Source organism: Coregonus lavaretus, assembly GCF_964263955.1.
Source record: "Coregonus lavaretus genome assembly, chromosome: 34".
Lineage (NCBI taxonomy): Eukaryota > Metazoa > Chordata > Actinopteri > Salmoniformes > Salmonidae > Coregonus > Coregonus lavaretus.
Genome location: NC_140021.1, coordinates 31,275,084 through 31,419,262, shown reverse-complemented (window position 1 = coordinate 31,419,262; position 144,179 = coordinate 31,275,084). Strand labels below are relative to the sequence as shown.

Here is a 144,179-nt window from a genome sequence, read left to right as displayed (position 1 = left end):
TCCAGAGTCACAGGCTCTTCTCATGTTAAAATCATGCCATTATTAGATAGAACAACTACTGAACCAGTGCACCTGTTGCCCTCCACTCATGTCAGTTAACATCCTATGCCTATTGCAGTTTAGAACAGCCATAAAGTATTTTCAAAACAAAGAAGTCTGGAAATCCATTGATTTCCATTAACAGTAAATAGGCCTAGGCTACATCAATCAAGTTATTTGGAAAAACTCAAAAAAATATTTAAATTCTACATCTACCGAATCAATTTGGCTAATTTTACTATCAGAAAAAGTTGTGCATTTTATTCCTCATCCATTGATGTTGATAGTAGGCTACACTTGAGTTGTGTACAGAGCATGAAGATATTGATCTGGCACAATCAATATAATTTCCCCCTAATCCAACAGAGACAATGAAGGTCATGACCTTTCCTCTGTGATTATATCAAGTAACATAATACAATAACAACAATTATCATCAAGACAAATTGTAAATGAAACCAAAACATTAAACAACTAATAGCTTACAAAAGTACATTTTGCAGCAATGCTTTAACTGTATTGATCAAAACCATTCTCAAACACTAGCTAAGCAGACAGGCAGGCTACAAGAGACTCTGTGGGAATTCAGGGCTCGTGCCAGGAACACCGTGCAGGATGTCTGGGTCCATACCTTTCTACCAGAAACAGCACCGCCACTATGATCGTGACTACCGCAGCAAGGAGGTGGAGTCGGCTGTTAGCCAGTACCAGTCGAGTAGCAGCAGCTATGCCACCCGCAGCAGAGCCAGTGCCAGTCTCAGTGCCAGCAGGGGGTAAGGAGGAGAAGGATGCCCTGCAGTACAGTAGCTCTGGCTCATATCCATGCATCCCATCCATACTGGTGTCAGAAGATGGCCCTGCTGCCCCTGTAACCCCATCACCAACCTTACCTCCTATCTCATACATCTGTCAACTTTTCCCATGCCATCCATGGCCTCCACATCAGTCGGTCCTGCTTAGTAACCATCATTTCTCTGCTTTAAATGATTCTTCTTCCACTTCCTGCTTCTACACCTGCAGTATTAAGGTGTTTGACCACTCCCAGTAACATTCTCTAACCTTATCTCTTTTCTCTAAAACCATTCCATAAATATAATATGTCTGTGAATCCTGCATGAAGTTCCAAGTAGTCCTTTATATGGATACTGTGCATGTCGGTGTCTGTTGCACACTGCCCTGTCTGCTTTTGAACTAATGCACTTTTTCTTTTAAGACAACCTTCTCCTAGTTCCCACTATAGTTCAGTTAACCAGAAATAGAGCATCTCACATTCACATTGACTCTGTCGTCATAAATGTTTGATGCAGGCTGGGTGTAAGCAAGCTTTAAAGGAATGCACTGTGTTGCATAATGCAGTGTTATGCTATAGGCCTATGCCATGGCCTATAGACTGAAATAGCATCCTGACCCGTGCATACCATGTCTCTGGGAATGTGAGCTGTAGTGTAGATTCTCTGCCCTAGTTCTCTAAACCCCAGTTTTAATGGTTTCCTTTCTTGAGGTCTTGTTTCCCTGTTAAGATGTTTTATTTTGTTCAGCCAGTACATCCATTGGGGGCTTCCTCTCGCACTAAACAACGATGCTATTTTGCGTGAGTACATAAGGCATAAGGCTTTTTAGCATGCTTCTCTTAGAGCCTTGTAATGCATTGTGATCTGGAGACATGGCTGAAGTTGGCTATGAGTTAAGGTCTTGTTTGGGGTCAGCAGCAGGTAGCCTAGCGGTTAGAGTGTTGGTCCAGTAACTGAATGGTCAATGGTTTGAATACCCGAGCCAACAAGATGAAAGATCTGTGGATGTGCCCTTTCGCAAGGCACTTAACCCACATTTTCTCCAGGGGCGTTGTACTACTATGTCTGACCCTGTAAAACAACACATTTCACTGCACCTATCTGGTGTATGTGACAATAAAACATATTTTTTGGGGGAGATTGCATCCACCTGTGGATTTCCCAGAATTGTTGAATGCAGTGGTCATTAATGTCTTTCAGTGGGTCGTTATTTGCTGTTTGAATTGTTTTATTTAAGGAATTATCGATGAGATATAGGAGTATTTACAAGACTATTCTGGCAATCTATGGACGGCCTAACAACAGTGGTTGTGATTGTATTGAATCACGTGTTGAAATGTTGGCGGTCTCACTCTTAGGAACAACTGGCATCTCTAAATACACTGGCCTTGACAGTGTGCATAGGAGGTCAAAGGGTTTCTGTGGAGCTAATGGTCCCTCATTTGGGCCTTTATGGTTGAACCTCATGCTGTCAGGAATTTACCCAGCTTTCCCTGCCTTTGGGTTAGTGACACCATTGGTCGAACCATAGTACTCTACCTTGTCGCATAGCAATGTCCCTATGGCATAGGCATAGGGAATATAAATGGTGCATTGACAAGACGGATTCAGAGGCCTCAGTAAGAGACATTTTCTCCCCTGTTGATTTTGAAATTGAATAGCCTTTTGCTGTTTATTATAGTCTGATGGTGACATAACAAAAGTTATGAACTGGAGATTGTCCTGGTATTGTGCAGACATACCAATTGTTCCATTAGGAATACTCATTGAATGGGAATTACCTTTCATGCATTCCCATTCTGCAATAAGAGCGATCCTTATCGTAATCCATCTACATATTGATCCTTATTTTACCTGGTAAGGTGACTTATTCTCTTTTACCGCAATGACCTGGAGAAGAGTTACGGGGGGAGGAGAGGGAATAAATGAGCCAATTGGAAGCTGGGGATGATTAGGTGGCCATGATGGTATGAGGGCCAGATTGGGAATTTAGCCAGGACACTTGGGTTAACATTTACATTTTACATTTTAGCAGACGCTCTTATCCAGAGCGACTTACAGTTAGTGAATACATATATATATTTTTATACTGGCCCCCCGTGGGAATCGAACCCACAACCCTGGCGTTGCAAACGCCATGCTCTATCAACTGAGCTACATCCCTGCCGGCCATTCCCTCCCCTACCCTGGACCAATTGTGCGCCGCCCATGAGTCTCCCGGTCGCGGCCGGCTGCGACAGAGCCTGGATTCGAACCAGGATCTCTAGTGGCACAGTTAGCACTGCGATGCAGCACCTTAGACCACTGCACCACTCAGGAGGCTAACACCCCTACTCTTACGGCAAGTGCCAGGAGATATTTAGTGATCACAGGGAGTCAGGACACCAGTTCTCACGTCCCAATCCGAATGACGGCTGAGTGTTTTTCCAACCCTGATTCTATGACTGATACTATGAAGTGGTATTCTCAGGGGTCTTGGAGGGGCAGGGTGGGGAAACAGTTTTCCTGTTCCATAGTTGTCGGTGTTCTGTTGCCTTTCCTCTTTGTTTTTACTCTGAGCCAGACGCTGTGTGGGGATGGAACCCCTTCACCCCTCCGTTTTTACACCCACTAGACTTGTCACCGCCTCCCTTCCCAGGTCACCAGATTTTACAGGGGAGTAATATAGATTCTACATATGAGTGACATACACTGAGTATACCAAACATTAGGAACACCTTCTTAATATTTGCCCTCAGAACAGCCTCAATTCGTTGGGTCATGGACTCTACAAGGTGTTGAAAGCAATCCGCTGGCCCATGTTGACTCCAATGCTTCCCACAGTTGTGTCAAGTTGTCTGGATGTCCTTTAGGTGGTGGACCATTCGTGATACACACAGGAAACTGTTGAGCATGAGAAACCCAGCAGCGTTGCAGTTATTGACACAAACCGGTGCGCCTGGTACCTACTACCATACCCTGTTCATAGGCACTTAAATATTTTGTCTTGCCCATTCACCCTCTGAATAGCACACATACACAATCCATGTCTCAATTGTCTCAAGGCTTAAAAATCCTTCTTTAACCCGTCTCCTCCCCTTCATCTACACTGATTGAAGTGGATTTAACAAGTGACATCAAAAAGGGATCATAGCATTCACCTGGATTCACCTGGTCAGTCTGTCATGAAAATAGTAAGTTTTGTACACTCAGTGTACATTATATACACACACAGGAGATACATATGGCTCCATTTCATATTGTCTGGCAATTGTTTTGTTGCCTATAATGCAGTGTACCATTAATTACGTGTTGATGTACACTACTGGTCAAAAGTTTTAGAACACCTACTCATTCATTGTAGAATCAAAACTATGAAACAACACATATGGAATCATGTAGTAACCAAAAAAGTGTTAAACGAATCCAAATATATTTTATATTTGAGATTCTTCAAATATCCACCCTTTGCCTTGATGACAGCTTTGCACACTCTTGGCATTCTCTCAACCAGCTTCACCTGGAATGATTTTCCAACAGTCTTGAAGGAGTTCCCACATATATTGAGCACTTGTTGGCTGCTTTTCCTTCACTCTGCGTTCCGACTCATCCCAAACCATCTCAATTTGGATGACGTCGGAGGATTTTGGAGGCCAGGTCATCTACTGCAGCATTCCATCACTCTCCTTCTTGGTAAAATAGCCCTTACACAGCCTGGAGGTGTGTTGGGTCATTGTCCTGTTGAAAAACAAATGATAGTCCCACTAAGCCAAAACCAGATGGGATGGCGTATCGCTGCAGAATGCTGTGGTAGCCATGCTGGTTAAGTGTGCCTTGAATTCTAAATAAACCACAGACAGTGTCACCAGGAAAGCACCCCTACACCAGAACACCACCTCCTCCATGCTTTACGGTGGGAAATACACATGTGGAGATCATCCGTTCACCCACACCGGGTCTCACAAAGACACGGCGGTTGGAACCAAACATTTCCACCGGTCTAATGTCCATTGCTTGTGTTTCTTGGCCCAAGCAAGTCTCTTCTTATTATTGGTGTCCTTTAGTAGTGGTTTCTTTGCAGCAATTCGACCGTGAAGGCCTGATTCACGCAGTCTCCTCTGAACAGTTGATGTTGAGATGTCTGTTACTTGAACTCTGTGATGCATTTATTTGGGCTGCAATTTCTGAGACTGGTAACTCTAATGAACTTATCCTCTGCAGCAGAGGTAACTCTGGGTCTTCCATTCCTGAGGCGGTCCTCATGAGAGCCAGTTTCATCATGGCGCTTGATGGTTTTGCGACTGCACTTGAAGAAACGTTCAAAGTTCTTGAAATGTTCCGTAATGACTGACCTTCATGTCTTAAAGTAATGAAGGACTGTCGTTTCTCTTTGCTTATTTGAGCTATTCTTGCCATAATATGGACTTGGTCTTTTACCAAATAGGGCTATCTTCTGTATACCCCCCTACCTTGTCACAACACAACTGATTGGCTCAAATGCATTAAGAAGGAAAGGAATTCCACAAATTAACTTTTAAGAAGGCACAGCCGTTAATTGAAATGCATTCCAGGTGACTACCTCATGAAGCTGGTTGAGATAATGCCAAGAGTGTGCAAAGCTGTCATCAAGGCAAAGGGTGGCTATTTGAAGAATCTCAAATATAAAATATATTTTAATTTGTTTAACACCTTTTTGGTTACTACATGATTCCATATGTGTTATTTCATAGTTTTGATGTCTTCACTATTATTCTAAAATGTAGAAAATAGTAAAAATAAAGAAAAATCCTTGAATGAGTAGGTGTTCTAAAACTTTTGGGCAACAGTCTCTAAGGTGGAGGCTAGAGTACCGGGTGGTAGCCGGCTAGTAACAGTGATTAATTTCCTCGTTTGATATCTGGTACTGACTTCGAACCAAGTAGGCCGGTGGGTGGGGTTACAAATAGCCATACTCAATGATTGGTCTCACGTAATGATCACAGTATCGCGTATGTTGTTAATACTCATGCACGAGTCACTGGTGCCATTTCTATAAGAGAAGGTAAGTCTGACTACAAACGGTACAGCCACAGATAGAACTTGGTACAGCTACACTAACAAATAAATTGCTCAGTTGGAGCGTTTTTTAGCAAATATTGAATACGTTAGCCGAGATGGGAATCAATCGGTCAGTAAAACAGTGCAGGGAAAATTAAGAAACTCAAACAAGAATATAAAAAGATCATAGACCAAACAACAAAAGTGGATCAGAGTCAGACAGTGATATTTGAAGCCATGATGACGCCCGGTAATACATTGAATCTGAAATATAAAATATATTTGGATTTGTTTAGCACCTTTCTGGTTACTACATGATTCCATATGTGTTATTTCATAGTTTTGATGTCTTCACTATTATTCTACAATGTAGAAAATAGTAAAAATAAAGAAAAACCCTTGAATGAGTAGGTGTTCTAAAACTTTTCACCGGTAGTGTACTTGTGATAATCAATTTGGTGCAACCTAAATAATGGTTGTGTTGGGTGTTTGGTTTGTAGTGTCAGGTGTGTGGGTTTTGAGCTGAGAACCCTTTGTATTTTTGGGAGGATGAGGATGTCTGTGTATCTTCCCTTCACCTACTCTCCTATGACCACCATGTTTCATTTTCATTGGTCCTTTTTATGTTTAAAGAGTTTGATATATTAAAACAAGTTCCAAAACCGCACGCTGGTGACGACAGACGATCAACTTTGTCTTAATTCTATCTTATATTTTGTCATTGCAGACATGTCATTGCAGCTTAACCCACCTAAGCCACCCTCCTTGTTGATGATTAATATACCCCATAATACAACCTTTCTCCTCCTCATCCAGCCCTTCAGATTACATTGACATTAACTTTGATGTTATTACACTGTGTTAGGTTGACATTGCTGTATTGACACTATCCTGTGTCTTAGACTTAGTGCATCATACTCTGGGCTGGAGGAGAGCAGACTGAGCCCAATCCCCAAGAGAGCCAAGCCCACCTACCTGGCTATGGACAAAGAGAACCAGATCATCGGCTATGTAGTGCCCATCTTCAGGGGCAGGTAAACTAGTCAACGATCTTTGAACCTTGTGGAGAAGCCAGGGACATTTTGATATCAGTGAGTGGTTCTGACCAATGACCATGAAAATGACCCCACTGCCCACTCTCCTCCCTGGCTTTGCTCCCCCACCTTAGTCAGGAGTATGCCAGTGGGCTTTCAGATACGGAGGAGGCCCGGCTGAAGGAGAGTACTGAATATATGGCCCGGAGGAATCTGTTCACGAGTGGGTTGGAGATGGAGAGGACGGAGCAGACGTCTAGGAAGGTGTCCATGCGCGAATCAGCCGAGCGCATCTCCCTGAGCAAGAGGGTTAGTGCAGGAGTCTTTGTGAAGTCATAGAGGGCAGTATTCCTTTGACACATCACATTGAGGAATACAGAATAATACGCACCTTCGTGACATCATAATGGGGAATATTGAGTCTTTGTCATGTCATAGATGTCAGTAGGGCTGCACAATGAATCGAATTCACATCAAAATCTCAATATTGACATGTACAATATCCATATTGCAGAAGCATGCAATATTTTGAAACGCCACTCAGCCGCATGTAACGTACTCTCCTCAAGTATGGGTAGCTGCAGCCCAATATGGCGACCGGAGTATAGGCGAGTGGGTGTGTCGAAAGGAGTGGGTGTATGGAAAGCAAATCAGCGAACGTCTTACGTGTCTGATTAGGCTGCACAGTGAGCCGAACTGAGTTGCTTCTTACTGGGTATCGGTCGTGTTGCCGGCGGTAGCTAACATGGCAATTTTTTCCCTCCCATTATTTTATTTCAAGTAGGACAGCAGCCTACACAAGAAAAAACGAATATTGATAACCATCTAGATGTCACCTTGATACATACATACATACAGTCTACTAATCAATGGGGAGCAGGGGAGGGCATGAACGGAAACAACACCGGGACACAGTGTCCTTCGCTCCAGCTTGACAAGCACTACTGTTCGGCAACGGCGTGGGAAGTTGCTACCTAGTAGCCAATATCAGGGGGACAGTCAAAGTAAGCACACGCATACAATGCATGAAGCAACAGTACACCCATCATCAGTACTTTTAATAAAAAATAAACAATCGTCAGTTTTATAACTGAAAATGTACAATTATTTGTGTAAAACTAACAGTGAAGTACAACTCCGACTCATCCTCTGGCTTCAAAACAGAAGTCCAAACCCCCGCGGCACGTTAGGTAAGAAACGTAAGAAAAAAAACACAGCTCAATCAAACCATTTAACCTATAGCAGAGTGCTTTTGACACATTCACTCCTTTCCACACGCCCACTACTTTCCTTTCGACACACCCACTCCTTTCCATACCCCACTACTTTCCTTTCAACACACCCACTCCTTTCCATACCCCACTACTTTCCTTTCGACACACCCACTCCTTTCCATACCCCACTATTTTCCTTTCGACACACCCACTCCTTTCCATACCCCACTACTTTCCTTTCAACACACCCACTCCTTTCCATACCCCACTACTTTCCTTTCAACACACCCACTCCTTTCCATACCCCACTACTTTCCTTTCGACACACCCACTCCTTTCCATACCCCACTACTTTCCTTTCAACACACCCACTCCTTTCCATACCCCACTACTTTTCTTTCGACACACCCACTCCTTTCCATACCCCACTACTTTCCTTTCAACACACCCACTCCTTTCCATACCCCACTACTTTCCTTTCAACACACCCACTCCTTTCCATACCCCACTACTTTCCTTTCAACACACCCACTCCTTTCCATACCCCACTACTTTTCTTTCGATACACCCACTCGCCCATACTCCGGTCGCCATATTGGGCTACAGCTACCCCCTCCTCCCTCTTGTGGCTGCTTCACACAAAACCCCGCCCCCTGTCACTCAAGCAGCGCAGTTCCGCCTATCTGTTAGATTCAGGTTGCATGCTGTTCTGTTAGGTCAAATGCAGTCAATACATTGGGCGGATTAGATTATGCTGAGATTAGATTATGCTGATACTCGGGCGAAAGCGGGGAGGGAGGAGCGCCATTCCCAAATCGAACAGAAATCTGTGCCGCTCTGTCATTTTGTCAACAAGGCAGCACTGTGCATTGTCTAGAAACATACATCTCTTTTCCATAAAATAAATATTTGAATTTTGTAACTCGTTTTCATTGAGAAGGCAGATAAAGCTTGAAAGCAATCACTTTTGCATGTGAAAACACAAAATCCTACTCAATACTCCACGTGCTCCTACGTCACTTTGTTTTGAGCCGACTTCACCGTGGGCTTTGAACGGGGCACACAGGGCACCTGGCTTTGGAACCTGTGTGGGGTGAAAGTTGATTGCGTTCATTTTGGAACCAGGCTAAAATGAATGCAATCAACTTTCACCCGGTGCAAATCATGCCTACACAGGAGCCAGGCGAGATTAATCGAACCCCCCCCATTGTTCCAAACAAGAATGATGCTGCTTTACACTTTGCTTCTTAATATAAATCATTTTATTTCTATAATTCCAACAGTTCACCGAAGTGTTTGGATTTATATCGCAAGTCCAATCGCAATATTTGGATACAAAAGAAATGTGGCCCATATTGTGCAGCCCTACAGTAGATGCCGGAATCACATTGGGGAATACTGGATAATACTCATCATAATGGGGTATTCTTAGTTTGATGACTTCTGACTGAACAATACCTTCTCTTGTTACATCACAGAGTGGCATTATTTCCCTCATTGACATCAAAGAGAAGAGTACAGATGTAGGATCTTAATTTGATCACTCTTTTGTTAATTAGAATTTTCCTGCACAGCAGGAAATGCACACTTGTAGTCTATTCACGGTTTTAAAAGGCTTCTAAAGTTAGTAATTTCCATTTCCAAATTTCAGACTTGATTTGCCGTAATGTAAAATGTATCAACCCCTACAAAAAATTGTCCATTAATTTGATCTACATAATAATTCACATTTCCCTTTGCTGCATGATAATTTTCCTGCTGTAGCAAACTGGCTCAAATTAAGATCCTACATACCAAGTCACAATAATGTGCAGTGCGTTCGATTTGCCTACTGTTGGGGGTGCAGGGCAACCCCCAGCTCCTCTAAAACCATTGTCAACAGCTTGCTTTTCAAGGGATTGTTAAATAAATGTTAACTATTTGGTTGTAATCTCATCACCTCTTGAAGAGCATAGTCAGAACTACAAATGTCAGATTATTCCATGCAAAACATTTAGCTCTATCATCAGAGTTATACAGCAAGTAACTGCATGCTTTTCATGATCAGTAATTTAAGATAAGTGAGCGTAGCCTCACAATATCTCTCAATATTGGCCACCATTAATTGGATATTTGAGTGATAAAAAATAAAAGTGAACTATACTTGACAAGTATGCGTGGTTTATGTTCATTTCCCATCCTTTGTGGGCTCTGCCTTTCAAGCAGCAGAAGGGCGCATTTGCCATGGTACTGTTAGCTGATAATGTTTACTTTGCAAGCTACTGGTAGAAATGTTGTACAATTGGCTAAACATAGTGGTAAGTAGACCTAACCCACTGGGTACAGACATCAATTCAACGTCTATTCCACATTGGTTTAATTGAATTGATGTGGAAACAACATTGATTCAACCAGTGTGTGCCCAGTGGGTAATGTACTTTTTTCTCCAACCAACGTAGGCCTACCTAGCAAACATTATCCCCTTTTTGAACATTACTTTTAAGAGGGTTTAATCACGATTGCTGCTGACAGACATGATAGGCTACATTGATTAATGGACCACGTCAAATTGGCTAGCTAGCTAATAGGCCTAACAGATCACATCAATATGGCTAGTTAACAAGCTAACATTCAGGGGATAAACTAGATGGCTATATCCAAATATTGTTTGATTTGCTTGCCATCTATAGTGGTGATGACAGTAGTCTGACTGACAACTTTACCAGGACGAGGACTTGCCGATGTCAAGCTCTTTCCAAAAGCCTAATGTCTAATGAAGCAAGCTAAATTACACATGTTGTTTGCTTAGCTAGCTAGCTACATCCCAAATGGATAGGCTACCCTCACGTATCTGAAAATACATGATAAATTGATGTTTACTGATCAGGAAAAGCATGCAGTTACTTGCTGTATAACTCTGATGATAGAGCTAAATGTGGAATATTCGGAAATGTGTAGTTCTGACTATACTCTTCTTCAAGGTGATGATATTAAAACCAAATAGTTATAACATTTATTTAACAATCCCTTGAAAACGGTACGTTTACGTTTGTGAGATCACAGAGGAGAATAATCACTAAATTGCTATAATGGATGGGAATACCGTAAGAAATCCATTAGCAAAGTATCACAGGAAATGTATTGCCACAAGCAATGTTTCATTCCATGGATTCATTCTGCTCTGGTTATTTGAGTCCCTCAATCAAATATTTATGTCAAGGAATATCCTGCCCCATTCACTCAGGAGGATCATAAAAGCTACAGTGTCCCTTGAGTGGGGCACACACTGTATTTAGACTTCTGCCAGCACGTCATGCCACTAAGTGATACAGTTGAAGTCAGAAGTTTACATACACTTAGCTTGGAGTCATTACAACTTGTTTTTCAACCACTACAAATGTATTGTTAACAAACTATAGTTTTGGCAAGTCGATTAGGACATCTACTTTGTGCATGACACAAGTAATATTTCCAACAATTGTTTACAGACAGATTATTTCACTTATAATTCACTGTATCACAATTCCAGTGGGTCAGAAGTGTACATACACTAAGTTGACGGTGCCTTTAAACAGCTTGGAAAATTCCAAAAAATGATGTCATGGCTTTAGAAGCTTTTGATAGGCTAATTGACATAATTTGAGTCAATTGGAGGTGTACCTGTGGATGTATTTCAAGGCCTACCTTCAAACTCAGTGCCTCTTTGCTTGACATCATGGGAAAATCAAAATAAATCAGCCAAGACCTCAGAAAAAAATGGCAGACCTCCACAAGTCAGGTTAATCCTTGGGAGCAATTTCCAAATGCCTAAAGGTACCACATTCATCTGTACAAACAATAGTAAGCTAGTATAAACACCATGGGACCACGCAGCCGTCATACCGCTCAGGAAGGAGATGCGTTCTGTCTCCTAGAGATGAACATACTTTTGTGTGAAAAATGCAAATCAATCCCAGAACAACAGCAAAGGGCCTTGTGAAGATGCTGGAGGAAATAGGTACACAAGTATCTATATCCACAGTAAAACGAGGCCTATATTGACATAACCTGAAAGGCCGCTCAGCAAGCCACTGCTCCAAAACTGCCATAAAAAAGCCAGACTATGCTTTGCAACTGCACATGGGGACAAAGATTGTACTTTTTGGAGAAATGTCCTCTGGTCTGATGAAACAAAAATAGAACTGTTTGGCCATAATGACCATTGTTATGTTTGGAGGAAAAAGGGGAAGGCTTGCAGGCTGAAGAACACCATCCCAACCGTGAAGCACGGGGGTGGCAGCATCATGCTGTGGGGGTGCTTTGCTGCAGGAGGGACTGGTGCACTTCACAAAATAGATGGCATCATGAGGAAGGAAAATTATGTGGATATATTGAAGCAACATCTCAAGACATCAGTCAGGAAGTTAAAGCTTGGTCGCAAATGGGTCTTCCAAATGGACAATGACCCCAAGCATACTTCCAAAGTTGTGGCAAAATGGCTTAAGGACAACAAAGTCAAGGTATTGGAGTGGCCATCACAAAGCCCTGACCTCAATCCTATACAACATTTGTGGGCAGAACTGAAAAAGCGCATGCGAGCAAGGAGGCCTACAAACCTGACTCAGTTACACCAGCTCTGTCAGGAGGAATAGGCCAAAATTCACCCAATTTATTGTGGGAAGCTTGTGGAAGGCTACCCGAAACGTTTGACCCAAGTTAAACAATTTAAAGGCAATGCTACCAAATAATAATTGAGTGTATGTAAACTTCTGACCCACTGGAAATGTGATGAAAGAAATAAAAGCTGAAATAAATCATTCTCTCTACTATTATTCTGACATTTCACATTCTTAAAATAAAGTGGTGATCCTAACTGACCTAAGACAGGGAATCTTTACTAGGATTAAATGTCAGGAATTGTGAAAAAAGTTTAAATGTATTTGGCTAAGGTGTATGTAAACTTCCGACTTCAACTGTACATTCAGTGTTCAGAGAGCATTATCGGATTATGTGTTAGGGGTTATTGGATCCACAAGTAGGTGCTTATGTCCATAGTTGTTCAGAGATCATAAATCAATTACTCATTAGGACTGTGACACGTGCATGGAGTCTGCATATGTAAAGAAGACAGAGACTCGAATCCATAACTCGATATCAGCCCATGTAACTTCAATTTGTTTGCCCTTTGATGTCTTTGAAACTTTTGTTATTTGCACGGATATCAAGTTTGGATTCAGCTCTAAGAGATTCATTGCCAAGCAAATGCCTTGTGAATGCTTTGTATTTGCTTCAAGGATGCATCGTCAATGTTTTATGAATTGATGGGGAATGCCTCAAATGTTTTCTACAGGGTTCTGGAGGTATAGTGTTTTACAGTTGCACCTGAGAATGTGTTATTATAAAGGGTCCATGAATGCCGTACGAAGGCTCTATGAAGGTTAAATGAACACGCTAATCCCCAGATCAATGAGAACGAGGAATACCACAAGTGTATGAACAAGGATAGCCTGATGCATGCCCCGGAGTTTGTGATTAAACCTCGCTCCCACACGGTGTGGGAGAAGCAGTGTGTGAGGCTGCACTGCACCGTCTCTGGATGGCCTGACCCACGGGTTGTCTGGTGAGTACTGCACACACACAACACACGCACACACACACACCACCCTGGATACACCTTGACATGACCAACTGATCACTAACACAACACACACCAAATCAATCCCTTATGGCTAGAGCACCAGCAATTATTGCCCTCTTAATCCTATCGTCATGTCATTGCACTAAAACACCATAGAACCCACTATACATACTTCTCTATCTTCTCTTTCTGGTCTCCATCCTGATTCTGATCTGTACTTTTAAACTCTATTTTCCTTCTTTTCATCTTCTCTCCTCCTGTCCTTGTTCCACATCAAGGTACAAAAACAATGTGACAATCGATCCAATGGCCCACCCGGGCAAGTATAAGCTACAGAGCAGCTACAACGTGCATTCGCTGGAGATCGACAGGTAGGCACAACCCCAAAGCCACAGGGTCTTTCAGTATGTATCAATCGATTACATGGACAGGTGGGCCCTGATCCTAGATCAGCATTCATACTCTAAGGGTGCTTTCACACTTGGTTCCTTTCAGCCAATTGTTGTGTACTGAGTGCGGTTTGCTTAAATGTATGTGCAGTGTGGATGCTCCAAAGGAACTCAGACGCCCCAAAGTGAACCGAACTGAGACCATCTCGAGAGGAAGTCTGTGGTTCGGTTCACTTGAAGTCTGTGGTTCGATTCCCTTTTTTCAGGGGAATGTGAACACAAAGCTCACCAGGTCCACTTATAATTATTCCCACACCAAGCACTAGGTTACTGCAATACCGTTTCCCCTGCTATAGCCCCTCACGTTAATGCCAAAAACAAATGTGCAGGTTGGCGGTACAATTTGGAGTACACAATTCTCAATTAAAGCATTATTTAATTTGCAATTATTCTTCTGCCATTTATCCTGTTACCAGTCAATTTTACATGTAAATATAGAATTTTGATTATAATTTGTATGTCTTCTTTTTTAACTAAATGCAAACTATTAGCTTCCACAAAATGTATGTAGGTAGATCCTTGGCTGTCCGATAACAGGTTCTGATGGTATAGCTTGTCCTGCACTGTTTATTTACCCAGAGTACATTGAGTGAATGTTGGAAAAATATCTTGTTTCCTTTCTAAACATAGCAATGTGAATGCAAACAGGTCTCGGACCACAAAATATGTGAAATTAACTAGCAAAAGAGTCCTCATTAAAAGGCAAGGGCAGTGTGAATACAAAGAGAACTGAGTTATTTTGCATTTTTTCTTTTACCCAAGAGTTCACTTTAAAGAGGACTGAGATCGGTTCTTTTAAAGAAGAATATATGTGAAAACACCTTGACACTTCATACATACGGACCAGGTCTTCTCTCTGTGGTGGTTCATTGCTGTGAATTAACATATACTATCAAACAACACAGTCATCGCTGGCCATGGTATAATGTCATTATGATGTCACCACCACGTCCCTTTAACACCCCTTCATGGTGTAATACAATCGCCGCTCTCAGGAAAGGTCGTGTTAGGCCAGCGTGTGTGGGCAGACTGACAACCCTGGGAATGTTTGGATGAGCTCACACTGTGAACTTGAGGGACAGTGGATTATAGTTACAGAAATGTGATTTCAAATGTGTGAAATCAATACCCCTCTCTGACTCACGCTGTATCTATCGGTCTGTCGGTCCGTCCGTCTGCCTGTCTGTCCATCTGTCAGTGCCCTGAGCTCTGTTAGGTATAGAAAGCTGTTGGTGAAGGCTATACATGATCCGGGCCATTTCGCAGCTTGCCTTTCGATAACAAAGATAACTAAAGATAAATTATCTGGAGATAGAGGGCCGATGTTGTATTTTAAGCCATTTCACAAAGGACTAAACACTTAAGTGTCTCGAGCTGTTTCAGACAGAACAGCTTTTTAAGTTCTCTCATAGACTCAAACTCAACCACGCATGTTGTATGTACTAAGCAGTATAGCTAATCAGCCATGGAAAGTTAGATAGCATGTTTCCATGAGAGAATCTAACCACACATAACTTTCATACAGAAATCCATACCACCTGACACATTATGACATCATCACAGTGTCTATTTATTCCCAGAGTATTCCCGGCCTGGAGTTCTGGAGCATTTTACAGTCCCAGCTCACATAGCTGTGTGTTGATTTACATGGCTGAGCGGGGGAGGGGTGAGGGTATTTATGTACACGTGAACCATTAGGAGAGAGAAACGTGTGTATACGAGACATTGATTCAGCTGGTCTTCTCTCTCTCTTCTCATTTCAGATGTGATTTTGATGATACTGCACAGTATCGTGTTTCTGCCATGAACAGCAAGGGAGAGCTCTCTACCTTTGCCTCCATCGTTGTTAAGAGTATGTTTATAAAATATAGTTCTCAAAGTCTGGTGCCTCCACAATGAACTAGACAATAATCCCCAATATCACCCCATTACTTGGGTGGATGCACAACGATTAACCTATTTTACAGTCTTTCTTAGTGCTGCTTTCACTTGGTCCAGTTTCAAGTCTCCTCTGTGTAAAATGATCACATATGTTTCTGTTGACTACAACACAGTAATAACATGTTAATAATAAGTACTTATGTGTTCATTCTACTCTAGGATTCAAAGGAGAGGTAGAGGAGGCTCTCCCAATGCCCAGACGTAAGTCAGAGGAATATAATTTCATTGGAAAAATATACTCATTACTCAATACTCATAACATCAAATACTTTATTCATAACCATCCATATGTATTTATGGATGTGGGCATACCACCTTACTAAACAGTATTAACATAACCTATTCACATTATGCTAAGCTGGAACACTGTGGTGAGTTGAGGAGGGAGGTGGTGGGGGGGACCTGGGGATGCTATGGGTGCTATTGCACTAACAGCTTTTTTGTTCCCTTGACGCTGGGCGCAGCAAAGTCAACAGACAGCGAAGGTTACGGGGTCACTAAAGCTCTGCTCTGGTTTGATTACGTTTTGGTCAACTTGGTGCATTCACTGAGTGTCACTCAATGTGTATGCATGATCACTATTATGTGTATCTGTTTGGAAAGATCCTGTGATAATACCTTCGTAATAATCTTTCAGTTGCCTGGGAAAGACCCACAGATGGTTCAGCATGACAAACGTGGCTCTTTTTTTGTCGTAAACAACAGAATACTTGAACATTTTGGCAAGTATGGGTTTTTTGAAATTGTATGCAAGTCATAAAGCCTTGGAAGTTAAATACTGTAAACTAGAGTGACATAGAGAAGATATTAAGTCATATAGAGAAATATACACTGTAGTTTACAACCTGGATCGTTGATTTGAGACTATAGATTACTGTACTTAATTGTTGTTGATTAGTCACATCCATTACCTTTTCTTAATTCATAAACAGGTCTTATTAGATTGTAAAATCGGACAGAAGTGGGATTGAAGTCTTCAACTCCTACTGGGTTTAATATGTGAAATGTGCATCACTGTCTACTGCATGATGTGCCCCCCAGTTTCCCCAGTGCTGTTTGTAGTGACTCTTTGGTGTCTGAACACTGTACTTAATGATGTTAATGGTGTTTTTGTGTTGTCCTTCCGGTACATTGTCTCCCTGTACACGCCTCTGTCTGTTTGAAGAGCTTTGCCGAAGTCTGTGTGGGGTTCTTTTTATGTCACTTGCTCTTGGGAGGGGAGGGGTAAAATGTAATGCTACTGGATAATGTTTAGTTACATCATCAATCATTCCAAAGTGTCTAAAATGTATTTTGTAGCTCAATAAAGTTACTATAAAATGGACATGAAATGTGAACGCGAGAAAATGCTACTGGCCAGTGTTTCCCAACTCTAGTCAGTACCCCAACAGTACATAATTTTGTTATAGTCCCGGACAAGCACACCTGATTCAATTTGTCAACTAATTATCAAGCCCTCAATGAGTTGAATTAGGTGTGTTTGTCCGGGGTTACAACACAAATGTGTCCTGTTGGTGGTACTCGTGGATTGGAGTTGGGAAACACTGCTATAGGGGATACTGACTTTGGTTTTTGGACAGAAATGCAAATAAGTTAGCATTTGGAGACAGTGGCCAGGTAAACAAAACCAAAGCATGGCTTTGCTGTCTTGCCTTTTCCATAGACAGTTTACAGGGAAGGAAACCAACGTGTTAATTTGTAATTTGGGTGAACTATCCCTTTAAGACCAGTTACTTGCTCTTTGTTCGTCCATCTCTTTGATTTGAATAATAATGCACACAGGTGTCTGAAGTTGAGGTGTGTCACACAACGCACACTGTTGCATGATGGGAACACAATAGCAACCTGACCTCTAACCCCATGTTACTTGATGCGCCTTCCTGTCAGATGGTCTGGTCTCTGAGTATGGTATCACCTTCGAGACCCACATCGTGGACGGGTTTGGCGTGTCGTTCGGGCGGGAGGGCGAGACCATGAGCCTGGGCGCCATGGTCATCATCTCCCCCAACCTGGCACGCTACCAGCCCGAGGTGCAGTGGTACAGAGACGGTAGGTGAAGCCCCAGAGCTCTGGGAACTCTTGGCTGAGGTTTAGTAGGTTACGTGGACAGGGAAGATCTGATCCTAGATCAGCATACCTATTCTGAGCTGCTTGATACATACATACTCCCCTGGGCTATGGGATTTATTTAAGATACTTCTTGATGAGGAAGGGCTCTGACGACATTAGGGCAGATCTGATGATGATGTCCAGCCATTATAACCTTATCTCTCTCCTTCAGATGTTCTTCTGCAGCCCTCCAAGTGGTGTCACATGCACTGGAGTGGAGACAAGGCCACGTTGACCCTGACACACCTGAACAAGGAGGACGAGGGGCTCTACACCCTGCGCATCACCACCAAGACTAAATATGAGACATATTCTGCTTACGTCTTTGTCAGAGGTGGGGACCTTACCATGAGCAATACTGAACACCACTGCTCTCTGTCACATTATCACTCCTCCTCAGTCCATTACATGCCTTGTTTACTGATTCACAAGTTTAACTGATGTTATTTTTCACATTCACAGTGTGTGTGTGCGTACGTGCGTGTGTGTGTGTATGTGCGCGCGTGTGTGTGTTTGAGTGCAGACAGTATGGCCACTTGTTTACCCCCTCTCTGTTTCCATTGACCTGTCTCATGTTCTATATGGAGTGTGATTAACAGTTTATCAAGGTCAAAGTCACACAGAGACCTCAACTGACACCAGATAACAATGTTATCATGGCCCATCTGTTTGTTTGTGTGTGTGTGTTCTTAAATATAAATGGCAGTTGAACCATAGCAGTCTCTGGTTACCTCCACACACAATGGAACCCATGCATTATGACCATAGTAGAGTCAATCAACTCCTGTCACAATCTCTGGCCTGGTTCTGTATAACATGGAAATAATGATGCACACAGACACAGCCAACTTATTCATTAAGGTACACTCTTAGAAAAGAAGGCTCTATTTAGAACCTTAAATGGTTCTTTGGCTGTCCCCATAGGATAACCATTTCAAGAACCCTTTTTGGTTCCAGGTAGAACCATTTTGGGTTCCATGTAGAACAGTGGAGGCTTCTGAGGGGAGGATGGCTCATAATAATGGCTGGAACGGAGCGAATGGAATTGCAAACATGGAACAGGGAAACCATGTGTTTGACATATCTGATACCATTCCACCCATTCCGCTCCAGCCATTACCACAAGCCCGTCCTCCCCAATTGAGGTGCGACCAACCTCCTGTGATGTAGAACCCTTTCTACAGAGGGTTCTACATGGAACATTTGACTGGCAATGTGTGTGTTCCTGTATCAGATGCCGATGCGGAGGTGGAGGGAGCTCCTGGCGCCCCTCTGGATGTGAAGTGTCAGGACGCTAATAAGGATTACGTCATCGTGACCTGGAAGCAGCCGGCTGTGGACGGTGGCAACTCCATCCTGGGCTACTTTGTGGACAGGTCAGTACCATCACCCATCACTACATGCCAGTTCTGGTAGGGCCCCAAACCTTAAAGTTAGGTTCCACAGTGCCACCTGGATGAGAGACCAGTGGAGTCGAAGGGAAAATCCTTGGCTTCTCATGACACAGCTAGGCAAAGGTTTCTCTCCCTTATAGCACCTCCTGTACTGGGGCGCCAGGTAGCTTAGTGGTTAAGAGCGTTGTCCCAGTAACCGAAAGGTCGCTGGTTCTAATCCCCGAGCCGACTAGGTGAAAAATCTGTCGATGTGCCCTTGAGCAAGGCACTTAATCCTAATTGCTCCTGTAAGTCCCTCTGGATAAGAGCGTCTGCTAAATGACTAAAATGTAAATTTATACCATTCACTGCAGATAACCTATAAGAAGAGGGCCATAAGTTTTTCCTGATCATGTGACCTGACCTCTAAAAACCATGTGACCTTGTGAAATGACCTTGTAAGGGGCTATAACAGAGTTTCTCCCAATCTTACCAATAGGCCTAACTCTGGGCCTTATCAAGAAGCCCTTACCAAGTTTGTTATTGAATGGCTGATGGCATGAATTCTGTCTCTTTATGCCCTGTGTTCAGGTGTGAGGTTGGCACCACCCACTGGAGCCAGTGTAATGACACCCCCATCAAGTTTGCCCGTTTCCCCGTGACGGGGTTGGTGGAGGGGCGCTCCTACACCTTCCGTGTGCGTGCCGTCAACAAGTCTGGCATGAGCCGGCCATCCCGCGCCTCTGAGGTGGTGGCAGCTATGGATCCTGCCGACCGCGCACGTATGAGAGGTATGGTGGGCACCCCGATCTGGCATCTGCCCCTCCCTGTCTGTGTTCTCTCATATTGTCTTATGGTACGACTAAATTATTATATTGTGAGTATGTACCTTTGTGATGTCTGATGGTTTTAGTATTATGCAATTATCCTCTTCCCATGGCCTTCAGGTACCTCTGCACCCTGGACCGGCCAGATCATTGTCACTGAGGAGGAGCCTGCAGGTGGGAAGGAAATGCTTTTGCACTATTCAATGATGATCAATACTCTGATGCGGCTATGGTTCTAAAAATACCTACAGTGTTCTTTGATTGGAAGGATAATGAAAGCTTGAGTCTAGATCGATAGCCTGGTTGCCAGTCCGTTGCTCTTGCCAACTCCTTATGGAATTGTCATGTTTGGCTTAACATTGACAATGGAGCAGGCAAGAGCACAAACAGATCTGGGACCAGGCTACGAGATCAAACCCCTGATACATTTTCTTTCATATTACTTCCTATCAGAGGGTGTAGTCCCTGGCAGACCCAAAGAACTGGAGGTCACTGAGGCCACCAAGAACTATGTGGTTCTGAGCTGGAAACCCCCTGGAGAGAGAGGCCACGAGGGCATCATGTACTATGTGGAGAAGGTGAGAAATAAATACCTCATTAACATCAAATACCTGATCTGTAGCGTGATTCATCTGATCAATATAACATTTTATCACTGTTTCTCTTCCATAACAACCACCATATCAAAGTCATTCAATAAGTAATCATAATTCTGTTCTTTTTCATTTCAATCTCTATCTGAAAATAGAGTATTATATACTGTAGTACTGCAGGTTTGGAGGGTTGGTTTTTGTAGGGTTGGAGACATACTCTAACTGCTTTGCGTTGCATTGTGTACTAGTGTGTGTCCGGCACAGACAGCTGGCAGAGGGTGAACACAGAGATCCCAGTGAAGTCTCCTCGCTTCGCCCTGTTTGACCTGGCTGAAGGGAAGGCCTACAGCTTCCGTGTGCGTTGCTGCAACTCCGCTGGTGTGGGCGAGCCTTCAGAAGCCACCGAGGCCACCACTGTCGGGGACAAGCTGGGTGAGGGGTCACAGGTCACACTTCACACGCCACCTCCACAACCTCCAGCCCTGCAACACGAATACCTATGGACCGAATCCTAATATTCTATACAGTATGGGAAAAATTACAAAAATGTATCCACTCACTACTGTAAGTTGTTCTGGATAAGAGCATCTGCTAAATGACTAAAATGTAAAATATAAAATATACACATGTAACTCAAACCATCCTGTACATCCTACATTTAGATCAATGCATCTATACCTCAAGTTAGGATTCTGCCTAATGTGCAATCCCCTCCTTTATCAGTCTACTTGCGTTCTAGCAAACTATCTGCAGTGAAATCTAATTTAACATGCACTCATTCAAAATAGAATCCTAGTGCTTTCATTTGATCTTAGTTCAATAAACCTCTCCTGTCCCCAGATATCCCATCTGCCCCAGGCCGTGTGGTTCCCACCAGGAACACTGACACGTCCGTGGTGGTATCCTGGGAGGCTTCCAGGAATGCTAAGGAGCTGGTGGGATACTACATCGAGGCTAGCATCGTGGGCAGCAAAAAGTTTGAGCCCTGCAACAACAAGCCTGTCAAAGGCACCAGGTACAACGGTCCTCTCTGATGTTTCAATAGTTGTTTTACAGAAATGCTGACCATAAGTCAAATTTGGTGTTAAACCGTAAATGCTGTTGAGCTCAAGACGATTTCATCCACTCAAATTAAAATGTCCAAAAATGTATAAAAATAAAAAGCATGTCTTTCTCAAAGTGTTTCTGTGTCCTGGTACTCACAGGTTTATCTGCCACGGTCTGGTGACAGGAGAGAGCTACGTGTTCAGAGTGAAGGCACTGAACGCCGCTGGGCTCAGCGAGTGTTCTCAGGAGTCTGAGGCTATTGAGGTGAAGGCTGCTATTGGTGAGTGAGACAGAGGGTGTCATGGCACACCCACACAACAGGATAGGATGGGAAGTGTTTTTAGGAAGAATGTGAAGAGCCACAGGCCTATACAAGGAACCTAATTTTTTTAATGTTTAGATGAAATACTATAAAGTAACCTACAGTAAGGTATCATGTTATGGTAGGACCAGGGAAGCCTCTTAGTTCTATGGAGATTTGATTATTGAGTCTTATGCATATTCTTTACTGTCGGTATATGTCGATGATGAAAAAAAGGCCATGTGTCCACACTGTGTTGTACCGTTGTATAATTTTTTTCTGTCCATCAAGACATCACGTTAGACTCTGTGTACCATCAGCGTTAGACTCCTCCCACATGTTATTTTCCATGGTTCCACCAACCCACCCCCCTGTTGAGTCGCAACCTATCCCCACCCTCCCTGCACAACCTGAGGCCAGGCCAGGGTCAGGAGTTGTAGACGTCCTCTAATTTGGGTCAGTGCGATCCAACTCAGCGGTTGTTACAAACCAGCCCACCTTGGTTCCTCTGTCACGCGCTATCCATCCCCCCCAACCAACCACCCCCGCCCCTCACCTATCCTGGGCACGAGATGTGTCAGCCACCACCACCCCACCTGGTGTTAAAGGTACCCCCCCCCCTCCACCAATACCCCTGATCTGCACTGTGTATCTGCCCGTTCTACTCACTCTCATCTGGGAATACTAGCACTTGTCCAGGGCATTAGTGCGTCTTGCGCCTTGCTAACACTGAGCCGCACTAATGCCCTGGAAGAGAGCTAGAGAACAGGAATACTAACCTGACAGGCCTGCTCCTTTACAGTTGTCCCATAATGTCAGTTTGCACTGTGACTAACCAGTCACTGGCAAGCTTTGTCCCGAGCAGCATGCTCTGTTCTCCCTTATGAAACACACTTAGTAACAAGGTCAATGGATTTCTGTTCACAGTCCATTACAACCAATAGCAGTTGGTAGACCTAGGGCCTAGACCCATTAGTGGTAGTGTCTTACACAATGAAATATTGTCAAGGGGTGCTGAAGGTGGGTGTGGTGCAGGAATCAAGCGCAGGACGCAGAAGCTTAGTCCAAAAGACTTTAGTGAGTTATTCACGTAGTACACGAGAACCATAAGCCCGGAGGCGAAATAAAGGCGCACACAGGCGTCAAACAAAAGGCGCACTAACATGTGCGAAAACCTCTCCAAACAACGGAGGGAAGATACGTAGCTCAGAACACCAAACAGAGGAGCAATCACACACAACACCAAACACACACAACGAGAACTAAATAGGACACTAACGAGGACTAACTAGACACAGGTGTACAACATCAAGACAAAACCAAACGAACATGAAACATCGATCGGTGGCAGCTAGTACTCCGGGGACGACGACCGCCGAAACCTGCCCGAACAAGGAGGAGGAGCAGCCTCGGCCGAAACCGTGACAAATATAAACAACAACTGCCGACGATGCGGATGTCGATTAAGGCAGCCCCCCTCACTTCTCTGGTTGGGTTAAATGTGGAAGACACATTTCGGTTGAATGTATTCAGTTGTGCAACTGACTAGGTATCCCCTTTCCCTCCTCTATTAGTGAACATTTAGAATAGATTAGGAAATAATAGCTGTACTTATGGCCATAGATCTCAACAATTTCCAATAGTTGTCTCCCATTGAGTGAACATATCAGTACATACACTTGATCAATTTAGCCCATGTAGAGCATATAATGAAATCCACTGGCACCTTTACTAAAGTATAGTGTGGCTTTTTCATGAAGGGTTGGCGCAAAGCCCACACACGCTCACTTTCTCCCCTCACATGCTCGTACTTTGTCTTTAACTCTGCAAATTGCTTCCTCACGCAGATGTCACTTGTTGGCCATCTTGTCTTCATTTTTCATAGTCTGTCCGATGAAGATATTGTACTGTATTTGATATGGTATTGGTAACATTTCTTGCTCTCTCTGCCTTACTCTGAGTGTTCTGACTTGTTCTGATTTGAGCTGTTTGTGAATGGTTGTTCTTCTCTTTGCCTGTGTAAAATGGCATTTGTTTTTCTCTGCTAACTCTTGTAGGGGGCGGTATTCCTTATGGTGTGTTGCCGGAGTGGGAGTTACCAATGGGTGGTAACGTGGGTGGACTAACCGAGCACACGCCACGCTGGACGGGCACACATGAGGCCGTTCAGTACCCCCCTTACACTACGCTAAAGCGCAATGCTCAGACTGAAAGTGTGCCTGTGGCAGGGGCTAGGGCAGGGGCAGGGGGCCACTAGCTCAAGCCCCTCAGGCTCCTGGCAGTAAAGACAAGGGAGGCAGTGTGACCTGGGCCCCTGACCTGGTCACAGACTTGGTCATAGAGCCGGCCAAGACCACGGATGAGGTTAAAGAGCAGGCAAAGGTGTCTGTGGCCGGGCAAACACGTAAGTCCTCTGTAGATGCTTCAGCCAAACGGGGGACAGAGAAAGAATCAGCCCACAATGTGGGCTGGCCCAGGACAGACTCAGACCCAGGTGAGAACAGTGACATTTTAGTCATTTAGCAGACGCTTTTATCCAGAGCAACTTACAGTAGTGAGTGCGTACATTTTCATACTGGTCCCCCATGGGAATCGAACCCACAACCCTGGTGTTACAAGCACCATGCTCTACCAACTGAGCGACACGGGACTATACTTAGTCAGGCCACTCCAACCCATATATCCTCAAATCCTCCAAAACAAAACAACTCTTTATTCCCCCCCCAAGGATTTTTGTTCCTTTTTTAAACTGTTTTTTTTTCTACACTTTTTTTTCTGGAATTGTGAAACATTTTTATCACTTTGGTAAGAAGGTAGAAAACTATTTTGAAAAAGGAATCTGCCACTGTAATATTAGTATAGTGATCAAATCAAATCAAATGTATTGGTCACATACACATGGTTAGCAGATGTTATTGCAAGTGTAGCGAAATGCTTGTGCTTCTAGTTCTGACAGTGCAGCAATATCTAGCAAGTAATATCTAACAGTTCTACAACAAAAACCTAATACACACAAATCTAAGTAAAGGAATGGAATAAGAATAACACTTTGAACGTATGTGGTTCTACTGTAATATTCACAGGTAAGTCATTAAACCACAATACAAGTTCAGTTTTTATCCGAAGGTACATTTCTATAACAGCTTTCTCAGGTTTAACTAAACAGTCACGCAGCCTTTCAGGCAATCTACTGGCCACCTCTAGCACAGGGCTGCTTCACACACACAGGGGGGCTTTTGGTCCCCCCTCCACACGTGTTCCGGCACTGTGCTGACCACCTCTCAACTTACTGTAGCCTGGCTGGCTCACACACAGTCACCTTGAGAGATCAGTGCACATTAACACACACAGACACCGTGACACAGCTGGAGCTAGCCTATCACGGCTTGTCTCTGAAGTGGGTCAGCCAATCACAAGCCAGAAATGGACACCTATGACCTGAGACCTTTTTGGTGGTGTACTTCCAAGTCAGATTCTTCGACATACCCCCTCCCCCAAATTATGGAGAACGCCATGTCCATGTGACTATTTGTGTGACAGGTCAATTTATTGTATGTAATGTTATCCAGTCAGCTGTGTGCGCCCCCTCTATCGAAGACGACACCGAAGACCAGCCACTGAGATCATAGGTGTCCTCACAGCTCCTGTGGCTAAAATAGTTTGTCCCATGTCTGTTCAGTCCAGGTCTCTGAAATGTGTCCCCATAATTCTGTCAATGTATTATGACTTAGTGTCTGGTTGAACCATAGCTTAAGGTGAAAGGTTAAGGGTTAAAGGTGCAGACAGTAGTGTCTTATAGAAAGTATTGGTGACACAAACTGTATGGCATTAGCTGTTGTACCTTAATAATATTAACTAACATTTAAAAGAACTTTGAACCAACCCACTGGTTGAATCAACGTTGTTTCATTTAAATTAAATTACGTGGAATAGACGTTGAATTGAAGTCTGTGCCCAGTCGAATGTTCAGAAATGTACAAGGGAATGATTGCCCAATACTTGCTCTAAGAAAACCGAATGTTAGCAGGTCTAAGTGATGGAAGACACAGCATGATGCTAACTGGAGTCCTCTGCTGTTCCAGCGTCCCCTACTCCACCCTATGGCATCAGCATTCTGGAGTGCGTGCGGGACTCTATGGTGTTGGCCTGGAAGCAACCCACCTTCATCGGAGGTGCTGACATCACCGGCTACTTCGTGGACTACCGTGAGGTCATCAATGGGGTGCCAGGGAAGTGGCACGAGGCCAACGTCAAGGCTGTCAGCGATCGAGCCTACCGAGTGAGTCAGCCGTTTTGTTTCTTTGGGATTTAGCTATCCTCTTTAACCTGAATTTTCAGCCACCTTTTGTCGTATCGGGAGAAAAGGGAGAATGATTTTTCACTGTCTGTCCAGGTGTCCGACTTGAAGGAGAACAGGAAGTACCAGTTCCAGGTGCGCGCTGCCAACATGGCAGGTGTGGGCATCCCGTCTCTGCCCAGTGAGACGTTTGTCTGTGAGGAGTGGACCATTGCTGTGCCAGGTGGGTAGTGCCACTAACATTCACTTGCAAACCTGAGCAAGTATGAGAATTACACTTTAACATATAACAATCAATTACACATCACAGTACAAGTTATACTGTGTGTGTCAAAAAAAGAAATAATATACTTTTATTATTGTGGTAATGGTCTGTTGAAGCATGCATGCACAGCAAAATTATTTATGTACATTGCATTGTCTATGAGTGTGTCCCAAATGGCAGCCCTATGGCCCCTGGTCAAAAGTAGTGCACTACAAAGGGAATAGGGTGCTATTTGGGACACTAGCCTATGTTATGTCTGTGTTCTTCAACTCTGAACCTAATTACCCCTAATTTTCCACAGGACCTCCCCATGATCTGCAGGTGACAGAGGTGCGCGCCAACACTCTGGTGTTGCTCTATAAGCCACCAGTCTACCAGGGCCGTGACCCAGTCAACGGATTCTACATTGACATTAAGGAGGCTGATGCTGAGGAGGAGGCCTGGAGAGGAGTCAATGAGAAGGCTGTCTCCACTAACTACATGAAGGTCAGGACCCTATCCACTCCTATCGCTCCAGGGTAAAGTTTCCCCTGTAACAGATCGAAGATCCGCTTCCCCCTCCCCCAATACTAACCTTAACCATTAGTGTTGAAAATGCTAAACTGACCCAGGATCAGTGTCTAGGGGCAATTACACCATTTCTATCCACTTAGTCAATCATACCATTGAGCAGACATTCTAATTCAGAATTTGAATCCAGATTGTGTGATGCAATATGGTGACATATTCTACTTGTAAATGGGATGTGATTGGTGGAGGTGTTTGTCAGTTAGAGGGTGTGTCATGCGTGTAAAGGGATTTTCAACACTACTCAAATCACATTTTATTTGTCACATACACGTGTTTAGCAGATGTTATTGCGGGTGTAGCGAAATGCTTGTGCTTCTAGCTCCGACAGTGCAGTAATATCTAATCTGCTTTCCTATGTGAGAAAGTTTGTCTCCGTAGTAACATATTTGATGTATGTGACTAACATGTCTATAATGTGACTCTTTCTTCCATGAACAGATTAAGATTCTAAAGGAGGGGGAGACCTATGTGTTCCGTGTGCGTGCTCAGAATAAGGCAGGTGTAGGAAAGGCCTCTGAGCCCACAGAACCAGTCCTGGCCGAAATCAAACCAGGTAGGACCATGTTAAAGACCCCTCAACAGAGAAAGACATTGTTATACAAGTAAAGCCATACCTTTAATATTTGTGTATATTTGTGTATATTTGTGTGTTCTATGAGTCTCCAGCCATATTTGACTCTTGTTGTATTCTCTCTCAGGCACTACGGAGATTGTTGTGGACGTTGATGATGATGGAGTGATCTCCATGAACTTTGCCTGCTCAAACCTGACTCCAGACTCCAAATTTGTGTGGTCCAAGAACTACGAAGAGATCACTGATGAAACCCGCATTACTGTGGCAACCAGTGGGGAGAAGTGAGTGCGTGTGTGTGTCTGAGCGTGCGCATGCGTGAAAGAATATAAGGTTAATGTTTCTACAGTAGCCTGTGTTAATTGTCTGCCCTCAGGTCCAAGGCCATCTTTAACATGCCTGCTGAGGATGACATCGGCATTTACTCTTGTGCTGTCACCCACACCAATGGCGATTCCTCCAGCTACACCCTCTCAGCAGAGGGTGAGTCCCATTGTGTGTCCGTGGTACTGTAGCACTGTCCACGTTACTGTGCTGACCACGCTATCACTTTGGAAGCTAACTTAGCAGGCTAAGAGGTTAGCAGAGCTCCATTGCTCCTGGTGTCATTTCTACTTTCTAATCTCTGATTAATCTTTGTGTCCTTTTTTGACAGAGTTGAAAAAACTGCTGGAGATGAGCCATGACCACAAATTCCCCAGTAAGTAACATATTATTACCGACGTTCCCCATTTTTTTCATTGTTTATTATTACATGCTCCTCCGTCCCTGCTCTCACGTACTGTTGCTCTCTCCTTCTTTTTCCCTCTCCAGTTATTCCCTTGAAGACCGAGCTGGCTGTGGAGCTGCAGGAGAAGGGCAGAGTTCGCTTCTGGCTGCAGGCTGAGAAGATCTCTGCTAATGGCAAAATACAATATGTGTTTAACGACAACACTCTCTCCCAGGGAGAGGTAAGTAGGCACACTTTGGGACTGAAATAAAAATACTCTCCGACATGCTTCTAAAAGAGGTCCTCTGACCTTAGACTTCTTGGATAAATAAATAAATAAATAAAATGAAACTACTGTAATTCATGTTCAGGTAAAGTATATTAGACAACACTGAAAAGGCTCTGTCTATGGCCTTTGCTTTTCAGAAATACAAGATGAACTTTAACAAGGACACAGGTGTGATTGAGATGACCATGGAGTCTCTGCTCCCAGAGGATGAGGGAACCTTCACCTTCCAGCTGCAGGATGGCAAAGCCACCAACCAGTCCAGCCTGGTGCTGATTGGAGAAGGTAGGATTAACTCCGCCCCTCCTTTTCTCCTCCTCCTATCACCTTCCATCATTCTCACTCTCTCCTCTCGCCTGAGTGCCAGTTAGTTAGTGCTATCATGCCAACTCCTTGTCACTCATTGTTATGCCTTGACAAGGACAGCAATGGAGTAGGCAATAGCACAGACAGATCTGGGACCAGTCTAACGCCCATCTGTTATAAAGAAAAAACAAGCCCCACTATGGCTCAGAAGTTAGATCTTAACATATTCCACTAGGGGGCAGTAAAAGATTACCAGGAACCATGAATGAATGAACCACATACAAATGTATGAAACATTTATTTGATTAGATAATATCCACGTCAATGTACAAAACACATCATAGATGAATGTGATTGTAGATAAAGTTTTGTTTCCTAATCAGGAATCGTGTGTTTTTCCAGTGTTCAAAGAGCTCCAAAAGGAGTCTGAGTTCATGTGCAAAGAATGGCACAGAAAGCAAGGTATGGGATTTTTATTTAATTAAGAAAATAGAATAGTGCTATGTTATGATACAATATTGGAGACTACTGAATAATTCCTGCTTTGTTTTTCTTTTGCAGGTCCTCATTTTGTTGAGTACTTGAGTTATGAAGTGACCCCAGAATGCTGTGTTTTCCTGAAATGCAAGGTAGGAAAAGAATACACAAAGTGATGCATGTGTATGGGTTTTATGAAAATACTTTTTAGACCACTGTGCAGCTGAACAACATCTGGACAACAACCTGAACATTGTATCTCTCTTTCGCCTCCCGCAGGTTGGGAACATAAAGAAGGAGACTGTTGCACTGTGGTACAAGGATGGGCGTGAGGTCAAGGGAGATGAGAATCTCACCTTCACCGAGGGAGTGCTCAAACTGGAGATTGCTCAGGTGAGAGGAATTATAAAGTTGTTTCATGCACATCATACATTAGAAATTACAGCACTATAAGACCGTATTGCAGAACACCTGTCTTTAGAGTTTAGAGAGTATTGTTTTGCAGATTACTGTAGACTATATGAATTGCTTTTGTATACAGTATAGGCTAGATAAAGGTAGGAAAATATGATATATTACAATGATTATACGGCACATGTATTAACATACTATATGTATTGACTGTTTTGTGATATGTTACACAAACATTATTATGTGCTGTTCATTTGCATACTGTATGTAACTATGAAACTGTATCATCATCGCACATCTCTGTTTATGTTCATATATGATAAATATATGTTCCTCACACATCATGGATACTATCTTCTGGCTACAAGATTAGTTGGTGGTAAATTGAGCATAAGGTGGTCTAAAGAGGTTGTGACCTTGTGAAAAGTTATCTTACAGTAATCTTAAAGAATGTCTTTATACAATAGCCTAATATCTCACTCTTAACTGAATTCATCAACATTTCTCTCATTTCCAGTCACAGCATCTAACCCAACCCTATGAGGGGCTAGCTATGTGTTTTATGGAGAATAATGCATGACGTGGAAGGTGAAGCATTATTTTCCAGAGAACGTATAGAGCCCTGAGTTGATTATCCTGCTTATACCACGCTATAATGTAACACATTTGCTGCTAGAAATGTGTTCAACATCCACTGTAGCTAGCAATTTTACTAGATAGCTACAGTAGTTGCCTTGGTAACCAAACAAACAGACTTGCTAGTTTAGCTAACCAAACCATCAGTCCTTGCTATAGAGGGGTTGGCTAACAAAATCACTAAAATGATGCGTGCCTGCGCATCAATGAGGCAGAAAGCCATGTGGTGTTATGATTCTGAACTGTCAGATAGCTAGCAAAAATGACAATAAGTTGCTATGTGGGGAATCGTTGGTGGTTCGTTTCAGCTAGTTGTATCTTGTTATTGATACCATGTCGTGTTTTGACTCATGTCATGTCTATGCTAATAATATGGAAAAGATTCACTAGCTAGTTAACCAACAACCGTAACAATGTGCAAATGTATTTATGTTTTCAATAAACGTTTGGAGAAGAAATATAGTTTACATGTTGTCAACAATCTAAGCTAACCCCGTCAGAATTCAACAATATTACAATTATTGATCTTAACATCTTCAGATATCAGCGATTCTGACAGATTTTTGGGCAAATTCTTACCATACTTCAGTAAATAATTTAACATCTTTATATCTGGCACACCTGGCTCATTTGGTTGTGTATTCTACATCATAATGAACATTTTAAGATATTATTGGGCATACTACAATTATATTTCATACAGATATGGTCCAATAAGACCCCATTGAGATGTTTGGTGGCCATATTGGAAAAAGGCTTCTGTGGGGTTAATGCATGAATCCTGCAATGGCCATGTACCTACAAATCTGTGTGTGTGCAATTAGCTGCTTCTATCACCAAAGTTACAATCCATAAACATAGACTATATACTGAACAAAAATATAAATGCAACATGTAAAGTGTTGGTCCCATGTTTCATGAGCTGAAATAAAAGATCCCTGACATTTATTTATATTTTTTTTATTTCACCTTTATTTAACCAGGTAAGCCAGTTGAGAACAAGTTCTCATTTACAACTGCGACCTGACATTTTCCATACGCACAATTTTTTTTACATCCCTGTTAGTGAGCATTTCTCCTTTGCCAAGATAATCCATCCACCTGACAGGTGTGGCATATCAAAAAGCTGATTAAACAGCATGGTCATTACACATGTGCACCTTGTGCAGGGGACAATACAATGCACTCTAAAATGTGCAGTTTTGTCACACAACACAATGCCACAGATGTCTCAAGTTTCGAGGGAGCGTGCAATTGGCATGCTGACTGGAGGAATGTCCACCAGAGCTGTTGCCAGATAATTTAATGTTAATTTCTCTACCATAAGCCACCTTCAACGTCAATTTAGAGAATTTGGCTGTGCGGCTTCACAACCGTAGACCACGTGTAACCACGTCAGCCCAGGACCTCCACATCCGGCTTCTTCACCTGTGGGATCATCTGAGACCAGCCACCCTGACAGCTGATGAAACTGAGGTGTATTTCTGTCTGTAATAAAGCCCTTTTGTGGAGAAACACTAATTCTGATTGGCTGGGCCTATGCTCTCCCAGGCCCACCCATGGATGCGCCCCCTCCTAATTCATAGATTAGGGCCTAATGAATTTATTTCAAATGACTGGTTTCCTTATATGAACTGTAACTCAGTAAAATCGTTGAAATTGTTGCGTTTATATTTTGTTCAATGTACAGTACCAATCAAAAGTTTGGACACACCTACTCATTCAAGGGTTTTTCTTTCTTTTTACTATTTTCTACATTGTAGAATAATAGTGAAGACATCAAAACTATGAAATAACACATATGGAATCATGTAGTAACCAAAAAAGTTTTAAACAAATCAAAATATATTTCAGATTCTTCAAATAGCCACCCTTTGCCTTGATGACAGCTTTGCACACTCTTGGCATTCTCTCAACCAGCTTCACCTGGAATGCTTTTCCAACAACTTTTCCGTCACGCTGCCGTCCGACTCATCCCAAACATCTCAATTGGGTTGAAGTCTGGGGATTGTGGAGGCCAGGTCAACTGATGCAGGACTCCATCACTCTCCTTCTTGGTAAAATAGCCCTTACACAGCCAAGAGGTGTGTTTTGGGTCATTGTCCTGTTGAAAAACCCACTAAGCCCAAACCAGATGGGATGGCATATCGCTGCAGAATGCTGTGGTAGCCGTGCTGGTTAAGTGTGCCTTGAATTCTAAATAAATCACACTGTCACCAGCAAAGCACCTCCACACCATAACACCTCCTCCTCCATTTTTTACGGAGGGAACTACACATGCGGAGATCATCCGTTCACCCACACTGCGTCTCACAAAGACACAGCGGTTTAAACCAAAAATCTCCAATTTGGACTCCAGACCAAAATACAAATTTCCACCGGTCTAATGTCCATTGCTCGTGTTTCTTGGCCCAAGCAGGTCTCTTCTTATTATTGGTGTCCTTTTAGTAGTGGTTTCTTTGCAGCAATTCGAACATGAAGGCCTGATTCACACAGTCCCCTCTGAACAGTTGATGTTGAGATGTGTCTGTGACTTGAACTCTGTGAAGCATTTATTTGGGCTGCAATTTCTGAGGCTGGTAACTCTAATGAACTTTTCCTCTGCAGCAGATATAACTCTGGGTCTTCCATTCCTGTGGCGGTCCTCATGAGAGCCAGTTTCATCATAGCGCTTGATGGTTTTTGTGACTGCACTTGAAGAAACTTTCAAAGTTCTTGAAATGTTCCGTGTTGACTGACCTTCATGTCTTAAAGTAATGATGGACTATCGTTTCTCTTTGCTTATTTGAGCTGTTCTTGCCATAATATGGACTGGGTCTTTTACCAAATAGAGCTATCTATCTTGTCACAACACAACTGATCGTCTCAAACGCATTAAGAAGGAAAGGTTAACTTTTAAGAAGGCACACCTGTTAATTGAAATGCATTCCAGGTGACTACCTCATGAAGCTGGTTGAGAGAATGCCAAGAGTGTGCAAAGCTGTCATCAAGGCAAAGGGTAGCTATTTGAAGAATCTCAAATATAAAATATATTTTGATTTGTTTAACACTTTTTTGGTTACTACATGATTCCATATGTGTTATTTCATAGTTTTGATGTCTTCACTATTATTCTACAATGTAAAAAATAGTACAAATTAAGAAAAACCCTTGAATGAGTAGGTGTGTTCAAACTTTTGATTGGTAGTGTGTATATATATATATACACCTTACCTAAATACTTAAAATGTATTATACTACATTTCAACATTACAACACTATTCTCACAAAAAAAATCTCTCTAGCATACCATATTTCACAGATTTTTCTAATCTGTATTATAAAATCTGTTTTGTGTCTTTTATATCACATGTTCCTCTGTAGGCTAATTCACCAGTTTTTCACCCTACATCTGTCTCCATAGTCTTCATCTACATCCCTGTGTGTAGTCCAATGTGCGTGTCATCAAAAGTGGCACAGCGTGTGCATGTGTGACAAGTGTCGTGCCTTAGCCTTAGCATTGTTGAATGTAAACATGTCACGTCCTATTATAGCGTGATGCTCCCTCCTCCTGCAGCCTCATGCTCCTGCAGCCGTAGCGACATACCTAGTCTGCAGCCGTAGCGACATACCTAGACAATTCCCTCGAGGACCTTATCTGGAGAATACTCAAAGTTGGGATCAGTGTTATCTGTCAACATAAGTGATAATTCCGCCATCTTCTTGGTTTTTCTGTTTTGAGAATGTTTTTTTGCTTTTGCGTCCTATAAATGTGTGTCCTGCAGCACCCATAGCATAGCTTGTCTTTTCGCTTGAGATTTTAATTTTCTTCCTTTACAAAATGGCGGCTGTGCGTTTTTATATGTGTCTCTCAAACCTGGCCTTCTCTTATAGATCTCAAAGAAGGATGCCGGTGTCTATGAGATTGTTATGAAGGATGACAGAGGGAAGGACACATCTACGTTGAACCTGACAGAACAAGGTGACTAACCCCTCAAAGCCATACCTCATTGTGTGTACAGTAACGCCACAACAAGTCTACATCATTTTTACGAAGTTATGTCATTTCTGTTCTCCAGGTTTCAGAGACTTGATGAATGAAGTGTTCAGTCATATCGGTAAGTACATATGTCTCACTGCAGTAGTAGAAGCATCATCTTAAGTTCTACTTGTGTTCAAAACATCCCTAAAGTATCCCGCTGTAATGTTGCACTGTGTAACTTCTTCTCTGTAATGTTGCACTGTGTAACGTCTCTGTAACCTCCGCTAGCCAACTCCTCCACTGCACTGAAGATCCAGAGCACAGAGGAGGGCATCAGACTGTACTCCTTTGTCAGCTACTACAACGAAGCACTCCAGGTCACCTGGCACCACAAGTGTGTACTGCCCTTACTTCCGTGTGTTTATGTTTGTGTGTGTCAGTGGAGGCTGGTGGGAGGAGCTATAGGAGGACGGGCTCATTGTAATGGCTGGAATGGAATAATTGAGACCGAGTCAAACGCGGTTCCCAAATGTTTGATGTGTTTGATACCGTTCCATTTATTCCATTCCAGCCATTACAATGAGCCCTGACCATCTATAGCTCCTCCCACCAGCCTCTGGTGTGTGTGCGCATGTAGCACATGAAGACTTACTCCTCAGCCTGAAGTGTCCCCACTTGCACTGCAGAATAGCTAGCTTTTTGGTGGCGCCGACCTGGTAAGACGCTTTGGGAGGTCGGTCACGTGTGCTAGCAAGGCAGAGGTCTTGGGTTTCGAGGCTCGGTGTGAGGTGAATCAGGAGGAAACGGTACTCGCTAAGCAAGCAGCATGATGTCAGTTACAGATAATGCCATGACCCGGATCTGCAGTTGTCCTCAGCTCAACACTGGGGCCGCTGTGTTGTAAGTTTGGGGGGGCTGAATGTAGCGCATGGAGATGTTTGAAACTTACTCCTCAGCCTGAAGTGTCCCCACTTGCACTGCAGAATAGCTAGCTTTTCGGTGTCGCCCACTGGTAAGACGCTTCTGGAGGGCGGTCACGTGTGCAAGCAAGGCAGAGGTCCGGGGTTTGAGCCTTGGTGTGAGCCGAAGCAGTACTCGCTAAGCAAGCAGCGTTATGCGCGTGTCTGCATGTGTGAGTATGTTTGCAAGTAAATTTAACTGTCAGGTGTGTGTCGTCTGTTTGATGCAGCCTATATGTGTGTAAGTCAGTGATCTGTTTTCCTCTCTCGTAGGGATTCAGCGATAGCCTTCACAGATCGCATTAAGAGTGGTGTGGTGGGAGAGCAGCTGTGGCTACAGATCACAGAGCCCACAGAGAAAGACAAGGGCAAATACGCCATTGAGTTCCATGATGGGAAAGGCGGTCTGAAGAGGACTGTGGAGTTGGCCGGCCAGGGTGAGACTACATCTGCTTCCCAAATCGCACCCTATATTCCCTATATAGTGCTCTAATTTTGACAAGGGCCCGTAAGGCTCTGGTCAAAAGAAGTGCACTATGTTGGGAATAGGGTGTCATTTTGGATATGGCCTACATCTACATGTTTGAATTAGGCAGCTTCTCCCCTTCACTAATGCTTTGATAGGCTTACTAACCTCCTCTTTCTCTTGCAGCATTTGACGACGCATATGCTGAATTCCAGAGGCTCAAGTAAGTGACCTACAATTTGTGAATTTTTGTACATGGCAGATGTGTCAGTAAGTACTCTTTACACCTGTCCTTCTTTTCATCTAATTGCTATTTTTGGTGTTTCAGCCACTCTCTTTGTGCATGTATGTATGTATGTATGTATGTATGTATATATATGTATGTGTGTGTATATATATATATATATATATATATATATATAAATACATACAACTCAGCAAAAAAAAGAAACGTCCCTTTTTCAGGACCCTGTCTTTCAAAGATAATTCGTAAAAATCCAAATAACTTCACAGATCTTCATTGTAAAGGGTTTAAACACTGTTTCCCATGTTTGTTCAATGAACCATAAACAATTAATGAATATTAAGACACTACCAGCTTACAGACGGTAGGCAATTAAGGTCACAGTTATGAAAACACTAAAGAGGCCTTTCTATTGACTCTGAAAAACACCTAAAGAAAGATGCCCAGGGTCCCTGCTCATCTGCGTGAACGTGCCTTAGGCATGCTGCAAGGAGGCAGGAGGACTGCAGATGTGGCCAGGGCAATAAATTGCAATGTCCGTACTGTGAGACGCCTAAGACAGCGCTATAGGGAGACAGGACGGACAGCTGATCATCCTCGCAGTGGCAGACCACGTGTAACAACACCTGCACATGATCGGTACATCCGAACATCACACTTGCGGGACAGGTACAGGATGGCAACAACAACTGCCCAAGTTACACCAGGAACGCACAATCCCTCCATCAGTGCTCAGACTGCAATAGGCTGACAGAGGCTGGACTGAGGGCTTGTGGGCCTGTTGTAAGGCAGGTCCTCACCAGACCTCACCGGCAACAACGTCGCCTATGGGCACAAACCCACTGTTGCTGGACCAGACAGGACTGGCAAAAAGTGCTCTTCACTGACAAGTCGCGGTTTTGTCTCACCAGGGGTGATGGTCGGATTCGTGTTTATCGTCAAAGGAATGAGCGTTACACCGAGGCCTGTACTCTGGAGCGGGATTGATTTGGAGGTGGAGGGTCCGTCATGGTCTGGGGCGGTGTGTCACAGCATCATCGGACTGAGCTTGTTGTCATTGCAGACAATCGCAACGCTGTGCGTTACAGGGAAGACATCCTCCTCCCTCGTGGTACCCTTCCTGCAGGCTCATCCTGACATGACCCTCCAGCATGACAATGCCACCAACCATAATGCTCGTTCTGTGCGTGATTTCCTGCAAGACAGGAATGTCAGTGTTCTGCCATGGCCAGTGAAGAGCCCGGATCTCAATCCCATTGAGCACGTCTGGGACCTGTTGGATCGGAGGGTGAAGGCTAGGGCCATTCCCCCCAGAAATGTCCGGGAACTTGCTTGGTGGAAGAGTGGGGTAACATCTCACAGCAAGAACTGGCAAATCTGGTGCAGTCCATGAGGAGGAGATGCACTGCAGTACTTAATGCAGCTGGTGGCCACACCAGATACTGACTGTTACTTTTGATTTTGACCCCCCCTTTGTTCAGGGACACATTATTCCATTTCTGTTAGTCAGCTTGTTCAGTTTATGTTTCAGTTGTTGAATCTTGTTATGTTCATACAAATATTTACACGTTAAGTTTGCTGAAAATAAACGCAGTTGACAGTGAGAGGACGTTTCATTTTTTGCTGAGTATGTGTGTATATATATATATATATATATATATATATATATATATATATATATATATATATATATATATATATACACACACAGCTCTGAAAAAAATTAAGAGACCACTGCAAATTTTTCTTAAATCAGCATCTCTACATGTATGACAGCCATTCCATTCCAGTGTCTGTTGAATTCCAACACAGGCACACCTCATTCTACTGAATTAGGTACTGATTAGGTGATCACCTGAAAAGTATAAAAACCACTGCTGTGGTCATCACTATCCTCTTGCAATAGGACCAGCTGGATGGCAAAAACAGTACTAATAGTATCTCAAAAGTAATATTAATCAAAAAATAACTATTGACCATGTCAAAAGAGTTGAAAAGGAAAGTTTTGAGTGAGGAAAAGAAGGGTTCAATTCTGGCTTTACTGGCAGAGGGATACAGTGAGCGTCAGGTTGCTTCCATCCTTAAAATTTCAAAGACGGCGGTTCATAAGAACAAGGTCAAGCAGCAGACATTGGGGACAACAAAGCTACAGACCGGCAGAGGGCGAAAACAACTCTCTACTGACCGGGATGACCGCCAACTCATTTGAATGTCACTCAACAACCGTAGGATGACATCAAGTGACCTACAAAAAGAACGGCAAACGGCAGCTGGGGTAAAGTGCACGGCGAGGACGGTTCGAAAGAGGCTCCTAGGGGCAGGGCTGAAGTCGTGCAAAGCTAGAAAAAAGCCCTTCATCAATGAAAAGCAAAGGAAAGCCAGGCTGAGGTTTGCAAAAGACCATAAGGATTGGACCATAGAGGACTGGAGTAAGGTCCAATTTTCAGCTTTGCCCAACACCTGGTCGTCTAATGGTTAGACGGAGACCTGGAGAGGCCTACAAGCCACAGTGTCTCGCACCCACTGTGAAATTTGGTGGAGGATCGGTGATGATCTGGGGGTGCTTCAGCAAGGCTGAAATCGGGCAGATTTGTCTTTGTGAAGGACGCATGAATCAAGCCACGTACAAGGTTGTCCTCGAAGAAAACTTGCTTCCTTTTGCTCTGACATTGTTCCCCAACTCTGAGGATTAGTTTTTCCAGCAGGACAATGTGCCATGCCACACAGCCAGGTCAATCAAGGTGTGGATGGAGGACCACCAGATCAAGACCCTGTCATGGCCAGCCCAATCTCCAGACCTGAACCCCATTGAAAACTTCTGGAATGTGATCAAGAGGAAGATGGATGGTCACAAGCCATCAAACAAAGCCGAGCTGCTTGAACTTTTGCACCAGGAGTGGCATAAAGTCACCCAACATCAATGTGAAAGACTGGTGGAGAGCATGCCAAGACGCATGAAAGCTGTGATTGAAAATCAGGGTTATTCCACCAAATATTGATTTCTGAACTCTTCCTAAGTTAAAACATTAGTATTGTGTTGTTTAAAAATGAACATGAACTTATTTTCTTTGCATTATTCGAGGTCTGACAACACTCCATATTTTTGGTTATTTTGACCAGTTGTCATTTTCTGCAAATAAATGCTCTAAATGACAATATTTTTATTTGGAATTTGGGAGAAATGTTGTCAGTAGTTTATAGAATAAAACAAAAATGTTAATTTCACCCAAACACATACCTATAAATAGTAAAACCAGATAAACTTATATTTTTGCAGTGATCTCTTAATTTCTTCCAGAGCTGTATATATAGCAGGCAGTCTTTGACAGGATTTGATGAAGGGAAGTGGGTAGACAGATGAATTCTATACTTAGACATGCTTCCTGGCTCCAAACACATTCTCTGCATTTGTTTCTCTTATCTTTGTTCTTCAATCTGTTCTGTTTCTTCCATTGTCAGAGCGGCCGCAATTGCAGAGAGAAGTAAGTTCTCACTCACTCACACCTCAACTTTTAAAAACGTTATTATAAGATGGGGTTGAGAGGGCTGCTCTCCGTATTTTAGTGGGTACTGATATTTTCAAACTGATCTGACGTCAGTGGCCTAATTTGGTGCTCTTTGTTTCAGATCGTGCTCGTGTGGCGGGAGGCCTGCCTGATGTTGTCACCATACAGGAGCTCAAGGTAACCATGTCTGGATGGATCTGTATCTGTCTATGTATGTCCACAGTCCCAAACTGGCCATGCAGGCTTGATAGTGAATGACACTACTACGGCTGCATCTGAAATAGTACCTGTAATAGGGATTTTCAAAGTGAATAAAAGAGCAGAGCAATCGCAGATAGACAATCAAAATCAATCTGGTTTAATACATGTTGCAACAGGGAGACACCTCCAGAACAGAAGCAAAGAAAATGTCTAACTGCCAGTATCACACAGCACCGAATGTTCTGTAAACACCAGCCTAAGAGGCTTGTAGGAAATCATAACATCAGCTGATACAGAATCACAGTGTCACATATACATTATCAGTGTGTCCTCGAATCTAGTCTGGTGTCAAACTTTAACCATAACTTTCAACACTGGCAGACATTTGATACTGGCAGTTAAACAGGTCAAAGGTACTTAGTTACAACAGATAATGATAGACTAACAGGTGCAAACAGAGGTGTAAAGTAACGAATTACAACTACTGTCGTTACTGTAATTGAATAATCTCTAATATTAAGGAAGTCTCGAGGTTCTGCTCGCCTGAGTTAGAATACCTCATGGTAAGCTGTAGATTATACTATTTACAAAGAGTTTTCATCCATATTTTTCGTAGCTGTCTATTTACCACCACAAACCGATGCTGGCATTAAGACCGCACTCAACGAGCTGTACAGTGGGGAGAACAAGTATTTGATACACTGCCGATTTTTCAGGTTTTCCTACTTACAAAGCATGTAGAGGTCTGTAATTTTTATCATAGGTACACTTCATCTGTGAGAGACGGAATCTAAAACAAAAATCCAGAAAATCACATTATGATTTTTAAGTAATTAATTTGCATTTTATTGCATGACATAAGTATTTGATACATCAGAAAAGCAGAACTTAATATTTGGTACAGAAACCTTTGTTTGCAATTACAGAGATCACACGTTTCCTGTAGGTCTTGACCAGGTTTGCATACACTGCAGCAGGGATTTTGGCCCACTCCTCCATACAGACCTTCTCCAGATCCTTCAGGTTTCGGGGCTGTCGCTGGGCAATATGGACTTTCAGCTCCCTCCAAATATGTTCTATTGGGTTCAGGTCTGGAGACTGGCTAGGCCACTCCAGGACCTTGAGATGCTTCTTACGGAGCCACTCCTTAGTTGCCCTGGAAGACCCAGCCTCGACACATCTTCAATGCTCTTACTGAGGGAAGGAGGTTGTTGGCCAAGATCTCGCGATACATGGCCCCATCCATCCTCCCCTCAATACGGTGCAGTTGTCCTGTCCCCTTTGCAGAAAAGCATCCGCAAAGAATGATGTTTCCACCTCCATGCTTCGCGGTTGGGATGGTGTTCTTGGGGTTGTACTCATCCTTCTTCTTCCTCCAAACACGGCGAGTGGAGTTTAGACCAAAAAGCTCAATTTTTGTCTCATCAGACCACATGACCTTCTCCCATTCCTCCTCTGGATCATCCAGATGGTCATTGGCAAACTTCAGACGGGCCTGGACATGCGCTGGCTTGAGCAGGGGGACCTTGCGTGCGCTGCAGTATTTTAATCCATGACGGCGTAGTGTGTTACTAATGGTTTTCTTTGAGACTGTGGTCCCAGCTCTCTTCAGGTCATTGCCGTATAGTTCTGGGCTGATCCCTCACCTTCCTCATGATCATTGATGCCCCAAGAGGTGAGATCTTGCATGGAGCCCAAGACCGAGGGTGATTGACCGTCATTTTGAACTTCTTCCATTTTCTAATAATTGCGCCAACAGTTGTTGCCTTCTCACCAAGCTGCTTGCCTATTGTCCTGTAGCCCATCCCAGCCTTGTGCAGGTCTACAATTTTATCCCTGATGTCCTTACACAGCTCTCTGGTCTTGGCCATTGTGGAGAGGTTGGAGTCTGTTTGATTGAGTGTGTGGACAGGTGTATTTTATACAGGTAACGAGTTCAAACAGGTGCAGTTAATACAGGTAATGAGTGGAGAACAGGAGGGCTTCTTAAAGAAAAACTAACAGGTCTGTGAGAGCCGGAATTCTTACTAGTTGGTAGGTGATCAAATACTTATGTCATGCAATAAAATGCAAATTAATTACTTAAAAATCATACAATGTGATTTTCTGGATTTTTGTTTTAGATTCCGTCTCTCACAGTTGAAGTGTACCTATGATAAAAAATTACAGACCTCTACATGCTTTGTAAGTAGGAAAACCTGCAAAATCGGCAGTGTATCAAATACTTGTTCTCCCCACTGTATATAAGCAAACAAGAAAATGCTCATCCAGAGGCAGCACTCCTAGTGACCGATGATTTTACTGCAGGAAAACTGCTTTTCTACCGGCATGTCACCTGTGCAACTAGAGGCGGAATAAACTCCTTTACTCCAGACACATACAAAGCTCTCCCTCGCCCTCCATTTTGCAAATCTGACCATAACTCTATCCTCATGATTCCTGCTTACATTCAAAAACTCAAACAGGAAGTACCAGTGATGCGCTCAATATTGATGTGGTCCGATGAAGCGGATGCTAAGCTACAGGACTGTTTTGCTAGCACAGACTGGAATATGTTCCGGGACTCATCCGATGGCATTGAGGAGTTTACCACATCAGTCACCGGCTTCATTAATAAGTGCATCGACGATATCGTCCCCACAGTGTACATATACCAACCAGAAGCCATGGATTACAGGCAACATCCACACTGAGCTAAAGGCTAGAGCTGCCGCTTTGAAGGAGCACCCTCCGACGAACCATCAAACAGGCAAAGCATCAGTACAGGACTAAGATAGAATCCTACTACACCGGCTCTGACGCTCGTCGGATGTGGCAGGGCTTGCAAACTATGATGGATTACAAAGGGAAACCCAGCCGCGAACTGCCCAGTGACACAAGCCTACCAGATGAGGAAAATGTATTCTATGCTCGCTTCGAGGCAAGCAACACTCAACCATGCATGAGAGCACCAGCTGTTCTGGACAACTGTGTGATTACACTCGCCGTAGCCGATGAAAGTAAGACGGATTACCAGGACGCATTCTCGGAGCATGCACTGACCAGCTGGCAAGTGTCTTCACTGACATTTTCAACCTCTCCTTGACCCAGTCTGTAATACCTACATGTTTCAAGCAGACCACCATAGTCCCTGTGCCCAAGAACACTAAGGTAACCTGTCTAAATGACTATCACCTCGTAGCACACACATCTGTAGCAATGAAATGCTTTGAAAGGCTCCTCATGGCTCACATCAACACCATCATCCCAGACACCTTGAACCCACTCCAATTTGCATACCACCCCAACAGATCTACAGATGACACAATCTCCATTGCACTCCACACTGCCCTTTCCCACTTGGACAAAAGGAACACCTATGTGAGAATGATGTTCACTGACGACAGCTCAGCGTTCAACACCATAGTACCCTCTTAGCTCATCACTAAGCTAAGAACCCTGGGACTGAACACCTTTTTCTGCAACTGGATTCTGGACTTCCTGATGTGACGCCCCCAGATGGTGAGGGTAGGCAACAACACATCTGCCACGCTGACCCTCAACACGGGGGTCCCTCAGGGGTGCGTGCTTAGTCCCCTCCTGTACTCCCTGTTCACCCACGACTGTGTGGCCACGCACGACTCCAACACCATCATTTGCCAATGACACAACGGTGGTAGGCCTAATCACCGACGACGATGAGACAGCCTATAGGGTGGAGGTCAGAGACCTGGCTGTGTGGTGTTAGGACAGCAACATCTCCCTTAACATCAGCAAGACAAAGGAGCTGATCGTGGACTACAGGAAACGGAGGGCCAAGCACACCCCCATTCACATCGACGGGACTGTAGTGGAGCGAGTCGAGAGCCTGAAGTTCCTCGGTATCCACATCACTAAGGATCTATCATGGTCCAAACACACCACCACAGTCATGAAGAGGGCATGCCAACACTTCTTCCCCCCGAGGAGGCTGAAAAGATTTGGCATGCCCTCAGATCTTCAAAGTTCTACAACTGCACCATTGAGAGCATCTTGATTGGCTGCATCACTGCTTGGTATGGCAACTGCTTGGTTCTGCTTGGAACTCCCTGCCATCCAGGACCTCCATAACCAGGTGGTGTCAGAGGAAGGCCCTATAAATTGTCAAAAACTCCAGCCACCAAAGTCATAGGATGTTCTCTCTGCTACCGCACGGCAAGCGGTACCTATGCACCAAGTCTGGAACCAACAGGACCCTGAACAGCTTATACCCCCAAGCCATAAGACTGCTAAATAGTTTGTTAAATAGTTAGTCCGGGTAGCTATTTGGTTATCTGCATTGACCCTTTTTTCAGTAACTTTTTTGACTCTTCACAAATGCTGCTGCTGCTAATATTTACTATCCATCACTTTATTCCTAGTTATATATACATATCTACCTCAATTATCTCTTACCCCTGCATGTCGACTCGGTACTTGTATCCCTTGTATATAGCCAAGTTATCGTTACTCATTGCGAATCTATTTATTTTATTATTACATGTTTTACTTTTCAATTATTTCTCTATTTTCTTTCTCTCTGCATTTTTCTTTACAAAGCATTTTATTTAATTTTAGTACTTGTACTTTAAGTACATTTTCAAGTCAGTAATTTTACTTCTACTAAAATGTAATGTAAGTAACAGTACTTCTACTTGAGTAGGATATTTCAGTACTCTTTTTTTTTTACATGTCTTTTTAAAGTAATTTTTTTATGATTGACTTCTTATTGAGTAAAATTTCATTAAAGTAACAGGACTTCTAGTTGAGTAGGATATTTCAGTACTCTTTCCACCCCTTGGTGCAAAACTACTTTATTAAATATGTTACTTAAAGATACATGGTTAACTCCTGTTTCCATTCACCAAGGGAATGCATTGGTGTGCATCACCCCGCACATACAATCATGTTTATTACATATCAATCCATATCAAATACAGGAAAAGGATAACTCAAATAATTTTCCATTACAGTACCCTAGTATTCCCTACATAGTGCACTACTTTTGATCAGAGCTCTTGTCAAAAGTAATGCACTATAGAGGGAATAGGGTACCATTTCGGACGCACACTACTGTATATCTATGTGATCCATAGACCATAATGTGTGACACCGTCTCTCTCGCTCCCTCTCTCCCACCAGGCCCTGAACCTGACCTGTAACATTTCAGGCGACCCCGTGCCTGAGGTCGTCTGGCTGAAGAACGAGAGGGAGATTGTGTCGGATGACCACTACCTCATGAAGTTCGAGTCGGGCAAGTATGCCAGCTTCACCATCACCACGGTGAACACGACAGACTCGGGCAAGTACAGCATCCTGGTGAAGAACAAGTACGGCACAGAGAGCGCAGACTTCACCATAAGTGTCTTCAGCCCCGACAGCAAGAAATAAAGAAGAAAGAAAGAAGGCTGGCAAGAAATAAGGAAGACCTCAATCTTTGCGTAAATATCATGTATAAAAAACAGACCGAGTCCTGAGCATTGGTTTGAGATGGTTTTTATGGTAGTATAAACAGTATTTAAATCCAGTTTGAAAAGGTGTATCGTTTTAGTCAGCATGAAATGTCTAAAGGTTCAGAGAGAAATAATAGAAGAGCTGTTTCAGCATTTTATCTTTCTAAAGGTCGTTTCCTTTATCTTGACACAACGATGAGTTTAGTTATACATTCATAGCATTTCCACCATGTATTACAAATAAGGCTGTCAGAGTTAATCAGCTAACCTGAGTTAACATTTATTCATTTGAGTGCACACATTTATTTTTCACAACTAATCGCATTGTCTGAAAGCGTTCAAACTACACTGAAAACATCCAAAATACATCATCATCTATACAGCTAAAAACAACAGTGTGATGTGTAAACAAGTTGACATTTAGGTTCAAGGAAGTGTGCTTAATTAATCTAATTGATTTTGCTTACTGTTACTTTGGACAAAATCAAGACATCAATATTATTGTAATCCTTTTTGTAGAAAGAATCTTAAAATACAGCTCAATTTGAGCAAATTCTGAATTTGCGACTTAATCACAGCAAATCCTGGAATTAACTCGATTACATTTTTTAAAATCGTTTGATAGCCCTAATTACAATATCCCACTGGGCACACACTGGCTGAATCAATGTTGTGTCCACGCCATTTCAATGAAATTAAGTTGAACCAACGTGTAATAGACATTGAATTGACGTCTGTGCCCAGTGGGATGTTGCTATAGCTAAAAAAGAAGAGGAATTGATGTACTAAAAAGGCACATACACATTTGTGTTAATTCAAATGAATTCAATGTAGTTATTTGTTCCATTTCATTCACTGTGTACTGATTGATGTCACCACCTATGTTACTCAGTAGTGTTATTACATCACTCCTTCTCTCACTGTAGTGATTATGACACCACTCCCTCTGATTATGACATCACCTCCCCTGACACTTAGTAGTGATTATGACAACACTTCCATTGTCACTATGTAGTGATTATGACATCACTACTTCTATCCCCTGTCTCACTAGAAGGACTAATAAAATGGAGCATGTATTTCCTCACCTCCTCTTCCTCTGTGTTTTGTTCCCACTCTATGGCACCCCACTCTTCACTCTCTGCTTCAGTCTCCTTTTCACTTGTCTGATATTGTCTGTTGGTCATCTAGTCTCCGAAGGCCAAGAAGGCCTCTATCAGGAAAATACAGTGCATTCGGAAAGTATTCAGACCCCTTGACTTTTTCCACATTTTGTTACGTTTCAGCCTTATTCTAAAATGGATTAAATCAAACATGTTCCTCATCAATCTACACACAATACCCCATAATGACTAAGCAAAAAAAGGTGTTTAGAAAATTGTTAATGTATAAGAATTAAATGGAAATATCACATTTACATAAGTATTCAGACCCTTTGCTATGAGACTCGAAATTGAGCTCAGGTGCATCATGTTTCCATTGATCATCCTTGAGATGTTTCTACAACTTGATTGGAGCCCAACTGTGGTAAATTCAATTGATTGGACATTATTTGGAAAGGCACACACCTGTCTACATACATGTCAGAGCAAAAACCAAGCCATGAGGTCGAAGGAATTGTTCGTAGAGCTCCGAGACAGGATTGTATCGAGGCACAGATCTGGGGAAGGATACCAAAAAATGTCTGCAGCGTTGAAGGTCCCCAAGAACACAGTGGCCTCCATCATTCTTAAATGGTAGAAGTTTGGAGCCACCAAGACTCTTCCTAGAGCTGGCCGCCCGGCCTAACTGAGCAATCGGGGGAGAAGGGCCTTGGTCAGGGAGATGATGAAGAACCCGATGGTCGCTCTGACAGAGTTCCAGAGTTCCTCTGTGGAGATGGGAAAACCTTCTAGAAGGACACCCATCTCTGCAGCACTCCACCAATCAGGCCTTTATGGTAGAGTGGCCAGACGGAAGCCACTCCTCAGTAAAAGGCACATGACAGCCTGCTTGGAGTTTGCCAAAAGGCACCTAAAGGACTCTCAGATCATGAGAAACAAGATTCTCTGGTCTGATGAAACCAAGATTGAACTCTTTGGCCTGAATGCCAAGCGTCACGTCTGGAGGAAACCTGGCACCATCCCTACGGTGAAGCATGGTGGTGGCAGCATCATGCTGTGCGGATGTTTTTCAGCGGCAGTGACTGGGAGACTAGTCAGGATCGAGGGAAAGCTGAACGGAGCAAAGTACAGAAAGATCCTTCATGAAAACCTGCTCCAGAGCGCTCAGGACCTCAGACTGGGGCGAAGGTTCACCTTCCAACAGGACAACTACCCTAAGCACACAGCCAAGACAACGCAGGAGTGGCTTCGGGACAAGCCTCTGAATGTCCTTGAGTGGCCCATTCAGAGCCCGGACTTTAACCCGATCGAACATCTCTGGAGAGACCTGAAAATAGCTGTGCAGCGATGCTCCCCATCCAACCTGACAGAGCTTGAGAGGATCTTCAGAGAAGAATGGGAGAAACTCCCCAAATACAGGTGTGCCAAGCTTGTAGCGTCATACCCAAGAAGACTTGAGGCTGTAATCACTGCCAAAGGTGCTTCAACAAAGTACTGAGTAAAGGGTCCGAATACTTATGTAAATGTGATATTTCCGTATTTTATTTTTAATACATTTGCAAAAAAATCTAAAAACCTATTTTTGCTTTGTCATTATGGGGTATTGTGTGTAGATTGAAAAGAAAAAAAACAATTTAATCCATTTTAGAATAAGGCTGTAACGTAACAATGTGGAAAAAGTCAAGGGGTCTGAATACCTTCCGAATGCACTGTATACTGCTATATAGGGTCTATGATATGATGTACAGTGCTCCAAGCCACCATGATAAAGGAAACAAACAACGTATCCGCAACTTACACACGACCACATTATGAGTGCTGAATGGAAAAAGTCTTAGTCATATGTTTAGTCTGTCTGTGCCACCATTTTAGAGTCATTGACCGGAAAATATGGATGGTAGAACCAGGGAATGTGATTGTAATGACATTAAAACAAATAAAGTGTTAAGTCACCAGAATATAATGAGAGCAGCCTGTCACATACCTCTAACATGTGGATGGACCAGGATGTGGGTTAGTCAGTATGAACCATATGTCTGAAACAAGCATACCAGGGCCCATATCCATAAAGGATCAGGTCCCACATGTTCATACAATCATAATCATTATAGTCTGAAAGGCTAAACAAACTGAGATGCTTTAAGAATACAGTCCCAGGTTCCAGTCACTTATCTTCTCTCTGTTGTATTCTTAAACTTTTTTCGCTGTATGCTTTTCTATGTGGTAGAAAAGGCTTCTCTCTGCTTTCAGACATGAGCTAAAGTGTGTGTGTGTGTCCGTGCGTTAACCCTTTTCTATTTACCGGTTGGTTGTAACAGAAGGCAAAGGGGACTTGGGAGTGACCTCCTATTTGACTGATGCTGATGGTAACGTGATCATTGGTTCTAAAAGTAGAACTACCACTCCATCAGAGAGGAGGAAGTCAGTCACTGGGAAGAACATGCATAAGAGAGAGGGTGAGGAAACAACGGGTGCAAGAAAATACTTACCCTTATACCGCTAACACAAAATTATTTTAATGTGAATAAATGCTGATTTATTTAAACATTTAGTCCATAATGTTGCTTAATCAGTGGTTAGGCTTAGTTGGCCAAAAGTAGGCTACATTAAAAGTGCAATACAGTTAATATATCCATGTGTTAGTGTGGGTTTTCAGTGAATTTATGTAAATCATGAAGCCCATCTGCATTTCCTGCTGTGCAGGAAAATTCTCAGCAACAAAAGTGATCAAATTAAGATCCTACATCTGTAAGTTGTCTAAAAAGGCCTTATATAATCTCAGAACCCAGAACTGGTATAACAATCTGTCACAAGAGACTAGGGCTTATCTCACTACAATGTGTCAGTTTAGTTCAACACCTTCAGAAGAAGTGGGGCGAGCCTCATCGTCATGTTTATCCTTTTAGAGGGTTGTGAAATCCAGGGATATTGGCAAAATGATTGACCTGTATATGTGTGTTCTTCCTAAAATTCTGTAATCCTGAAGCCTCCAGAGTAGGAGGGGCAGAAAGAGGAAAACAAGACTGAGAAGGAGGAAGAAAAGATGGTGGAGGACAAAACTGATGCTGTACCCACAACCACAGACAAGAAAGAGGCTGCCCTGGCTCTCTGCAAGCAGGAGACCCTGCAGCAACCCACTGCTACAGCAGATGAGGCAAAACCAGATGATGTCCCCACACAGACTAACAAGGGCAAAAAGGATCAAGAGGGGTAACAATCAGAAAGCTGGTTACATTAGTGAAATAGTTATTTTGGAGTTTGTGGTTTATACATCTTGCATGAATGTGTCTTTGAGCATCACTGATACACCACTGGAATAACTTTTTCCCCCAACATCGTAATTCACTCATCCCTTTCCTTACAAGCAGGGATGAATTAAAGTACACTGAGGGGATGTCATTTCGTATTACAATGTAGGCCTATAACTCAAACATGTAGTTATAAACCTGTAGCCCAAAGGAAGGGCCACAAAAAAGGCATGTCTTCTGTGATTCACAGTAATACATTTCATAATCTTCAAATATTTTAACATATAGTTGTGTTAGTGCATGCATTGTTTTTGGATTTAATATCATTTTGATTTAATAAAATGCAGTAATAGGCCACTTCTCATTCCTTCTCATACAAGGTTCTCATGCACAGGCCTTAAATATAACCAAATTGAATCGTTTTTTCCCTGTATAAACACATATAATAATAGAATATGCCATTTAGCAGACGCTTTTATCCAAAGCGACTTACAGTCATGTGTGCATACATTTTTACGTATGGGTGGTCCCGGGGATCGAACCCACTACCCTGGCATTACAAGCGCCATGCTCTACCAATTGAGCTACAGAGAAACTGAACATATCATTCTTGTATCGTATCTACATACGTATCGGATCGTCCTGATATACTGTATAGCGTTTTAGAATGAAAATTCTTCAAATGTATTTTATGTTTTAACATCAGCTATGCAAAAAACCAACTGTTACATGACATACAGTAACTTGTGTAACAGCCCACCAACACAATGCTGATCTGTGAAAAAAAGCAAAAATAAGCCTTGGCAACATATTGTAAAAACAGTCCTGTTGATATTATCCTACCATGACAGTTATCAGTTATTCCACTGGTATGACAATATCACTAGCTAGCTATTACAGTTGTCACTCAGCAATAAAGTGAAATGCAGCACAGCCTAACAAAACTCTGGTAAGGAGAATACACCACTCTATTTATTTATTTATTCTGCATTTGTAAGTGAGAGTGCACACAGACACAGATGCACACACAGAGAGGGGGTGGAAGTTTAAACAACATTTGGACCTGATCATGATTTTTCGCGCTTAAAACATGTTTGACTAACTAACTAATACAAATGGTGCAGTAATCAAATGTATCACGGCAGAAAAGTGTGTGCTGGCGCATCAACAGTAGATACATTTAGCCAACCCCATTCCCCTCTCTTAGCGCCATATTAAGCCCCTCTTACGAGCTAGTTAGCTAACTATGATAGTTGGATAACTACAGCAAGCTAGTTAGCTAGTTGGTAAAAGAGCTAGCTATGCTTTCCCACCTTGTTTACTAGCTAGGCAACTTAGCATTTGACTGCAGGTAACGTTAGCTGCTAGAGAAAAAATATTTGCTAACGTTAGCTAACTAGCTACATAACTAACGTTCGTTAGCTACAGGCGCACACACCAATGACTAGCTAAACACCAGTAGTAATTAACTAGCTACATTTGGCCAACTCATTGTCCTCATCTCCCCTTCTTAGTGGCTTATTAATGCCCCTTTCTCACGAACTATGATAGTTATATAGCTAGTTAACCCATGCAGCAAGTTAGATAGTTAGCAAATCACTTAGCTATACTTTCCCGCCTTGTAGCTAGCCAAAGATATTTAGCTACCCACTTCTGTCAGTGTTGTAACGTTAGCTAGCTACTTAGCTAGCTAGAAGCTGCACTCTAGAGAAAATAAAAAATAATAGTTTGCGACCTGAACAGATTACAAAATGTTTAGAAAATTATTCTGACAAATGTGAATGTACTGTCCCCACTCTCGCTTGTCCTCAACTTTTTGAAAGTCATTGCTGTGCTGTGCGGTCGCGAGAGGAGCAAATGGTGGGAATCGCTTGCTCAAAGTCTTTTGTCACCCCCTAACACTTGCGCAGTAATAATCAACACTTCTTAATATTAAATAAATGGTTTGTGGTCAGTAAACCCATAGAATATGGTGTTAAGTAAATGTGTAGCTACTGTTAATAATTTTTATAAAAATCAAGTAGTGCATAACTATATCGTCCTTTTCATTGAAGATGTTTTTTGGGGAAAAGTATGTATTATTTTGTTGCAATATTTCCATAAACCATGTCCAATATTTGATCGGTAATAAAAAAAAAAGCTTAATGTTGATGTTGGTCACATTACTGGTAACTAATGTCCGTTTGTCGTGCGTCACTGTACAGTTCCAACATAATCCAAAGGGTGGCAGCCTAGACCACAAATTAATGTTTTGCATTAAATAATGTTGTGGTTACGTACAATATAGCAGGATTGGGATTTTAGGGTACCATCTTTTGGATTATGTTGGGCCTGTACAGGTCAATTAGCTGCTGGACAACATTTCTACCTATTTAATTACACAAAAACAAATACATCCCCCCCAGTGACAACAGTTCACAATTTTACACACATGTACATACTGTACCAGCATACAATCCTTTCTCCAACTAAATATCCACAATGTTTGTGAGTTATATTACACAGTAAAAGGATGTTAGTCCATCCATGCAGATTAGAAATGAAATGAAACAAAATGATACTGTAGGTAAAACATCCGAACTCTTTGTGCGTGTGTTGCGTTACTAAAGTAAAACAAAGCTACTTACCGCCTATTTGACAGCTGTGCTGTCTATGACATCACTCTTTCCCAAGCGTGTTAGAATGCATGATCATGACAAAGATATACTATCTTGGGTCATTGTGCTCCTAAGCCAGGAATGTAGACTCTTAATGCTGCAGCTTCTAACTGGGATTGTCAGTGCGGCTTGAATGATTGCCTTCTGTGATGGGATCAGGGTCTAACAGTGTATACACTACCAGTCAAAGGTTTGGACACTGATCAGGGTCTAACAGTGTAAAGACAAAGGACATTTCAGAAGTGGCATCTTTCTTTTTTTGATAGGTCATGTTTAGCAACAACCACTTCCTTTGGCTTGAGAGGAATATGATACATGTTTGTCTTGTGTGGGCCTCCCCTCTATCTCTGTGTTCTCTCTCTGTCATGTCTGCTCCTTTCTCTCGCTCCCCTCTCTTCCTTGCTGTCTGAAGTTCTGCTTTCCTGGATCTCCAATATTATTACACAGACGGAATAGTATTAGTGCCATAGCAATATAGAGTATTCTGAACACACACATACTCTCACACACACAAGCAATATGAACAACAGGCAAATAATATGTTTAGTTGAATTGAACTGAATGATATTAGCAGTTCACTCAATCTCAAACCTGCTTAACATTTAGTCAACCTATCACTAACCAAAATACCTGTGTTCTCTCTCTTTCTCTATGTTCTCCTGTACGCTCCTTTGTCTCTATAGACAGGTTGGTTGTTTAGCAACAAAAACGACACGCGCAACCATAGAGCAAAACAGAGGTTGGCTTAGATTGTTGACAACATGTAAGCTATATTTCGTCTACAATGTTTATTGAAAACATAAATACATTTGCACACAAATGCGTCGTTACAGTTGTTGATTTGCTAGCTAGGGAATTTCTGCCATATTAGCATTGATATGAAATCAGTCAAAACACGTCAACAAGAAATTAGCCACTTACGATTCCCCACATGGCAGTTTCTTGTCTAGCTAGCTAGCTTAACATTATTTGTCAGTGCAGCTTTTGAGTCAACATGTAAATTACTCAAATCTGACTTACTGTGAGGTCAATAACTCTAAATAGCCTCATCATGGGCTAACAAAATTAGCTATATTAGTAGCAAGCCAAAAAAGTTTACCTCCGGGTCTCCTCATCTTTGCGCTCTCTCTGTCAGAGAATGAACACGTGCCGAAATATAATTAAAAATCACTTTGACACTGCCTCCTAAAGTGCCATCGTACACAGAAATGCTGGTTTTAGGCATCACTAAAAAGGCAGCGCAGGCCGGGGCTCATGATTGGAGTATTCATTGCATTGTGTAATGCAGTGTAGTCTGATTTGTTTTATACCATCCCAGCAGAGCAAAAGACTCGGGCTGAGACAAAATCATTCGGGGCTAAAGCCCCGAAAACCCGGGTCTGGTATCGTCAATGCCAAAAGCTGATGATGAAGGAAGATAAATGGCACATACGTTTGTTTGCTTAGCTAGCTAACGCTAGCTACATGCCAAATGGATAGGCTACCCTCACGTATCTGAAAATACATGATAAATTGATGTTTACTGATCATGAAAAGCATGCAGTTACTTGCTGTATAACACTGATGATAGAGCTAAACGTGGACTCATCGAAAATGTGTAGTTCCGAGCCAGTGAAGGCTGCTGAGGGGAGAACGGCTCATAATAATGGCTGGAAAGGCCAAATAGAAAGGTATTTGATACCCAATTCTCCCCCCCCCCCAATTAAGGTGCCACCAACCTCCTGTGGTTCCGCCTGTGCTCTTTAAGAGGTGATTATATTAAAACCAAATAGTTATAACATTTATTTAACAGTCCCTTGAAAACAGCATGTAATTGTCAATGGTTTAAGTGGAGCTGGGGATCTGCTTGCCCCCCAGCAGCCAAATCGCTATGTTTGCACCGTTTTATTGATAAATACATGGTCAGAGTAAGGGTGTGTTCGTAAATTCACCCTGCCAATCTACTCCGATTTCAGAGCACTCTGGTTTGAGAGTTCCAGAGCACAGAATCATTGAGGAATTTATGAATGCCCAAACTCGGTTTGTTACGACAGGTGTAGGTACACATCAGCTAAATGTTTTTATTAAATTGTTACCAGTAACACAGTTACAGTCACTAACCCTCTAACATGAACACACTAACAATCTCTGCTAGGGCGAGTAAAATGTTCATTAGGGCGATATGGGCGACGCACTGCCAAACGGGAAAAGGAAGGGATTTTTTTTCTAATCAATTATATCACGGCAACAGTAGTTATCAGTGTTCTAATCTAGACGTCTGATCTGCCACTAAATGTCCAATCAGGCTAAAGTCGTGCTTCAAATGGCCTCGCCCCTTTTGGGGCGATTTCAGTCATGTTGAAAATCGCCCCAGAAGTATCTCATAGACTCTCATGTAAAATCTTTTTTTTTCAAATATCAGAGCTTTCAATACAATCTCTATGGGTTTCTGAGGGCTTGCACTTACGCGCTTTCGTCATACGTAACATAACCATGAACGTAACTAAGAAAAGAGCGGGTAGCAGCGTCAATCAATTCACGTACTACTATCAAGATGGCTAGCGTTCAGTGCAACTCGATTGTCTCTTTGAAAGAAGTTCACATCAAAGACCATTCAAAACGAGCTACTGGAGTGTATGCTAGCGGTCATGAGGGAACATATTGTGGAGGAGGTGAAGTCGGCGAACTTCGTAGCTATCCAAGCTGACGAGACCACGGACATTTCTACACAGACACAGCTGGTGCTTGTGCTGAGGTACATAGATAGCAACCACAAAGTGCAGGAGCGCTTTTTTGAGTTCCTTCCCATCTCGGAATCAACCTCAGTCTCAATCGCCAGTGTGCTTTTGGAGAGACTGAACGGTCTTTTTGCCGACGACGAGAAAGTCAAACTGTGGTGCACTGGCACTGTACCAGGTTCTCATGAGCTACAACCTCCAGGAGACGTTCTCTGAGACTGTGACTCTGTTGAACATCCTCATAACTACTCCCATGACAACAGCTGAAGCTGAGAGATGTTTCTCAACTTTGACACGAGTTAAGACATTCCTGCGAAATTCAATGGGCCAGGAACGTCTGAATGCACTGGCCATGCTTTCCATGGAGAGGGAACTAGTCCTCAGCATGCCTGATTTCCATGAGAAAGTCATTGACCGCTTTGCTGCATTGAAAGAGAGAAGAGAACAGTTTCAGTACAAGTAATGTAGCCTCTCTCTCTCTTTGTCCCTCCCTGTCTGTCTCTTTAACACACACACGCCCAAATCAGTTCACAGTTGATGTTGTTTAAAATAGTTATTTTTCATTAAAAAAAAAATATATATATATATATATAATCTGTTCATGTTCATTTTTACAAATCTATACAATTGGCCAGAATATGGTTGTTCATATTTACAAATCTATACAATTGGCCAGAATATGGTTGTTCATTTTTACAAAGCCATACAGATAGCTGTGTTTACCTTTTCTAGAAATTATTTTCAAATTCTGTTTTCAGGCAAAATGTCTATCACTGTTCATTTTCACAAATCTATACAAGAGGGCAGAATATGGAAGTCTATAAAAATTTCTTATTACCAATAACTTGCATCAATGTTTTCAGTAGCCTCTATCAAAAGCTCCTGCTTGCTTGTTGTGAATTATGCTCAGGTGCACATATTTCCAATTCAACCATGAGGCAAAAAATGTGGTAAAAGCTCTTGTTGATCCTGCAATCTGAACAAATACCAAGATGCTGTATTTTCAGCTGATATTTCATTTGTTTATGGAAATGCATATTGTTTATGCAGTGTTGAGGAATGTGAAAGAACACCCTTGATTATTTTTACTGTGATAACTTATTTTGCTTTTGTAAGCCAACACTTTTGAGATCAGTCAATAAATGCTTCTGGCATTGACTTATATGCTGCCCCTGTCTTCATGTTGTTGCTGGACATATCTTTTTTTAAATGTGTGTAGGTCACCTAAATCATCAGAAAAATTGCCCCCCCCTGAGAATTTTTTCAGGAGCCGCCACTGGTTTTCTCATTTGTGTCTGGAAGTAGCTAGTAAGCTAGCCAACTTTAGCCAGTTAGCTTGCGCACGGATCTACCCTATTCCTCGGCCAGAGCGTCCAGTGTGCGCTCTGAATGCTCCGAGGGCGAAATGCACTGAATTTATTAAAGGACAATCTGACAATACTCCTAATTTACACACACCCAGAGCGCATTCTGACACTCCAAAGTGAATGTATGAACGCACCCTAACAGCGAGCGTCTGCGTGGAACATGATACTGGTAAAAAACAGATTCGGAAGAGGAAGCGAGACATCCCACTCCCTCGTTTTTTCTGGTTAATGAACTAACACATTCGGCTCACACTGGTTGAATCAACATTGTTTCCACGTCATTTCAATGACATGACGTTGAACCAACTTGGAATAGACGTTGAACTGACACGTGCCCAGTGTCAAACAGACCAGACCAATGACTGTATATGACGGACCAGACCCAGCTGTAATTCATTGTTGCCTATGGCAGAGCCACCCCGTTAAGCAGCCCGGAACTGACCATTTTTTTCTACGGTAAACGGACTGAGTGGGACATCTTTATTTATCCATCATCTTTGACTATAACATTGTATCACGTGAAAGAGCGGTTTACGTGGTCACATGGTCAGATCATAGAGCCGCTAGACGATTCAATGTCGAGCTGAAGTGAACTGCGAATATTGAGGAGAAACGACCGTGCTAAATAAGGGACACTGGCTGGCAAATGACTGTCTGCAAACGGTATGTATACAAGTACTACTCTCGCCGCTGAAGTTGATACGCTGGTGAAGTTGATAAGCTCCAGTTTTCTGAGAAACAGCAGGTTTTTCATAGAGTCTTTGGTGTGAAGCTCACGTTTGTCTGGGCTATGTAGGGCAACACAGTATCGGCTTTAGGCTACTGTATGAAGCTATAATGAAAGTTATTTTTTTAGGACTTCTGACGACCATATTCTGTTAGCTTTCGCTCCTGTAGTTCTAAATTGTTGGCTAATTAAATATACATACACATATTTAAGCATATATGTAGATTAGGGTAGGCTTGCCTCTGTAGTTTGTCTGTCCTGACGCGTAAAGAGTGGCCATAGATATTAACATAATTTCAGGAAATGTGAATATAACCACAGCTAAATATCACACAATCTTACACAGACTAGTGAGGGCAAATGAAGGTGCTGCTGCACAGTCACTATGGAAACTACTTCTAGAACTCCCTGTTAAATTGTGCATAGGAGCATTTTTAAACTCTCAAAATGGTTAAACTAGTGAGCAATATGTGATTATTGTAACAATCTATGGGTTTGCTTAATTTACTATAATCAAAAATGAAACTATAATTATTTTTGCCATATTTAAAGAACTGCAATATGTAACATTTTGGGGGACCCGACCAAATTCAAATAGAAATGCCAATTATAGATGTCATTCTCATTGAAAGCAAGTCTAAGAAGCGTTAGATGTGTTCCACGTGCTCTATTTCTATGCTTCCAGCAGTTTTTGTCCTTTTACTTTCGGTTTTGTACACCAGTTTCAAACTGCTGAAAATACAATATTTTTGGTAATTGAAAAGATATTTCAGAGCGGTTTAGATTGTACAATGATTCTCTACACTTGCTTGTTTTGTCACATACACGGAAATTAGGCGAACTATTAGAATTTGAGCAACTTGAATTAATTTATATTATGCTACTTGTTAATATACACGTTTATAGCCAGCACGATGACACAAGATCAATTGCTTAAAACAGTTTAATATATTTGGTTTTGTACTGTTGATTTTGTCATACTGCGCTGGAGGTTGTAGGACTTAGAACTCTTGCTGTCATTTTCGAACTCCAATGGCACTCCAATGAGAAATCAGGGCTGTCTCGCTATAAGTCACTTGCCTCACACCAATACACGGATTTGAGAGTCAAACTGTCACTCAATTAACAGCCAACCCTTGTCAGTGTTGATATACTATGTCGGGTCGTGTTTCGTTCTAAGTTAAATAACAAAGCAACTGATTTGTTTCTTCCCCGTTTGGGCAGCCTCCCAGAATCTAGACCACTGTCTTTAGCAAATTCTCTTCTAACCAGAGTATGGGAGCGGAGCGTTCCCAATTTGACTGGAGCGCGGAGCGAGTTGCCCAAAGGCTGGAGCATCTGCCTTCTCGCCCACTCCAATTTCGCTCCAGTAGCGCTCACTTCACGAACTGAGGGCATGCCCATGCCAGCATGCATTTGTAGTCTACTTGTGTGCTGCTATAGCCCCTTGCTTTAGCTACTGTCATGGAGTTCGCTAAATATTCTGCGATATCTCCTTTTCTTTCTACTGCGAATGACGGGGATGAGGGCCCTGTCGGGTGTCTGGGGCAAATCCCTCTCGTCCGACTCATTAAAGAAAAATTATTCGTCCAGTTCAAGGTGAGTAATCACTGTTTTGATGTCCAGAAGCTATTTTCAGTCATAAGAGATGGGAGCAGCAACATTATGGACCAAATAAACAAACAAAATAGCATGGTTAGTTAAGAGTCCATAAAACGGCAGCCATCCCCTCTGGTGCCATTCTCCAACAAACTACAAGATATGCTGAATAACAGTCTAAAAACTACTTGAGGGCAAATAAATCAGATTTGACCGCTCAGACACAAGTCACATGGCCAGGAATCAGATTTATATCTGACTTCAAACCACCTACGAAAGTGGTTTCAAATCAAATCAAATTTTATTTGTCACATACACGTGTTCAGCAGATGTTATAGCGGGTGTAGCGAAATCCTTGTGCTTCTAGCTCCGACAGTGCAGTAATATCTAACAAGTAATATCTAACAATTTCACAACATTTACCCAATACACACAAAACTAGTAAGGAATGGAATTTAAGAATATACACATATATGGACAAGCAATGACAGAGCGGCATGGACTAAGATACAGTAGAATATTATAGAATAGAATACAGTATATACATAAGAGATGAGGAGTGCAAGATATGTAAACATTATTAGAGTGACTAGTGTTCCATTTCTTAAAGTGGCCAGTGATTTCAATAGGCAGCAGCAGCCTCTAATGTGCTAGTAATGGATATTTAACAGTCTGATGGCCTTGAGATAGAAGCTGTTTTTCAGTCTCTCGGTCACAGCTTTGATGCACCTGTACTGACCTCGCCTTCTGGATGATAGTGGGGTGAACAGGCAGTGGTTCGGTTGGTTGATGTCCTTGATGATCTTTTTGGCCTTCCTGTGACATCGGATGCTGTAGGTGTCTTGGAGGGCGGGTAGTTTGCCCCCGGTAATGCGTTCGGCAGACTGCACCACCCTCTGGAGAGCCCTGCGGTTGCGGGCGGTGCAGTTGCCGTACCAGGTGGTGATGCAGCCCGACAGGATGCTCTCAATTGTGCATCTGTAAAGGTTTGTGAGGGTTTTAGGTGCTAAGCCGAATTTCTTCAGCCTCCTGAGGTTGAAGAGGCTCTGTTGCGCCTTCTTCACCACACTGTCTGCGTGGGTGGACCATTTCAGTTTGTCGGTGATGTGTACGCCAAGGAACTTGAAGCTTTCCACCTTCTCCACTGCGGTCCCGTCGATGTGGATAGGGGGTGCTGTTTCCTGAAGTCCACTATCGTCTCCTTTGTTTTGTTGACGTTGAGTGAGAGGTTATTTTCCTGGCACCACACTCCCAGAGCCCTCACCTCCTCCCTGTAGGCGGTCTCGTCACTGTTGGTAATCAAGCCAACTATTGTTGTGTCGTCTGCAAACTTGATGATTGAGTTGGAGGCGTGCTTGGCCACGCAGTCATGGGTGAACAGGGAGTACAGGAGGGGGCTGAGCACGCACCCTTGTGGGGCCCCAGTGTTGAGGATCAGCGAAGTGGAGATGTTGTTTCCTACCTTCACCACCTGGGGGCTGCCCGTCAGGATGTCCAGGACCCAGTTGCACAGGGCGGGGTTCAGACCCAGTGCCTCGAGCTTAATGATGAGCTTGGAGGGTACTATGGTGTTGAATGCTGAGCTATAGGCAATAAACAGCATTCTTACATAGGTATTCCTCTTGTCCAGATGGGATAGGGCAGTGTGCAGTGTGATGGCGATTGCATCATCTGTGGATCTATTGGGGCAGTAAGCAAATTGAAGTGGGTCTAGGGTAAGGTAGAGGTGATATGATCCTTGACTAGTCTCTCAAAGCACTTCATGATGACAGAGGTGAGTGCTACGGGGCGATAGTCATTTAGTTCAGTTACTTTGAAATGTGGCTTGAAAAAACGGATTCCGTGTGTTTTTTGGCAGGAAAAATAACAGATTTGAATCGGATATGCAAATAAATAGGATTTGAGTCACTTCAAACAGCCAATGTGAACACGGCTTTAGAGATTCTGGTAAATCCCACAGTGAGCTATCTTACTCATAATAACAGAAAACCAGGGTTACGCAAGTAACCTTAAGATTTCCACAGTCTCATTTTTATTAATGAATAGTATCCCCCGTGAATTGAGGAATAAGATCTTACCTTGTCATAAATACTAAGGACATATAATACTCGATTGTTTTATGTTATTGTTTTCATTAGATACTTTGTAAACAAATTATATAGCTTCAAGTCAAAGTAATGTTGCTCTCATGAATGTCATTCCTTGAGCATTACAGATGCAGTATTATATACATTGAGTGAACAAAACATGACAGACTGACCATGTGAATCCAGGTGAAAGCTATGAGCCCTTATTGATGTCACCTGTTAAATCCACTTTAATCGGTGTAGATGAAGGGGAAGAGACAGGTTAAAGAATAATGTTTAAGCCTTGAGACAATTGAGACATGGATTGTGTATGGTTGCCATTCAGAGGGCGAATGGGCAAGACAAAATATTTAAGTGCCTTTGAACTGGGTATGGTAGTAGTTTGAGTGTGTCAAGAACTACAACGCTGCCGTTCCCATGTGTATGAAGAATGTTCCACCACCCAAAGGACATCCAGCCAACTTGACACAACTGTGGGAAGCATTGGAGTCAACATGGGCCAACATCCATGGCCTGACGAATTGAGGCTGTTCTGAGGGCAAAAGGGGTGCAACTGAATTTTAGATAGGGTTCCTATAAATGAAGTGCTATTTCCATTTGAAAATGAAATGTCATGGGATGCATTTGCTCTATAGTCTATTGTTTACATTTTTGTTGGTGGCCCACTCTTTGATGTTGTGCACATCTTACAGAATGTGAGTTTAACAATTACCAACGCGTGATAGTGTGTTTTGCCATTCAGTTGGCAGAACTGAACGCACAATCTTTGCAAAGCACATTGCTAGGCACTTGGACTTGGAGCAGTAGAAGAACGTGCCAACAGTAGACAGGGAAAGACCGATTTGTACTGTAAGCTTCTAAAAAAGATTACCGCCACACAAGGTTCTCTTTAGTAGTCCTAGCAGCCACAGAGTCTAGGATGATAACAGGTCTTTCCACCTCTGTTGATTAGACAGAGCAAACTTATCTATACCATTTAAATAGTGTGTCTGGCGATAACATTGTTATGTGTATATGTGTCTCGATATACAGTGGGGGAAAAAAGTATTTAGTCAGCCACCAATTGTGCAAGTTCTCCCACTTAAAAAGATGAGAGAGGCCTATAATTTTCATCATAGGTACACGTCAACTATGACAGACAAAATTAGAAAAAAAATTCCAGAAAATCACATTGTAGGATTTTTTATGAATTTATTTGCAAATTATGGTGGAAAATAAGTATTTGGTCAATATCAAAAGTTTCTCACTACTTTGTTATATACCCTTTGTTGGCAATGACACAGGTCAAACGTTTTCTGTATGTCTTCACAAGGTTTTCACACACTGTTGCTGGTATTTTGGCCCATTCCTCCATGCAGATCTCCTCTAGAGCAATGATGTTTTGGGGCTGTCGCTGGGCAACACGGACTTTCAACTCCCTCCAAAGATTTTCTATGGGGTTGAGATCTGGAGACTGGCTAGGCCACTCCAGGACCTTGAAATGCTTCTTACGAAGCCACTCCTTCGTTGCCCGGGCGGTGTGTTTGGGATCATTGTCATGCTGAAAGACCCAGCCACGTTTCATCTTCAATGCCCTTGCTGATGGAAGGAGGTTTTCACTCAAAATCTCACGATACATGGCCCCATTCATTCTTTCCTTTACACGGATCAGTCGTCCTGGTCCCTTTGCAGAAAAACAGCCCCAAAGCATGATGCTTCCACCCCCATGCTTCACAGTAGGTATGGTGTTCTTTGGATGCAACTCAGCATTCTTTGTCCTCCAAACACGACGAGTTGAGTTTTTACCAAAAAGTTATATTTTGGTTTCATCTGACCATATGACATTCTCCCAATCCTCTTCTGGATCATCCAAATGCACTCTAGCAAACTTCAGACGGGCCTGGACATGTACTGGCTTAAGCAGGGGGACACATCTGGCACTGCAGGATTTGAGTCCCTGGCGGCGTAGTGTATTACTGATGGTAGGCTTTGTTACTTTGGTCCCAGCTCTCTGCAGGTCATTCACTAGGTCCCCCCGTGTGGTTCTGGGATTTTTGCTCACCGTTCTTGTGATTATTTTCACCCCACGGGGTGAGATCTTACGTGGAGCCCCAGATCGAGGGAGATTATCAGTGGTCTTGTATGTCTTCCATTTCCTAATAATTGCTCCCACAGTTGATTTCTTCAAACCAAGCTGCTTACCTATTGCAGATTCAGTCTTCCCAGCCTGGTGCAGGTCTACAATTTTGTTTCTGGTGTCCTTTGACAGCTCTTTGGTCTTGGCCATAGTGGAGTTTGGAGTGTGACTGTTTGAGGTTGTGGACAGGTGTCTTTTATACTGATAACAAGTTCAAACAGGTGCCATTAATACAGGTAACGAGTGGAGGACAGAGGAGCCTCTTAAAGAAGAAGTTACAGGTCTGTGAGAGCCAGAAATCTTGCTTGTTTGTAGGTGACCAAATACTTATTTTCCACCATAATTTGCAAATAAATTCATAAAAAATCCTACAATGTGAATTTCTGGAATTTTTTTTCTCATTTTGTCTGTCATAGTTGACGTGTACCTATGATGAACATTACAGGCCTCTCATCTTTTTAAGTGGGAGAACTTGCACAATTGGTGGCTGACTAAATACTTTTTTTCCCCACTGTAAGAGAATATTATTTATTTGTTAATTGAATACACCATCAAGGACCAATAGTATGCTCTGGAAGGAGCTTATTGTTGTTGACAGCAACATACCTCTAGCTAGTGCAGTCAACATATTCTGATCCACAAAATAGGATACAGTCCCATGGGTGCAATGCCTCACAGATCAGAAAAATACCTCCACGTGCAAGTGACACATATAGAATGAGAATGAAACAGTCTCTGTTTTCTGGTCTTGCCATTCTATAGTTCACATCAGCTGAGTTCAGCAAGATTATTTGTAGCTTCCTTTTGTGTGTGCATGACATATTTTGTCAGTTTCCTCATCAAACTTGGTTTGATGTCTGCTTTACTGAAATTCTACTTACTGATTTCTGAAAAACCAAGGAATTTATTGAAAGTTCCCAGAATGTTGCAACCCTAGGCAGTGTACTAGTACATGCAGGTCTCTGACCTAGCAGATGTGTAGCCAGCTGAATCCTCCAGAGTTCTGACATGCACTGTAAAAAGTGGGACGGCACTGTTGTTAAGTGGGACGGCACTGTTGTTAAGTAGGACGGCACTGTTGTTAAGTGGGACGGCACTGTTGTTCATCTGAAGTGCTTTTTCTGATTGGTGTGATCCAAAATTAGGCTTTGGTTCATTCAACCTATTCTATTAAATTAGTCTGAAATCAAATAACGAATTTGACAGATCAGTGTGATTGATTTTTAATTGAATGAAATCTAAATTGCTTTCAACACGCCATGTGCATCCGCATTATATAGCAGTGGGTGCAATACAGTGGTGGCGGCCTATCAGAAGAGTTGGAGTCGTGGCCTATTGGGGCCATGGCCACCTGTGAGAGTGAATGTCATTCCAGGTAATGTGTTCTGTTAACATATAATCATAGAAAATATATATTTACTGCCAGCACTGAATCTTAAATGATACAGTATCTGTATAAGTACTGTGATAATCAAGAGCCTGGAAAGGTTTCCATTGATGATATGTCACCATTTGGTTACAATATTGGAACCAGTTAATGTGTAAGTCGTATGTCATTATTTCATGTTTTGGAACCAACTTAATATTTTAACAGGAAATTGATTGAGTTGCTTGTAACCCAATTGAAAAAATTTGGATAGATAATTCCAAAGTGAAAAATCTACTTTGTACAACATGAAAAAATGTGTTGTATAGTCTTATCTATTAGTTTACATTTGTTATTTATTAGGTTTAAAGGCCCTATGCAGTCAGAATTCTGTAGTTTTGTATCATACTGTACAACAGCTAATGAAACTAACTGTAAAAGTGTGAGAGAAAAAAATATCTGTGTTAATTCCTGATAGTTGATGGTTAAAAATACAATGTACACAGGACCTTCTAATCAGCCTGTTTGCATAGGCGGGTGTTTCTGCTTGCCTGGCGATATCACCAGGTAGGAAATTGGTTAATAGACCAATAACAAAGAGTTCCAAACGTCTCTGCCAATAACAGCTAGTCCTAACAAAAATGTTTTTGTGAATAGTTTTTGCTTAGAAGCTATTTTTGTCAATTTGAATGGAAAACTATTACAGGAAGGTACTTAATTATTACCCAGAAATTATTTGATATTGATATAAAATCAGCTGCATTGGGCCTTTTAACCAAAGGGGAATTTAAGTTCAGTGTTGAAAGAAATAGGTTGCAACTTGAAATATAGGCTTGTTAATAATCAAATATAACATATATTTGGTTTAAAAAAATGTCATTTTTTTCAATTGAGAACCCAAACTCATTCGTTTGTAACCAGTGTGGCTGACATTAGGGTTGGGCGGTATCCAGATTTTCATATCGCGGAATTTACCGTATTATCGGCTTCGTACACAAGGGGGCACCAAAAACACAAAAAATGCCCATTGGGCATCTATTACCAGAACACTAACAAAATTAGCACAAGTAATAACGAATTTCCATGGAGGCTGCTAGCTAAATATGCTAACAAGCGCAAACAGATATTTTTGCAAAAACAGGCAGTCCAGCTCATAAAGTTATTTATATATATATATATATATACCGGATGTCATGTTTGGTGAGTTTGGACATGAATGAGAGACATTGTGCACATATGTACACGTTGTGTTTGTGTGGAGTCTGTAGTCGCTAGGGCAACGGGCCTGCCTGCTCTGCTCTGAGAAATGGGGGAGGAGCAAAAGATAGCAGTGGCAGCTGTACAGACAACTCATCCAAAGGGCTTTGACTTCTCAAACACTGCAGAAAGCCAACACAATATGATGCCCCATCACCTTATTAATTCAGCCACTTACTTCGATAACTATCAAGTTAAACTTATGGGTCGCGTTAACACAGAATTCTTTGTTTTTCACACAGGAAAAAAATATAAAACGCATAAGAAATACAGTATCTTACTGTGTTTTGTAAAAAAGGCTTATTGTAATTTCTGCTTGGCATCAGACTAATTTTGTGCTTCAGTTGCACTTCTCCACTCGAATGAGAATTCACAAACGGGCATTTTATCAGCAGACAGCACTCTGACTGATGTGTAGCTACTTTTCTCCGGTACTCTTCTCAGTATAGCCAGCCTACTTTTCTCTGGTAAAATGCAAGATTCACTTTGAGAAAAACATTAGGAAATGTAGCTGGCGACATTCTTTCTATGATAAACAAAAATATGATGGCCATGCATAGTTTTTGCAAAAAATACTGTGCTTTTTCATTGTAAGCTCATTTAGCCTACTTGTGTGGCTACCAGCCAAATAGCGTTGCACTTCTGTTGTCATCTGATCAAAATGAAGCTATTTTCTGCCGAATGTGTTGCACAAATGTATTTTCTGTGAAGGAAAACTATAGTTGCACGTCCATGATCACTCTATTGAAGAAAAAAAAAAAACACTGTCCCGTGTCAATAATAATAGCGGGGGATATTGCCACTCCTATTTGCCATATCTTCAATCTAAGCCAACTAGAAAGTGTGTGCAAAAGTAATTCCAAGAATAGTAAAGCCCTCTTTACCGGCTCAAATAGCCGACCAATCAGCCTGTTATTAACCCTTTAGTAAACTTTAGGGAAAAATGGTGTTTGGCCAGATATTTCACTGTAAACAACTTGACAACAGACTTTCAGCACGCTTATAGGGAAGGACATTCAACAAGCACGGCACTTACACAAATGACTGATGATTGGCTGAGAGAAATTGATGATTAAAAAAAAGATTGTGGGAGCTGTTTTGTTAGACTTCAGTGTGACTTTTGACATTATCGATCAGCCTGCTGATGGAAAAATGTATGTGGTATGGCTTTACACCCCCTGCTATATTATGGATAAAGAGTTACCTGTCTAACAGAACACAGAGGGTGTTCTTTAATGGAAGCCTTTCCAACCTAATCCAGGTAGAATCAGGAATTCCCCAAGGCAGCTGTCTAGGCCCCTTACTTTTTTCAATCTTTACTAATGACCTGTCACTGGCTTTGAGTAAAGCCAGTGTGTCTATGTATGCTGATGACTCAACACTACACGTCAGCTACTACAGCGAGTGAAATCACTGCAACACTTAAGAGCTGCAGTTAGTTTCAGAATGGGTGCTAAATATTAAGTTAGTCCTAAATATTTCAAAAACTAAAAGCATTGTATTTGGGTCAAGTCATTCACTAAACCCTAAACCTCAACTAAATCTTGTAATACATAATGTGGAAATTGAGCAAGTTGAGGTGACTAAACTGCTTGGAGTAACCCTGGATTGTAAACTGTCATGGTCAAAACATGTTGATCTGTAGCTAAGATGGGGAGAAGTCCGTCCACAATAAAGCGTTGCTCTGCCTTTTTAACAACACTATCAACAAGGCAGGTCCTACAGGCCCTAGTTTTGTCACACCTGGACTACTGTTCAATCGTGTGGTCAGGTGCCACAAAGAGGGACCTCGGAAAATTACAATTGGCTCAGAACAGGGCAGCACGGCTGGCCCTAAAATGTACACGGAGAGCTAACATTGATAATATGCATGTCAATCTCTCCTGGCTCAGTGGAGGAGAGATTGACTTCATCACTACTTGTTTTTGTAAGAAGTGTTGACATGCTGAATGCACTGAGGTATCTGTTTAAACTACTAGCACACAGCTCGGACACCAATGCATACCCCACAAGACATGCCACCAAAGGTCTCTTCACAATCCCCAAGTCAAGAACAGACTATGGGAGGCGCACAGTACTTCATAGAGCCATGGCTACATGGAACTCTATTCCACATCAGGTAACTGATGCAAGCAGTAGAGTCAGATAAAACAAACAGATAAAAATACACCTTATGGAACAGCGGGGGCTGTGAAGAAACACACACACATACACATGATAAGACACGCACTCTACACACACATGGGTTTCATATCGTAGATATGTGATTAGGGCTGTGGAGGTCACAATTTTGTCAGCCGGTGATTGTCAAGCAATTAACTGTCGGTCTCACGGTAATTGACCGTTAATTAACATAAACACATTTTGCATCTCCTGGCTTCCACACATAGCCTACAAGCCACTGATGCTGACCTTTTGGAACATCAACATTTTCTAATAGTCTAATAAATCGATGTAATATTGCCTACACCTTCACAATAAATCCATTATTTATTTTAGACAGGTCTAAAGAAGCATGATATGAAGAAAATATAGTCTATTTCAGAAGAACAGAATAGCATACTGTGAGTGGTCCTTATGTTAGGTCCTGATCTGGCTATGTCAAATGGCTGTGGGCTACACTAGTTCATTTAGCAGACAAGATTTGCTTAGAATTCCGTGGCATTATTTTATAGTATGAAGAATACAATTGAACAAAGCTGAATAAAATAGAAAGGATATTTTCTCCAAACGATTTGAGGGAGTGCGTACATGCAGCTATTCTGTGTTGAGCGGTTAACAAAGAAATAGGGATTCCTATATGCTTAATTTAGAGTTATTAATGTAACTTTAGTTGTTCTACAAATGTTGGGCTATAGGGTTTGATTTTTAATACATTGTAAGGCTGCATGATGCGACTCTAATGATGATTTGAAAAAAGTAGCTTGAAAGGCATGAGCTCTTAGTTTTTTGCGCAGGCTGTACACACAACATCAGTCACTCATTCACAATTTGACAAGCACTTGATAATGCCTAGAATTTCACAGCGGCATCCCCTTTGTGTGGCTGTAATGTACCCAAAAAAAATCCATGCCTTTTGTGGCCAGTGGCCGTTGTGCCATTCTCCCTGAGTGCTGCGCGCTCCATCACGTGATCGGGTCTTTCTCACAGGCTACAAGTAAAGACAGACACATTGGGGATGCAAATGTGCTCGTCCTTATCCAATTCCGAGGTGCATATTGAAGATTTTGGAAGAACTGTCCACATTTACTTTTCGTCAGCCAACAAGATGAGTAGGCAAAACAAACCGCAAAAGCACTAGCCAATGTCAATCTACTATCCCCCATAGTACAAAAGCCGACCTATTCTGTGTGAGAAATAAATATTCCAAACATAGTCTGGGACAGTTGTGGGATGCGATAGATCCCAAATTAATACAACCACTATCATCAAAAAAATGTTTTATGCAATGTGGCTGACCCAACGGATCAGAACATTTAGCTTAAAATGTTGATAAACTATTAGGCTATTTCTTCACATTATAAGCGCAGCAATGTGCACATGGTAGTAGGCTATAAGCGCAAATGTTGCACAAGCAAGTCTCTTCTTCTTATTGTTGTCCTTTAGTAGTGGTTTCTTTGCAGAAGTTCGACCATGAAGGCCTGATTCATGCAGTCTCTTCTGAATAGTTGATGTTGAGATGTGTCTGTTACTTCAACTCTGTGAAGCATTTATTTGGGCTGCAATCTGAAGCTAGTAACTCTAATGAACTTATCCTCTGCAGCAGAGGTAACTCTGGATCTTCCTTTCCTGTGGCGGTCCTCATGAGAGCCAGTTTCATCATAGCATGGTTTTTGCGACTGCACTTGAAGAAACTTTCAAAGTTCTTGACATTTTCCGTATTGACTGACATTCATGTCTTAAAGTAACGATGGACTGTCGTTTCTCTTTGCTTATTTGAGCTGTTCTTGCCATAATATGGACTTGGTCTTTTACGAAATAGGGCTTTCTTCTGTATACCACCCCTACCTTGTAACAACAGAACTAATTGGCTCAAACGCATTAAGAAGGAAGAAATTCCACAATTTAACTTTTTAAGAAGGCACACCTGTTAATTGAAATGCATTCCAGGTGACTACCTCATGAAGCTGGTTGAGAGAATGCCAAGCGTGTGCAAAGCTGTCATCAAGGCAAAGGGTGGCTATTTTGAAGAATTTCAAATATAAAATATATTTTGATTTGTTAAACACTTTTTTTGGTTACTACATGATTCCATATGTGTTATTTCATAGTTTTGATGTCTTCACTATTATTCTACAATGTAGAAAATAGTAAAAATAAAGAAAAACTGAATGAGTAGGTGTGTCCAAACCTTTGACTGGTACTGTATGTGTGAAATTTGTTTTGATTTAGAATGGACCATTATCATGCAATTGTATCGAAACAGGGGCAGCTGAAAAAATACATGTCATCTATGCACTTAAATAGCGAATGGAGGACGCTTTTCCCCGTGGTTTATTTTCATGGCAGCCAGGTAGGCTATACTCCTTTTGTAAATATAAGCAATGTGCTTAATATTAGGAAAGTTGAGAAATAAATATAGTAGGTCTAGCCTATAGAAAGCTGATGGGATCCTCCTCTTTTTAGTAGAGGCCATAACTCTGTTTTCTCGCACAATTGTATCGCCTATTGAAATGTTGTGCAACATGAGCTCATCGGTTCTCATTAAGTGTTTGATTAGATTTTCGAAAACATTTGCATTGATGTCAGAGTGATTAGAGGGCCAATAGAGTGCTGAGCACCAGGCAGTTAGCAAGTTTGGTAGGCTACTAATGACCAGCAGCAGCATCAGAGCTTTGAGAAGCCTAATTACCCTGACTGAATGGTCACGTGGAATCTGACTGCCTTCGTGACTCTTGACCGCCGGTGTGGCGGTAATACGTTCACCGCAACAGCCCTATATGTGATAGTAAAGTAGTGGCCTGAGGGAACACACTTAATGTGTTGTGAAAAGTGTTATAAAATGTAATGTCATGTGTATATAACTGCCTTAATGTTGCTGGACCCCAGGAAGAGTAGTAATGGGGATCCTTAATAAATATCAATACAAATACACAGTTGGACTCACCTGCTCCCGCTTTCTCCAGTTGTGCTATTTACAAACGTGACTGGCTCAACTGTTCTGGGGAACTACGGTAATACATAATAACATAATGTAAAATAATGTGACAAGTGAAATGAAGAATGCAATCTGCTTTATCTTCTAACGTATTGCACAAGTTGACTGCAGGTATTTACATAAAAAGTATCTACAAATAAAAACTTCAAATAAATAGTTTCAATGGTATTGACTGTATTGAAAAACCATCCTGTGGCTATTTCCAAAGACCCCGGTATAAGGTATATACAGTATACCGCCCAAGCCTAGTTGACATGCCAGCAGCATACCACCCTGCATCCCACTGCTGGCTCGCCTCTGAAGCTAAGTAGGGTTGATCCTGGTCATCCTTGGTGGGAGACCAGATGCTGCTGGAAGTGGTGTTGGAGAGCTAGTAGGGGGCACTCTTCCCTCTGGTCTAAGGACATTGCCCTGCCTAGGGTGCTGTCTTTTGGATGAGACGTTAAACGGGTGTCCAGACTCTCTGTGGTCATAAAAAATCCCAACCTGGCCCCATTCCATCATGGCCACATAATCATCCCCCTCATTCCTAATTGGCATATCGCTCCTCACCTCTCCACCTGATAGCTGATGTGTGGTGAGCGTTCTGGCTAAAACATGGTCAAAGTGTACCCAAGAGACTCAGTGGAGAACCAGGACTTACATCTCCAGGACCAAATCCTCCTTGAATCCCACATTAGACTGTCTGCGATTTTGGAGGTATGGCAACACGAGACAATCTGCAACTAGAGAGAACGTTGCAGTGCGTATTTTTAGCAATTCTACACATTTTTCCATGGGGCGGAGAGAAAATGAAATGAGTGAGAATTACTAACAAAATCAATGGGGGCCCCCTGGAGGTCAGGGCCCCTGGGCACGTGCCCAGTCGGTATTCAACCATGATTACTACAAATTTAGATAGCTGGCTAGACTACCAATCAAAAAATTGTTAGCTGACATGGCTAATTGAGTGACTGTCAGTGACTGGCATAAACTGCTGATGCACAACCACATTTCGAAATTGCACCTGATGTATTATACTATTCTTACTCTCAATAGTAAGTTGAGACCCCAACGGAGTTCCTAAAAACATTTTTTGGGGGGGTAGGGGGCCCCCTAGTGGCCAGGGGCCCTAAGCGACCGCTTATGTCGCGTATGCCTGGATCTGGCCCTGTGCTTAAACATTGTTATTGTGGAGTTTTGTTATTTTGCCTTATTCTGTGTCCTACTTCTGTGTTAAAGAAAATACATTCTCCTATACCACACACAAAGATTTTGTTTTGGAGCCATGCCTTGGCAATGACCTCTACTGTGTGTGTGTGCACTGTACTGTAAACCTTTTCTATATGTCATGCATTTTTTTTTTCATCCATCGACTCACTCTTCTACAGTGGAACATGTAAATGAATGGGCCCAAAATCATCAAGATCAGCAAAATCTGCCCCAAACAAAATAGCATTCTAAGTGCCACTGTGGCACTGTTTATGACTGCGTCCCAAATTGCACACTATTCTCTACATAGTGTACTACTTTTGACCAGGGCCCATAGAGATTAGGGTACCATTTTGGACACAGCCTATAGGCCGAACTGACCTCTGTGCTGCAGACAGCAGTAATCTGCGCCTGGGCTGCAGTCACGAGGGTACTGCTAAACCCTGTCTATAAAATGTACGGGGGGGCAGCAGATAAAACTAAATATTTGCTGAGGCTGTTGTTACCAACAACACAAGTGCCATCAGGTTATTAGAATTACACAGATGAGAAATTGTGTGACGACAGCATTATGCGATTGTCAGGAAACAAAATGACCTTACAGGCCCCTACAGTGGGCGGGAAGTAGCCTAGCGGTTAAGAGCATTGGGCCAGTAACCAAAAGGTCGCTGGTTCGAATCCCAGAGCCGGCAAGGTGGAAAAATCAACCGTTCTGCCGCAGAGCAAGGCAGTTAACCCCCAACGACAACTGCTCCCCTGGTGCGGATGACGTGGATGTCGATTAAGAGACACATTTTGGTTGAATGCATTCAGTTTTGCAACTGACAAGGTATCCCCTTCCCAGTGTAGATAAACACAGAGTGTACAAAACATTAAGTACACCTTCCTAATATTGAGTTGCACCCCCTCTTTTGCCCTCAGAACAGCCTCAATTCGTCGGGGCATGGACTCTACAAGGTGTCGAAAACGTTCCACAGGGATCCTGGCCCATGTTGACTCCAATGCTTCCTGCAGTTGTGTAAAGTTTGCTGGATGTTCTTTGGGTGGGGGACCATTCTTGATACACACGGGAAACTGTTGAGCGTGAAAAGCCCAGCTGCGTTGCAGTTCTTTACACAAACCGGTGCGCCTGGCAACCACTACCATACCCCATTCAAAGGCACTTACATTATTTGTCTTGCCCATTCACCCTCTGAATGGCACGCATACACAATTCATGTCTTAATTGCCTCAAGGCTTAAAAAATCCTTCTTTAACCTGTCTCCTCCCCTTCATATACACTGATTTGAAGTGGCTCTAACAAGTGACATCAGTAAGGGATCATAGCTTTCACCTGGATTAACATGGTCAGTCTATGTCATGGAAAGAGCAGGTGTTCTTTAATGTTTTGTACACTCAGTCAAGCCCTCCCTACAACTTTTCATATATTTCAATGCCTTTCTGCTCTCTCATTTAGGCCAGGCCACAAACTGGTAAACAGCCAATGTATGGTTTTACCTTGATGGATGAGGCCAGAGTATTATGCCTGTTGGCTAATAAGAACTCAATAATAACTTAGGTTCATATGCCATGATGACCATTGCCTCTGTAATGCCCCTGGTTATAATGGGTGTGTTCGTAAATTCACTCTGGAGTGCCAGAGTGTTGTCGTGGTAATTATTCTAATCAAAGGAGAGTTCAAAACAATTGAACTTTATTAATTACTGCAGTAATGGAGTTAGTCAGTAACCACCTTGGAGGTGATCACTGAGAAATCAGAAGAGCAGAACTGAGTTTACAGCTCTTTATAGCAAAGACACATCCTTCTGAATACATGACAAACAGCAGATGTGTGGAATGGGTGAAAAGGTACATTGTGCTCTCATGCAACAGACATCAAGATTTACATGGAGCCAAATATCTGTCTCTAGTTCATTTACTGCTTGTGTATACATAAATACTAATGTAACCTAGAACACTAGGTCATTCCCTCAAATGATTAAGTCCAGTGTTCGTCTTCCATATAGGATAAATAAACTGGAGATTGGGTTTCCCTGGCACCGACAGACAGGCACACAGACACTAATCATGGAATGGAATGTTGTCTTATCACCAAGTCATCGCAAATCAATTGTCAGCGTTTAAATCTCAGAGGCTCATCTCAGTTCCACACAGACACAGGAGAGTTCTAAAAACCCTATTATGTTGCCTCTCAGAAGAACAGACAGTGTGAATGTACTAATATAGGAATACATTCTAATATAAAAGTAATATGATTAACATAATGTTGTAATTCTACGACAGTGTGCTCAGAGTGTGCTTTGGGAGTTTGTAAATTCAGAGCGTTGTCAGATTGCCGTTCTGTTAGTAAATTCAGAGCATTTCGCTATTGGGAGTGTTCAGAGCGCACACTGGAAGCTCTGGTGAAGGAGTAGGGTTGATCTGAGCGTTCTGCACCCAAGCTAATTGGCTGAAGTTGGCTAGCTTGCTAGCTACTTCCAGACACAAATGAGTGAACACCTCACTCTGACCATTTCACTCACCCTAGCAGAGCTGGATAGGCTGTTGTCATGTTATCTAGAGCGTTGGTGACTGTATGTTTTTTTGCGGACGTTTACTGACACCGGTCATATTCAGCAGGTGTTGCGCGTTCATAAATTCATCAGTTATTCTGCTCTCTGGCCAGAGTGCTCTGAAATCGCAGTACAGTCGTGGTCAAACGTTTTGAGAATGACACAAGTATTGGTCTTCACAAGGTTCGCTGCTTCAGTGTTATGAGATGTTTTTGTCAGATGTTACTATGGTATACTGAAGTATAATTACAAGCATTCCATAAGTGTCAAAGGCTTTTATTGAAAATTACATTAAGTTTATGCAAAGAGTCAATATTTGCAGTGTTGACCCTTCTTTTTCAAGACCTCTGAAATCCGCCCTGGCATGCTGTCAATTAACTTCTGGGCCACATCCTGACTGATGGCAGCCCATTCTTGCATAATCAATGCTTGGAGTTTGTCAGAATTTGTGGGTTTTTGTTTGTCCACCCGCCTCTTGAGGATCGACCACAAGTTCTCAATGGGATTAAGGTCTGGGGAGTTTCCTGGCCATGGACCCAAAATGTCGATGTTTTGTTCCCCAAGCCACTTAGTTATCACTTTTGCCTTATGGCAAGGTGCTCCATCATGCTGGAAAAGGCATTGGTCGTCACCAAACTGTTCTTGGATGGTTGGGAGAAGTTGCTCTCGGAGGATGTGTTGGTACCATTCTTTATTCATAGCTGTGTTCTTAGGCACAATTGTGAGTGAGCCCACTCCCTTGGCTGAGAAGCAACCCCACACATGAATGGTTTCAGGATGCTTTACTGTTGGCATGACACAGGACTGATGGTAGCGCTCACCTTGTCTTCTCCGGACAAGGTGTTTTCCGGATGCCCCAAACAATTGGAAAGGGGATTCATCAGAGAAAATGACTTTACCCCAGTCCTCAGCAGTCCAATCCCTGTACCTTTTGCAGAATATCAGTCTGTCCCTGATGTTTTTCCTGGAGAGAAGTGGCTTCTTTGCTGTCCTTCTTGACACCAGGCCATCCTCCAAAAGTCTTCGCCTCACTGTGCGTGCAGATGCACTCACACCTGCCTGCTGCCATTCCTGAGCAAGCTCTGCACTGGTGGTGCCCTGATCCCGCAGCTGAATCAACTTTAGGAGACAGTCCTGGCACTTGCTGGACTTTCTTGGGCGCCCTGACGCCTTCTTCACAACAATTGAACCCCTCTCCTTGAAGTTCTTGATGATCCGATAAATGGTTGATTTAGGTGCAATCTTACTAGCAGCAATATCCTTGCCTGTGAAGGCCTTTTTGTGCAAAGCAATGATGACGGCACGTGTTTCCTTGCAGGTAACCATGGTTAACAGAGGAAGAACAATGATTTCAAGCACCACCCTCCTTTTAAAGCTTCCAGTCTGTTATTCTAACTCATTCAGCATGACAGAGTGATCTCCAGCCTTGTCCTCGTCAACACTCTCACCTGTGTTAACGAGAGAATCACTGACATGATGTCAGCTGGTCCTTTTGTGGCAGGGCTGAAATGCAGTGGAAATGTTAAGTTCATTTTCATGGCAAAGAGGGACTTTGCAATTAATTGCAATTCATCTGATCACTCTTCATGACATTCTGGAGTATATGCAAATTGCCATCATCAAAACTGAGGCAGCAGACTTTGTGAAAATGTTGTATTTGTGTCATTATCAAAACTTTTGACCACGACTGTAGATAGCCAGAGTGAATTTATGAACGCACCCAATGTCAGCCAATGGCCTGACCATTTACTCTGTGCTTATCTCTTTGTCACTTGAGTGTGATTCAGATTATGAACTGTCCAGTGGCGACCCGTCATCCTCCTTGTTTGCCTGTTTTGCATGTTATTTTGGCATTAATACATGTCACATATCAGTTTGCAAACAATGTAAAAAAAGAAAGAAAAAAATAAATGATTATTGAGTTAATAAAGCTGCATACAAACATGGTCTCTTTTTTGCTTTCTTGAGTAAGTCAGCTCCAAAATGCAGGTGTTTCAGCCTAGCTCAGTGCTTTCTGTGGTGGTGGGGCAGCCAGTGGAAAATACAGAGTGTAGGGGTTGGTAATATTCTCTATTCACTCCATGGTGCTGAAAAGAAACCTCTGCTGTTGGGACATCTTTATGTAGGCCCTAACAGTTTGTGGGCACAGTTTGTCACCGTTAAAGTGCAATGAATGTATTGATTAGTGTTGTGTAGTGGCTTTGCTGGCATGCATCCCCCAAAACATGTTTGCGTTTGCCCCACCAAGATTTACATGCTAAAATCGCCACTGGACCTGTCTAATGAGCAGATACACTGAGTCACAGCCACAACTCAATGGTCACAGCACGAGCAGGCAATCAGTCAATTTAATGTTATGTTTTGATATATTTTATTAAACTCTTTTTACATCAGCAGTTGTCACAAAAAGCTTTACAGTAACCCAAGCTACACCCCAAAGCAAAAGCACAGTGGACAGGAAAAACCCTGGAAGGAAGAAACCTACAGCGGAATGTACAGTGTAGAGATTTAAGAGTACATTGGGTTTTTTTTGCAGGCAGGAGGCTTTTTGTTTGATTGCCGGTTGTTGAAGTTTGAATAACGTTAGGGCTATGGCTTTGTTGCTGTGTTTGGTTAGGCTAAGCCAAACATGCACTGCATGAAGATTTTGTTTCAGTGCAGTATTTAATCATTTATCCTCTTCGATGTTAAGGAAAAAATACAAAAGGCATTCCGAAACTAAAGACTCAAAAACAAACAAAAGGCCTCAACAAAAGCCAGCAGGCTCACGACTGGGACAGCTGGGACACTGACTGTCGATGGCCTTAATTGGCACACCTGTATAAAGGCTCTGCACCTAGACCCGGTTGCTGCTGCCATCTGGGGATGGAGTGTGGAAGTGTATCATGGTAGTGTGTTTGTCTATGTCCTAATACTCACCGTCCCCCATATACTAACATTAGTAACATTTCCATCTCTCTGATAAACATGTTTTTGTGTTGCTTGAACCGCAGCCAGATTTGTGTTTGGTCCCATTTTCCGCTAGGCAGAATTGGGGAAATTTGTACCAATAAATCAGTCCTAGCTAACATGGTCTTTACAAATCCCCGGCTGAATCTGAAATGTTCTTTCAGAACTGAATCTTATTTTTATTTCTCCATATTATATGTATTCAGACGTTTCATTCTCCATTCAACTTGGTTCAACTGCTCTGATAGTTTGAAACGTTTGGGTTCAGACAGAGATTCAAGTTCTAGTGAAGCCTGTTTCCTTTCCTCTGAACTGTCAGTGGTTGAAGCATGGCTCTGTTGTCTTGTGCTTTGTCTTTCTCATCTGTGTTTGTGGTAAATGAAAGGCGTCATTACAATGTGTGAATCATCACTGTATTTCCTGCAACTCATAGATTGAGGGGTTTATGGTACGCAAGCTTTGTATCCTGGATCTACTTGGCAACAGAGATTACCGTGTCTTGTGATTGGCTGACCTTAGATCCTTTAAACTTTTGACCTGATAGCTTTCACCTGATGATGACCCTGGTGAATCAATGGGAGATTCTCATTTAGGAAAAAGACCGTCCTCATCCTCTGAGTCTCCTCTGCCGAAATCCGCAACACCCCCTTCAATCAGCTGTTGTTTTCTCAGAGGAGAAAAGCATGCACAAATGTCAAAACAATATGCTAATTATCCTTTTATCTCCCAATAATGGCCCATCCCTTTGCTCAGCAATACAGTAGGCAGCCATTTTACCCCTTTCAGCTCAGAGAGGTTTGGACATCAGACAATAATAAATCATTTGACCTTCACTACTGGCAGTTAATAGCTACACTTCAATTACATATGGGGCTGTATGCATCAAGCTTCTCAGAGTAGGTGTGCTGATCTAGGATCAGCTCCCCCTGTCCTGTCCATCTTATTTAATGTGATCTAAAATCAAAACTGATCCCATATCAGCACTCTTACTCGGAGACGCTTGATATCTATGGCCCCAGATTGTAAGTAAAACTGCGTCCTTCCTTGACTGTGAGCCTTGCTTAAGTCTATGAATGTGTGCGAGAAAGGCATTCACTACCAACCTACCTCTCCTCAGTCAGTGTGAACTAGATCACACCTAATGCATTCTAAGTAGGGTAGCAAGCTTTGAGAGGAAATAGACCTGTTTTACCTTCTAATGCCCACATTCACAGTCAGCTTGGTTTGCCTCTCTGAAGTTATGTGAGGATTTAAATGTTTGTGGTCTTGTATTCTCGCACACACATGCAAATGTGAACATTTTGCATGCTGTTCCTATGGAGTCCTATCTCTGTTCTACTGCCCACACACCACACACACACACACACACACACACACACACACACACCACACACACACACACACACACACAAAAGCATGGTTTGAGTGACACCGTACACCACACAGGTGAGAGGTCAGCGCCACAGACAGCCAAGCCCTGTAGGAAAATCTGTCTCCTCTCCATTGGAGATGGTGTCTGTCCCAAATGGCAGCTTATTCCCTATTTAGTGCGCTTCATTTGACCAGTCCCCGCACTACTTTGGGCCATTTGTTTGTTTACATTTACTTTGTTCACAAACATTGAAAAAACAAGCTTATATTTGGCTTCTGATTGGATACCACAGTTGAACTAAGCTCATGGGGCATTTATGGGTTTAATGGGTTTATATCACTAATTTATAAGTCAAAAAAATGAATTTAGTAACTGCAGATTGCCACTTTTTAATGATAAGAATATCCAGCAATAAAAAAATACAGAGTTTAGGAGCACCAGAATTTTTTTTTTTTAAGATTGAGAATGAGATATAGCTTACATTGGCTCAGCCAATATATGAATCCTAGCGACTTTTGAAGCTCATCTCCTGAAGAAGTTTTCCCTTTGCTTTTCTTTCTGTGCCACCACATGGTTGTATACTACTGAGGCTGCGGGACATCCAAGAAATCACTACAACCATTTTCACATCTGTTACTTTTTTCTTCTTCTAGGGGCACTGGCGCTCCCAAATAAAAATTCCAGGTAGCACAGCAAAATATTTAGGAGCATATGCCCCTTAAAATGGTAGCACTGTAGAGCCCTGCTTTGGGCCCTGGTCAGAAGTAGTGCACTATATAGGGAATCTGATTCTTAATGCAGCACTGCAGCGTAGTCATAGAAGGCCTGATTAGTCTGCTGCTGTCAGGGACTCTTTTTGGGAAATGGGACAGACCCTCTGTGTTTAGGGAGCTCTGCATTTTCTATGATACAGGCCTCGGAACAACAGGGTTAGATGAGTCAGTGTCCCAATAGCAGGAAAGTTGTTCAGTGCTTATCTTTTCCATTCATTTGGGGTGAAGGTAAATAACTGGATCTACACAACCAATGTCTTGGGACGTGGTTTCATCTTGACATTAGAGTACTTTGGAGGACTGAAAACTTAATATGTTGATTTGTAAGTGTAATATCCCTTTAAACGTGAATCTGTAAGTATTACTTTATGTAGATGGTTGGTTGACCTATCCTATACCATTATATAATTATTATTGTGTGTGTGTGTGTGTGTGTTATCCACAGGTAGACACCATGAACTACGTGGGCCAGCTGGCAGGCCAGGTGCTGGTGACAGTGAAGGAGCTGTATAAGGGTATCAACCAGGCCACGCTGTCCGGCTGCATCGATGTGGTGGTGGTCAGACAGCCTGACGGGACCTTCCAATGCTCCCCCTTCCATGTACGCTTTGGGAAACTTGGCGTGCTGCGCTCCAAGGAGAAAGTGGTGAGTTTGTGAATAACTGAGAAAGAGGGAGTGAGACGGGTGAAGGTATAGTCAAGCAGAGGTTCCTCAAACTGTGAGCAAAACGCACGTGGCCAAGGAGGACCTCTCCCCATGTGTCCCAAATGGCACCCTATTCCCCATACAGTGCACTACTTTTGACCAGGGCCCATAAGACTCTGGTTAAAAGTGATACAATATATTAGGAATAGGGTGCCATTTGGGACGCATACCTGTTTGCTGTATTCCCCATGATATTTGGCAGATGGATGTCGACAGCCTTTGTCCAGGTCTGTCATGGCAGTTTAGCATGACAGGGTTCCATGTCTTTGTTACCCTCTGTCACATCCATTACTGACATGCAATTAGGGCCTTTTCCTGTTGCTGTGTGGAGGTGCTTCTGCCTGACACAGATCCAGGTATTAACCATTCCTCCTGAGAGTGAATAGGGGGAGGACGACCAGCCTAGCCCATCATCCCTGAGACACTGCGCTTGTGTCCCAAATGGCACCCTATTCCCTATTTAGTGCACTACTTTTGACCAGGGCCCATAGGGCTCTGGTCAAAAGTAGTGCACTAAATAAGGAATAAGATGCCATTTGGGATGCTGGCAGGAGCACCACTGTACTGCTACTGCTACCGTTCGCCTCGGTCACTATGGCAACCCAATTTTAGATTTGCCTCTGCATAGCGAAGAGGAGAGATGGCCTTGATACAGTACAGAGAGGAATGTAATGTAACAGTGTGGGAGGATTGACCCAGCATCAGGCAGTGGATTTGGTGATGATGCTATCTTTTATAAGATCCTTTTGGAAACTCATATAGCTACTGCTCTGGTTGCATTATTGATGAGCAGAAAACATTTCCTCCTCATCGCATATCTCTTGAGTCAAGTATCTCTTTATTTTCTTTACAGAAACAGACCATTATCACTCTGTCTGCTTCCCAAATAGATGTTTAGCCAGAGCCTCCTCAGCCTATAGGAAGGTCAGGCTAAACTAAGGTGGTGTCAGTATCCCTCTTTAGAGCATCTTTAACAATAGGCAGAAGGCCAATCCCTTCTGCACAAACACAGTCAAGAAGGAGGCTGTGTCCCGAATGGCACCTTTTCCCTATATAGTACAGTACTTTTGACCAGGGCCCTTCTGTCTATTGTTAGACCTGCTCTAAGGTGGAACACTGACACCGCCTTAGTTTAGCCTGACCTTCCTATAGGCTGAGGAGGGTCAGGTGATCCCACCTCAGCCAATAACACACCCCCATTATGTTGTTGATGACAGGTATGACCTACCTGCTCTCAGTGACAGGGGTGGAGGGCTATTCAGTGCAGAGGATATAAACAAACTGGAATGTTTTTCCATCAAAAATAATGATAGATCCACATCTAATTGCTTTCCTTTGAGTGGGTGATATGGTTGTCTTTGGGGGGCTGCTTTCACTCACTTAACGGAGTTTCCTAAAGACCTATGGAGAACATAACGATTAAGGGAGAGAGATAGAGAGGGAGGGGAGGATGCATTGGTTGAAAGTAAAGATATATCTTTCCTTTAGGGATTTAAAGGAAAGATGACAAAGAGAAGAACTCCCGTGTTACTGTATTCTGTACGTCATACTGTTTAGCTTAAAGGGATACTTCGGGATTTTCCCCAGAGTCAGATGAACTCGTGGATACCATTTTTACGTCTCCGTATCCAGTGTGAAGGAAGTTAGAGGTAGTTTCACAATGACTGGAAGTCTATGGGTATCTGCTAGAATTGGCTCCCAAAACTACTTGTAACTTCCTTCGTACAGGACACAGACACATACGAATGGTATCCACGAGTTCCTCTGACTCTGGGGAAGTAGATAAAGGTCCTCATTGCCAAAATCCCGAAGTATCCCATTAAGCTAAACGGTTTGACGTACTGCAGGCAGGTAATCCGTTGGCCCAGTTTGCATTCAGGAACCATAGCATAGTGTTAGCCTAAATAAAACAGTGTTATTTTGAGCACAATAAGAAGAAGGAGGCCTATGTCCAATATCTAGAGTGGTCTTGCTGACTGAAGCAAGCACACTATAACATTGTTGGCAAGCTGTTTATTAATGCCTTGGTTTATTACTGGACGTTATTTTAAAGTGTTGTTTTGAGAATGTTTGACAAATTCACAGTCATACCTTCTCCATGTGGTTACCAGGCCTCAGTTAAACGTCAGTTTCGTCTAGTAATTCAGTTGCATCTTCCAGTTAGTAGACTAGGGGCTGTATGTCCCAAGCATCTTAGAGTAGGAGTATCCCCTGTCCATGTAACCTAAATCAGCACTTGTAGTCTGAGATGCTTGATACAGAGTTCCTCCATAAATGGGTGGCTGACCTTCCCTTTACCTCTGCAGATTGACATTGAGATCAATGGAGAACCAGTGGAGCTGCACATGAAGCTGGGGGACAACGGAGAGTCCTTCTTTGTTCAGGAAACAGAGCAGCATAATGTGGGTTTTGTTTATTTTCTATTGGTCTTATGACAACCGCTGTTGACCCAGCTTGTTACTGACTGTGTGGGTCCCAAATGGCACCATATTCCCTAAAAAAATTCACTTATTTTGACCAAAATGGAATGAGGTGCCATTGGGGACGCAATCTGTAACGTAAACTTGTGGCTCATCTTTCTTTTTGTCACCCCGTCCCAGGAGATCGTCCCTGCCCACCTTGTGACGTCGCCCATCCCCACAGAGGAGGCTCTGTGGAGGGGCAGAGAGTCTAGAGCTGGAGGGTCGGGAATTGAGGGTGGGCTGCAGCCACCCCATGGGTGCTCAGAGGACCCATCCTCCTCCTCCGCCCCCCTCCTCCCCCCCAGCACCACAGCAGGGAAGAAGAAGAAGAGACGCAGGAGGAAGCACAAAGCAGATCCCCGGAAGGAGGAGCAACACACTCCCACTGCTTGTGGGGAGGAGGTCTGTGAGCTGAGCTCAGACGATGAGCACTGTGGCACACACAACAACAGCAGGTAAATGGCAAAAGGCACCCTATTCCCTAGATAGTGCACTGCTTTTGGCCCTGGTCAAAAGTAGAGCTCTATGTAGGGAATAGGGTGCCATTTGGGACGCATTCTGGGTCTGTGTGGGTCTGCTCTGCATAGTGTGTAGTGTTAACCCTGTGGTTGAAGGTGTGGTCGTCTTTACCTCCTCAGGGCCTCTTCGTTCTCTACAGTGAAGGACACAGTGGAACACAGGCAGCACCCCCCCCTCCACTCTCTGGACAGCTACCCCTTCTCTGATGGAGACTGGTCTCCCGGCGACAACCTCAGGTATGACCTCCTCACTCACTCAGTCAGTCAGCCATTAACTTCTTATTCAAATATTTACACAGATCATACAAACAGACAGGATCATTAGAGAGATTTTTTATTTTCATAGGATTTAACTAAACTGATACTAGGGCTGAGATTCAATGCAAGGCTTGTTGTAGACAACTGGATAACTGTCAATGCACCTTTTAAAGGCAATGTCCCTGACATGACGTCGGCTCAAGCATAAATTACCTTAAAATATGCATTGTCGGCTGTCCAGTGTGCTGCTCTGTAACACGCCTTGGTATGAGTCCCGGCCCTAGGTAGATTTAAATTTAAGTGCACTAACGTAAAAAAATAATAGGCCTGTGGAGCTGTGAATACATGTCCTTGTGTTCAAAGTAAATGTATTGGGGTTTTTTTCTCGATTGCAACAGATCCTCAAGAGCCCTGTCCGAGCCCATGTCTCCAAAGAGCGACTCGGAGCTGATGGTGAAGTCATCAGAGTGCATGCTCAGAGCAGAGTCACACATGCAGTGGTCCTGGGGAGAGTTCCCAGAATCCACCAGGGTAAGGCCTGGGTCTTGCGTCTCAAATAGCACCCTATTCCCTATATACTGCGCTACTTTTGACCAGGGTGCATAGGGCTCTGGCCAAACGTAGACCACTATATTGGGAATAGGGTGCCGTTTGGGAAGTATACACTGTACATCCTCCATGTCAGAGATGGAAACATGCCAAAAATGTCATAACATGAAATCCCTATACCCACTGATTTCATATACTCTTTTTGTCCAGGTCAATAAGAAAGAGCGCTCGGAGCTGACTAAGACAGTAACTATAACCCCATCAGAGAGCACCCACTTCAGGGTCATCATCAGCTCTGAGGCCATGGAGGTGGAGGACACCTCTCTGGAGCCTGTGTGTGGACCTACCATCGTCAAACCAGAACCCCGGACCCCCAAACAAAGTGCCCTCCATAGCTCCAAATACCACACCCCCGACCCTCTATCTGAAACCCATCGTCCCCCCAAAGCCATTCATGACCATTGTCCCCCCCAACCTGAACCGTGTCCCCTCAAACCAGAGCCAGGTGCTCTGACGGCGGAGCCCTGTCCCACCCCCACCCCCATTCTGCCCAGGCCGGAGCGTAGGGCTCGTTGGACCTCCACTCCCCCCAGTGTGCTTGGTTCCAGCCGGCGGGACAGTGGCTCTGCTGCCTGTGGGGCCAGCCACATGGCTGGGGACCTGGGGGCCATCAGCTCCAAGACTGAGTCCCCCTCCAAGAGGAGAGGTACTTATTGTGCTTGTAAAAGTATGCAGAGATGGTTTATAGAGATAGATTATATGAATCAAATATAACACATGACTTAGGCCTTAGCTTACTTGCTTATGTTAGCACAATGTGCCGGATGATGGCATGTCATAGCCCTCTGTTGTTCATGACAGCTGGTATGAACAAAGGCTTCACAGGACCTTTGTGTCCCCTATTTTAAGAACCCCATAGCTTCGTCACTACAGAATAGTGTGATGGCAACAGAGAGGAAATGACTTATTCATGAGTTCAGACAGTGTTGTTGACTAACGTTAAACCCAGACAGTGTTTGGTAGAGCAGTGTTTTGTAGAAAACAATAACAGGAAGGAAGTGGTTTGCTCTGAGGTCTTGGAAGTTCTTACTTGCCTCTCAGGATGTGTCTCAAATGGCACTCTATTCTCTATATAATGGACTACTTTTGACCAGGACCCATAGGGCTCTGGTCAAAAGTAGTGCACTGTAATAGGGAATAGGGTGCCATTTAGGATGCAGACTGGGGCTTTACAGAATGCACAAAGATTTCTCAAAAGTAAAGGAAGTGAAAAAAGGTGAACAACAGTATTTGTTTATGTGAATGTTGATGGTTTATGGGAATGTTGATGGTTTCTCTTTGGGTGTGACGAAGGTGTGACGAAGAGGAGTCAGCACCAGGGGCCTGAGGATATCTACCTGGATGACCTGAACGCTATGGAGCCTGACGTCGTCGCACGCTACTTAGGTCCCAAGAGGTACCTCATCATGTCTTTCATCACATGTATTGAAGCCTTATTCCCTTTATAGTGCACTACTTTTGACCAGGGCCCATATGGTTGTGTTGTAGTGACTGACCAGTCTGTGGTTGTGTCTGTGTGTTGCAGTGAGTCCGAGGCGTTCCCTAAGCACTGGGTGGAGGTTGGCCGGCGCGATGAGTCCCAGTCTCCCCAGTCCGTGGGCAGTGCAGCGGCCGACAGCGGGACCGATTGTCTGTCTGACTCGGCTGGGGATCTACCAGATGTCACCCTGTCTCTCTGTGGCGGGGTTGGAGAGAACTCTGAAATCTCCAAAGGTGAGGTCTCCTACTGTATGTAAGTGTTATATTATAGTGACTAGTGCAGTGTCCCAAATTGCACCCTATCCCCTAGGATAGTCCACTGCTTTTGACCAGGGCCTGTAGGGAGTAGGTTCCATTTGGGACGTAGCCTAGGGCCTTGATAAGTACGCAAATAACTAACTAGTACACTATTACTCACAAATGCCACAAATAATAATATGACATATGATATGATAATAGTGATGTAAATGCTATGATATTTTTATTGCAGAGAAATTCATGGAGCACATAATCACATATCATGAATTTGCTGAAAATCCAGCAATCATCGACAATCCCAATTTGGTGGTTCGATTTTCAAACCGGTGAGTCGTTACAGCCTTCATACTCATACTAATTCATCTTACTACATTGTACTAATTCTTAGACTATGAGATTTTGAACAGAAGATCACAATTAGTAGATTTCCTTGAACTTGAAACTAATCACAATTATTTGTATTACACACATACAATATACTGTATATACACTTAGTGTACAAAACATTAAGAACACCTGCTCTTTCCATGACATAGACTGACCAGGTGAATCCAGGTGAACGCTATTGATGTCACATGTTAAATCCACTTCAATCAGTGTAGATGAGGGGGTGGAGACAGGTTAAAGAAAGATTTTTAAGCCTTGAGGTAATTGAGACATGGATTGTGTATATGTGCCATTCAGAGGGTGAATGGGCAAGACAAAATATTTAAGTGCCTTTTGAATGGGGTATGGTAGTAGGTGCCAGGCGCACCGGTTTGAGTGTGGCAAAAACTGCAATGCTGCTGGGTTTTTCACGCTAAAAGGTTTCCTGTGTGTATCAAGAATGGTCCACCACCCAAAGGACATCCAGCCAACTTGACACAACTGTGGGAAGCATTGGAGTCAACATGGGCCAACATCCCTGTGGAATGCTTTCAACACCTTGTAGTCCATGCCCCAACGAATTGAGGCTGTTCTGATGGCAAAAGGGGGTGCAACTCAATATTAGGAATGTGTTCCTAATGTTTTATACACTCCATATATATATATATATATATATATATATATATATATATATATATATATATATATATATATATATATATATATATATATATACTGCTCAAAAAAATAAAGGGAACACTTAAACAACACAATGGAACTCCAAGTCAATCACACTTCTGTGAAATCAAACTGTCCACTTAGGAAGCAACACTGATTGACAATACATTTCACATGCTGTTGTGCAAATGGAATAGACAACAGGTGGAAATTATAGGCAATTAGCAAGACACCCCCAATAAAGGAGTGGTTCTGCAGGTGGTGACCACAGACCACTTCTCAGTTCCAATGCTTCCTGGCTGATGTTTTGGTCACTTTTGAATGCTGGCGGTGCTTACACTCTAGTGGTAGCATGAGAAGGAGTCTACAACCCACACAAGTGGCTCAGGTAGTGCAGCTCATCCAGGATGGCACATCAATGCGAGCTGTGGCAAGAAGGTTTGCTGTGTCTGTCAGCATAGTGTCCAGAGCATGGAGGCGCTACCAGGAGACAGGCCAATACATCAGGAGACGTGGAGGAGGCCGTAGGAGGGTAACAACCCAGCAGCAGGACCGCTACCTCCGCTACCTCCGCCTCAGAAACAGACTCCATGAGGGTGGTATGAGGGCCCAACGTCCACAGGTGGGGGTTGTGCTTACAGCCCAACACCGTGCAGGACGTTTGGCATTTGCCAGAGAACACCAAGATTGGCAAATTCGCCACTGGCGCCCTGTGCTCTTCACAGATGAAAGCAGGTTCACACTGAGCACATGTGACAGACGTGACAGAGTCTGGAGACGCCGTGGAGAACGTTCTGCTGCCTGCAACATCCTCCAGCATGACCGGTTTGGCGGTGGGTCAGTCATGGTGTGGGGTGGCATTTCTTTGGGGGGCCGCACAGCCCTCCATGTGCTCGCCAGAGGTAGCCTGACTGCCATTAGGTACCGAGATGAGATCCTCAGACCCCTTGTGAGACCATATGCTGGTGTGGTTGGCCCTGGGCTCCTCCTAATGCAAGACAATGCTAGACCTCATGTGGCTGGAGTGTGTCAGCAGTTCCTGCAAGAGGAAGGCATTGATGCTATGGACTGGCCCGCCCGTTCCCCAGACCTGAATCCAATTGAGTACATCTGGGACATCATGTCTCGCTCCATCCACCAACGCCACGTTGCACCACAGACTGTCCAGGAGTTGGCGGATGCTTTAGTCCAGGTCTGGGAGGAGATCCCTCAGGAGACCATCCGCCACTTCATCAGGAGCATGCCCAGGCGTTGTAGGGAGGTCATACAGGCACGTGGAGGCCACACACACTACTGAGCCTCATTTTGACTTGTTTTAAGGACATTACATCAAAGTTGGATCAGCCTGTAGTGTGGTTTTCCACTTTAATTTTGAGGGTGACTCCAAATCCAGACCTCCATGGGTTGATAAATTTGATTTCCATTGATCATTTTTGTGTGATTTTGTGGTCAGCACATTCAACTATGTAAAGAAAAAAGTATTTAATAAGATTATTTCATTCATTCAGATCTAGGATGTGTTATTTTAGTGTTTCCTTAATTTTTTTGAGCAGTGTAGAATGCCCTTTTGTGAATTTTCATCTGAGTTTAGAAGTGCAACTGAAGCAGAAAATTAGTCTGATGCCGAACATAAATTACAATAAGAAGCATTTTAGATCTGTGTTTACAAAACGCAGCAAGATATTTCTTATGCGTTTCATCTTATTTTTCCTGCATGAAAAACGCAGAAATATGAGTTAACACGACCCCTTGCTATCTAAGTAAGTGGCTGAATGAATGAGGTGACGGGGCATCATATTGTGTTCGCTTTCTGCCGTGTTTGAGAAGGCAAAGCCCTTTGGATGAGTTATTTGTACAGCTGCTACTGGTATCTTGATTTCCTTGAGTTTTTTCTCCTCTCTGTTCTTGGTGGTCTGCTCCTCCCCCCCTCTTCTCCGAGCAGAGCAGGCCGGCCCGTTGCCCTAGTGACTCCAGACTCCACACAGACACAGCTTGTAGACATGCTGCTGGAGAGCCAGTACTGCATGCGTCAAAACTTTGTTAATTTGCACAATGTCTCTCGTTCACATTTTCACTTATAAATGTCCAAACTCAACAAAAATGACATTCGGTAGCTCCTACCTATATATGTATAACTTTTATGAGCTGGATTGCCTGTCTTTGCAGTTCGTTTATTTTCGTTTGCACTCGTTAGCATATTTAGCTACTGGCCTTGATGGAAATTCGCAATTACTTGTGGTAATTTTGTTTGCATTCTGGTAATAGATGCCCAATGGGCTTTTTTGCTTTGGCGCCCCCTTGTGTACTAAACCAATAATACCGTATATCCCAGGGTGAGAGAAGCACGGTATGATGATGTGAAACCGTAGCACCGAGAGATGGGACAGAGGGGCTTAGGGTTTAAAATCCCATTCGTCGAGGTGTGTCCGGGTGGAAAGAGGCAAGGCAAGTAGAGCTCCGGGACAGACAGCCGGGACCTAGGGACACAAGGCTTAGAGTCCCTTGTTGCGTCCCAATAATCTCTCCTTTGCCCTGACCTGTGCACTTCCATTCATGGATTTCAAAGGTAATGACTGGTATTCCTCTAGAGCATTGGTTCTCAACTGGTTTTGCCTCGGGAAAAATAATCGCCAAAATACAATCTGTAAAACTATTAATATATTTAATGCTATATTAATAGTAAATGCAGCATTTAGATGGCAAGGGAACAACATTGCCACCTCTTTCATTGTCAATAATGAAAATGTGCCGATATTCTTGACGAAGATTGTTAATAAACTCACTATATTGGAAATACTGTGATTGAAGAAAAATTGTTCAGATATTAAATTAAATGTAAGTTCATTATCATTTCTACACACTTTCTACCTGGTTTAAGTCGTTTAAGTTCAGACTGGAGTATTTTTCCATTAAACAAAGATATATATATATAGTACCAGTCAAAAGTTTACACTGCTCAAAAAAATAAAGGGAACACTAAAATAACACATCCTAGATCTGAATGAATGAAATAATCTTATTAAATACTTTACATAGTTGAATGTGCTGACAACAAAATCACACAAAAATGATCAATGGAAATCAAATTTATCAACCCATGGAGGTCTGGATTTGGAGTCACCCTCAAAATTAAAGTGGAAAACCACACTACAGGCTGATCCAACTTTGATGTAATGTCCTTAAAACAAGTCAAAATGAGGCTCAGTAGTGTGTGTGGCCTCCACGTGCCTGTATGACCTCCCTACAACGCCTGGGCATGCTCCTGATGAGGTGACGGATGGTCTCCTGAGGGATCTCCTCCCAGACCTGGACTAAAGCATCCGCCAACTCCTGGACAGTCTGTGGTGCAACGTGGCGTTGGTGGATGGAGCGAGACATGATGTCCTAGATGTGCTCAATTGGATTCAGGTCTGGGGAACGGGCGGGCCAGTCCATAGCATCAATGCCTTCCTCTTGCAGGAACTGCTGACACACTCCAGCCACATGAGGTCTAGCATTGTTTTGCATTAGGAGGAACCCAGGGCCAACCGCACCAGCATATGGTCTCACAAGGGGTCTGAGGATCTCATCTCGGTACCTAATGGCAGTAAGGCTACCTCTGGCGAGCACATGGAGAAATGCCACCCCACACCATGACTGACCCACCGCCAAACCGGTCATGCTGGAGGATGTTGCAGGCAGCAGAACGTTCTCCACGGCGTCTCCAGACTCTGTCACGTCTGTCACATGTGCTCAGTGTGAACCTGCTTTCATCTGTGAAGAGCACAGGGCGCCAGTGGCGAATTTGCCAATCTTGGTGTTCTCTGGCAAATGCCAAACGTCCTGCACGGTGTTGGGCTGTAAGCACAACCCCCACCTGTGGACGTCGGGCCCTCATACAACCCTCATGGAGTCTGTTTCTGACCGTTTGAGCAGACACATGCACATTTGTGGCCTGCTAGAGGTCATTTTGCAGGGCTCTGGCAGTGCTCCTCCTTGCACAAAGGCGGAGGTAGCAGTCCTGCTGCTGGGTTGTTGCCCTCCTACGGCCTCCTCCACGTCTCCTGATGTATTGGCCTGTCTCCTGGAAGCGCCTCCATGCTCTGGACACTATGCTGACAGACACAGCAAACCTTTTTGCCACAGCTCGCATTGATGTGCCATCCTGGATGAGCTGCACTACCTGAGCCAATTGTGTGGGTTGTAGACTCCATCTCATGCTACCACTAGAGTGAAAGCACCGCCAGCATTCAAAAGTGACAAAACATCAGCCAGGAAGCATAGGAACTGAGAAGTGGTCTGTGGTCACCACCTGCAAACCAGTCCTTTATTGGGGGTGTCTTGCTAATTGCCTATAATTTCCACCTGTTGTCTATTCCATTTGCACAACAGCATGTGACATGTATTGTCAATCAGTGTTGCTTCCTAAGTGGACAGTTTGATTTCACAGAAGTGTGATTGACTTGGAGTTACATTGTGTTGTTTAAGTGTTCCCTTTATTTTTTTTGAGAAGTGTATATAAGGTAGTGTGTATATACAGTTGAAGTCGGAAGTTTACATACACTTAGGTTGGAGACATTAAAACTCGTTTTTCAACCACTCCACACATTTCTTGTTAACAAACTATAGTTTTGGAAAGTCGGTTAGGACATCTACTTTGTGCATGACAGAAGTAATTTTTCCAACAATTGTTTACAGACAGAATATTTCACTTATAATCCACTGTATCACAATTCCAGTGGGTCAAAGGTTTACATACACTATGTTGACTGTGCCTTAAACAGCTTGGAAAATTCCAGAAAATTATGTAATGGCTTTAGAAGCTTCTGATAGGCTAATTGACATCATTTGAGTCAATTGGAGGTATACCTGTGTATGTATTTCAAAGCCTACTTTCAAACTCAGTGCCTCTTTGCTTGACATCATGGGAATATCAAAATAAATCAGCCAAGACCTCAGAAAAAAATGTGTAGACCTCCACAAGTCTGGTTAATCCTTGGGAGCAATTTTCAGACGCCTGAAGGTACCACATTCATCTGTACAAACAATAGTACGCAAGTATAAACACCATGGGACCACGCAGCCGTCATACCGCTCAGGAAGGAGACGCGTTCTGTCTCCTAGAGATGAACGTACTTTGGTGCGAAAAGTGCAAATCAATCCCAGAACAACAGCAAAGGACCTTGTGAAGATGCTGTAGGAAACAGGTACAAAAGTATCTATATCCACAGTAAAACGAGTCCTATATCGACATAACCTGAAAGGCACCTCAGCAAGGAAGAAGCCACTGCTCCAAAACCGCCATAAAAAAGCCAGACTACGGTTTGCAACTGCACGTGGGGACAAAGATCGTACTTTTTGGAGAAATGTCCTCTGGTCTGATAAAACAAAAATAGAACTGTTTTGCCATAATGACCATTGTTATGTTTGGAGGAAAAAGGGGGAGCGCTTGCAAGCTGAAGAACACCATCCCAACCTTGAAGCACGGGGGGTGGCAGCATCATGCTGTGGGGGTGCTTTGCTGCAGGAGGAACTGGTGCACTTCACAAAATAGATGGCATCATGAGGAAGGAACATTATGTGGATATATTGAAGCAACATCTCAAGACATCAGTCAGGAAGTTAAAGCTTGGTTGAAAATGGGTCTTCCAAATGGACAATGACCCCAAGCATACTTCCAAAGTTGTGGCAAAATGGCTTAAGGACAACAAAGTCAAGGTATTGGAGTGGCCATCACAAAGCCCTGACCTCAATCCTATAGAAAATGTGTGGGTAGAACTGAAAAAGCGCGTGCGAGCAAGGAGGCCTACAAACCTGACTCAGTTACACCAGCTCTGTCAGGAGGAATGGGCCAAAATTCACCCAACTTATTGTGGGAAGCTTGTGGAAGGCTACCCGAAACGTTTGACCCAAGTTAAACAATTTAAAGGCAATGCTACCAAATAATAATTGAGTGTATGTAAACTTCTGACCCACTGGGAATGTGATGAAAGAAATAAAAGCTGAAATAATAAATAATTCTCTCTACTATTATTCTGACATTTTACATTCTTAAAATAAAGTGGTGATCCTAACTGACCTAAAACAGGGAATTTTTACTAGGATTAAATGTTAGGAATTGTGAAGAACTGAGTTTAAATGTATTTGGCTAAGGTGTATGTAAACCTCCGACTTCAACTGTGTGTGTGTGTATATATATATATATATATATATATTTCTTTCTTTCTTTCTTTCTTTTACAGATATTACAACTGGACATTGGCAGCTCCATTGATACTGAGTATGCAAGCTTTCCAGAAGAACCTGCCCAAGGTAGATCACAAGTTATGCATTCTAATTGTATGTTAGAACTTTCTGTGCATGTACTCATAAATACTTTATCTCAGGCCACAGAAGAGGCATGGGTGAAGGAGAAGATGCCTAAGAAGTCCGGCCGCTGGTGGTTCTGGAGGAAGAGCAGTGTCAAACAGGTAGGAATTGTGTCCCAAATGGAACCCTATTCCCTATATAGTGCACTAGTTTTGATCAGGGCCTATAGGGCTCTGTTCAAAATTAGTGCACTACATAGGTAATAGGGTGCCATTTGGGACGCACACAGGGTGTTCTTGCATTATGCTATAGGTCCACTTGTATTGATACTCTGTAGTACTCATAGTGAAATCGACCCTAAATGAACTGCTTTCTGGATACTATACTTTGTCAACTTGAACAGATGGTCCATGGTGTTCAGCCTCTCTTTCTTCATGCCTCTGTTTGTGTGGGCAGGAAATAGTTCCCATGTGAACGGCATTAGATTTGTTTTAATTTCCACTGTAAATGAGCCTAAGCAAGTCAGAGTGACGAGAACCATGTGCTCATTGTACTGCATGACTATAGGAAGGAGTTTTTAATGTAAAAATGGGCAGTAATTACACTATAAATCAATGAATAATACTAGGTCATATCAAATCAATGTTGACATGATGTTCCGTTAAGGGGTAATTCATGTTGTCTGCTCCTCTCACCAGTCTTCAGAGGCCAAGATGGACAGACAGGAGTCCCTGTCAGAGACACACGGAGACACAGAGAGCCCTGTCCTTGATCAACAGAGTCCAACAGTGCCACAGTGAGTCAGCCCAGCACCACCCTGTATGTCCCCTACCACCAGCCCCGGCGTTGTTTCATAAGGGGAAGCCCAATTAGTCACACAGTGATGTAACCCTCCTCCCCCATATTGTTGACACCAACCAATGGCAAACTGGATTAGCTCTGGAAAAACAGTGACCGATAGGAAGTGCCCCTGAGAACATGCACGAGAGACCCTGTTTAGAAGTCTCATCAGCATTTTGTCTTTCAGAAGTAAATAAAGCTGAATGACAATTCATATTGTTGGGATACTGCCCTCTAGTGGCAACATATACAAGTGCTGGGGGTTTATTTTGAATAACTGATTACATTTACATTTGATGTCTAGACAAGCATCATTCTTCAATTTATTTTCAGAGTAACTACTCAATCTCCTCATCTTTACTCATATTAGTTTAAACTTGTACTGTTTTTAGGAAGTCTGATGTTGAAATTAGGTTGTTATTTCAAATGCAGGCAAAAAGCAACAGCAGACTCCTCCAGTGATGAAGAATCTAAAGAGCTCAATGCAGTGGCACCTACTGAGTGCGTGCAGACAGAGATTCCAGCACCAACCGGATCGCACTCCTACAAGAAGTCTCTCCGCCTCTCATCTGACCAGATAGTAAGAGCCACGTTCATAACTTATAAAGTTACATTACCACAGAGTTGGACAGAGTGCACATCTCTGCATCCCTTGCCATAATGGCTTCTCTGACTGCATGGGCAGCGCCATTGAGGGCTTTTGGGGGCAAGTGCACCCTCTATCCAACTCTGTATATTAGCACGTCAGCAGATATTTGGAAAACCACTTGCTGTCACTCTCTCACGCACCACTTCATCTCTGTCTTCTCATAGGTGAGTCTGAAGCTGAGGGAGGGGCCTAATGACGTCACCTTCAGCATTACCACTCAGTACCAGGGGACGTGTCGCTGCGAGGGTACCATCTACCTGTGGAACTGGGATGACAAAGTCATCATCTCCGACATCGACGGCACCATCACCAAGTACAGTGGCTTTCAATCAATCAAATGTATTTATAAAGCCCGTTTTACATCAGCAGATGTCACAAAGTGCTATACAAAAACCCAGCCTAAAACCCCAAACAGCAAGCAATGCAGATGTACATTTACATTTAAGTCATTTAGCAGATGCTCTTATCCAGAGCGACTTACAGGAGCAATTAGGGTTAAGTGCCTTGCTCAAGGGCACATCGACAGATTTTTCACCTAGTCTGTAGAAGCACGGTGGCTAGGAAAAACTCCCTAGAATGGTAGAACCCGAGAGAGGAACCAGGCTCTGAGGGGTGGCCAGTCCCCTTCTGGCTGTGCCGGGTGGAGATTATAACAGTACATGGCCATTAAGGCCAGATTCAAACCTTCATAGATGACCAGCAGGGTCAAATAATAATCACAGTGGTTGTAGAGGTTGCAACAGGTCAGTACATCAGGAGTAAATGTCACTTGGCTTTTCATAGCCGGTCATTTAGAGGTTGAAATAGCAGATGAGGTAGAGAGAGAGAGAGTTGAAAACAGCAGGTTTGGGACAAGGTAGCACATCTGGTGAACAGGTCAGGGTTCCATTGCTGCAGGCAGAAGAGTGGAAACTGCTACAGCAGCACGACCAAGTGGACTGGGGACCGCAAGGAGTCATCAGGCCAGGTAGTCCTGAGGCATGGTCCTAGGGCTCAGGTCCTCTGGGAGGGGAGGGAGAGAGAGAGAATTAGAGGGAGCATACTTAAATTCACACAGGACACCAGATAAGACAGGAGAATTACACCAGATATAACAAACTGACCCTAGCCCCCCGGCACATAGAGTATTGCAGCATAGATACTGGAGGCTGAGACAGGGGGGGTCGGGAGACACTGTGGCCCCGTCCGACGATACCCCCGGACAGGGCCAACCAGGCAGGATATAACCCCACCCACTTTGCCAAAGCACAGCCCCCACACCACTAGAGGGATATCAACAGACCACCAACCTACTACCCTTAGACAAGGCTGAGTATAGCCCACGAAGATCTCCTCCGCTTTGCTCAACAGAAAAAGGGTACTAACAAATGAGCCACGGACAACCAAAACAAAACAGGTTGGGGTTTTAAAATGGGTTCTGAAAGGCATACATGTGGGTGCTTACTGAGTGCTGTACAAGCAAACTCGAGTAGGGTCTTAACCATAGCGATCATTTTTACATCTGTGCCATTATAGCGTCTGTGACAGCATGGGCAGCGTCATTGAGGCTACAACCCATAGGAATCCCCACCCAGTGGACTACTTTTAAATGGCGGAAGCATGGTGGAAGCCCTCAATGGCGCTGCCCATGCGAAAACGTCCTTTTGGCCACTAGAGGCCTCCATTATTCTCTATGGTCTTAACACACCAACCGTGGACACCCACAAGATTTGCCCAGTAACAGACAAGCTATAAGAAAAGTAAACCCACACTAACTTGGGTTAGGGACTGAAAATAAACATGGAGCCAACCAACCAAACAGGGGAGAGACAAGATAAAAGGCTTTGTTTATCAACTTAAAGAGGACGAGTAAAAAAATAAAAATAAAAGAGGTGCAGCTCTTCCAACATCCCTCATGCCATCTGAAGCACTGGACCAACAGCTCTTAAATATCAGCTGTGCCAGAACAGGGGAAACCTCTTCTGACTAACTAGGACGACAGGTGCAACCCATCCTGACCGATGAGTATGATTCCAATCAGAGCGTGCCACACCCACACAGAACCATCCTCGAAATTGACTTTGAGAGAAAAACCAAAGCCTGCAACGCCATTCAGTCCCCTCAGTGTCAACTCCTACAGTCTGAGGCTGTGTCCCAAATGGCACCCTATTCCCTGCTTAGTGCACCGTAGGGCCCTGGTCAAAAGTAGTGCACTATATAGGGAGTTGGATGCCATTTGGGACGCAGGGCCTACTGTCTGATTCTCAGGAGACTCAACATCTGATATGGGATTAAGGTCCTCTCCTGATCTTTGAATCTCACAGTTTATGTTTGTTTGATACTGGAGGTTTGTCTGGTAATGGTTTTCTGTTCAAAACACATGATTACACTTAATGAATCAGTTCGGACATGCTTCTTAAGTTATTGGGAATCCTATAAGGGATTCACGCTAGCTAATACCATCAGGTGAAGCTAGTTTTGAAGCCTCACAAAATGCTTATTTTCTTAGGTCGGATGTGTTTGGCCAAATCCTCCCTCAGCTTGGGAAAGACTGGACTCATCAAGGCATCGCTAAGCTCTACCACTCAGTGCATGAGTAAGTAAAGCCCCAGACCAGGGGCTGTATGTGTCAAGTGTCTCAGAGAGTACTGATCTAGGATTAGGGCCTCTATTCAATCTGTATCGTGGAAGTTCAGTGTTACGGCGTGATACAAATTTAAAGGTAATGTTCCCGCGTTAGCGTCGACTGCATTCACGTTAAACGCTGCATATGTCGGCTCAATCGGAAATTACCTTTTCATTTCTATTGCGCATTCTGTAACACTTCAGCGATACAGATTGAATAGAGCTCCTGTCCTTGTTCTTATTTATTGTTATCTAAAAAGCTAAACTGATCCTAAAATGGCTCTCCTACTCCGAAATATGTGATACACACGGCCCCAGAGCTACCGTTTCTGACATTCACCACTTATGCATGACTAATCACATTCTTGTTTCACATTTAAAAAAAATATTCCAGTAGCTCAACAATTAGATCGAGTGGGTAGGATAAGGATCTAATCTAGGCTCTATATGCATGTTGAGGTTGCAGTGACTTCAGTATGCATGTCTATTGTCTTCAGGAATGGCTACAAGTTCCTGTACTGTTCGGCGCGGGCCATCGGCATGGCCGACATGACCAGAGGGTACCTGCACTGGGTGAACGACCGGGGAACCATACTGCCTCGAGGACCCCTCATGCTCTCCCCCAGCAGCCTCTTCTCTGCCTTTCATAGGTAAAACTCACCTTTCCGTTCTCATTTGGTCAGTCTATTTATAATTGTAATACAGTCAAATATGGTTTAGTATGAAGATATGTCGAAATCCACAATTACGCTTGTAGCTAAGTTCATGCGCAGAAACACGTCATCGGGTCTAACGGTCGTCTCACGCCGAACTGTGCATGTGCAGGCCGTCAAATCAAAGGCACTCCTTAGATATAAAGTTGTTTTTGACTAAAATGAAAACGTGTTTCACTTTCACAAGATTGGCATAATAACATGTTCAGCTACTTAAAGGGATACAGATAAATGGGACCCTTTATCTACTTCCCCAGAGTCCAATGCACTTGTGGACACCATTTTTATGTCTCTGTGTCCAGCATTTAGTAAATTAGAGGTAGTTTCGCGAGCCAATGCTAACTAGTGTTAGCGTAGTGTTTCCCAAACTCGGTCCTGGCGACCCCAAGGGCTGCACGTTTTGGTTTTTGCCCAAGGACTGCACAGCTGACTCAAATAATCAATTCATCATTAAGCTTTGATTGCGCTAACGAGCAGATACCATAGACTTCCAGTCAATGCACTAACACTAGTTAGCAATTGCGCTAGTTGGCAACTTCCTTCAAACTGCACGCTGAGAAAAAAAAATGGTATCCACGATCATCTGACTCTGGGGAAGTAGATAAAGGGCCTCATTGCCAAAATCCCGAAGTATCCCATTAAGACATTGGCTCGAATTTCGTTTTTGCGTTTAGATTTCTAGAAAATTAACCCCCTAAGGTTGATGTCCATGCCCCCACAGAAATCTAATTAGCATAATAATAAAATATCCCCATAAAAATCTGTCAGTTTAAACTCGAGATATCTGTTTTTTTGCAATGGATGCGTCTCAATCCACCTACATTGAGGGGAAAAAAGTATTTGATCCGCTGCTGATTTTGTACGTTTGCCCACTGACAAAGACATGATCAGTCTATAATTTGAATGGTATGTTTATTTGAACAGTGAGAGACAGAATAACAACAAAAAAATCCAGAAATACACATGTCAAAAATGTTATAAATTGATTTGCATTTTAATGAGGGAAATAAGTATTTGACCTCTCTGCAAAACATGATTTAGTACTTGGTGGCAAAACCCTTGTTGGCAATCACAGAGGTCAGACGTTTCTTGTAGTTGGCCACCAGGTTTGCACACATCTCAGGAGCGATTTTGTTCCACTACTCTTTGCAGATCTTCTCCAAGTCATTAAGGTTTCGAGGCTGACGTTTGGTAACTCGAACCTTCAGCTCCCTCCACAGATTTTCTATGGGATTAAGGTCTGGAGACTGGCTAGGCCACTCCAGGACCTTAATGTGCTTCTTCTTGAGCCACTCCTTTGTTGCCTAGGCCGTGTGTTTTGGGTCATTGTCATGCTGGAATACCCATCCACGACCCATTTTCAATGCCCTTGCTGAGGGAAGGTGGTTCTCACCCAAGTTTTGACGGTACATGGCCCCGTCCATCGTCCTTTGATGCGGTGAAGTTGTCCTGTCCCCTTAGCAGAAAAACACCCCCAAAGCATAATGTTTCCACCTCCATGTTTGACGGTGGGGATGGTGTTCTTGGGGTCATAGGCAGCATTCCTCCTCCTCCAAACACGGCGAGTTGCGTTGATGCCAAAGAGCTCGATTTTGGTCTCATCTGACCACAACACTTTCACCCAGTTCTCCTCTGAATCATTCAGATGTTCATTGGCAAACTTCAGACGGGCATGTATATGTGCTTTCTTGAGCAGGGGGACCTTGCGGGCGCTGCAGGATTTCAGTCCTTCACGGCGTAGTGTGTTACCAATTGTTTTCTTGGTGACTATGGTCCCAGCTGCCTTGGGATCATTGACAAGATCCTCCCGTGTAGTTTTGGGCTGATTCCTCACCGTTCTCATGATCATTGCAACTCCCCGAGGTGAGAACTTGCATGGAGCCCCAGGCCGAGGGAGATTGACAGTTCTTTGTGTTTCTTCCATTTGCGAATAATCACACCAACATTTGTCACCTTCTCACCAAGCTGCTTGGCGATGGTCTTGTAGCCCATTCCAGCCTTGTGTAGGTCTACAATCTTGTCCCTGACATCCTTGGAGAGCACTTTGGTCTTGGCCATGGTGGAGAGTTTGGAATCTGATTGATTGATTGCTTCTGTGGACACGTGTCTTTTATACAGGTAACAAACTGAGATTAGGAGCACTCCCTTTAAGAGTGTGCTTCTAATCTCAGCTCGTTACCTGTATAAAAGACACCTGGGAGCCAGAAATCGTACTGATTGAGAGGGGGTCAAATACTTATTTCCCTCATTAAAATGCAAATAAATGTATAACAACATGTGTTTTTCTGGATTTTTTTTGTTGTTATTCTGACTCTCACTGTTCAAATAAACCTACCATTAAAATTATAGACTGATCATATCTTTGTCAGTGGGCAAACATACAAAATCAGCAGGGGATCAAATACTTTTTTCCCGCACTGTATGTCGCACTTCCGCATCTGCGGTGAAAGTTGACAGAGGTAGAGCCGTGTTTGTCAGACCATGAAACATCCCGAAAATTGGTCTTCTCACAAAATCATCTGTACCGTCCGAACGGTTTGGCTACAAACTATTATATCTATGGAAAGATGAGACTCTCACGAACACGATGGTGTTCTCCATTTTGCTCTACTACCCCCACAAGCGTCTTGGGACTCATCTGAATTCGGGACAGCCGATCTGCCAACTTCTGTCTGTAGCGTCCGAATAGTTTGGGCTACACACTAATATGTGGAAAGGTGAGACTCTCACGAACACATACATGCCCACAGGCCTCACAAAACTCGTCTGAAGGTCCAGTCGAAACAATGAATGGAAGTATACCGTATATGGAGACTGTTTAGTGCAAAAAATAAGGGGTTAAATACATGTAAATAAAAAATATTACAAATGTTTCCTGATCTTTTCTATATCTCAGATATAGGACAGACACTTCAGAACAAACTTCCTTTTGGGGTAATAGCAGCAAGGCCAAAAATGATTTATCCCCCTCCCCCTTAGACAGGGCTTAGACTCGGCTTAGACTCTTATGGGTTAACAACTAAGGAATACTTTTTCCACTTCTCTCATTGACTTCTCAAACACCAAATCCCGGTCTGGTCTGCCGAGTCATCTTTGCAAGCGTTCCCGGAGGTCTCGTGATGTTGGGCATCTGTGTTTAGAAACTCTCTGATACAGTTATGATATTGTTGCAAAATGGTTTGATTTAAACATTATAATAGTGTTGTAAAATGGTTACATTTCAAGCATTTTATTTTACTTTAACCTTCTATAAGGGAGGTAATTGAAAAGAAGCCAGAGAAGTTCAAGATTGAATGCCTCACAGACATCAAGAACCTCTTCTACCCAAACACACATCCCTTCTATGCAGCCTTTGGAAACCGAACAAATGTAAGCTTTGTTTTATCTTGTAATCATATACCTAATTTTGAATATTATTAGAATAGGGAGACTGTTAAAATGACACTTTCATTTTTGAATCAGGATGTGTTTGCCTACAAGCAAGTGGGTGTCCCTGTGTGTCGGATATTCACAGTCAATCCCAAAGGAGAGCTCATCCTAGAGCAAGCGAAAGGCAATAAAACATCGTAAGTAGCCACTTTACAGGTAGTTTATCTGTCTGTATGTCAGTAGTGTGGGTTTCTTTGGACGTATTTGGGCCGGGATTCGGCTCAAGCGTAAATTACCTTAAAAGTAAAGTGCAGTGCGTTTGTCGACCATGTGCCTTTGATTGAATCCCGACCTTGGTCAGTAAGTAACTGTTATCTAACCCCTTGCCTGTCTCACTGTAGGTACGGCCGACTGAGTGAACTGGTAGAGCACGTTTTTCCTTTACGCAGTAAGGAGCAGAGCGCCACCTTCAGTTTCCCAGAATTCAGTTCTTTCTGCTTCTGGAGACAGCCAATTGATGAAGTCTGTCTTGAGGAGCTGCTCTGAGACAACCAATCACTGAAGTGTGTCTTGAGGAGCTGTTCTGAGACAACCAATCACTGAAGTCAGTCTTCAGGAGCTGCTCTGATTCTGATTGGACAGTTCCCACAGCTGTGGTATTATTATCAGGTATTAAGGTAGTAATTAACAGACACTTTGGTACAGTAGATAAACTTTGTTTTTTGGATGAAAAAAAATAACTTGAAATCAACCTCATTGAAATCGGCATAGGCAATATTTTGTGTTGCGTAATAATTTCATGGCTCTTTCCATTATGATTGCTTGCACTGCCTTAATATCTGCTTTGATGACTGTATACTATGTGTCTACTGATGCTGATGCTTACTCAATTGTTTAGTGCTACACAGGTACAATAGCACTCATTGCAATGATATCAATAAGAACTGCCTCACATCATACATTTAGACTGTACAGCCTTTTTAGAATACAATGTGAAGAGAAAGAAGGCTGGCTTAGTTGTAAGGTTAGTTGGTTATTTGGCTTGAGTGATAATGCTGACCTTTCACTTCTCATTTGGTTCAGTCTGCTTAGAATTATAATACAGTTATATTGTTGCAATATGGTTAGATATTAATTTGGAGAATCATGCTGCTTGGAAAGGCCTTGCTGTATACAGTACATGCTAAGCTTTAACTGAGATTTTGCTCTGAGCTGCCAGTGGAACTGACAGAAGTCTTAGATACACACATACTGTATGATAATAGGTAGAGATTCAACTGATCTGAGCTGGCTCAATGTTTAAGACATACGGACAGATAGCTGTAGTGAGGTTAAAGGCGAAGGAAGCACTTTCTAAAGTGTAGCAGTTGCTCACACACACAGCACTGGAGATTTTGGAAGGAGACAGACTAATATGCACTGAAAGCAGTTTAGCAGACATTTTATGGGTTACCTTTACAATGTTTGTGTTATGAAATGAATGATTCTTTACGGGATATATTTATATTATGGCTTGTGTTTGTCTTGTATATTTGGAACTATATTTAGGTGTATTTTGTCATCCTCATTTCGCTGTTGTATTTGATGATGTTCAGAGGTGTTGCAGAGTTCCGCAGTAGTAATGCTGTTCTTTCTATGAAAGTGATATTGTGTGGAGAGTACACACATCTTAATGCTCTGGTATTTGTAGTTTTTTTCAGCAACTGCTTTGATAGTGATCAGTGTAACTCAAATGCCTTTTTTTTTTTTTTACATGTCGCCATGTACATTGAAGTGTGTGTTTGAGATATGAATCTTTACCAAAATAATAAATACATTCTAAGATTCCATGCAGATGTTTGGTGTAATGAGGGTGTGCATTTTGGAACCGCTCTTCTTGTGCCAACAATCTAGCTAAACAGCGCTGTTAAAAACACAGCATGACGTTTTGCTCAGAGACCTTCATCAGATAAATATTTTTTAGAATGGAGAGTGTCACACCTTCTGATGCATCCGATTATTCAAATGAGCACCTCTACTCCAGTTGTTTGAACACGCAATCCACTTTTTCCTAAACAGCTCTCACTGTAATTCATGTAAGAAACACCTGTGATACCATTCTGTCATCATTTATAGTGATACTATAAACAGTAGGCCTATAGAATAATAACACTACAATACCCTAGTTAATAAACACTCATGACCACTGTTTAGACAAAGCTTTTATTACAGGCCCCAGGGGCTGAATTTAAGTCCTCTGATCCAAGAAAAGGCACTGAAACATTTCCATTTCAGGCATTGGTCCTAAAGAACATTGGGAGTCATTGGGAGGAGGTGAAATACAAAGACCTTTCAAAACAACTGTCCTTGTCGAAATGTTCTGTATCCCTTGTCAAGTAGAAAAAGGACCAGCTTATTTGTTTAACGTTAGTTCCTCTAACAATGCTACAGGTAACTGCCAAAATAAAGGAAACTCTTGAGTAAATGAGGGATACAAAGTATATTAAAAGCAGGTGCTTCCACAGAGGTGGAACATTGAGTTAATTAAGCAATCAACATCCCATGTATAAAAATGCTGGGCAGGCCAATATTTTGGCCATTTTTTGGGGCTACCTTGACAATGCCCCCATCCACAGGGCACGAGTGGTCACTGAATGGTTTGATGAGCATGAAAACAATGTAAACCATATGCCATGGCCGTCTCAGTCACCAGATCTCAACCTAATTGAACACTTATGGGAGATTCTGGAGCGGCGCCTAAATGTTTTCCACCACCATCAATAAAACACCAAATGATGGAATTTCTTGTGGAAGAATGGTGTCGCATCCCTCCAATAGAGTTCCAGACACTTGTAGAATCTATGCCAAGGCGCATTGAAGCTGTTCTGGCTCGGGGTGGCCCAACGCCCTCTTAAGACACTATGTTGCTGTTTCCTTTATTTAGGCAGTTCTCTGTACTGTATGTAAGGTACTGTGTAATTGATTGTCCTCTCATAAAATAGTATTTAGAAAATATCAACAATTACACAGGTTTAAAATAAACACTACCACAAATGTAAACAAATTGAACACACACATCAACACAAGCACACATTCAAACATGTAACATTTCAAATATAATCAATCACCAAATTGTAATACTCCATAAATGGCAGTAGCCTGCCCTGTCCCCTCCATAAGGATCCTATGATCAAATATTTGATACACATTTCTCTTTTTGTATGAAAGCTCTGTCATAAGATTGCTTTAAAGTACTATCATGAGTTAATCTACTTGTTTTACTAAAATACCAGTAAGGCATGCTATGTTGGGCATACTACTGCCGCGTTCACATGCTAGTCGGAACTAGGAAACTCCAAAATGTCCGTCTTGCTAACTGGTTGAACACGACACGTGTAGAACTACAACCAATTAGCAAGTCACATTTCAGAGTTTCCTAGTTCCGACTAGCACGTGAACACGGCATACATCTAAAGTAGAATGGATGTTGTTTTGATGGTGGAGCTACATAAAGCAATATCATTGGTGGGGTTTTCTTTTTTAGGGGATAACTTTGTCTATAACATGGCGGCTATTTTTTTGAGGGGGTGGGGTAGAGAAGCACGGCGCTAAATGTTGAGAGGACCTCTGTGTTCTCTGAGATGGCAAGTTTGCCTGCGGTCATGACTAAACCTGCCCTGTCCCCACGCTTCAGAGTCAGAACCAGGCTCAGGGAGGCAGAGCCTCCGCAGTCACAGCTGGTGGAGCCAGCCCCACCTCCACCACCATTATCAGGGAGGTAACCGGCCGTGTCCAGCCTCTGGATGCTGCGGTTGGACACAGAGAACACTGCCTCCACCCTGGCACCTCTCTGGGCTGTTAGCACGGCACTCAGCAGGTAGTGGCCCTCCATGGGAACGTTAAAGATGCCTGGAAGACATGAAGAGGGTCAGAGGAAACCTATCAGCCACAACAGGGCACTCATACATGTCAGTTGTGAGAGTGAACAAACACGAGTTGACATTCATCTGTATTGTCACCTAGATGTACAACCATAAAACTCTTGATTATTTGGATAAGTTGTAGTTTACATCTAGGTTAGTGTGGTGATGTCCATATGTGTGTGACAGTGATGTAGTCGTTACCTGTGTGAGGGTCATAGTGTCCCCCATCATTCACCAACACCTTGTTGAAGCGGATGATGCCCACCTCCCCAGGGAAGGGCAAGCGGTTGAGCCCAGCCGAGAAGGACACCCGCTCACCTGACACAGAGATACAGGGTTAAAGTTTAATCTAATGTCACATTGACACAGTTTCTGTCCCAAATTTGGGACACACTCAAAACAAATTTTCAAGTGGTTATTGGGACAGATAATTCTTGTCCATACAGTAGCTGATTGGATTACTATGGAATTCATCGTAACAAGAGCACTACATATCTTACCTGTTAAAGTTAAATATGGATTGTGTAATGACGATCTCAGAGGAATGTGGGCAACTGTTGAAAGAGGTTCATTTTCAGGAGACTCAATTTTATCTTGATAGTAAATTTAATCAAATGAGTCAAATAGCACTTACCAGAAATCACTGGTATATTAGGCTTTAAAGACCCTGTAGATGGTGGGGAGGCTGTAAAATAATGAAGATACATTTCATGAGGTTTTGAAAGAATGCAATTAATCTTGCAAACATACCTACTTGCGTGTGCATGTGCTTGGGATGTATGTGTGTGTGTAGATATGCAAATGCACATGCATTCTGTACGTGTTCCTAGCCTCTCTCCCAGCTACCCCTATATCTCACCTGGGGCTCCAGCGAAGCCCTTGAGGGGGGACATGCTGCCGTCAGCCCCCTTGGGTGGTTTGGAAGACATGATGATTCCGGGGGCTCCTGCCTCCCCAGTCTCCATCATATGTGGTAGGGCCCCGTCTGATATTGGACCAACGGGTAAGACAGGGCTCTGAGGGACAGGCTTGGTCTCAGTGGGATTACCAGACTCCTCCACACCTACATGAACACCTGAAAAGAGGGGGTAATGACAAACCAGGGGGGTCAAGAGAAAGAAAGGATTGATCGAGGGATAAAACCCCAGACCAGCTGTGGAGAGGTCAACACATGTTAACAAACCAGCTGGTGTAAATGTGACTCCTGACACTGACAGACAGTAGGACTCTCCCAGTCTCATGTCCCCGTCAGCATTAAGTTATGGGCCAAAAATTCCAGTGAAGACAAAATGTCTGGACAAAAGAGAGGCATCAAAGAGATAATTCCTTTCAGACAGAAAGGTCAAGCTGTCACTGTCATTACTCTTAAACAGCCTCTGTGCTTCTAGAGTGAAAGCTTTCACTTTCCTTCCAGTAAAGTCAACCTTCCAGTAAAAGCTGGTTTGTAGGAACTAAGCAGTACGCAGGGCCACCTGTAGCGTTTTGGGGGCCTTAAGCAAGATTTTGTTGGGGGCCCCCCACCCACCTCGCGGGCAAAACATTTTAGTGGCCACCCTCTTGGCGCTGGAGAGAAAATGTGCAGCTTTAAAGGTACAATATGCAGAAATCGCTCTGCCATTTCCTGGTTGCTAAAATTCTAATAGTTCGCCTAATTTCAGTTTATGTGACAAAACAAGCAATGTATAGTGTAGAGAATCATTGTACCATCTAAACCGCTGTGAAATAACTTTTCCATAAGCAAAGATATTGTATATACAGCTGTTTGAAGCTGGTGTACAAAACCGAATGTAAAAGACGCAAAAACCAAACTTAAAAAACGGGGCACATATGTACGGCTTTTTAAACTTGCTTTCATTGACATTGATGAGTTATATATTGCAGCTTTAAAGTTAAGGTCCTGCAATTCTACACATTTCTTCATGGGGCAGAGAGAAACTTTAGCAGTTTTAAAACTCATTTAATGGGATTTTACTCATTTTGCCATGGGATAGGAAGAACATTTTGCAGTTTTAAAGCCGATTCCCTGCAGTTCAACACATTTTGCCATGACTTATGCAATGTTCATATGATATCTGAGTGAGAGTTTCTTACAAAATCAATGAGGGCCCCTGGGCACGTGCCTTGCGTGCCTGGTCAGTAATTCGGCCATGATTACTACAAGATAGCTGGCTAGACTAACTTACCTAGCAATCAATAACATGTTAGCTGATATGGGCTAATTGATTGACTGTCAGTGACTGACACAAGAGGAAAACTGCTGTTGTAAGTTGAGACCCCGACTGACTTTCTAGTGGTCGGGGGCCCTACACGCAGCACATAGTCTGTGTATAGGCAAAGTCATTGTGATGGCTTGTATTTTTTTTCTTATTGGCCCATTTCCTGTGTACTTTTTAGCTACAGTATATCTTCTCTTTCAATTTTTGGGGGGAATTCCACTCCCTCCCCTCAGTATTTTCTTACTTTATTTGACAGTTATGAAACAGATGGGGAGATAAATAGGTTGGAGACACAGGAGGAAGAGTGGATACGGGGATTTCAAATCAAATCAAATGTTATTTGCCACATGCATCGAATATAACAGGTGTAGACATTACAGTGAAATGCTTACTTACAGCCCTTAACCATCAATGCAGTTTTAAGAAAAGAAAAAAAGTGTTAAGTAAAAAATAGATAAGTAAAATATAAAAATAGCAAATAATTAAAGAGCAGCAGTAAAATAAAATAACAGTAGGGAGGCTATATACAGGGGGCACCGGTTAGTTGAGGTAATTGAGGTAATATGGACATGTGGGTAGAGTTAAAGTGACTATGCATAGATGATAAACAAACAGAGGTAGCAGCAGCATAAAAGAGGGGGGGGGGCAATGCAAATAGTTAGGGTAGCCATGATTAGCTGTTCAGGAGTCTTATAGCTTGGGGGTAGAAGCTGTTAAGAAGCCTTTTGGACCTAGACTTGGCGCTCCAGTACCGCTTGCCATGCGGTAGCAGAGAGAACAGTCTATGACTAGGGTGGCTGGAGTCTTTGACAATTTTTAGGGCCTTCCTCTGACACTGCCTGGTATAGAGGTCCTGGATGGCAGGAAGCTTGGCCCCAGTGATGTACTGGGCCGTACGGACTACCCTCTGTAGTGCCTTGCGGTCAGAGGCCGAGCAGTTGCCATACTAGGCGGTGATGCAACCAGTCAGGATGCTCTCGATGGTGCAGCTGTAGAACTTTTTGTTTTGAAGATCTGAGGATCCATGCCAAATCTTTTCAGTCTCCTGAGGGGGAATAGGCTTTGTTGTGCCCTCTTCACGACTGTCTTGGTGTGTTTGGACCATGATAGTTCGTTCGTGATGTGGACACCAAGGAACTTGAAGCTCTCAACCTGTTCCACTACAGCCCCCTCGATGAGAATGGGGGCATGCTCAGTCCTCTTTTTTTCCTGTAGTCCACAATCATCTCCTTTGTCTTGATCACGTTGAGGGAGAGGTGGTTATCCTGGCACCACACGGCAGGTCTCTGACCTCCTCCCATAGGCTGTCTCATCGTTGTCGGTGATCAGGCTTACCACTGTTGTGTCATCGGCAAACTTAATGATGGTGTTGGAGTCGTGCCTGGCCTTGCAGTCATGGGTGAACAGGGAGTACAGGAGGGGACTGAGCACGCACCCCTGAGGGGCCCCCGTGTTGAGGATCAGCGTGGCAGATGTGTTGTTACCTACCCTTACCACCTGGGGGCAGCCTGTCAGGAAGTCCAGGATCCAGTTGCAGAGGGAGGTGTTTAGTCCCAGGGTCCTTAGCTTAGTGATGAGCTTTGAGGGCACTATGGTGTTGAACGCTGAGCTGTATTCAATGAATAGCATTCTCACGTAGGTGTTCCTCTTGTCCAGGTGGGAAAAGGCAGTGTGGAGTGCAATAGAGATTGCATCATCTGTGGATCTGTTGGGGCGGTATGCAAATTGGAGTGGGTCTAGGGTTTCTGGGATAATGGTATTGATGTGAGCCATGACCAGCCTTTCAAAGCACTTAATGGCTACAGACGTGAGTGCTACGGGTCGGTAGTCATTTAGGCAGGTTATCTTAGTGTTCTTGGGCACAGGGACTATGGTGGTCTGCTTGAAACATCTTGGTATTACAGACTCAGTCAGGGACATGTTGAAAATGTCAGTGAAGACACTTGCCAGTTGGTCAGCGCATGCTCGGAGTACACGTCCTGGTAATCCGTCTGGCCCTGCGGCCTTGTTAATGTTGACCTGCTTAAAAGTCTTACTCACATCGGCTACGGAGAGCGTGATCACATAGTCATCCGGAACAGAGTTGCTTGCCTCGAAGCGAGCATAGAAGTGATTTAGCTCGTCTGGTTGGCTTGTGTCACTGGGCAGTACGATTCAATCTTAGTCCTGTATTGACATAACAGGATTTCTTATAAGCGTCCAGGTTAGAGTCCCGTTCCTTGAAAGCGGCAGCTCTACTCTTTAGCTCAGTGCGGATGTTGCCTGTAATCCATGGCTTCTGGTTGGGGTATGTACGTACGGTCACTGCAACGAGGCAACCAAAAACAATGAGAGCTGAGAGTAATTGTTGTAACTATTCAATCTTCTTTTTTGAGGGTTTCAATGGAATTGCTTTGTCCCCATTTCATTGTCACTTCACTACCGTCAATGGCGGAGCTGTTACATGGACTTATGCAAGTGTTTATAGCAATAGAATCGCCTCTCTTGAATATGATTCCATTTGAAATGGAACTCCAGAAGGTTCTTAGTTTTACAATCATCCACTGGTAATATTAGCACCTTCATGCTGTCTTTTCTTTGATTCACCAGTACTCTGTCGGATTTATTTATAACATTTGTGGATATGCATGTCCTTAGCTAGAGAGCAAAATCGAATACAAAAATGTGTTGCATGTACCGTTCGAATATGAACATTTGGTGCATATACAGTGGGGAAAAAAAGTATTTAGTCAGCCACCAATTGTGCAAGTTCTCCCACTTAAAAAGATGAGAGAGGCCTGTAATTTTCATCATAGGTACACGTCAACTATGACAGACAAACTGAGAAAAAAAATCCAGAAAATCACATTGTAGGATTTTTAATGAATTTATTTGCAAATTATGGTGGAAAATAAGTATTTGGTCACCTACAAACAAGCAAGATTTCTGGCTCTCACAGACCTGTATCTTCTTCTTTAAGATGCTCCTCTGTCCTCCACTCGTTACCGGAATTAATGGCACCTGTTTGAACATGTTATCAGTATAAAAGAGACCTGTCCACAACCTCAAACAGTCACACTCCAAACTTCACTATGGCCAAGACCAAAGAGCTGTCAAAGGACACCAGAAACAAAATTGTAGACCTGCACCAGGCTGGGAAGACTGAATCTGCAATAGGTAAGCAGCTTGGTTTGAAGAAATCAACTGTGGGAGCAATTATTAGGAAATGGAAGACATACAAGACCACTGATAATGTCCCTCGATCTGGGGCTCCACGCAAGATCTCACCCCGTGGGGTCAAAATGATCACAAGAATGGTGAGCAAAAATCCCAAAACCACACGGGGGGACCTAGTGAATGACCTGCAGAGAGCTGGGAACAAAGTAACAAAGCCTACCATCAGTAACACACTACGCCGCCAGGGACTCAAATCCTGCAGTGACAGACGTGTCCCCCTGCTTAAGCCAGTACATGTCCAGGCCCATCTGAAGTTTGCTAGAGTGCATTTGGATGATCCAGAAGAGGATTGGGAGAATGTCATATGGTCAGATGAAACCAAAATAGAACTTTTTGGTAAAAACTCAACTCGTCGTGTTTGGAGGACAAAGAATGCTGAGTTGCATCCAAAGAACACCATACCTACTGTGAAGCATGGGGGTGGAAACATCATGCTTTGGGGCTGTTTTTCTGCAAAGGGACCAGGACGACTGATCCGTGTAAAGGAAAGAATGAATGGGGCCATGTATCGTGAGATTTTTTTGTGAAAACCTCCTTCCATCAGCAAGGGCATTGAAGATGAAACATGGCTGGGTCTTTCAGTATGACAATGATCCCAAACACACCGCCCGGGCAACGAAGGAGTGGCTTCGTAAGAAGCATTTCAAGGTCCTGGAGTGGCCTAGCCAGTCTCCAGATCTCAACTCCATAGAAAATATTTGGAGGGAGTTGAAAGTCCATGTTGCCCAGCGACAGCCCCAAAACATCACTGCTCTAGAGGAGATCTGCATGGAGGAATGGGCCAAAATACCAGCAACAGTGTGTGAAAACCTTGTGAAGACTTACAGAAAACGTTTGACCTGTATCATTGTCAACAAAGGGTATATAACAAAGTATTGACAAACTTTTGTCATTGACCAAATACTTATTTTCCACCATAATTTGCAAATAAATTCATTAAAAATCCTACAATGTGATTTTCTGGATTTTATTTCCTCAATTTGTCTGTCATAGTTGACGTGTACCTATGATGAAAATTACAGGCCTCTCTCATCTTTTTAAGTGGGAGAACTTGCACAATTGGTGGCTGACTAAATACTTTTTTTCCCCACTGTACCAGCCATTCTTTTTGGTACTTTTCGATGGACCTTTGGGGTAGGGGAGCTAGAAGTAAGGCCAAGATATAGATACTCTTCTCTTTCCTCATCTTTTTTTTGTCCTGACCACTGGTCTGTAAGGGCTTGGTAGGTGAGGTGGCAGCGCAAGTTCGTTCAGCGGACATGTAGGTAACAGAGAATAGAAAAGGAGCAGCTTTTAGAGTATTGAGACACACTCAGGCTCCGTGTGCTCTGTGACCCCAGGTTAGGGTCATTCACGTCCCCTTTTCACTTCCTGTCGTGTCTATAGTTCTGTCTCTTCCTGTTGCTTGACTATTTCTTAGCAACCGTGCTTTGAGAGAATACTTTAAACATTGCATTTGTCTGAAGTTTTGTCAAGGATATGTCCTTACTTTTCAAGAGGCTAAGAGGTGTGAGTGAGAAACTCTTGACCTTAACTCTGTAACCAGGGCTATATGTGACTCACTGTTCTTACACAATCCCAAATGCTGTCATTTGAATCTAATGTAATCCCAAGGTGTAGTGGAAGATGAATTTCATGCTATGTTAATTCCAAAATGCTGTAATTTGAATGGAATGTAGCCTAAACCACATGAGTGGCCCCGTGTAGCTCAGTTTGTAGAGCATGGCGCTTGCAACGCCAGGGTTATGGGTTCATTTCCCATGGGGGGCCAGTATGAAATGTATGCACTCACTAACTGTAAGTCGCTCTGGATAAGAGCGTCTGCTAAATGACTAAAATGTAAAATATCACTGTGAGGATGACGTCATCGATGCACTTATTGAGGAAGCCAGTGACTGATGTGTACTCCTCAATGCTATCGGAAGAATCCCGGAACATATTCCAGTCTGTGCTAGCAAAACAGTCCTGTAGCTTAGCATCTGCGTCATCTGACCACTTCCTTATTAACCGAGTCACTGGTGCTTCCTGCTTTAGTTTTTGCTTATAAGCAGGAATCAGGAGGATAGAGTTATGGTCAGATTTGCCAAATGGAGGGTGAGGGAGAGCTTTGTACGCGTCTCTGTGTGTAACACCCTGGCTCTGGGACTCTATATGTTGAGTCAGGGTGTGTTCTTTCTATGTGGTGTATTTCTATGTTGGGAGTTCTAGTTTGTTTATTTCTATGTTGGCCTGAGTGACTCCCAATCAGAGGCAACGAGTGTCAGCTTTTGGCTGGTTGTCTCTGATTGGGAGCCATATTTAAACAGTCTGTTTTTCCCTTTGTGTTTGTGGGTTCTTGTTCCGTGTTGGTCTATGTTACCTAGGACGTTACGAGCCGTTTGTTGTTTTTGTTTACTGTCCGTGTTTATCGCTAATGATAAATAAACATGTTCGTTCATCACGCTGCGCCTTGGTCCTCCTCTCTTGACGACGATCGTGACAGAAGAACCCACCATACAAGGACCAAGCAGCGTGTCCAGGAGCAGGCAGACTGGACATGGGAGGAAGCGCCGGGAAAGGAGATGGAGAGGTTGGCGATGGCCCAGGTGGGCAAATCGTGGTCCTGGGAGAACATGCTCGGGGGCAAAGGGCCATGGGCTAGGATTAAGGCCCTGGCGAGAGAGGAGCAGCGGCGTAAGCAGTGTCATCGTCGGACGGACGAGAGGCAACCCCAAAAAAATTTTTTGGGGGGGCACACGGCATGGGCGACTGGGCAGCAGGAGGCTGCCACAGGGCGATTTGGAGAGGAGGCCACCGGGTTTGGGGGGCCAGAAGGCAGGTTGGCGGAGCCTGGATGGAGAGCGGAACCAACTTCCCGTACTCAGGCATGGCAGCATGGGACTGGGCAGGTTCCGCGGTATGCGGAGCGGCGTTCTGTGCCACGAGTGGTCCGGCATAGTCCTGTACGTCCTGTGCGAGCACCCCGCACGTGTTGTGCGAAGGTGGGCATGCAGCCAGGACGGAGTGTGCCGGCTCAGCGCTCGTGGCCTCCAGTGCCTCTCCTCGGTCCCGGATATCCTGCGCCAGTGTCACGTGCTGTTATGCCAGTACGGGTACACAGCCCTGTACGTCCTGTGCTGATGCCTCACACAGAGTGTGTGAGGATAGGCATTCAGCCAGGACGGGTTGTGGCAGCTCTTCACTCCAGGTCTCCTATCCGTCTCCACAGCCCGGTCCGGCCTGTCCCTGCTCCTCGCACCAAGCCTACGGTGTGCGTCGCCAGCCCGGTCCGGCCTGTCCCTGCTCCTCGCACCAAGCCTACGGTGTGCGTCGCCAGCCCGGTCCGGCCTGTCCCTGCTCCACGCACCAAGCCTACGGTGTGCGTCGCCAGCCCGGTCCGGCCTGTCCCTGCTCCACGCACCAAGCCTACGGTGTGCGTCGCCAGCCCGGTCTGGCCTGTCCCTGCTCCTCGCACCAAGCCTACGGTGTGCGTCGCCAGCCCGGTCCGGCCTGTCCCTGCTCCTCGCACCAAGCCTACGGTGTGCGTCGCCAGCCCGGTCCGGCCTGTCCCTGCTCCACGCACCAAGCCTACGGTGTGCGTCGCCAGCCCGGTCCGGCCTGTCCCTGCTCCACGCACCAAGCCTACGGTGTGCGTCGCCAGCCCGGTCCGGCCTGTTCCTACTCCACGCACCAAGCCAGGGGTGCGCATCGTCAGCCCGGTCCGGCCCGTTCCTACTCCACGCACCAAGCCAGGGGTGCGAGTCGTCAGCCCGGTCCGGCCCGTTCCGGCTCCACGCACCAAGCCAGGGGTGCGCATCGTCAGTCCAGCACAACCCGTGCCTGGGTCACCGGTGCCTGGTAAGGTACCGGTCAACTGCTCCACTACGGAGCTGAAGCTAACCGCTCCTGCTACGTCCAGTTCAGCTCCAGCCAGCGGGGCCAGACCGGACCAGGGGCGCTATGGGGGGTTTATTGGAGGGTGGTGGGCAAGGCCGGAGCCAGAACCGCCGCCGAGGAGGAATGCCCACCAAGCCCTCCCCTGTTTTGCTCTAGTTGAGGCGCGGTCGCAGTCCGCGCCTTTAGGGGGGGGGGTACTGTAACACCCTGGCTCTGGGACTCTATATGTTGAGCCAGGGTGTGTTCTTTCTATGTGGTGTATTTCTATGTTGGGAGTTCTAGTCTGTTTATTTCTATGTTGGCCTGAGTGACTCCCAATCAGAGGCAACGAGTGTCAGCTTTTGGCTGGTTGTCTCTGATTGGGAGCCATATTTAAACTGTCTGTTTTTCTCTTTGTGTTTGTGGGTTCTTGTTCCGTGTTGGTCTATGTTACCTAGGACGTTACGAGTCGTTTGTTGTTTTTGTTTACTGTCCGTGTTTATCGCTAATGATAAATAAACATGTTCGTTCATCACGCTGCGCCTTGGTCCTCCTCTCTTGACGACGATCGTGACACTGTGTGTGGAGTAAAGGTGGTCTATAGTTTTTTTCCTCTGGTTGCGCATTTAACATGCTGGTAGAAATTAGGTAGAATGGATTTAAGTTTCCCTGCATTAAAGTCCCCGGCCACTAGGAGCGTTGCCTCTGGATGAGCGTTTTCCTGTTTACTTATGGCCTTATAGCTTATAGCTCATTGACTGTGCACCATGGTGGCTGTAAACTTAAAGCCGGGGACCGTCACTGCCTTTAGCAGCCCTGTAGCCTCAAGTCTTACTTCTGTGTTGTAGGAACGCATGCATTCGATGTCAGAGAGGAACTTCACAATGCTGCACAACTTTTAACAACCATTGACACAGTAGCCAGGTGTCCGGTCCACCTTTTTGATCAAGTAGCCTTTTCAAGGTTTCTCCAGTGTACAGGGCAGCCACTGTTGGTTTCTTTAAGAACTTGTAGAGTGAGTCACAGACATTAGAAAAGTCCTCCAGTGCATTCCCAGACGACATTGCGTGAACAACCGCTAAGTGAAGCTGGTGGTTGAAACAATTAACAATATGGCACTTCTCTGTTTACTTTGTCCTGCAATATTTTCTGCATTTTCTTTTTACCTGACATGACACAAGCGACTAAGTATATTTTCTGTGCCAAGGCCAACCTTTGTTAGCTCAGTAAGAACAAGGTTTGTAAGTGATAAAGCATCACAGTATTTTGTAGTTGTCATTGGCAGCAAACGTTATTGTTTTCATCCAGGTAAAGTGTTGGTCCCATGTTTCATGAGCTGAAATAAAAGATCCCAGAAATGTTCCATACGCACAAAAAACGTATTTCTCTCAAATTTTGTCCCCAAATTTGTTTACATCCCTGTTAGTGAGCATTTCTACTTTGCCAAGATAATCTATCCACCTGACAGGTGTTGCATATCAATAAGCTGATTAAATTGCATGATCATTACACAGGTGCACCTTGTGCTGGGGACAATAAAAGGCCACCCTAAAATGTGCATCTGTGGCATTTTGTCACACAACATAATGCCACAGATGTCTCAAATTTTGAGGGAGCGTACAATTGGCATGCTAACTGCAGGAATGTCCACCAGAGCTGTTGCCAGAGAATTTAATGTTAATTTCTCTACCATAAGCTGCCTCCAACGTCGTTGTAGAGAATTTGGCAGTATGTCCAACCACCCTCACAACCGCAGTTGCAACTGTACCGGGCAGATGGCAGACCGCGTTTATGGCGTCATGGAGGCGAGCGGTTTACTGATGTCAACGTTGTAAACAGGGTGCCCCATGGTGGCGGTGGGGTTATGGTATGGGCACTCATAAGCTATGGACAACGAACACAATTGCATTTTATCAATGGCAATTTGAATGCCCATTGTTGTGCCGTTTATCCGCCGCCATCACCTCATGTTTCAGCATAATAATGCACAGCCCCATGTCGCAAGGATCTGTACACAATTCCTGGAAGCTGAAAATGGCCTGCATACTCACCAGACATGTCACCCATTGAGCATGTTTGGGATGCTCTGGATCGACGTGTACAACAGTGTGTTCCAGTTCCCATTCTACAGGCCACAATCAACAGCCTGATCAACTCTATGCGAAAGAGATGTGTCGCACTGCATGAGGCAAATGGTGATCACAACTGATACTGACTGGTTTTCTGATCCACGCCCCTACTTTTTTTTTTTTAAGGTATCTGTGACCAACAGATGCATATCTGTATTCCCAGTCATGTGAAATCCAATGATTAGGGCCTAATGAATTTATTTCAATTGACTGATTTCCTTATATGAACTGTAACTCATTAAAATCCTAAGTTTGGACAGCACAGTATAGCACAGTAAAGCATGGTAGAGAACAGCACACTAGAGTAGAGTACAGTATAAGGTACTGTGCTGTACTCTACTGTGCAAACTTGTGAAACATAGATGTCTATGATTGGTTCAGATTTGGTCTGGTCCGGACCAACCAAATGTGGTCTTGTTTGGGGGCGGAGCTGATATAGAAATTAATTCTATATACAGGTTAAAAGTAATGACTAAATGTTCCACCCTTAAATATAGTTGTGAAATGTTCTTGTTTTAAGTATGATTAGTACTTTCTTAGTAGTGACTAATTATTACACTCTGAAACTGTGTGAGATGTGTTAGAATCTACTACCTGGTAATGTGTGAGTGTAGGACCAGTAAAGATTATGACATTGTGCTACTATTTAGCAATGTGAGTAAGAGGTAGGCCAGACAACAAAGGACAAGGAGAACTGTCTACAGGCAACTGAGAAACCAAGATAACTGAGGAATTTAGGGAGGAGAGAGACTATGATAAGAAAATGTATGTGTGTAAATGTGTATATGTGTGTGCATATGTGTGTGTATGCATGTGTGTGTGTGTGTGTGTGTATGCATGTGTGTGTGTGTGTGTATACATGTGTGTGTGTATGTATGTGTGTGTGTGAACTGATGGTCAGGAGAGCAATTATAAAGTGGAAAACTACAGCCTGCCTACAGAGAGGAGGGATTTTTGTATGACGTATGAGTATAAAAGATGGACTCTGAAATTGTGATGGCAGAATTCTCAATGAATAAATCTCTGATTATGCAGACCGGGACTCTGTCCGTTACTTAAATCCCAAAAGACTTACAACCTTTTGGGAGACGCACAGAGACACTGAAATAGTTTGTTAAATAATTCACATAACAGGAGCTCATTAGAATAATAGCCAGTGTGTAGAATAATACCCAAATATGCAAAGGAGGATATTGAATATTTCTAGCTTTGTGTACCTATTTAGGATACATCATCATGAAGAGAATGATATTCATAGCCATAATTATGCATTTGATACAGATCAGGGACCCATAATGTAATTCCGTTTGCGTAATTCTGTTACCAGATGTAAATCCACTTCACTTACTGTAGTTCAAAGATTTTTTAAAAGTCTAGGTGTAATGTCATAGCTGACACCCCATTCTTTCTGCAGACATCTTTGAATCTTAATTCAGATTGGTGTGGTCACATAAACTGAGGGAGATTTTACCAAAATTCTGTTGCCAAACTTTGCATCTGCACAGTTCTTCCAGTAAGTGTGTTTTTGTAAAATGTTTTGTGGAAATTGTAAAAATGTGTCCTTGTGCATAGAGTTGTATGGTTTGTTAAACTTTGAAATCGATGTTTTTTGTTTGGTAACATTTTGAAGTGAAATATCTGCGTCTCAGCGTAATTCCGTTACCATCGAATTGCCCATATGTGAAAATAGCGCATTTCCACGTTTTGTTAGAAAAATATATAAAGTTAAGAGGTTCTAGCCGATGACATAATCAAAAGTTAAAACATTTTAAAAACATTGATTTTCAAACACTGAGATTTGCGGGTGACGTGGGGAGCTAGAAACTCGATGCAGGTTTTAAAAATCAGTTTTTCTTACTTTTAATCCTACCGTGTGATATCACAGAGAAGCATTTTTTAGGACCTATCTTTATAAGAATCACGCCGTTTTCACATACACTACATGACCAAAAGTATGTGGACACCTGCTCGTCGAACATCTCATTCCAAAATCACGGGCATTAATATGGAGTTGGTCCCCCCTTTGCTGCTATAACAGCCTCCACTCTTCTGGGAAGGCTTTCCACTAGATGTTGGAACATTGCTGAGAGGACTTGCTTCCATTCAGCCACAAGAGCATTAATGAGGTTGGGCACTGATGTTGGGCGATTAGGCCTGGCTTGCAGTCAGCGTTCCAATTCATCCCAAAGGTGTTCGATGGGGTTGAGGTCAGGGCTCTGTGCAGGGCAGTCAAGTTCTTCCACACCGATCTCGACAGCCGATTTCTATATGGACCTCGCTTTGTGCTTCGGGGCATTGTCACGCTGAAACAAGGAAGGGCCTTCCCCAAACTGTTGCCACAAAGTTGGAAGCACAGAATCGTCTAGAATGTCATTGTATGCTGTAGCATTAAGATTTCCCTTCACTGGAACTAAGGGGCCTAGCCCGAACCATGAAAAACAGCCCCAGATCATTATTCCTCCTCCACCAAACTTTACAGTTGGCACTATGCATTTGGGCAGGTAGCGTTCCCCTGGCATCCACCAAACCTAGTTTCGTCCGTCGGACTACCAGATGGTGAAGCGTGAGTCATCACTCCAGAGAACGCGTTTCCACTGCTCCAGAGTCCAATGGCGGCAAGCTTTACACCACTCCAGCCGACACTTGGCATTGCACATGGTGATCTTAGGCTTGTGTGTGGCTGCTCGGCTATGGAAAACCATTTCAAGAAGCTCCCGACAAACAGTTATTGTGCTGAAGTTGCTTCCAGAGGCAGTTTGGAACTCGGCAGTGAGTGTTGCAACCGAGTATAGACTATGTTTAGGCGCTTCAGCACTCGGCAGTCCTGTTCTGTGAGCTTGTGAGTCCTACCACTTCGCGGCTGAGCCGTTGTTGCTCCTAGACCTTTCCACTTTACAATAACAGCATTTACAGTTGACCAGGACAGCTCTAGCAGGGCAGAAATTTGACGAACTGACTTGTTGGAAAGGTGAAATCCTATGATGGTGCCACGTGGAAAGTCACTTAGTTCTTCAGAAAGGCTACTGCCAATGTTTGTCTATGGTGATTGCATGGCTGCGTGCTCGATTTTATACGTGTCAGCAACGGGTGTGACTGAAATAACAGAATCCACTAATTTGAAGGGGTGTCCACATACTTTTGTATATACAGTGGGGGGAAAAAAGTAATTAGTCAGCCACCAATTGTGCAAGTTCTCCCACTTAAAAAGATGAGAGAGGCCTGTAATTTTCATCATAGGTACACGTCAACTATGACAGACAAATTGAGAGAAAAAAAATCCAGAAAATGACATTGTAGGATTTTTTATGAATTTATTTGCAAATTATGGTGGAAAATAAGTATTTGGTCACCTACAAACAAGCAAGATTCTGGCTCTCACAGACCTGTAACTTCTTCTTTAAGAGGCTCCTCTGTCGTCCACTCGTTACCTGTATTAATGGCACTTGTTTGAACTTGTTATCAGTATAAAAGACACCTGTCCACAACCTCAAACAGTCACACTCCAAACTCCACTATGGCCAAGACCAAAGAGCTGTCAAAGGACACCAGAAACAAAATTGTAGACCTGCACCAGGCTGGGAAGACTGAATCTGCAATAGGTAAGCAGCTTGGTTTGAAGAAATCAACTGTGGGAGCAATTATTAGGAAATGGAAGACAAAGAAGACCACTGATAATCTCCCTCGATCTGGGGCTCCACGCAAGATCTCACCCCGTGGGGTCAAAATGATCACAAGAACGGTGAGCAAAAATCCCAGAACCACACGGGGGGACCTAGTGAATGACCTGCAGAGAGCTGGGACCAAAGTAACAAAGCCTACCATCAGTAACACACTACGCCGCCAGGGACTCAAATCCTGCAGTGCCAGACGTGTCCCCCTGCTTAAGCCAGTACATGTCCAGGCCCGTCTGAGGTTTGCTAGAGTGCATTTGGATGATCCAGAAGAGGATTGGGAGAATGTCATATGGTCAGATGAAACCAAAATATAACTTTTTGGTAAAAACTCAACTCGTCGTGTTTGGAGGACAAAGAATGCTGAGTTGCATCCAAAGAACACCATACCTACTGTGAAGCGTGGGGGTGGAAACATCATGCTTTGGGGCTGTTTTTCTGCAAAGGGACCAGGACGACTGATCCGTGTAAAGGAAAGAATGAATGGGGCCATGTATCGTGAGATTTTGAGTGAAAACCTCCTTCCATCAGCAAGGGCATTGAAGATGAAACGTGGCTGGATCTTTCAGCTTGACAATGATCCCAAACACACCGCCCGGGCAACGAAGGAGTGGCTTCGTAAGAAGCATTTCAAGGTCCTGGAGTGGCCTAGCCAGTCTCCAGATCTCAACCCCATAGAAAATCTTTGGAGAGAGTTGAAAGTCCGTGTTGCCCAGCGACAGCCCCAAAACATAATTGCTCTAGAGGAGATCTGCATGGAGGAATGGGCCAAAATACCAGCAACAGTGTGTGAAAACCTTGTGAAGACTTACAGAAAACGTTTGACCTGTGTCATTGCCAACAAAGGGTATATAACAAAGTATTGAGAAACTTTTGTTATTGACCAAATACTTATTTTCCACCATAATTTGCAAATAAATTTATTAATAATCCTACAATGTGATTTTCTGGAAAATAAAATCTCATTTTGTCTGTCATAGTTGACGTGTACATATGATGAAAATTACAGGCCTCTCTCATCTTTTTAAGTGGGAGAACTAAATACTTTTTTCCCCCACTGTATAGTGTATATAGACACTGGTATGGTGCAGGAGATAGTGAATATGTGGTTGAAAAGTGGTGGAATTGCCCTTTAACCATTAGTGGGTAATAGGCATAACAGACCCAAGATCAGTGTCTAGGCAGGGGCAACTTCAGCCTACTCCTACAACATTATTCTCCTGAGCAGTCTGAATGAGACAACAGGCAATAGGTTCAAACTCTTTCATAAACGGACTAGGCTGTCCACTAAAGGCCTACCTACATACTAAGGCATGGCTGCATACCAAGTCACCAGGCTGCCTATCCCCCACATCAAGACTAAAGAGCTCTGGCTTTTAAAAAGTTTATCTAGGATCAGCTTCCCCTCCCCCAATCCCAACCTTAGCCATTAGTGTGGAAAATGCTAAACTGACCCCAAGATCTGTGTCTAGGGGCAACTTCACCCTACTCCCAATTAAACACTACACAGAGAAGTGACTACTAGGAACCTGTAAAACACCACAGGAGGGTGTTGCAAATGTGATGTTTAGTGTGTGTGTAGCTGTCGGTTGGGCCTTGATGACTCCGACTGAATGCCAATCTCAGCCCCAATCCCAGGGTAATGATTAAAGGATGGAGCTCCAACGTGTGTGTGCATGTGTGCACCATGATTAAAGAGTTGGATGTAAACAATTGCAGCTGGGGGCCCCTGGCTGTAGCCCTGGACTGGGAGGGAGTTACAATGTATCCGGGAAACCCTACACTCACAGCCGGCCACTCGCACAGTATTCCCTCCACCAGTCTGAGGACACGTAAGAATCCCTGTGTTCAACCCTGTTACATACCACATCATAACCACTGTACAGCAATTTAGTACCACAGACTAGATTTATGAGTCTGCCTGAGCCAAAACGGACACAATCCAGAGCCTGGGACTTAGGAATAAATACATTCACTCCCAGAATTCAGACCTAAAGTCTACTTTCAGGGGAAAAAGTGATCATTGAATATCTTCATCTTAAACCTGTCAGAATGAATATATCACATTTGTTTGGTGGGACAGGGTGGAATAAAAATGAGCAGTTACATGGTGGTTTTAGCAAGAGACTAAAGTGACATGTTTACTGCAGTGGGAGCCCAGTGATTTACTGTGCTGTATGCCAGGTCCTAGCATGTCTCTGGGCCAGTGCAGGCTCCCCAGAGGAGGAAGGGGAGGATCATCCTCCTCAGTGAATTTCATAAAAATAAAAACAGTGAAAGATGAAGTTATCCTTTGTAGATCAAATTATACTAAATATATTCACGTCACCAAATAATTGATTAAAACACATTGTTTTGCAATGAAGGTCTACAGTAGCCTCAACAACACTCTGTAGGGTAGCAACATTGTGATAGTTTCAGTCCTCCTCTGGGTACATTGACTTCTATACAAAACCTCATGGTTCTCACCCCCTTCCATAGACTTACACAGTAATGATGACAACTTCCGGAGGATGTTCTCCAACCTATCAAAGCTTGTGCAGCATGAACTGACATGTTGTCCACCCAATCAAAAGATCAGAGAATGACTCTAGTACTGAAAGCATAAGCTACAGCTAGCTAGCACTGCAGAGTATAAAATGTGGTGTGCAGTTGACTCAAAGAGAGAGAAACACAATAGTTGAACAGTTTTTAACAAATTAATTTAAAAAATGAAGGAAAAGTGAGAGAGAGAGAGAGAGAGAGAGAGAGAGAGAGAGAGAGAGAGAGAGAGAGAGAGAGAGAGAGAGAGAGAGAGAGAGAGAGAGAGAGAGAGAGAGAGAGAGAGAGAGAGAGAGAGAGAGAGAGAGAGAGAGAGAGAGAGAGAGAGAGAGAGCTAGCTATATCTCAGAGAGGGGTGCTATGTTAGCGAGCTGGCTATGGCTATCCAACACTGGAACTCTTCAGAGTCAAGGTAAGCTTTTGGTTTTATTAAATGTATTGCCACCAGGGCCCGCCGGTGTAACTGCTAAACTGCTTTCTGTCTGTACACTGTACTACATGATTGTAGCGTGTTTACTAATTCGTTAGTTATGGTAGCTATGTTGACTATAATATTAGCTAATATGTTGACGACGATGTAGGCTGTGTGTAGCGGTTAGCGGTTATGATATGAAGGTTTAGTTTGGAAAGGTTTTTTCGCCTGGTTACAGACAGCTGATGTGTTGTGCACTGAAGTCCACAAGTGAAGGGAAAAGTTGAGAGGAGGAGAGGGCGTAGATGCGAGAAGGAAATATACAACGAGCAAATTGTTTGTGCTGTTTGTATGTGGTTGGTATGAAAGTGAACTGTGTTTGCGTGTGATCAGGGTGTATTCATTTCGCCGATTCTGTTGAAAAAAGTTTATTCAACGGAAGCAAACGGAACGAAACGGGGATAAACATACCTGAATTTGTCCAATAGAAACTCTTGTTTGCAACTGTTGGACTAATGATTACACCCTAGATCAGCTAGATGCAGGCAAGAGTGTGCAAGGCGGTATTGAATGTGTCACTGTCTGTAAATGTCTCTCGACCTGTACACCTACGTTGTAAACTTTCATTCATAGGCTAGATTGTAGCAACCTCATGATGGGTATAGGGAAAATTATAGTATCATGTAGTAGCCTAAACCTATCGATGTTACATTGAATGGGTGAATGGAATATGAATGACAGTCATCCAATATGCTGTAATAGAAGGCCATGCTCATAAAAACAAAATATTGTCCTCCTTAAACGGCACTGACCGCCACTGCTCTGGACTATCTGGGTCAGCACCTGTGATGCCACAGAGCCTTGTGTCCCAAATGGCACCTTTTTCCCTTTGTAGTGCACTACTTTTGACAAGAGCACATAGGTTCCTGGTCAAAAGTAGTGCGCTATAAAGGGAATAGGTTGCCACTTTGGGACACAGCCATCTCTCTCTCCCAGGGTTATCACACTTGGCCAGTGTGTCTGTCTGTCACCCTACAACCTGCCGTATTTATCATAGGGTCATTGACCTGAACAATATAGACTCTGAGGCGGCAGAAGAGGCAGGAAATCATGCTAGCTTATCTCTTTACTGCCTGTAACGGAATCCTTAAGTGTTGTGTTGTCTGTAATGGGCTTTTAGTGACCCGAGGCCACCCTGTCAAACACAATGAAAAGGATGTGCTGTTATGTAAGCATACTCACTTTAGACACAAACATCTGCACATTCACAAGATATCATATACACTGAGGAAGTAGTACTTAGTATAGTGTGGACAGAGATCCCAATGTCAGGAAACCTCTGGATGGTGGTGAGGCAATGCAGAGTTAACAAGGGTGGGCAAATTGCATGTGTGGTTCTCACAGACACACATGGGTGAACACACATGCACAAGCACGCACGCACAGCTAATCTCTGGGGAGTGATTGGTAGGTTCAGGAGAGACCTCATTAGCTGCTTGGTTGTCACTAATTGTTTTGGAAATTGTGCCCTAATTAAACTACACTTTTGATAAACCTAACAAAATCTATTTCTCCCGAGCACGGGTGGATAGGTTGGCCCTGTAAAATGTATGTTGTTTTGCAATAGAGCACCAAACCATTGAACACAAACATAAATACCCAAGCCAAATCTGTTAGCGGTTTTAGACTTGTGATTTTCAGACTGGTCAACAAGCCAAGCTAAATTTGGCACTTGTCAAGTCGGGAGTGTCAGTCAGTAACCAGCCAAACATGCCATTTTAGGAAAATCTGATTGTTTCCTTTCAGCAATCAAGATATCCATTATCTAAACCATTGAGGAAAATTGAGGGTCCCAAATCCCCAATCTCGGTCCACCCATCCAGCGCTTACTCACTCTCTAACTTCAGGGGGAAGGGTGTGTATGATGTCATGGCATTACAGAGCAGAACATGTGGCTCAGGGGAAAGCCTTGACTGCTCACTGTGGCTAAGTCCCAAATGGCGCCCTATTCCTTCTGTAATGCCCTACTTTTGACCAGGTCCCTTAGGGCTCTGGTCAAAATAAGTGCACTATATAGGGGATAGGGTTCCATTTGGGATGCAGACTGTGGGCTCCATTTTAACAAACCTAACACAATGGTAAATCTTAGCTCTGGCGGTAGCGTTCTAGATTCGGGGGTGTCAGAAATATTTTTGCTATTTTCACAACCGGAATTATGGGTGCAGTAGTGGGTGGTGGCGCGAAAGGGCTGGGTTTTGATGAATAAACAAGTTGTGGGTGTGTCAAAGGCTTGGCCACTCACTGGCCAATCAAAACGTGCTCCATGGCTAAATATGTGGTTGCTTCAAGATGTGTATTTACTTTTATGTATTTCGTTGTCATCAACTCCAATTTGAATGTTAGTCCATTATAGCCTAATCCGTTAAATAGCCTGCTCCATATTTGCTAAATATGTTGAACATGTTTGCAGTCCACATTGTTCTAATAGCATTGCTTCAATATGGAAATAAATTGTTAAACATAGGCTATAGCATTCACACTGATTTAGGGGCTATGCCTACTGTAAATTGCAGCAAGATTAAATTCACTAGGCTATTGATAAGGCCTAAAAAGACAGTGTATAATTCTAATCAAATTCAACAACAACAAAAAAACGGTTCTAAATACAGTTACAAGCACCATAATTTCTCCCCGTGGGTGTATAATACAGACAAGGAAACTTAAGACTATGGAGGGTTTTACACACATCCAAACTTTTCACGGGAGCTGGATAAAGATCCAATATAACGAGAGGGGAAATACTATTCTGCTCGCAAATGTAATGTTTTATAAACATCATGGAACCACCTTACAGATCATATTTGCACTTCTCCAGAAATAGTGGACGAAATTGCATTGCATTCGAGCCATGTCCGTTCTCACCATAAACCAATGGACGGTCAATCTTTCTAATAAGGTTGGTTTTTAATTAAATTAAACAAAAAACTATCTGTTTTTTAAACCACCAACAATATTTCTAAATAGGGTCGGGTCAGATGAATGTCATAAATCGCTTCTCTCGTTCCATGGCACTGTGTGCACATGTACTGTAGGCCTAAATGTCTTTACGTATAACATTTGCACATCTATACAAAATACTAGGCTCCTGTCAATTGTATCATTGCCTATGTGCTCCCTCTAATTCTCTCTCTCTCCCTCCCCTCCTGGAGGACCTGAGCCCTAGGACCATGCCTCAGGACTACCTGGCCTGATGACTCCTTGCGGTCCCCAGTCCACCTGGTCGTGCTGCTGTAGCAGTTTCCACTCTTCTGCCTGCGGCAATGGAACCCTGACCTGTTCACCGGACGTGCTACCTTGTCCCAAACCTGCTGTTTTCAACTCTCTCTCTCTCTCTACCTCACCTGCTATTTCAACCTCTAAATGACCGGCTATGAAAAGCCAAGTGACATTTACTCCTGATGTACTGACCAGTTGCATCCTCTACAACCACTGTGATTATTACTTGACCCCGTTGGTCATCTATGAACAGTTGAACATCATGAAGAACATTCTGGCCTTAATGGCCATCACTCATTTATAATCTCCACCTGGCACAGCCAGAAGAAGACTGCCCACCCCTCAGAGCCTGGTTCCTCTCTGGGTTTCTTCCTAGGTTTCTGCCTTTCTAGGGAGTTTTTCCTAGCCACCGTGCTTCTACATCTGCATTGCTTGCAGTTTGGGGTTTTAGGCTGGGTTTCTGTATAGCACTTTGTGACATCTGCTGATGTAAAAAGGGCTTTATAAATACATTTGATTGATTGAGGTATGTGAATTGTGAATAAGGAAAAGCATGAGGGCAAAAACCTCAAAAACATTTCAAAGGACTCTCAGTAGACCATTTAAAAGTCCTTTATTTATAGGCTACTTTTGGCTTATGGCCAGGATAAAAACATGCAGCTATGTAATGGTGCTAAACCAGCCTTGATTAATTAAGGGGAGGGTAGGCTATGCTTGGTTTTTAATCAAATTAAACGAAATGGGGGATTAAAAATATATATAATTACGAGATTCACCAGGACAAAAGGCACATCTCTCCTTCCATGGGCACTGTGCGTCATGGCTGGATAGGCTGCGCTTCCGCTCTCAAAATCCATGCCATTATCAACTGCGTTACTGATAAGACCTGCTTTTTGTCGGTCTTAAAACTTCCCATTATAGCTGCATGAAATTGTCACTATTGCACTTGTTTTTAAGGACACACCTCAAATATTGCCACCCCTCCCACCTCAGCGCAAGTGAGCTGAAGTTAGACAGGTAAAATGCCAAACCTGGTTTTAGGGCTGGAATATGCCAGTACGCCAGTTTTTACACGACGAAATGGCAAACCAACGTGCATTTGACACTTGCGCCTCCTTAGCGCCAGTCGAAAATAGAGCCCTGTGTGTTTATTTAGAAAGAGGAGAGCGACAGGGCCATGAGTGTGCTAAACATATTCAACAACACCCGAGCAAGAGGGAGCAGGGAGAGAGGGAGAAAGAGAGAGGGAACACAAGGGCACTGAGCGGAAGAGTAAGGAGGTAGGAGGGTGTGATGTCATATCAACCCAGAAGCACCTGATCTGAACCCACTGAGACACTCGGGCCACTCAGCTCTCAAATAACAAACCATCTGATTGGTTCCTACAAGTAGACAATTGATAAGCCAATGACAGACCTCCCTATAATGGACATCACTTTCCACTTCCTTATAAGTAGTCAGCTGTGCAAGCCAGAGACCAGTCCAGGACAAAAGAGAAGCAGTGAGCCAAGTATGAGACAAAGACATCCCAATGTGACTTGTGGTAAAACAGCATCCAGTTTGGAACATATGAATAGCGAGCTGCCCTCTGAGGGGTACAACCCAAACATTCTAGCTGACAGAATAATGATTTTAAATATAAGTTGTTACAAGTGAAGGGCGACGTACTGACACTACATTTATCAGGATCTCCATGTGCACATTTCGCACGATGGGAAAAGTGTGACATCCGCCTTTCAAAGTAGGGCGGATATTAAGGCTCACACTTGACTTCCAGAGCTACACCCAGGAATGAGAAACAGTGACTCCGATCCAAAGACTCTACCTCTGGCTTCACAACCAGGACCAGGGCCTGGCTGTGAACAGGAGTGTGCAGAGCTGCTCTGTAAACCAGTAAGTCATGTTGAGCTGTATTCAGAAGAAGAGGCGCTATGCTCATAAATGTTATGGAGTGTGCTTCTAGCGTCTTAATTCCCCGTTGTGGGACTCAGCTGAGTCCAGTTGACTCGCCTGGGCACCATCATTTATAACTGAGTCCATGTCCACACTAGTTATTCGTCATGTCCAAGGATATGGGGGTTTTGAACTCACAGATGACTATGGGACAGCAAGAAAATATAGTTACAACAGAAATGCATGCATGCACGCACGGTAATAATCCCTTAAAGCCCAGGTATTGCTCAACCCAAACCGGGTCTATTAAAATGACCATGTGTGTTCAATGATTGCTGCCTACTCTGAGTCAGAACGCAGTCAGATGGAAATCCAGCTTCCCCTCTCCCTCTGTTCTCATACACTCAACTAACCGTCCTACATTAAACACAACTCAAATTGTCCCCAGCTGCAGCTCTGAAGTTCATCTTATTAGCACCATTTGATTGTAATCTCCAGTCTCTGCAACTGGAACACCTGGATGATGGTCATTTCCATGTAAAAGGGCCAATGGGCACCAATATGTGAAGTTCATAGGTCAAATCTGGAGTCAAATGAAAAGTTAGACTAAGAGAAAATAAGGCATATATACATTTTTCAATCATTTTCCATCCTAAATATTAGGGATACGCAAAGGCTTTTATTTCTGGTCAAACAGATGGAAAAGGGATCTTAGAAAACATCTACGAGAAAGTCTTGAAAGGTATTAAAAATACTTCAAAACACAATACTGTTGAAGTAAACACACCTGCCAACTAATATCAACACATAGTTTTGGAGAAATGTTTTGCCTTGTGTAAGTTTACAAACAATTGCCCTTTGCCTTGAAATCCCGTTACCAAAAACCCGCATATCGTTAAGATATTTTCAAATGTCTCTCCTTCATGAGGGAGTAGTATAATGAAGTTCACAGAAGTAACAAGTCAAGGTAGACCTACCAATTAGTTAGTGTTTTTACTGATATCTATTTGGTTTATGAATTATTAAGTGGTTAAAACAAAAAATTATGTTACCAAATTGGTAATGGCATTTCTGGAAAATCAGTAATGGAATTACTGCAATTGAATTGGCTACAATGGGAAATCATAGTAGTCACAAACCACCGTTGGGTCACCTGCTACAGTCCTCCCTTCCGCTGGCATACGGTTACGTTCAACTCATAAAGCCTTTATTTTTCTTTCTGTCGTCTGGTGGTCAAAGCAAGTGTGACAATAGTCTGGACAACCCCTCCCTCTCTCTCTCCGCCTCGCTCTCTCCAGTTAATGTCACCTCTCCCGGCTCTTACTGACACCTACCCATGAGCCTCCTCTCTTTCCATTTACTGTAACCAGCATTCTTATCTACTCAGCACTGACCGACATCGGACGTCCATGGACGCTGAAAAGTAGTTGAAATTTGGTCAGTCCGCCCCTTGCCTTGATTTCAACGTCCACAGATGTCGTTTTTGGTACGGTCCGGACCGGCTTTAATTTCAATGTCCACAGATGTCCACAGATGAACAAAACTAAACCAATCATAGACGTGTGGAGAGCACAGTACACTACAGTAGAGCACAGTAAAGTAAAAAGTTGAGTAGAGTATAGCTCAGTACAGTATAATGTACTGAACTCTCCTGTCCTCTACTCTAACTTGTGAAACAGACATCTATGATTTGTTCAGATTTTGTCCGGTCAAATTTGGCCTTGCTTGGGGGCGTAGCTCATTACAATAATAGCCCGTGTGTAGAATAATACCCAAACATGAAAAGCAGGATATTGCATATTTTAACCTTTGTGTGGGCCTACCTATTTAGGATACATCACCATGAAGAGAATGACGTTCATATCCATAATGATGCATTTCTGTGTACTACAGATCAGGGATCCATGATGGAATTCCGTTACCGCAATTCTGTTACAGAGTGTAAATCTACTTCACTTACTGGAAAACGTGGTCACATAAACACATAAATACCGAGAGTGGTTTTACAGAGATTCTGTTACCAAACTTTGCATCTGTACAGCTCTTCCAGTAAGTGTGTTTTGCAAAATGTCCAGTGTAAAATTTTAAAAGTAATCCTTGTGCATAGAGTTGTATGGTTTTTTAAACTTTGAAATCAATGGTTTTTGTTTGGTATACATGTTAAAGTGAAACATTTGAGTCTCAGCGCAATTCCGTTACCGTGGAATTGCCCTTATATTGTAGTGGTCCTCTGTAGCTCAGTTGGTAGAACATGGTGCTTGCACTGCCAGGATAGTGGGTTCGATTCTCGGGACTACTCATATGTAAAATGTATGCACGCATGACTGTAAGTCGCTTTGGATAAAAGTGTCTGCTAAATGGCATATACACTGAGTGTATAAAACATTAGGAACACCTATTTCCATAACATAGACTGACCAGGTGAAAGCTATGATCCCTTATTGATGTAACTTGTTAAATCCACTTCAATCAGTGTAGATGAAGGGGAGGAGACAGGTTAAAGAAGGATTTTTAAGCCTTGCGACAATTGAGACATGGATTGTGTATGTGTGCCATTCAGAAGGTGAATGGGCAAGACAAAATATTGAATTGCCTTTGAACGCGGTATGGTAGTAGGTGCCAGGCGCACCGGTTTGAGTGTGTCAAACTGCAACGCTGCTGGGTTTTTCACGCTCAACAGTTTCATGGTCCACCACCCAAAAGACATCCAGCCAACTTGACACAACTGTGGGAAGCATTGGAGTCAACATGAGCCAGCATCCCTGTGGAACGCTTTCAACACCTTGTAGTCCATGCCCGACGAATTGAGGCTGTTCTGAGGGCAAAAGGAGGTGCAACTCAATATTAGGAAGGTGTTCCTAATGTTTTGTACACTCCATGTATATTATTATTATTATTATTATTATTATTATTATTATTACATACTGTAATGTAACCAGTGGGAAACTAACTTAGCAGGAGAGAGCCATCGCAGGGGAGCTGTAGGTTTAAGAACATATGGAGTATTGGAATAATCATGCACATTTTAAGCAAGCAAAGTTGTCAATCTCAATGTCAAGTCTTACCAGTGTTCTCAGGACTGGTGGTCAGATGATGTAGGTCCTGGGTGATGCCTGAGAAGTGGTCCTGGAGGTTCTGGTATGTTCTCTTCAATCCTCTGATGTCCGTGGTGTGGGCTTGCAATGTGCCGTTGATCCGGCTGATGCAGTTCCACAGGCCGGTCACATGCTTGTTCAGCCCCTCCTTGATCCTGTGCAGGCTGCTGGAGATGGGCTCCAGCCTACCACACACGTTCTCCAAGCTGGTAACCCGGCTGTCCACGCTGGCAACGTCCAGAGCTACGCCCTCGGTCCTGTTCCTGCAGTGGTCTGCCTCAGCCCTCACCTCCCGGCCCAGCTCCTCCAGCCTGGCCCTTGGCTTCTCTCTCTGGGCCAGGTGGAGCTCTAGCAGGTCCCTGGCCTCATGGGCCGGCCCTGCACTTCTTAGGCAACAGGTGTTCAGTTGCTGGAGCTGCAGGGACTGCTGGCTGAGAGAGAGACCCAGGGCCGACAGAGAGCCCTCCTGCTCTCCCATACGTCCACTAAGAGCTCCTAGCGCTTCTTCCACGCCTATAAGACTGGCACTGTGGTTCAGAAGCTGCCCCTGGAGCTCCAGGGACTGCTGGCTGAGAGAGAGACCCAAGGCTGACAGAGAGCCCTCCTGTCCTCCCATACGTCCTTTAAGAGCTCCCAGCTCTTCCTGCACATCTGTAAGACTGGCAGTATGGTTCAGGAGCTGCCCTTGGACAAAATCTTCCATGTCTCCAAGACTAGCTGAGTGCTCATTGATGCTAGACTCCATTGTGTCCAGGCTGGTTCTGTAGACCTGGAGGTTCTGTTGAATGCTCTCTATGGCCGGATGGTCAGACTTGCACTCCGTAGAGCACAGATGTTCTAGGGCATTTAGTCTGTCCTCCAGAGCCTGAACACTGGTTTTGTGAGAGGCCACCTCACTCTGCAGTGCCTCTAGCCCAGTCTGAGCCCCAGATACGGGGCTGCTTATCTCCACCAGTAGAGTGGTGACTTGGTCCTCCATGGAGCTCATCCTGTCCTCCATAGCCTTCTTCAGGTCTGCGGCCCCCTCCGCCCCCTCTCTCCTCAGCTTCTCCTCCAGGAAGAGGCTGTGCACCTCCACACTCCTCTCCGAACTGTTCTGACGGGCCTCCAGCTCTTCCACACGGGGCAGGAGTGGGTCAGGCTTGGACTTCTTCTCTAGGCTGGACTGGAGGCTCAGCTGGGCCTCAGTGACCCGGAACAGCTCCTTCCGCAGCTCCTCCACCCCTGAAGAGGTTCCGTCTTCCCTCTGTGAATTAGGCAGCTGGTTCTTGAGGTCCTGGATCTCCTTGCGGAGGTCCATCTCTTTGGACTCGAGGAGCTCGGTCAGGCTAAGGTAGCTGTTCTCCTGGCCCTCACACTGCTCCTGCACCGACAGCATCTTATAGTCACAAGAGTTCTTCAGGTCCGCCATCTTGATCTCCATGCCCTCCATCATCTCGTTCTTCAGGGCGTGGAACTTTGTGTCCACGTAGGCGCGCAGTGTCGCATCATTGGCCGGAGGAGCGGGAGGGGGTGTGGCCGGGCTGGCCTCCATTAGCAGGCGGAGCTGTCCGTCATAGTGGTTGACTCTGACCTGGAGGTCGTCCAGTACCTTGCTCTTGGTGTTAATGGTGTCGGTGAGGTGGTTGATCTTGCTTGTGAACTTGTCCATGTCCACCGTGTTGTACTCCTTTTCCAGGGAAAGACCCTGCAGCAGCATGCTCTGCTGCTCCCCACGCACGCTGTCTGGCTGCTGCAAGATGTTGAGCAGCGTGACCAGCATCTTGCTGGCGTCCTCCTGCAGGTCCACTCTCAGGTTGGCTGACAGGCTGGTCATGGCTGCCTGCATGTCTAGAACCTGCTGGGACAGACGCTGTACCTCCTCCTCCAGCGGCTGTGTTGTCTGTTTCCCTCCCTGGCCCCCCACCGGCCCTTGGCCTGTCTGACCTCCTGGCTGCCTCCCTGCCCCCCAGGGGTGGCCACTCTGACCCCATGCCTGCTGCCCCGGACCTACAGGGGGGTTATCAGATGGTTAGGATAAATCCTATTTTCATCTAGGATATGTACATCTAATTGTGGGTGTAATCTATGTTTTACATGATTACATTAGTAGAGTAGTGCAAAACATTCCTAAACGAATCATATGAGAAAACAAGCATACTAGTCATGTATGGGCTCTATATAGGGTTTAGGGTCAGGTATCTGTCTCTACAAGGTGAGGTAGGTTTAAGCAACTCTCCTACCCTGTGTCTCTGGGACGTGACCAGGGGCAGGCGGCAGGGTGGGCCGAGGCCCCAGCACTGTCTGATGGGATGGGATGCCTTTCAGGTCTTTGCAGTCATGACCCTGGTGCCCTGGACAGCACCTCCACTCCAGCTCGGTCACCAGCTTATAGCTAACCTTATACATGGGGCGGAATTGGGTCCGATACCTGGGAAAAATAAAGATGATGGTTAGAAAGAGATGACCTAAAGGTGCATTCACATTTTCTACATTGGGGAGATCGTTTTGACTTAACTTGACTGGCAGTCCTCACGAATTAGCAATGGTAATGATATTCATATTTTAAAACAGATTTAATCAATCTAACCATGAAGGACATCGGGAACAGCTCAAAGGAAAGACTTCAACCAAGACATACTCTAGCAATTATGATCACAACATAAAACCCCCTCAATGTTATTCTACAGTGACCTTCTGCTTTAAAGTTTCAATGGGCCTTTATGTTAATGAAATGTGAACAATGCTTTGTCGAGCAATAAAGATCTGTTTATTTATGACAACAAACTCCAAATGGGCTAGCTAGCCAGTCACACTCCTAATGAATCATGCACTCCTTTTAACGCTGCCTCATATTTTCCACCATTCACACCCAGTCAAATGTGGAACCACGCATCGTCACTGGCCCCAGGATATTATCTCAGAGCTGGCTGCTTGTTGCCCAACATGATGTTCAATCATAACACACATGAAAGCAGCCAACCCAAGGAGAAATGTGTCAGATGCCTCTGATGTTGCACAGGGGGGCTGGGAGTAACAGTGCCATGCGTGCCAGGACAAGCAGTTGCTTATTTACAGTTTAGGAAGATAAAGGGCCTATTCTTCTCAGCTGCACAATCCTTTATCCCCCCCCTTATCTACCATAAAGCTCAATGGCTCGTGGACATTTTACTTGTCGCAGACACTGACAAATAGACCATAAAGAATCAATCAATCAAATTCACTTGTCTCATAAACGTCTAAATCACCCAGAGATGATCTGTCGTAAATATTGAATAATCTGATGATCGGAAGGAGTGAAGACAGATTACAGAGGATGACGGGACAAGTAGGGGCCTATGTCCTAGGTTTATCACTACACACTATCCCAGTTAGTGACCCAACTGACCTAACAGTGGGTGCAAAGATCACAGAGACATACCCTCTGCTGCTGTAGTGCAGTGATAAACTTGCTGATGGCAATCATGAATACAATAGCCTACATTAACAGCTGACTAGTTATTTTCTTTGCTGAGATTTACACAGGTTTAGTTGGAATGCCAATAAACAATGCAATCATGTAACAGTGTTTTGAATACTATTTCTTAGAGACAGTCTCAGGCAGAGGATGGGACCAACCATGGATCCTCAACACTAGAGAGAAATAGTAATGGCATCTTTTTGTAGACACCAACTCCGCCATGATTCGTTAGACAAAGCCTATGAGGAAAATGAAAGGTGTTTTTGTAGGGTTTTTGAATAAATGCCGAAAATGAGGTATGTGGTAAACACAGGCTTAGATCTTATACGTTTTGTTCTATGAAATAATCTTAATCAGCTAATGTCCATTTTTTATTTTATTTGAAGAAGTTGTAAAACAAAAAAGCACATAAAGGCTTCATAATTCATGACTGCTATTATCTCACAGAACAAAACATATAAGATCTCCTGAGCCTGTGTTAACCTCAGACCTTATTTTCGGTGTTAATTCCAAAACCATATTATTTCCCCATTCATTGTTCCATAGGGATGTCTGAATGAACCAGAGGTAACTCATTTCCGGGTTTTAAGACTACACGCTGGCTAGCTCTATTGTTTGATACATATGGAAATCTTATGAACGTTCGAAATTATTGCTGCGTTCACGTGCTAGTCGGAATTCCGAAACTCGAAAATGTCTGACTTACTAACTGGTAGAAGTTATACGCGTGCTGCATTCAACCAGTTAGCATGTCGGAAATTACAGAGTTTCCTAGTTCCGACTAACACTTGAATGCGGCATAAGTGTTCAAAGTCGTCATACTTGAATGATGTTGAGTCACTACTGTAACACCGCTCTTTAGACCAATAAAAATAGCAGCACTCCACCCTTTCGAGCGTCTTGGGGCACTTACATCACTTGTTGCGCGCAGTTGGGCTGATGTTTCGGGCATGGCGCGGACTCCGGCAGCACAAAGCTCTCCGTGCCTCCAACGACCGCACAGCTCACGTTCTTGTGCACAACGTATGCGCACCAGTTTCTGGAAAAGCATTAAATGTGTCACACAAAATGACAATGACGAAAAAATGCCGCCTATTCTATAGAAATGAATCCTTGAAGTCGAATAATCTAAATAATTCTGTAGCCTACCATACATATTTGTTGATTTCATTATTTTATGAGATTGCAGCGAAATTGTACATTACCATTTTTATTCCATTCAAAAAAAAAAAGTAAAAAATAACATAGGCTATATGTGTAGGCCTATAAGAATTTGATTTTTTTGTTCAAATGTCGATGCCAAAAACAAAAACTATATCTAATTCAGTATGGGCCTACAGCGAAAGAGGCATCAGAAATAATTAAAATAAGTATACTCTAGACAATTAAGACAATAATAACCATAAATGATCAGTCAAAACTACACACAAAATTATCAAATTATACATGGCCAAACGTTTATGAAAAATGGACTCACTTATTCCTCTGTCTTTGTTCTGAGCCAGAGTATGCGCTTCCCTGGAACATGTTATACCCCTGGTTATACCGGGACGGCGTTCCATAGATCAATGGAAAGGTGAGCAATAAGGGAAATAATGCCCTTTTTAGGATGAATCCGGTGGGAAGGCAATTCATTTTTATACAACGAAAAAAAAAAAGTAGACAAATGTTAAAAATGTATATCAAGACGTTTTGTTCCCTCTCCCAGCAGCAGCTCGAAAGGCTGACAATGCAAACTTCCTTCCAGGGTGCCTGTAGAAGTGACGTTTGGGGCAAAGCGGCGACCCCCCCACCATAGCAAAATGCGCTCCAAGCTGAACAGCCATCATTTTTTCCCAGTTTCCTCACTTTTCTCATCTGCTTTAATTTGTTCTGACGCCATATGTCCACCAGATGCACATGCGTTTTGCCATATGTTGTTTTTGCAGGATGTCTAGCCCGTATTTTCCGTACATGTGCTTCACATGGCTGCAGAACGGTGTGCAGCATGAAGATAATCTTCGCCCTGTTCGACCAAAGCTAATAATTAAAACAAATGAAAGTTACTCTCCTATCTACCTACTGGTTTCATAGGCTGGCAGAGATACCAACAGACTGGCGTGCACAAGGTCGCATTACAACAATTCATCTAGTTTGTTTCTATTCTTCTGTCAAATTAATCTCTAGCAACATCAAATCATTGAACAGTTTTTTCCCCATATAGAGTACTGATTTCAAATCACTAGCTTGCCCTGCAAGATGGCATGCTAAATTACACACAGAACAGTTCTGTGTGTATTCATTGTGCATGCCATTCTGTTGGCTGGTCTGTACTACCCAAGTGTGGTAATGATGAATTGTCCCAGCGTCATTCTTATAGGAGACAAATGCCCAGTCATTCAGCCGGTATCTTCTCATCTCTAACTACACAATAGTCATTATCATTTTGGCCTCTGTATGGTGCCACCCCCATGGGGATCTTTATGAACTTGTGCATATATCACCACATGGTAATGCAATGCACTAATTGAAAATATTGTAAGGCATGAAGTACACAGAACGCACTGCAGCCTAGAGCGCATCCCAAACCTAGCGCTGCGGACTGCTCCATTGACAATGAATTACTTCCGCCAGAACGCAAAGGGTTTGATTCATCTGGTGGACATGAAGCTTGAGCTCATGTCCCCCGCTTTCTTGAGAACTCGAATTGAGGTGACCGCATGCATGCAACTCGTGACAAAAAGTCGCCAAAGGAAGTGGAACACATTCAGGTCTTTGAAGATGGGCTTCTAGCAATGATCTATCATCTTCTACTGGTATCAGGGCTGACTTAACTTGGGGGGCCCAAAACCAAAAATAAAAACAATTGTAATAAATATATATATATATATATATATATACACACACTGCTCAAAAAAATAAAGGGAACACTAAAATACACATCCTAGATCTGAATGAATGAAATAATCTTATGAAATACTTTTTTCTTTACATAGTTGAATGTGCTGACAACAAAATCACACAAAAATGATCAATGGAAATCAAATTTATCAACCCATGGAGGTCTGGATTTGGAGTCACCCTCCAAATTAAAGTGGAAAACCACACTACAGGCTGATCCAACTTTGATGTAATGTCCTTAAAACAGGTCAAAATGAGGCTCAGTAGTGTGTGTGGCCTCCACGTGCCTGTATGACCTCCCTACAACGCCTGGGCATGCTCCTGATGAGGTGGCGGATGGTCTCCTGAGGGATCTCCTCCCAGACCTGGACTAAAGCATCCGCCAACTCCTGGACAGTCTGTGGTGCAACGTGGCGTTGGTGGATGGAGCGAGACATGATGTCCCAGATGTGCTCAATTGGATTCAGGTCTGGGGAACGGGCGGTCCATAGCATCAATGCCTTCCTCTTGCAGGAACTGCTGACACACTCCAGCCACATGAGGTCTAGCATTGTCTTGCATTAGGAGGAACCCAGGGCCAAACGCACCAGCATATGGTCTCACAAGGGGTCTGAGGATCTCATCTCGGTACCTAATGGCAGTCAGGCTACCTCTGGCGAGCACATGGAGGGCTGTGCGGCCCCCCAAAGAAATGCCACCCCACACCATGACTGACCCACCGCCAAACCGGTCATGCTGGAGGATGTTGCAGGCAGCAGAACGTTCTCCACGGCATCTCCAGACTCTGTCACGTCTGTCACATGTGCTCAGTGTGAACCTGCTTTCATCTGTGAAGAGCACAGGGCGCCAGTGGCGAATTTGCCAATCTTGGTGTTCACTGGCAAATGCCAAACGTCCTGCACGGAGTTGGGCTGTAAGCACAACCCCCACCTGTGGACGTCGGGCCCTCATACCACCCTCATGGAATCTGTTTCTGACCGTTTGAGCAGACACATGCACATTTGTGGCCTGCTGGAGGTCATTTTGCAGGGCTCTGGCAGTGCTCCTCCTGCTCCTCCTTGCACAAAGGCGGAGGTAGCAGTCCTGCTGCTGGGTTGTTGCCCTCCTACGGCCTCCTCCACGTCTCCTGATGTACTGGCCTGTCTCCTGGTAGCGCCTCCATGCTCTGGACACTACGCTGACAGACACAGCAAACCTTCTTGCCACAGCTCGCATTGATGTGCCATCCTGGATGAGCTGCACTACCTGAGCCACTTGTGTGGGTTGTAGACTCCGTCTCATGCTACCACTAGAGTGAAAGCACTGCCAGCATTCAAAAGTGACCAAAACATCAGCCAGGAAGCATAGGAACTGAGAAGTGGTCTGTGGTCACCACCTGCAAAACCAGTCCTTTATTGGGGGTGTCTTGCTAATTGCCTATAATTTCCACCTGTTGTCTATTCCACTTGCACAACAGCATGTGCAATTTATTGTCAATCAGTGTTGCTTCATAAGTGGACAGTTTGATTTCACAGAAGTGTGATTGACTTGGAGTTACATTGTGTTGTTTAAGTGTTCCCTTTATTTTTTTGAGCAGTGTATATACACACACACAGTACCAGTCAAAAGTTTGGACACACCTACTCCTTCAAGGGTTTTTCTTTATTTATTTTTTTACTATTTTCTACATTGTAGAATAATAGTGAAGACATCAAAACTATAAAATAATACATATGGAATCATGTAGTAACCAAAAAAGGGTTACACATATCAACATATATTTTATATTTGAGATTCTTCAAATGGCCACCCTTTGCCTTGATGACAGCTTTTCACACTCTTGGCATTCTCTCATCCAGCTTCACCAGGAATGCTTTTCCAACAGTCTTGAAGGAGTTCCCTCATATGCTGAGCACTAGTTGGCTGCTTTTCCTTCACTCTGCGGCCCGACTCATCCCAAACCATCTCAATTGGGTTGAGGTCGGGGGATTGTGGAGGCCAGGTCATCTGATGCAGCACTCCATCACTCTCCTTCTTTGTAAAATAGCCCTTACACAGCCTGCAGGTGTGATGGGTCATTGTCCTGTTGAAAAACAAATGATAGTCCCACTAAGCCCAAACCAGATGGGATGGTGTATCACTGTAGAATTATGTGGCAGCCATGTTGGTTAAGTGTGCCTTGAATTCTAAATAAATCACAGACAGTGTCACCAGCAAAGCACCCCCACACCATAACACCTCCTCCTCCATGCTTTACGGTGGGAACTACACATGTGGAGATCATCCGTTCACCCACACCGCGTCTCACAAAGACACAGCGGTTTGAACCAAAAATCTCAAATTTGGACTCCAGACCAAATTGTTCTAATGTCCAATGCTCGTGTTTCTTGGCCCAAGCAGGTCTCTTCTTATTATTGGTGTCCTTTAGCAGTGGTTTCTTTGCAGCAATTCGACCATGAAGGCCTGATTCACACATTCTCCTCTGAACAGTTGATGTTGAGATGTGTCTGTTACTTGAATTCTGTGAAGCATTTATTTGGCCTGCAATTTTTGAGGCTGGTAACTCTAATTAACTTATCTTCTGTAGCAGAGGTAACTCTGGGTCTTCCATTCCTGTGGCGGTCCTCATGAGAGCCAGTTTCACCATAGCGCTTGATGGTGTTTGCGACTGCACTTGAAGAAAGGTTCAAAGTTCTTGACATTTTCCATATTGACTGAGCTTCATGTCTTAAAGTAATGATGGACTGCCATTTCTCTTTACTTATTTGAACTGTTCTTGTCATAATATGGACCAAATAGGGCTATAATATGTATACCCCCCCCCCCCCCCCTACCTTGTCACAACACAACTGATTGGCTCAAACACATTAAGAAGGAAAGAAATTCCACAAATTACCTTTTAAGAAGGCACACCTGTTAACCTGATAGAGCTTGAGAGGATCTGCAGAGAAGAATGGGATAAACTCCCCAAATACACGTGTGCCAAGCTTGTAGTGTCATACCCAAGAAGTCTCAAGGCTGTTATCACTGCCAATGGTGCTTCAACAAAGTACTGAGTAAAGGGTCTGAATACTTATGTAAATGTGACATTTCAGTTTTTTGTTGTTGTAATAAATTAGCAAACATTTCAAAAAACCTGTTCTTGCTTTGTCATTATGGGGTATTGTGTGTAGATTGAGGGGGGAAAAACTATTGTTATCAATTTTAAAATAAGGCTGTAACGAAACAAAATGTGGAAAAAGTTAACTTTCCGAATGCACTGTATGTGTATATATATATTTTTTTAACAAATCGATACTTGGAGTCAAAGTATCGATATAAATCATCGTCCAAAATAATATTGAGATATGTACCTATCAATTCCTATCAAGCTATCAAGCTCCATTTTGCTCCAGAAAAAAACCCTGCATTGCATTTCCTGTTGCAAAACACTAATGAATACAACCCTGGTAACATGCTGAATGGAAAGTGGACCTAAAATACACATACTCTGGGACAATTGACACATCCTCTTACTCAACCCTAACGGGTTGAAATGGTGCTTTGGCAGACGGACACTGCCTCTCCCTCTATTTTACATTAGTTTCCTGAGACGGGAGCGTCTGTCCTATGTTTTTCATTAGCCAACTGCTGAGAAACCTGGAGGCTGAACTAGTGCACACAGGTCCCACGAGCTGCAGGTCCAAGTATGACAACATTCTCGCGGTGCTTGGTTTGGCCTAACAAGAACATGATGCTATTTAGTGCTTTTGGAGACATCAAAATGTATTTTGCACTTTTGGAATTCAGTAAATTATTTATTGTATTTATTTATTTTTTATTTTACATTTATTTAACTAGGCATGTCAGTTCACAACAAATTCTTATTTACAATGACGGCCTACTAAAAGCATTCAAATGTAAGAGCATGGAACACCAAACAGAACACTGGATTGAACTTCAGATTTGGGAAATATATTAACTGAACTGGAAGAAGACATGCCAAGTTCGTGATGGGGAAATAAAGTGTAGTTGTGTATATGTGTATTTCTTCTGCTTTGGAAGACTTGGGTTTTCATACCTCCAGAGTCAGAGTCTGAAAATACCTGGCAGCGGACAACCAGTTTGGGTTGAACTGTGACGTTTCCTGCTTCGTCATGGACCTCCACATCAAAGCTAACAGAGGTTCCATTCTCCACAGTGATTGGAGTCTCGTTTCACTTTGAGTGAATGGGTTACCTGTAAAATGATTCACATTCAGCTGACACACTACTATGGAATGTCCTTCACATGTACAGTGCTGCTTGTAAAACACTGTTTAGGCTACACATGTTTTTATAAGGCCTAAATGCTGGCTGATGTATTTTTCCATCCCATGTTGTCACCCTAAGTAGCCCTCCAGCCACAGCTGGACAGCATCTGCAACACCAGGGCAATAATTTACTTAAAAGCCCTTGTCAGGATCTACTGTACCCACAACCCCCATTAAATAGGATTTTTCTTATTATTGCAGAGCAGCAGACCCTCCAATTTATTGCTGTAAATCACTAGTTATTATTTAATATATAACTTCTTTTTTTTTTTAAGCAAAATGGTCAATTCATAGTTTACCAAGTAAACACGTGTTTTCCTCTGAATATCCAGTTGGACACAAGAGTATATATTTTAATTTGTGACTTCTTCAACATAAAATCAATCACTTTACCAGGGAGAAGGCTGATCTTCAGAGTCTGCAAGTGTGTTTGAGGCCAGGCAGGACCACTTTCATGTTGTGCGTCTGCGGAGAGACAATATTACCAAACATTAGTCGGGGATGTAATTTGAGAGAGCTTTCAGTTATCTGTCTCTTTGCGGTTCATCTGGAAAGAGGTAAAGTGAGAGCCCTGCAGCCTTGGAAACCAGTGTCTCTGACCTTGCTCTGGTAGTTGTGCACCACCCCCCTGGCTCTGACATACTGGATGGTGAAAGTGGTCCCACTAGTGGCCACCCACTCATAACTCACTTCCAGGGCACTGAAACACAGTAACAACCACCAGCTAAACAAGGAGGGGCTGAAAATGTCTGTCACCATGAATCACAGGGGCTGAGCCCTGCAGGGAAGAGTTACCCGATTTCTTCATCCCGCCTGCACCTTTTCATACCGCACCCATACAAGACTCCAGCTATGCATTACATTTTTTTATTATACATTTAATGTCATTTAGCAGACGCTCTTATCCAGAGCGACTTACAGGAGCAATTAGGGTTAAGTGCCTTGCTTAAGGGCACATCGACAGATTTTTCACCTAGTCGGCTCGGGGATAGAACCAGCGACCTTTCGGTTACTGGCACAACGCTCTTACCCACTAAGCTACCTGCCGCATTTGGTTTGCTAACTTGCTAGCTAAGTGGCTAGATGTCAATATCAAGCTTCTTTGTTACAGCAGAGACATTCAATCCCCTCCTGGGTCAAGATCCCTGTTGCCTAAATAGTTTAGTGCATAAAAAAAAAATGGCCCCTTGTGTGCATATTCGCCAATACAGTATACCCCGGTATGGTACAGAAATAGTATGACTATGAAAATCTGGATACCGCCCAACCCTAGTAACCATTTCAACTATTTTTGTGTGTAACCTACCTGCATTCCAGAAAGGGCTTGAGGTTGGGAGGGGGACGAGCAGGGTGACTGTATTCATCCACCAGCTCCAGTGGGATTTTAAAAGGCACCCCCACATGGAGCAAGGCGTTCACTGTACCCACCACAAACCTCTCTGCTCTGCCCTATGGGAAAGGAGAGACAGTGAGAGAGGGAGAAAAGAGATGGGTCTTAGGAGATGAATCTGATTGTTACTGGAGAGGGCCAATGCATTATTGTGTTGCAGTCTGATTTCACAAAGATAGTTACCAGCAATGTTTCCTCCTTTTTATTCCGGCACAGAGCAAATTTCAGGTTGGGGCAGAAACTTAAATTTTGCGAGCATTCCTGCATGTGTTACCTGTGAACACGGAGGCTGTACCTACTTTAAAAAAGGTCA

The 144,179-nt window shown here is 43.4% G+C and overlaps 3 protein-coding genes across 3 annotated transcripts; 2 read left to right on the top strand and 1 right to left on the bottom strand.

Moving 5' to 3' along the window:
* Window positions 1-654: 654 nt before the first annotated feature.
* LOC311109383 (myomesin-1-like) lies at window positions 655-45,583 on the top strand (the record flags this gene model as incomplete). The annotated part of the gene is made up of 36 exons (XM_084152238.1): window positions 655-812; window positions 6,749-6,880; window positions 7,015-7,189; window positions 13,515-13,672; window positions 13,969-14,061; window positions 15,903-15,991; window positions 16,240-16,281; window positions 17,968-18,129; window positions 18,362-18,523; window positions 19,424-19,565; window positions 20,154-20,353; window positions 20,510-20,563; window positions 20,843-20,967; window positions 21,231-21,414; window positions 21,823-21,997; window positions 22,188-22,309; window positions 26,413-26,609; window positions 26,724-26,850; window positions 27,194-27,378; window positions 27,901-28,015; window positions 28,161-28,317; window positions 28,410-28,516; window positions 28,689-28,733; window positions 28,847-28,983; window positions 29,169-29,313; window positions 29,737-29,796; window positions 29,896-29,963; window positions 30,091-30,204; window positions 34,732-34,819; window positions 34,917-34,955; window positions 35,108-35,213; window positions 36,052-36,215; window positions 36,431-36,467; window positions 39,948-39,970; window positions 40,116-40,171; window positions 45,335-45,583. 36 exons carry the CDS (start codon window positions 655-657, stop codon window positions 45,581-45,583), a joined length of 4,392 nt encoding a protein of 1,463 aa, XP_084008364.1.
* Window positions 45,584-57,302: 11,719 nt separating this feature from the next.
* On the top strand, window positions 57,303-103,510 carry LOC311109372 (phosphatidate phosphatase LPIN2-like). Its single transcript, XM_084152225.1, has 20 exons — window positions 57,303-57,400; window positions 80,330-80,530; window positions 82,897-82,992; window positions 83,191-83,507; window positions 83,691-83,807; window positions 84,227-84,359; window positions 84,588-85,083; window positions 85,731-85,833; window positions 85,963-86,150; window positions 86,407-86,500; window positions 93,440-93,509; window positions 93,584-93,667; window positions 94,205-94,302; window positions 94,779-94,926; window positions 95,160-95,308; window positions 97,484-97,570; window positions 98,097-98,249; window positions 101,567-101,681; window positions 101,775-101,878; window positions 102,083-103,510. The coding sequence occupies exons 2-20, from the start codon at window positions 80,339-80,341 to the stop codon at window positions 102,225-102,227; spliced, it is 2,889 nt and encodes a 962-aa protein (XP_084008351.1). The 5' UTR covers window positions 57,303-57,400; window positions 80,330-80,338; the 3' UTR covers window positions 102,228-103,510.
* Window positions 103,511-103,872: 362 nt separating this feature from the next.
* On the bottom strand, window positions 103,873-136,961 carry LOC311109158 (EMILIN-2-like; the record flags this gene model as incomplete). Its single annotated transcript, XM_084151981.1, has 9 exons — window positions 103,873-105,569; window positions 105,785-105,901; window positions 106,084-106,137; window positions 106,218-106,268; window positions 106,443-106,658; window positions 131,858-133,876; window positions 134,110-134,297; window positions 136,240-136,365; window positions 136,804-136,961. 9 exons carry the CDS (start codon window positions 136,959-136,961, stop codon window positions 105,232-105,234), a joined length of 3,267 nt encoding a protein of 1,088 aa, XP_084008107.1. The 3' UTR covers window positions 103,873-105,231.
* Window positions 136,962-144,179: the final 7,218 nt, after the last annotated feature.

Excerpts from the sequence above, each read along its gene's own strand:
- LOC311109372 (XM_084152225.1), top strand. The coding sequence starts at position 80,339 with ATGAACTACGTGGGCCAGCTGGCAGGCCAGGTGCTGGTGACAGTGAAG. Across the intron at positions 83,808-84,226 it reads TCTCCCGGCGACAACCTCAG|ATCCTCAAGAGCCCTGTCCG; the intron begins GTATGACCTCCT and ends CGATTGCAACAG. Across the intron at positions 84,360-84,587 it reads AGTTCCCAGAATCCACCAGG|GTCAATAAGAAAGAGCGCTC; the intron begins GTAAGGCCTGGG and ends CTTTTTGTCCAG.